This window comes from Gymnogyps californianus, chromosome 2 (genome assembly GCF_018139145.2).
Source record: "Gymnogyps californianus isolate 813 chromosome 2, ASM1813914v2, whole genome shotgun sequence".
Classification (NCBI taxonomy): domain Eukaryota; kingdom Metazoa; phylum Chordata; class Aves; order Accipitriformes; family Cathartidae; genus Gymnogyps; species Gymnogyps californianus.
This window is the reverse complement of record NC_059472.1, coordinates 56508221-56652399: the sequence shown is the minus strand read 5'-3', so window position 1 is coordinate 56652399 and position 144179 is coordinate 56508221. Positions and strand designations below refer to the sequence as shown.

General features: G+C 41.8%; 2 protein-coding genes across 3 annotated transcripts; one reads left to right on the top strand and one right to left on the bottom strand.

Annotated features, from left to right (window-relative positions):
* The first annotated feature begins 61670 nt into the window (after positions 1 to 61670).
* On the top strand, positions 61671 to 90412 carry APCDD1 (APC down-regulated 1). 2 transcript variants are annotated; one of them, XM_050892885.1, is made up of 5 exons: positions 61671 to 61728; positions 71016 to 71199; positions 72546 to 73077; positions 87335 to 87656; positions 89692 to 90412. In XM_050892885.1, exons 1-5 carry the CDS (start codon positions 61671 to 61673, stop codon positions 90138 to 90140), a joined length of 1545 nt encoding a protein of 514 aa, XP_050748842.1. In that variant the 3' UTR covers positions 90141 to 90412. The 2 variants fall into 2 exon arrangements, with proteins under 2 accessions (XP_050748842.1, XP_050748841.1); XM_050892884.1 differs by lacking the exon at positions 61671 to 61728 and having other exon boundaries at positions 70940 to 71199.
* A 14896-nt stretch (positions 90413 to 105308) lies between these two features.
* On the bottom strand, positions 105309 to 138989 carry VAPA (VAMP associated protein A). Its single transcript, XM_050892886.1, has 6 exons — positions 138914 to 138989; positions 118017 to 118169; positions 112288 to 112391; positions 110170 to 110250; positions 107086 to 107262; positions 105309 to 106101 (listed from the first exon to the last, which is right to left on the bottom strand). Exons 1-6 carry the CDS (start codon positions 138987 to 138989, stop codon positions 105943 to 105945), a joined length of 750 nt encoding a protein of 249 aa, XP_050748843.1. The 3' UTR covers positions 105309 to 105942.
* Between the last annotated feature and the right edge of the window lie 5190 nt (positions 138990 to 144179).

Here is a 144179-nt window from a genome sequence, read left to right as displayed (position 1 = left end):
TCTGTCCCCTCCTGCAGAAATATTATATTAAAGAAACCCAGAGCCAGGACTAGTGGGAAGCCTCCAGTCCCGAGTAGCTTTGTGGTGGGCTCCCACTGGAGACATCAATCTCATGTCTCAGGTCAGGGGGAGGGTGGCATCCCCCATCCCCATCCCCATCCCAGCATTACCTTCTCCAACCCATGGCCAAGCCGGGCAGCATCACCAGTCCACATGGCAGGCTGGCTGCTCAAAACACCCAACAACCTCAAAAATCCCCTCTGGTGGAGGTCTTCCGCAGAGCCAAAGAGTTTTACCACCCCACGGGGGCCCAGCAGCCACGTCTGCCCTGCCCCACCTCTGCCCCGACGTGGGTCCCATTGCAGACCCACCCACCGGCACCTCCTCTCCCGCTCTCCTCACAGAGAGGCAGCAAAGGGCGGGGGAGGCTTGAGCGTGGAACAATTGTTTATATCTTTGTGCAGGGGAAATCTGGGATTATTTATGGAAATTCAGATGTTGCTAAATAACAGATGCTCTTCTGAGCAGGAAAACTTCTTTTGTTTTGGGGGGGTTGAGGGGATTTTATTTTTTTATGCAGTTTAGAAAAGAGAGCTGAATGTTTGTTCCAGAATATAGAGGAACTACATTGAAATAAAACAAACATTTCTTGGTGCATGCATTTCATGCAGTACCTAACATGACTGTACTTTGTGGGTACCTCAGCGAAACATGAGAAAAACAAGATCTCCCTCTTAATTGCCAAAAAATAAACAAAAATTAACTAGGACTTTATTACCAATTTGGTCCATGCCCTGTAGAGAAAACTTGCTCTCTTTCATGCTATTGCTCTGCTAAGCGTGGCAGAAGAAAGGGATTTGCATAAAACAAGCAAAGAATTACAACTACAATGAAATAAAAAACTTCACATTTAAAACTTAAACAATAAAAACACAGAGTTCAGCTGAAGATGGAAACCCCAGCTAATTCCTCCAACTCGGACATACTAACTTATCCTCTGCATGATCAGCACAGCCCTTCTCCAAGTTTGCTGTATAAACACGTATACCACAGCTCTTACTTTGTCTTCTTGTTCATGGTGGAGGTTTCAGACAAATGCGTTCCTGTTGGATACCATATTCTACCCTAGTACAGTTAAAAAAATTCATATTTTACTGATTTTACTGTAAATGTCCTGGGCTTTTATATGATATTCCTAAAATCTGGCCCCCACGAAAAAATTTCCTCGAAGCATGTGCAATTTTCTCATTTTCAACTTCAACTTTTAACTTAAAATGTTGCTTTTTCTTATAAATGCAATATATTTGACCAAGTCATCTCCTGCTGAAAAGAGTTCACTTAGTTTTTTCCAGGATTTAACAGTGCAGCGGCATGAGTTACCACTGCAACAAACAACAGGCCCAGAGTAAGCATTGTAATGCAATGAAGCTCACCTGTGACACATTTTAAAGAACATTTTAGACGTTCAAAACACAAGACTGACTTTTATCAAAAGGGTTTCTTTTCTGTATTATTTTAAAAATAAATTTCACAACATGGCCACAAAAATATATCTATATATCAGTAAGAACACACTGAAAATAAATAATGAAGAATATGAAGACTAAAGAAATGCCTTCATTGCTCTAGAAAGCGTCTGTCTACTAATAGTAAAGTGAAAAGATGTGCTCCTCATTTTGGATGTTACATGTTTACCAGAGATGATGACATAGCACGGAAAGGTGATGGAAGGAGGGCCAGAGTGCACATAGCCATGGCTTATGCACTGAGCAGTGCGGTGAATATTTAATTCTGTATATTTAGAAAACGAAGAGAGCACACACACTGCGATGCACAGACCACCGTGAGCGCTCTTGGCTCAGCAGCCCAGCACCAGGAGGCTGGATGGGGAGGCTGAGGAGGAGGCCCTCTCCCCATCACCTTCCTACCATCTCTTCCCAGTAGCTATAGAAGCACCTCGTGGCAACACCGCACCATCGTCTGGCGGAGGGTGCAGAGGGCAGTGCTGGTTTAAGGAACTGGGGTAAATCCAGACAGCCAGTGTTAAGTGCCCCGTAGTCCACGGAAAATTTGGTGGCCACACAGGTCTTTATCATGGAGGGTGAAGTTTCAGTCTGGAAAAACTAGATCACAGATCATCATAAAGCCATTATTTCAGGGTCATCTCTACCCTTTTGAAAACAAAGGGTAGAAATTTTACTAAATAGTAGAGATATTACTAAATCATAGATGCAAGACTTTAAAACCCTGAATACATAGGCAAGCAATAAAAAAAGGCATTCATGCTAGCAACTGGACACACTCTTCACCAGCCCTACCTTGAAGTACCCAGAAAGAAATTATCAAAGAATTATTTTTGCATGTGTTTTTCAAGCTATGCTTTTGTGGAAGTTTACTTTGGCTTATTTTTTCTATAATTTTAAATTCTACCCACTGCATTATCTCTAAAAATATGCAGAAACACATGGTAAAGCAAGAACTAGCTTGTCCCTAGCTTTTACAGAAGGGGTAGTATGAGCATACAACAAACCCAAAGGCCAGGAGCCACACTGAAACATCTCTTCATCATATTTATAAGGTAGCAATGCCTGGATCTGATCAGCCTGAAGCAACCAACCAGTTTTGGTGATTCAGTAAGTGGACTCCATAAACAGAACATATCAGGTAACCTTTGAAATAACCCAAAGATTTTCCCTCCACAGTGCAAACATTTGAGCAAAGCTAAGGATGTTTAAAAGGATGGTGCAGTGTGGATCAAGACATGGATCTGCTTTGAAGAAACTGTAGCTAATTCTTTCCAATGCTTCCAAGTCATTCTTGAGAAGACATGCAGTGGCATCCTTTCTAAACATCTTTTTTGTTTTTAAAATATCTTTGTTGCCAAAATCAGCACTTTTCAGTGGAGTATGCATTGATTTAGTGGGTGTTGGTGATTTAGAAGTAGTCAACTAACGAAACCATCCCTGCCCAGCAATGGATAGAAAGCACAAATGGAGCCATAGTGGGACATTTGGATACCTCTCATCCCACACTAGCATCTCTACTGATTGTCACCTTGTTTCCACACCGCTCTACCCACACGGCTGCAGCAGCCACCTCCAGAAGGCTGAGCCATATGACCCTCCTTCATTATACTCTTCTCCTTGCCATAGGTGAGGCTGGGTTTAACAGCTTCTGTAGGCATGCCACGAGGTCTGTTTCCAGTCTGTGAACTCACAGTAAAGCTTTCCTCTCTTCACAGCGACTGTGAAGGTGGATATACTAATGGATGCAAAGCATCAAACCTTATGGCCTGCATAAGGGGCTATGTAAGGAACCAAGGAGATTTGGGACCCCAGGTGCAGTATCGCACTATATCACGTGGAGATTACATCTTTTTTCTCATGGCACTGTTTTCCTATGAACCTTTTTCTCCAGCATTGTCAATCCAGCGGTTTTCACTACATACACTTTTAGGAGAAAAAGAGGCAGAGAAACAAAATTAAGTTCTCACGGAGATGGCTGAACATACCAAAAAAAAAAGTCTGTAAGTGAATATTTTGCAGAGAAAAAAAGAATTATTTTATTGACAGCTGGGGAGATGAAGCATGGGGAAGCCTTCCAGTGAGACATCCAGGCTCTCCATAGCTCCAGTTTGTAAAAACACTTTGGTCTCTACTAGCTCAGCAGAACCATCCCCAGACAGGTGGAAACTACAGCCCACAGCAGAGCAGCAGTGAGCCGGCATGGCAGGACAGGGCTGCAGGAGAGCGACAGCCAGCACAGGCACCGCCGTGCTCCCATCCCTCCCATCACCCCATGGGTACAAATCAGATGACAGCAGGAACCAAACCGTGTCAGACACTGGCTTCCCTGTGAAGCTCCTCCGACAGGGACTGAGGTTCGGGACTTGATGGTGGGATCTGCATGGGACCACACAGCAAAGGTAAGAATTAAAAGGGATGAAAAAAAGAAGAAAAGCCCACACAATCAATGCCCTTTTCAGACCCAAAACACCCCATCCAATAGGATTGCTATACAGCTCTCCCAGCACAACACATTAGCATCCTCCATTTAAGCCAGTCGTGTTTTTCCTCTCTCTTCTTTTTTTTTTATAAATCATGATGATCATCACACACCCCATTTAATCATGTACCACAATCATTGTGTCATCGCCACTCTTTCTGGCAGCGCAGGACATAGCCCATGACAAGAGGTTGAATTACTCAGACTTCATTGCAGCGACTACAGAAGAAACACAATAGGGGAGAATTCTGCCCAGCATCACCATCTGTAAAAGTTACAGGGCTGCTTTTAAAACAAAATATGAATTCAAGAGATGTCTCAGCTATATGTTTCTCAATGTTTCTGCAGAGTGGGTGCCATGTCAGGGTACAGGCCTTCATCTAGTAGAGGTGATGACTTTACAAGGTAAAGAATTGGAGAAATAGTATGTGGCTACATCTGTGAAAATAAAAAGCGACATGCAAAAACAATAGCATAGACTCCCTCATTCGTCCTAAAAGGCTGAAGCATTAATGCCTCTAAATTTAAACTTTGTCAGAATCCAAAATACACCAGGTTGTTCCTCTGCTTAAGTCAGAGGTTAGCAAGTATTAGGTAAAAAAGGACACACACCAAGCTAATCAAACTGCATCGAGATGGTCAAAGAGCTGTTTTCAGGAATGGTTCATGTTAAAGTGGGATAATAAGTACAGTTCATGGGATACTGTCATGGTTTAACCCCAGCCGGCAACTATGCACCACACAGCCACTTGCTCACTCCCCCCTGCCAGTGGGATGGGGGAGAAAATCAGAAAAAAAAGTAAAACTTCTGGGTTGAGATAAAGAGAGTTTAATAGGACAGAAAAGGAAGGTATAATAATAATAATAATAATAGAATATACAAAACAAGTGATGTGCAATACAATTGCTCACCACCTGCTGACCAGTGCCCAGCCAATTCCCGAGCTGCGGTGTCCCCCGGCCAACTTCCCCAGTTTATATACTGGGCATGACGCCATATAATGCAGAACACCCCTTTGGCTCGTTTGTCTTTGCTGTGTCCCCTCCTTCTTGTGCACTCCCACCCTCCACTGGTAGGGCAGTATGAGAAGCTGAAAAGTCCTTGACTTAGTGTAAACACTGCTTAGCAACAACTAAAACATCAGTGTGTTATCAACATTATTCTCGTCCTAAATCTAAAACACAGCACTATACCAGCTACTAGGAAGAAAATTAACTTTATTCCAGCTGAAACCAGGACAGATATACAGTTGCTCTGTCTCTTAAATTATGCCTCTGAGGTTCATCCTGATGCACTAGCTTGAGTTGAAACCTTCAGTACAATGAGGGTTCTTGAAATACATGTTGGTTGCAGGAAAATAAATAGTATCAGCTCTTGCAAGCATATTGGCTTCTGCTAATATGTAGTGTCCTAGTCCCAGAAAATGGTCACTGATTGTAGTAAACATGTCTTGATTACTGAAAAAAAATCAAATTAAATTACAATAGGTATATTAAGAAATCTCTCTTAGTAGCAACAAATTAGGAACATCAAATCCTGCCAGCTCTTACATATGCACTTCATTGTAAACTCATCAGTAACCCCAAATTAAGCACATGCAGAAGTGTTGAAAGGATTGGGGCCATCAGAGAGTCATCCTCCAAGTACTGACAACCTAAGTAACGTGCTAGCCTCAGCTAGACTACTCAGAGTTGTAAGACGGACCTCAGGCATGAGGCAACCGCAGCATCAGACCCCAGTTTACAACTGGATACTGACACCCTTATGGCTAAGATGTAAGGCTACCAAGTAGTGTCCTTGGCACTTACTCAGCAAGCATGTAAGTGCATGCATAACTTCAAGACTTCAAATAGTCTTGATTCCATTAAAGCAAACCACAGACTCAATTTTTACACCAGACAAGGTTTTTAGTGAACAAGTACTGCATATAAAGTACTTCCCAAATTGTGAGTTGTAGGACCTAGCTTTAAAGTAAGTGTTTTCCATGTAAGTACACAGCGTTATTACAAATCACCATTTTTAAAACAGATCATTGTAATAAGCAACAAGGTATTGAGTTTAATGTCATGGTAGTACCCTACATACAGAACAATGAATAGTTCCCATCTCTGCAAGCTTATGGTCTAGATGAGAGCAGAGGCAAGTAAAAACCAATACCTTACGGTGGGAGGAGGAAACAGTTAAATTCATTGAATTCAGAATGAGATATTATATGTAGATTAAGACATCTAACGAAAAGCTAATTGGATTAGTGGGAAAAATACTTGGATTTAAGATGACATATAATTGTCCTTTTGCTATAAACCTGTCATATATACCGGCCTGGAAATGGGAATCTCTTAATTGTGCTGGGCTTAAAAATAAGAATTAAAAAATTAAGAGGAGACAATTTAAGAGGTTTTTACTTTTAAACTGAGCATGAAGCAATAGCAGACTAGTTTCATATTCTAAAAGAATTTCATTTATTGGTTCCCTTCCCTTAAGTCCACTTAAATATTCAAGTATTTGTATGAAGAGTAAAGTTTTTATTCAGTACACTGCCATGGGGCTGGTGACATGTGTATCTACTTAGGCCAAGATGACATTTTGTATTGTTACAGGATGAGAAAAACTAAACAGGCACCCCTTAGATCTTTGTCCCTTACTGTGAGAGAAAAATCCCATAAGAGCCATCAAAGCACAATGCAGACTTAAAATAGCAAATTAGTAATCAAAACTATCCAACACATTCATCTTCAAAATGATCACTGAATGCATGCCCTGCCTCTCCCCACAGAGGCAGAGGATTGGGGGGTTGATGACGATGGAGGGCTTAAGAACACGAATCGAGTGCCAATTTGTCAAGGAAGGGAGCAAGGGTAGGCTGCTCAGTCACAGAGGCAAGCTCTTCTTTCTCTGCATAAGTGCTTGTATGGGACCATTTCCGAGGAAACCATACCTATAGAATTAGGATCATGAAAAGAAACGTTTGTGGTATTGCATAACAAAAGGCGGTTTTGCTAGTTGATAGGAACATAGCATTGCTTAAACAAGTTTTTGGCTGCAAAAGGTCGATCACATGGGAAACGCCATTTCACTTGTCACCCATGTTTTGCAATGCAGTCTTCAAACAGGACGAGATTTTCAAGAACATTTACGACTCAGCTGCTCCACTGTGACACTGGACAATATATAAAAGTCTTGATTCCTTACATATTGACAGTTTAGTTCCTATCAGGGAGAGGGGATTTCAAACATCTTCACAATTGTGTCAGGAAATAAGAACAGGCAGATATCCAAGGATCACAACAGCAGACTTTAAATAAACAATCCCGGTCCACCTTCTACTTGATTGATAGCAAATTTTCCTCTCTTTTTAGCCAGTGCTGCCACAGTATCATTTTTGTACAAAAATCACAACCATGCACCCCGCTGGAAAACAAAATGAGCAGGAAAATGCATCTCCAACCACGGGATAAGAGTGTATTTCCTACACTAAAGAGCTCATGACCCAGGTTTATAACCAAGACAACCAAAACACAGAATAAATGAAGTGGAGTGGGAGGGCAGAAGCATTTTTAAAGCATAGTGAGATTTTCACTTTTCCTAGACCCTTCTAGATGATGCTGCTTAGGGTGTAACAGCTGGGTGTAACCCGCAGGACAGGTATGCTCCCTAAGCCCTGCTGCCTGACATGTTAGACCGAGGTAAACTACACGGAAAGGATAACATTGCAGGAGCCCTCCTGAGAACCGGCTGCAGAAGAGAACGGCAGCGTACAAATCAACGATGCAACATGGTCAAAGCCAAGGACCTTGTGACAGACATCCTCTTCAAGCACCATTCAGCCTCTCACTGAGGAACCTTGCTCCTGATTATATGTTCAAGGTAATGGAAGAGCTGCAGACTGACAGATTTGCTCCTCTTGCAAGGCATGATGGGTGAAGTATGCTTGAAGTGTAAGGAAATGCAGAAAATGGAGGCTGACCCTTTGGCAGAACTACGATGGGGTTTTAGTTCTTTTTTTGGACTGTGGGAGAGCTAAACACATGGCAGTGACAGGCAGAGCACTGCTAAGTCACAAGGAGCCTTGAGCTAATGGCCAGGAGCACGTGCTTACTGTGTGGAGAAGGTCATTCAGCGATCCTCACAAGCAAAAAGGTCAGAATGAAAGGCAAGGGTGCAGTAGCAGATTTCAAAAGAATAAGGTGAAAGCAACTTTTTTCTTTTTCTAAAAACAGTGCTGCAGTAACAAGCAACCCACCCATTTTATAGACAGATAAGCACCCTTCACACAGGTCTGTCAGACTCTGCCTTCTCTACGTCTCCCAGCCTTACCTACACGTCTAAAGCCTAAGCCAGCTTTAGGCTTCTCTTTACATCACATCTCAAAACCGAGATGTGCCTGCTCTGAAAAAATAATAAACCCCACAACAGGGAGCCACCCACCCTGTGACCCATCACAGTTTCCCTAAGGCTCCGAAGTTACTTTCCATCTTACTAAAACCTAGTGGTGTGCACAAACTCGCCCCACCCTTTAGCCCAAGGACTCCCTCTCTAATCACAAACATCTGCTTATAAAGCATTTCGGCTGCTACTTTGTACTAAAGTTAACAGGTTTGGTAAAGCCATAAGTACTATTAAAAACACCCGTACCAGCTTGCATGCATTTCTCTTTAAAGCCTTTAACTTGAGGCTTTGGTTTTGCTCATACCTTTGTTGTTTGTTTTATATGCTTTCGTCTAGAAACCACTCTTCCTGCTCTCCCCCAACCCTAAATCTCCACTCTGCTCCTACCTGCTTCCCTAACCCCCAGCTCAGAACATCACTAATCCTTTCCTACTAGTACCCACTTTTTAGGACCTCGCAACGAAACTAATCCACCCTGCAACCGCTTCCAGCTTGTATGTAACTCAGCTAATCAACCATGGGTTTAACATCTCTCCAGCCCATGGAGACAGAGAGAACAGAGAGCATCCACACCCAAACCCAGCCAAGTCCTTGCCAAACGTACCATAAGGTGGTGTGTTATGCTAAATGCATGCCGGACCTTTCTCCCACGGTGGAGCCCACCAGCCCAGGTCCCCACCATTTCTCTGGAGTCCCACCTGATGGCTTTAGGCAGTTCCCGGCATGTGCCTCCAGATGCGCCTGCTCCGTGTGCAGGCTGTTTCAGCCCTACAGAAATAAAACTGCTGACTCCAGTAGAAAAGGGGTTATGGTCTTTTTTACTAGGCAAAAAAGAGCCTTAGGACGTCCTAGTAGATATATCGCTATAAAGGGAGGGTGAAAGGGGATCAAAGGATTTACTGAATGAATGTGTCATGAGATGTTATGAAGAGAACACAACAGGAAGGAAATAATTCACAGAGCTGCTGGCAGTGCCTGCAATGCCCCTCAGCACAGAAATAACCCAGAAAGAGTGAAAAAAATCTATAAGGGGCTAGAAGAGAAACACCATGTATCAGTGCACAGCTGGGGAATGAGAAGATGGAAAGGATCATTCTCCTACTAGCCAGCTTTATGAAATTGTTCCACCACGACCTGGCAACGCACTGTTGGGTCTGGCTGATTGCTACAGCCAAGGTTCCTTCAGAGTTGATAGTGAGGCTGCTGTAAACAAATGCTTTTCCACTAAAACCCATATAAACAAGCTATCCGCTAACACACTCTCCCTTCCAACAATTGTACACTGTCAAATGGCATGTGAGCTCTGAAAAGTTACTCATATTCAGAAGCGAGCAGCGTTGCTTTGCCTATTCCCTTTCAACTTCATTTTGTGAACTGAAATCAGTTTCACCTACCCCAGGGTAAGCCAGAGCTGACTCAAGCCCAGAGACTTTTGTTCGCACACAGGACAATGGCAATTCTCACAACAGGGACAAAATATCTACAGCCACCGGAAATATAACACAGCAAGAGCAGCGCTTTTGAAGCTACTAAAAGCTGATCTTTCTGCCGTGTAGGAATAGTACTACATTTGTGTAGCTGTTTTACAGCGTTTATTGATTCTGTTCATAAATGTAGATTTGGAGCCACATCCTCATCAGACAGAAGCAATATAAGCAATTATGCCTGATGACTTGAAATAAAGAAGATGAATATAGCAGTGTTTCTCTGAACGCAAATCTAATTGGGACAGAACAAAAATACATCAGAGAGAGAAACTTCATCTGGATCTCAAGGTCAAAGCCAGAGTCTGCTGGTTTTTTCTTCTGCAATATCCCCATATCTGGAGAAGGAACAAAATATTTTCCTGAGTGTTGATATTAAATGTTGAGCTAGTCAGAAGTCCCTGAATAAAAGGCAAATATTAGAGGATTCTTCTGTCAATTCTCTTGTTTAACGCATCAATCGGCAATCAAAGTATTGCTAGTCCTCAAACCCTGCTTGCAGTCTCGGGGGACCAGGAGTGGTATTCACCAGAGCTTTCTTCAGCTGCTCAAAAAGCCAAAAACAATGCCTTGATCTGTAAGCAAATCGCAAATACTGTATGTCACGTGCAGATCAGTCAGAAGATGCCACACAATTGTTATGTGCGCTTCAACATCGAAATGCATTTTGTACTCGGCTCATATCATGCTGTCCTGGTTTCGGCTGGGACAGAGTTAATTTTCTTCTTAGTAGCTGGTACAGTGCTGTGTTTTGGATTTAGTGTGAGAACGATGTTGATAACACTCTGATGTTTTAGTTGTTGCTAAGTAGCGCTTATCCTAAGTTAAGGATTTTTCAGTTTCCCATGCTCTGCCAGCAAGCAGGTGTGCAAGAAGCTGGGAGGGAGTGGCTGCGTGGTGCTTAGCTGCTGGCTGGGGTTAAACCATGACACATGCTTTTCAAGATTATATTCTTTCTCTGAACTCCAATGACTTTTAAGCTAGAATTGATGCATATTTAACTAAACCAGCTGTATTCTTAAAATACCTATTTAACTGCAGCAACAGATAATTCAGTGCAGTAATGGAGGGCTATGTTAAAAGCTAGTACTGATTTATAAGGCAGCAGAGCCACAATGACTGAGAAGACAGTTCTGAAAGGGACCTCAGGAGATAATTGGGTTCGCCTTCTGTCCCTGAGACCCTCTCGGTGTCATTCCTTTCTCTTTTGCACTAGTCACTTAAGCACTTGAAAACTGTAATCCTATCTCCTCTCAGTCTCCATTTCTTTAAGCTAAGTAACCCCAGTGTTTGAACATTTTTTTGTAGTTCCTATATTATAGTAATTTTTTTAATTCAGTCATTTTTTTTCCTTCTTTTCTGAACTCCTGTCATTTTTGTTTAGGTGAAATACCCAAAACCAGACACAGTACTCCAGCTGAATCCTAACCATTTTGGAACAGAGCAGGAAATTTCTTCACACATCTTGCAGGCAAAAACCAGTTTACAAACCAAAGTACGAATTCCGTCTTTTTTGAAAAACATGGCAATCATGACTTTCTATTCAAATTGTGACATAAAACAACTCTTAGACACTTTTCTGCAAGAACTGCTATGTAACCAGTTGTTCTTATCCTCTTTGTGTAGCTCCTGCTTAACTATACTACCCCAGATTTATGATAGCAACTACTACTATACTACTGAATTCAAAGCTAATTAATTCAATCCCATTCCCTCAGGCCATTTCTCTAGGCCCATTCTCCAAGCATCCCCTTGGTTAACCCAATCACTCTTTTATGTTCCTACCTTGAATCAGAAAAACAGCTCTACAGGCTTATTCATTCAAAAGTAATGGCAGAGATCTCCCAGCCACAAATCACAGTTATTACGGAGTTTTTGACTACAATAAGGAAAAATTTAAGCCAAACACAAATGAAGAAGAATGAATGAGAAGGAAGATAAGAAACTTATGGGTAGCTGGCCTTTTTCACAGACCCACACTCCTGCCAAATGTCTGATAACATGGAGCGTGGCATGCTAGATAAGGAAAGAAGATACTAAATGCTCAAGAATAAGTGCCATAGGCACAGACAACAGGGGTGGAAAATCTATCCTTCTCCAGGAAGAACAGGAAGAGAAAAATCCCATCTCTGGATTACAACGAAGAAAAAGTTTTTTTTCTAAATGTCTTGCATATTCTAACCATGAAGCAATAAAAATTAGACAATTTAACTCCATAACCTGTTGTCAATATGACCACTCAAGCATGGAGGAATAACCTAGCAGCTGATAAAGACAAAGACGTGCATGATTTTGTTTATTCTTCAGACAACTGTTCTATCGCATAGCTGCGCATGGAGGAACAGCAGAATTAAATTATCCAGATGAATGTTCCAGACAGTATCAAACAAAGACAGAGGAACCCGAGATTTGAAAGCCATAAGAGGATCTTTTTTTTATCATAGCTCAGCTACCATCTGGAAAACCTTGTGGTACTATCAGCCGTGTCAGAAAACCTTGAGACACTTACTGGGCAAAAGCCTGTGGTCCTGTGACTCTGAATAGGGCCTTTCTCAAACATGGTCACTTGACAGGAGTATCTGTACAGGATAGGGAACACCCAAAGCTAAAAGCAAAAGTCAGGCCCCATCAGCAGTTTTAAACTAGTAGTTTCATGGGCAGAAAGATGAGTGATACCTGATCTCATCTTTTGATTCCTCATTGTCCAATACAGATGCAAGGTTCACTTGAAACTCTTCCCATCATTGGGGATTTCAAGACACCTTTACCTACGGTGTCAGTGCTTATACTCTGGCCTCTCCCTAAAGTGTCAATGCTAACATTTCTCTCTCCTCCATCTGTCCAGAATTCCAGAGATGTAAAAGGTTTCTGATTATTACTGACTTTTCAAGTTTGGTTGAAACTGGCCAATGGGTTCAAAAGAGGGTGGGAATATTAAGAGAACACACAAGAGGACATACAGGTCTCCAGACTATGCAGATAACAATTATTCAGGTTTGATGAGTCCTTTCTGAGCTGCGGCAAACTCAACTTCATTGGTATCAGCAAGAAGTTTTCTGAAGGACGTCATCTCCCAGGCTTCACAATCAATGTCTTCCTACTCAGTCTTTGTTTTCTCTATCATGAGGTTTGCACAGATTTAGATAGTTGTTAGGCCTTAATTTAATAAATGTATGTCTGCATGTTGATTATTATAGGAATATTTGATGATGTGAGCCTCTTTAAGTCCCCTCCTGAGACCAGAATGATCTTGTCTATCCCTGGTTCCTGGACTGGGGCATTATTCTGCTTTGTTATTCTGTGATTATTTGGGGGTTTTGTTCTATTTGCCACCTAATTCAAAATAAGACACACTAAGTCTATTTTTTTGGCAAATACCAGACAGAAAACCTTGTCTATAAGAAAAGAGGAAAAATTATTTGGACAATTAAAGGCCTTTGAACTGCAAAACCTCATCCATGGTTTTAGCACACACTTTGAAGGAAAGAAAGAAATTAAAGACATGGAAGAAAGTGGAAAATTGGGGGTATGAAGTAAGATGGGTTTACCAAATGTTGAACTTTTCAGAATAATAGATTTTCAAACAAGAGAAATGAACCAGTTTTTGTGTATCTGGACTTCACTAAAGTTCCTTCTACAGTGTCATATGGGAAAAAACTATGCTGTAGAAAATGGGAATTGAATTCAACAATTGTAAGATGGTAAGAAACTAACTACAGGGAAGGATGTGCTGACAGCAAAACAATTGGTCTGGGGGGGAGGTTGTCTCGGAGTTCTTCAAGAAACTATATATTTTCTTTCATGCCTCTGGCTTAAAAAGCAATGTCAGAAGGATGGACCTATTAATCAAGAGGACAGCCAGAGTGTCTAAGAGTGGGGTACCTTAAAAGTGTGACTTGTGCACCACCTGCGATCTACATATTTCAGTAGATAATGTGTGGCTTGGCATGCTGCTAGAAGCTGCCAATGACTGTAATGGTAGGTCCACGGGACACCCACCACTACTACTGAAGCTGCTGGCACTTTTTGGTGGCAGGGGACAGAGGGAAGGCAATTCCTAGTTTCTCTGTCTGGACATTGAGAAGAACCAGATGTCCTTGAGGCATGGAGCTCTGGAAATCAGCATTCAGCAGTGCCAAGCATAAGGCCAGGCAGTTAGAAATCCCTAATATTTTTTGTCGTAGGCTGGGATTTCATTAGTTTGATGAGGAGCAGAAAAAAGAATGAGCAAATCAGTAGCAGGAGGAGCAAGAACCACACCTATGATGTCACTGTGAAAGAAAAATGTGGTCCTGATACATATGGAGGCAAAATTATTTCCCTATCCAGCAGGAATACAGATTTCATTATACAACACTTGTATGAAACCACTTCTGTAATATCATACAGTCCCAGTCATGCATGAAGACACATACTGGAACAGGTGTGAATTGCTAGGCTGGATGAGGCTAAACCAATTTGACTTATACACCCTACAAAAAGGAAGTTGAAAGCAGATGTAAATGCTATCTGTCAAAAACAGCAGGGGACATCAAATGCAGATACTAATGAAAGTTACTTAAGCTACAAGACAAGATCAGCATAAGAGCAAAAGGAATAAAATAATCCTGAATACATCTAAGCTGTAGATTAAAAATATTTTTCTAAAAAATAGAGAAACAGTCTTCTGACCCAAACCTCAAACCTATAATAATTCATTGCAAGATGCACTTAGCAACTCAGAAAGTCCGTTCTAGTCTAGTACTTTTGTATTCTTCTTAATAAATAGGCATCCTAGCCCCCTATGCACTGAGAAAAAGATAACTAAACCCAGCATGTTATAAAGCTGGCAAATTAGATCGAGTAAGCTGCCAAACTGAGGCCTACCTCAGGCCAAATTAACGTGGACAGAATTGATTTTTTCTTATATGGTACAGTATGTGTAAGGGAGACATGAAATCTATAAAGCTGGTTTTCCACATTTCATGCCAAGAAATTTTCTTAACTTAAGACTTGCAGGCTCAACTATATAATCACTAATCTTTCAAAGTGACTAACTTCTGTCAGAATTACATGCATACTAGGTCAGCCACCTGAATTCATTTTTAAAAAAATCCACAAGACATTGATTCAACGTGATCAAGACTCTCTCTGTGAAGCCCCAGTGCTAGGCTGTGCTAGGAGGAATTTTCCACTTTTTAATTTCAGTTTGAATAAATAAATTTAAAATGCATTTCTATAGTGTCCACATGGTAATAAATAACAATTTGCAAAAAGAAAAATCATGAAGCAATCAAACTCCACAGCACTTTTTAGATGAAGCCACATGCGTTCATGCTGTATTCTGAACTAAAATTTGTGTTAAAGGACAATTGTACCCAGAAGTTGAAATGTGGAAAAAGTTAAGTGTTTTGTAATAGGGGATTATTCCCGGAAACAATTATGCTACTTTGGTGTCCTACTCATTTAAACAACTTCTCTCCTCTTTCAGTGGTCTCCATTTGTTTATTTATAGATCATTCATTTATTAATATTCTTTTCCACCAACCCAAAAGACATCTTCCCTATAGAGTCAGAAGGGTGTACCATGCAAGAATAGGACAGACTGAAGATGGCAAAGTATGTTTTCTAAGAATAAAAGTTCATTTGTTGCAAATGTTTTCCTATCCAACAAAGGCCAAAAGGAATTACTAGCAAGCTCCTTAGGAGGCCCCACTCCTACAAATAAACACATGGGCTGAAAATGAACCCATATACAAGGGCTCATTTGAGAACTTGTAAAGTGCTGTCATGTTATGTGCACGCGCTGGCATCCAACAAGAGATGACAAGTAGTGGAGGGCAATGTACCTTATTGCTTTCGTAGTGCTTATGGAGCACATGGCACCATACCTCATTGCTTATATAGCATTTGTGACAGCAAAGTCTGCAGCGGGGAAAACAGCTACTCCCACAGAAGCAAAGATTGTAAATGCCTGTGGGAAGTTCGGATATGATTAGAGAGGCACCAACTATTGCAGCCTTTCAATAATTAAAGGGGTTTATAAGAAAGATGGAGAATGACTTTTTACCAGGGCCTGTAATGATAGGACAAGGGATAATGGTTTTAAACTAGAAGAGAGTAGATTTATATTAGATATAAGGAAGAAAATCTTTACTATGAGGGTGGTGAGACCCTGGAACAGGTTGCCCAGAGAGGCTGTGGATGCCCCCTGCCTGGAAGTGTTCAAGGCCAGGTTGGATGGAGCTTTGAGCAACCCGATCTAGTGAAAGATGTTTCTGCCCATAGCAAGGGGGTTGGACTAGATGATCTTTAAAGGTCCGTTCCAACCCCAACCATTCTGTGATTCTATGATTCTGTAAGTGTTCAACTGAAACATTCAGGTTTCAAAACTAAGAAGTTGCATGCACTTCCACAGATTATACCAGAAAATTGAACTTCTACTACTAAAAAGTAAAGGATGCTTAATGACTCTAAAAGCCTATGAAGATTAATTCAGAAAGTGAATCTTACTGTAAGTTGTTTTCATGTCTTTGTTTGGTTTTTATAGTTAGAGGGGTTTTTTTCCACTTTTTTCTAAATTTAAATGGAAAAAAAATATTTCAGCAGAATCCTACTAGTTTAACTGCTCTTTGGTTCTGTAGATCTTTCCTATTGAATAAAGAGTTCTAGTTTTGCCATGTAAAAGGATATCACCATTATCCTAGCGAAACACCCCATCAGCAAATGTGAAGATCTCGTGCTCTCCACTAAGAGTTAATACAACCTATTAACCCTGTAAATTAGGGAGGCAGGTGAGAACATTTCTGTAGAAAGAAATGCTTTCAGAGGTCTCTGCCAAGAAGCCCTGAGAAAAGGCAAGCTGAAGTTTACCTTTACTTTTTTCCATGGGTGTTCTGGTTGTAAAGTAAAACCCAGTGCTTGCAGAAGTGGCATGTTCGAACTAGATACAGATAAGTCACCCCCATTCAGAGCAGGGAGCAAAATTTGATGGCTTAGAGACTGTTACAGAGATCTAATCAAAGTCACCCAGACCTATGCTCAAATCTGTATTTCAGATTCCCCTCAGTTTGAAGGGTTTCAGGTACTTTTTGCCAGCTAAGGCTTAAACAAAGGATTCCAGGGTCAAAAGGCTCACAACTTTAATCCTCTTTGAGCCTCTGACCTATTGTATGATTTTGGGCCCAACTTTTAACTTTCTTACACCTCGGTCAGCTCAGGTGGAAAACTAGGTAGGAAAACGGCTTCACTGAAAACCATGTGCTCCATCTAAGCCAAATTCCACTGAAAAATAAGGGAACATACGCTTTCCTTAAAGCAATCACTGCAGTCAATAAAATGTGCTGTGAGGGAATGCAAATATAGTCTCTCACAGAATATAAATCATAGATTATGATTTGTTAAAAAAAAGAAACACCACAAACAGGACAAATACAAAAATATTAGGTTCCATAGAACAAAGTCAGCACTTAAGTCTGGATTCTGCAAATGTGCGTACATACATATATAGCTTTACTCACAAGAGATATTTTGAATTCAGTGGGATTATTTGTATGCATAAATAAAAGAAAGACTTGATATGTATATTTTCATAAAGTGTGAAAGCAGGGTGTTTTCCATGCATTGTAAATTTAGTATCACATTTATTCTATCTTTCCTAGCTGACAGATTCACCAGGCAATGAAGGACCAATAGCAGGAAAATAAATTGCATCACACCTATCTGTAATGTTCAGAGCACAAGTTGATACATGAAATACAGTGCTAATGTTCCTATGCACATCATTCTTTCTCACTAGTTTAAAGCACTCAGCTTACTTTTTTTTTCTGCTTATTTCATCTCCACATAGGCTTGTGCATCCTTGGCACAGAGACCATTTTCACACACGTCAAGGAAGTCTCTGAGGTATGAAATAAACAGGCGCTTCTTAGTGTAGTCTACATTTTACCCAGGTCCACAGAAAAAGCAAAGCCAAATAAAAATTATGTTTTAAGGCTGTCCATAAGTCTGGGGAAATTCTATTTACTTTGGTTAAACTTCTTTTTTTGTTCCAAAAAGATGGCAAATCAAGGCAAGATGATGCTTTTTAATCATCACAGGGTATGGAAATAGTGAAACAAGAAACAGTAACCATTTTTAATTTTGTAGAGTTTTTTCTGTTTCTTTAGGAAGTCTCTGTAGGAAACAACCCAGTGAACATTAGAAATTGCAAGTTCGTTCTGCAAGACTTAAATTTCCCCTCAAGTCTTGCATTTCTCAGCTAATATTTCAGTGCTGGCCTCATTACCAGTCTTTACTTCCGTTAAAGCCTAAAGACATGAAACATTTACATGTTTCACCAAAAAGAAAAAGAAAAAGAAAGACTAGATGGGACGTATTCACAAGTAACACAGGACTCCAGTCTTCAGTGCTTTAGTTCTTAACTCCAGCAAGGCTGCTGAAGAACCAATATAACAAAAACAGGAATATCATAGTATTGTCCACACATACCCTATCTAATATCTATGGTGAATGAAGACTAAAAAGTGGAAGAATGTGATTTGCTTTACACACATAGAAATACACCGGCTTCCTTTGTGTAATAATGTGATTTCCCCTATGTCGTCCATAGAGCTTCCTGTTACCAGTGCTCGAAAGGAAAGTCGCTAAACTTTAATGCTGTGGGACTTCCTTTGCACAGCTGCACATGCAAATTGGTAAAAACTATTCTAAATAATAGAATTAAGGGGGCACAGAAATAAACACAATATGCTGGGAAGAGTTCGCGCAGCTTTTGTAGAAGGAAGGCACATCACTATGCTGATGTAGCTCCTGGAAGGACTCAACAAGTGTGGACGAGGGGAGATCAAATGGATCTGGTCATTTTGGATTTCCAAAAAGTCTCTCTTAAAGGCTCTTAAAAAAATTGAGTATCTATCTGGACTGGATAAGCAAGGTAAGAAAAGACGTAGTCCCATGGAGAAGTAAGTGATTCAAAGGCAGGAAGCACAAGGTAGGAATAAATTACCAGTTTCTCAGTGTCCTTCCAGAGGCTCTGTCTATGCTGTTCAGTGTATCCACCAGTATATTCATGCCCCTGTAAAAGGGGATGAGACTACTGCAGTTTCAAAGATATTCAGAGCAAAGAAAGATGAGACTGACAGTGAGGAGCTGCACACGGGTTTCATAAAACTGGCTGAGTGACAGAAAGTCAAATGAAATTCGGTGTAAACAAATGCACGTGGGCAAAACAAATCCTAACTTAACCTTTACTATTGCCACTTAGGGACAAGATTTTAGAGTCATACTAGATAATTCCATTCACCTGACTGCCCCATAGCCATCAAAAAAGCAAATCAAATGCCAATAATTGTTAGGTAAGGAGTAGACATCAAAGCAAAACATATTGTTATACAATTGCATGAGTCTATGTGCACCTACATGTTGAATACTGAATATAGTTTTCATCCCACCATCACAAAATGGACATAACAAAGCTAGAAAAGGTCCACAAAAAGCCAGCAAGGATGACAAAAAGCATGAAGCAACATCTGTACAAAAAATATTTAAAAGACTAGGACTGTTCATCTCGGAAAAGAGATAAATGATAACATTACAAGTGGCAAGGAACACATGAGCAAGGACTTCATTATTTCCAATAGTATAGGAAATAAAAGCATCAAAAGAAGTTATCAGGTGGTAGTTTCAAAGTAGAGAAAGGGAGGTTATCTTTTAAAGCATCATATGCTTAAACTGGGGAATAATTGTCGAACAGTATTGTGGGTGCCAAAGTTTACATTGTTAAAAGACATAATTAGACCAATTCATGGAAGAAAAATCTTTCATGAGCTGTCAGATGTCGAGACACCCATCGCTGGCTCAGGAAACCCTGAACTACATCTCACTAAAGCTTGTATGGTGCACCAGGGAAGTATCATTACAAGCTGTCCAGTGGGTAGCAGCTAGCACTGAAGTCAGACCACTGGGCTCTGTGTACATGAGGAATGGCTGTACGGCTCCCGCTCATGGTCTCCATGGGTTTGCTTCAACAGTCAATCCATAAGCATCAGATTGCAACATTCCCCAATTCAGGTAAACATGAGATTGGGGCATAGGGAGGTTTGGGACCCTGTTCTGTAACCAGACAGGCTGGAATTTGCAATGCCAACCTCTTATTTGGTGGGAATGGCAAGGGTTTTTTGCTGCCTTTGGTAGGACACAGCTCTCCCGTCTTTGACTATTTGTTTTATTGTTCTGCGCATCTCTCTACAGACTTTTTTCCACAGGACCGTGCTGACAGGAACAAAAATGCATTCATTTCTCTGACACTTCCCAAGGGAAAGCATGTCCTAAACAAAATCATTTTCAGCAGCTTTCTGTGTGAAGGGGCGATAAGGTGGCTCCCCAGAGAACGCGTGCATGTGTCCCCTCAGTAGCTGTCTTCCCTCCTGCAGAGCACAACTTGTTGGAATTGCACACACAGCCCCAAGGATTGTTTTTACTCCACCCACACGCTGCCAGGATTTTTTTCAGACTTTCAACATGCTGTTTCCAGGGTGACCATTGATCTCAGATTTCAAATATTGCCAGAGCTGCGTATCCTCTTGCTATTCTCTCCTCCTTTTGGAAAAAGACCTCTGCAAGCCCAATTTTGCTGTAAGGAGACTCCATACTACACACACCAGTGGAGCTCTAACAAGCCTGTTACCTAATGCCTGGGGGGTTCCTCTTGGTCTTTTATCTTATACAGTACATATGCACCAGGGAGCTATAAAACACTACCAATCTGATATGCCTTGAGGTCATTGAGTCCTCGATGTTTAATTTCTTCTTGTCCTCAAAAAACCTTACAAATAAGGGGTTAGGTCTCATTCAGGGTATCTAGGTTTTGTGAGGAGGGTCCTTCCAGTATAAGCAGATGTATGCTGTTACTAAACCTCTTTCTGCTGCTTCCCACACCATTACCATTCAGGAAACCTAAAGAGACTGCAAAGAACAGCCTGCAAGGGAAAACCTAAATTCATCGCATATGCACTTGAAAGACAAGAGACAGGGACCCAGCAAGGTTTCCAGGGGCTCCAGAGGAGAGAAAGGAAGCAAGCAGGACAAATGGACGCAATCATACCACATGCAGAGATGTCCGCACATGCTCCGCTGCCTCTCCGGATGGGAAGCCTACAGCCCAGGCACAGTATTTCCAGGAAGAGCAAGCTCACGGTGAACCAGTGCTTCGACCTCCTGCCAGGCATCCCAGCGGCTGTGCAGCCTCCAGCTCCTGCTCCCCACCGAGAACGGGCAGGATCAGCCGTTTGAGCAACCCGTGCCTGGAAAACAGGGGCAAAATCCAGCCCCAAATGGGGTTCTTTTATGAGGCCAGTAAACACGAATCCCCATAGCTCATCTAGCCCTAAAAGTCAGCGTCTTCAAAAGATCTGCCTCAATCGCATAGTTAAGGACACAAACTAAAGTCCTGCTCATGCAAAATACCTTGCTGAATCCCATCCTAAACACTCTGGAGAGAAAAGACAAAAAGCAGCCTTCTTTATGATTCCCTTTTGAACTAGCTGCATTATTTCTGAGCTGTACATTAAAACAGATGTCTCATTGATTTCCCAGTCACAAAGAAATCATTCTTTTCATGTCTTCTGACGGATGTTTCTTCAGATGAACAGCTTCGACTTCAAACAGGATTTTTACCTCATGGAATAACTTTTGCCAAACTGATTTAAAAATATCTATTAGCAAACCAAAGCAAGCTTCATTGTATTTCTTAAGCAAAGTGTGAGGAAAAATGCTCTCTTTTCAAAAGTGTGCAAAATGTCACTGGCATTTGGCATTTTTGTCCCATACAGCTCTGATCATGATGGAACATAACAGGTGCCTAATTAACGAGCATTTACTTATCTTTTTTTGTTTTATCTCATTATCAGCCCTGAAAGGGCAAGCCCCAGACACATCTATGTTTCATTTCAATCACCTCTCCTTCATTAACGAGGGGAAGTTTAGAGCACTTTCTCAAACTACTTTTGTAGGGTTTGCTTATTTTGTAATCCCTGGAAAAACTTTTAAGGGGGAAAAAAATACAGACATATACAAATAACATTTTCTACTTTGAAAGTAAAATGCCCTATGCTGAGGTAAAGAAAAACTGGGCAAATAACTTCCTGATTTACTGAAGTGCAAGAAGGGGAGTATTTTGTATACCATTTTGTTTTTTGGTTTAGGGAGGGACACAATGCTAGAAAGACTACCTTGGTCTTTTCCTCTTAATCCTTGGCCACACAAATCCTTTGTCCCGCTTGAACTCATTATAAATGGGGAATAAACCTCTCCCATGAGCTACTTAGTTAAACAGAGTCTGGGGGGGCGGAAACACTTGATTACAACTTTAACATGGCTCTCGATTTAGCCAGGAGAATTTGTAGTGTCATTCCCTCCAGCAGATCTTTCTTCTCAAGAGATTACTTCAAAGGTAAAGAAAAGAGCAGCTAACTCATCTTACAATGAATATGGCATGAATAGCTACACGCACCAATTAACTTCACAGGTTACTTCTATCTGACCAGAGCACACCTGAGCATCTGCTTCTTCAGAATATGGTTGCAGTAGCTGCTGTTTGCCTGTCAAACAGTACTTTAAAAGGTCTCACACAGGGGACCAAAAATACACTCACAAAGTCACTTTGTTAAATCAGCATCAAGCTTGTAAAAACCTTTCTCATTAGAAATTTAATTTAGGAGAAGATCCAGGTTTATGATTTAAGAGTAAGGGCAAATATGAGAATTTGAAATGCCAAAGCTTAGTGTCCACAAGGCTCTCCCACATGGATTGCTCATCTTCATCACAGCTGTATCTAATGACATGCCTGCTTCTGTTTCTCAGGTAATACAGTATAATATAAAATGAAGAGCAGTCTTGGGGACTGGAATTTCACATTGTGAACTCTGGAGTTTCTGCTCCTCTGTGCTGTTCTGCATGCGTACTGGTGACCGCTCTGTTTACATACCTGTATATACAGAGCTGCAAAATAAGGACGTTCCCAAACAGAATAGAAGCATAATGCAAAGGTCAGAACCACAAGTTTCCCCACCCCAGAAATCTGAAACACAACATAACACATCCAAGAATTTTTCTAGTGGAAAAAAAAAAAAATCTCAAGCATTTTTTAAAACTTATTCTCAGTTGCAAAAATTATGTTCAAGTAGAAAGTTTTTAAAAGAAAATGTCAGCCACATAGAAAAAGAGACATTTTATTCTGTGGCCGATCCTTTAGCAGCAAGGGTGGCACATACCTCCTTCTGTTTTGTTCTCTCTTACCAAAAGGCCTCATGACTTCTAGCAGAGCAACATAGCCCTGCGCTTGCTTTTTATATGCACAGGTATGGCACTCCAGTTCATGTGGATGTAGCTGCAGGATACTTGCAGCCACACATCACAACAACAGGGCCACATATACATATGGTGTGTAACATGCGCATATGTCCATGACTGCGTATGTGCAAAGGCATGCATGCAAATACCGGCACACTTGGAGCTCCAGCAACATGGGCTGTGTTATCCCTCAATCCACCCCACCAAACCAGCTATTTTAGGCACTGCAGGAGCACGGGTTACACATGGATGCAAAAACAAACATGTGGGGTGACATCCTCTCCACATGAAAAGACGAGTCTGTAATCTCTGTGGGTGTCAATTTAGCATAATCCCCACAGAAAGGTTTAGCTTGCTTTAAAATACACAAATGTCGTATTTAAGAAGGGCCCATTCACTTTGGGCCCAAAATACATAAACATGCCTTGAGTAATAAAGCAAAAAAGGTACTTTTTGCTGATGTGTTGTGGTTTAGGATTTCTGAAGAGGTGAAGTACGGAGCTCAGTTGTTGTTCTTGTTTTCTGAGGGGTTTTTATTATTATTAAGTTTTAATTTAGTTTGGCTCAGTCTTTATTTTGTAGGTATGTAAATACAGGCAATCCAGTGCCAATAGCTAGAGCAATAATTCTGGTCAAAATGAAACACAGAGCTTTAGGCTATAAACCTAAGACAAAAATCAAAGGATTTAAATGAAATCTGACATGGCAACTCATTAAATTCAAGACTATCCATGATATTTTATTAAACATCAGTTAAGTGCATCTTTAAACAAGATGAATGCAAGTTCAGGAAATGAAACAGTCATTGCCTAAATATTTAACATGCTAGAGACAAAGGAAACACACTACTGTTGAACCAAATCAGAAGAATCGCCCCAGCTCGTCCACGGCCTTATCTTCAAGACCTGTCCATATCAGCATCTCCAGAGCCATTTATCTTTTTTCTAGAATAAACTCTAAAACCGGTCTTAAGATTGGATGACTGAACTGAACATAGTGTTTCCGATGAGCCCACATCACCGTGAAGACGTCAGAGCATTTAATTGTTTGACATCCTATCTCTTAGGCATTTGACCAATAAGTTTGATTTTGAGTTCTCTTTTTATACGCTGAATGCAAAGCTTTCACAATGAGAGCCAAATACTGATCTTCAGGATATAAAAACTGCCATACTGGGTAAGAGTCAAAGTCTCAGTCCACAGTCCTGTTTCCGACAACGTCTAGGTGATTCAGTGGAAGACACACGAGACCTACAGCAAGTAACTGAGATGATCTTCCCTCCTCCCATGCTGGAGATCTTCCTTATCGCTGCTGGTTGGCTTTAGTTTAAGATCTTTTTCTGTGGTGATGGGGTTAATTCAGAGTTCCAAATGTTTCTTCCAAAGGCACATTGCTTTATAGCTTTCCTTTAATTTTATCTGTCATTCACTCAAGTCAGTTCAGTCCATCTGACATTCTCCCCAGTTGCATTCATTGAAATAATTTTGTGCTATTACATGGCTTTTTTTCTTCTCTTTTTGCATATCATTAGCAAATAAGGTAACTTCTATCCCAGGATATTAATTCAGCTCCCTTTTTGTAAATATTTTGCTATAATATTCTTGGGGTTTGGCGGGGTGAGTAGGGGTGTTGACAATCCTGTTTTCTCAAAACACTTTGTTTCTCACACCATGACTGTCTAAACCTGTTGTGGAGGCTTTTTACCAAGATGAACAATTAAATTAAAAGTATCAACTGACTTTCCCTTATCTGTTATTTTATTATGACCCAATTTAAGTTTATTAATAGACTGCAAAAGCTGTGCCAGTTACATTCAAGTGTATCATGATAGTCTTAATCTTTTATTTCACTTTCAATGTTCTTTTTAAGCAAGAAGAATCACTCAATGCAGATGTTGCTGCTCTATAATTACTCATATTTCCTTTTGCCCTTTTAAAAGATACAGATCCATCCAACACAGTAAATAAATTAAAGCAGGTAAATTAAAGAGTATTGAGCTTGCGTGGCAAGGTTTTGGTAGCACGGGGGCTACAGGGGTGGCTTCTGTGAGAAGCTGCTAGAAGCTTCCCCTATGTCCAATAGAGCCCATGCCAGCCGGCTCCAAGAGGGATCCGCCACTGGCCAAGGCCGAGCTAATCAGCGACGGTGGTAGCGCCTCTGTGATAACATTTTTAAGACAGGGAAAAAAATGCTGCACAACAGCAGCCGGAAGAGAGGAGTGAGAACATGTGAGAGCAACAGCTCTGCAGACACCCAGGTCCGTGAAGAAGGAGGGGGAGGAGGTGCTCCAGGCGCCGGAGCAGAGATTCCCCTGCAGCCCATGGTGAAGACAATGGTGAGGCAGGCTGTCCCCCTGCAGCCCATGGAGGTTAATGGTGGAGCAGATATCCACCTGCAGCCCGTGGAGGACCCCACACAGGAGCAGGTGGATGTGCCTGAAGGAGCCTGTGACCCCGTGGGAAGCCCACGCTGGAGCAGGGTCCTGGCAGGACCTGTGGACCCGTGGAGAGAGGAGCCCATGCTGGAGCAGGTTTGCTGGCAGGACTTGTGACCCCGCAGGGGACCCATGCTGGAGCAGTCTGTTCCTGAAGGACTGCACCCCGTGGATGGGACCCACGCTGGAGCAGTTTGTGAAGAACTGTAGCCGGTGGGAAGGACTCACATTGGAGAAGTTCATGGAGGACTGTCTGCCGTGGGAGGGACCCCACGCTGGAGCAGGGGAAGAGTGTGAGGAGTCCTCCCCCTGAGGAGGAAGGAGCGGCAGAAACAGCGTGTGATGAACTGACTGCAACCCCCATTCCCCGTCCCCCTGCGCCACTGTGGGGGGAGGAGGTAGAGAACTTGGGAGTAAAGTTAAGCCTGGAAAGAAGGGAGGGGTGCGGGGAAGGTGATTTTAAGACTTGGTTTTATTTCTCATTATCCTACTCTGATTTGACTGGTAATAAATTAAATTAATCTTTTCCCCCAAGTCGAGTCTGTTTTGCCCGTGACAGTAATTGCTGAGTGATCTCCCTGTCTTTATCTCGGCCCACGAGCCTTTCGTTACATTTTCTCTCCTCTGTCCGGCTGAGGAGGGGAGCAATAGAGCAGCTTAGGTGGGCACCTGGCATCCAGCCAGGGCCAACCCCCCCACATAAAGCAATAAGAATTTTAAAGTAATGAGATCTTTAGATACTTAGCTACTGCCTTAAGCATATAATGTTAAGAAACTGCTCTGTTCCTGTATATGTGTAAATAATTCGGATGTAGATGAGGGTATAGCAGAGCTTTTTCAAAAATAGTAGTCCCATTCCTGGCATTTTGAGAGCTAATATAATGTATGCTGATCTGCAGTACAAACAGCCCTACTGTTCATCTCACTGCTTAGACATACATACATTGTATGGCAATTCAAAACAGATTTTCCCAGTCCACCAAATCAAGTCTTCAATCCCCAGAGGATTAAAAGTGGCTAAGAATAGGGAAACTTAAGTAGCTGCCAAAATACATCTGGGTGTGGCTGTTCTACTCAACCTCTCCTGCTTTAACAGGCTACACGAAACATGGCTTGTTTTACCATACATCTCAGGCCATGGCCACACTTTCCTATTGTCAGAGCTCTGCAAGCTGTCTGTGATGGGTGTGCAGTCTGCTTCTCAGAGGACTCAAGACTGCTGCAGAGATTATTTTTATCAATTTTATCACAGGCAGTGTATTAAAATCATAAAGTTTTCTCAGCAATGCTTTAAAGAAAAAGAAGGAAAAAGAAAAAAGGACTTACCAGGACTTACCAGCTGAGAGGAAGATCAAGTCACAAAACGCCTGTGTTAGAACCACAGAGGTTTTGCTCTGCCAAATTTAAAGGACTAGTTTCCAAAAAGTCCTCCTTGGGAGCAGTATGACAGCCGTTATACATAGTTGCCATATAGATGAAGCAACATTCCTCATTTCATGAGGAAAATCAGTAGTGACCATTTAACCAGAAAGGAGATGACTGCTTTTGTGTGGCTCTTCTGCATTAATCTGCATCTGGTTGTGAACCCTAAGTTGTCCATCTATACAGAGCAGCCACAGAGCTCCCAGTTACCACTGGAAAGCCAATGTCTTGGTTGCTCGTACTGCACTGGCATTGGACCATCATGAATATGTCTGAGCTGACACTTGTCTGCCCCCCCATGCAGCCTGTTTTCCACATTTTTGTGGCTTGACGCACCTGACACAACCCAACATAATACATAACCCTGTATGCTCTGGCCATCTTTAAAAACATTGCAAGAGGTGCAAGTCTCCCATTTGTGATAACATCATGCCATCACACCTAATCCCCTGCACAAGAGTTGATGGCCTGGGCCATGGCATGGTCCAAAGAGAAAGCCTAAGCCCTCCTCACTTTATCTAGAAGTATGAATGGCACCAGCATTTTCATAAAGCCTCCCAAAGCTGGTAGACCTAAGACAAGGTTACTGGCAAGCCATCTCAGCAGCGTTACGCACAGATCAGCAGCTGGTTCTGTAACACTAAAGGCAAGAAACACAGCCCCACTTTGGAGTGAAAAATTCCTTCTTCAAGTTTGAGGTGTTTCTGACAGTCCACCGCTCACACTCTGACCCAACACCCTCCACAGGGCAGTAGGGGATCTCAGCACCGTCCAGGAAAAGTAAAACTCCTGTTCATCTAGAGAGGATGGTGTGAACAGCCACAGCACGAGTGATGTGAAATGAACCCAGGGGACAGGGGAGGGAAATGGAGCAAAAGGAACTTCTGAGCCTGAGGACTTTTTCAGAGGGCAGTGGCAAAACAATCACATGACTGTGGGAGTTTCTTCCACAAGGCATGCCACCGACGGACTGAGTCCAATATCCATGAGCTCTTTGATCTGAGCTGTGAAAATGAATTATTTACGGGGTTAGATGGTATCTTTGAGAGTTCTAGTAGTATTGTCTTTAAATTTCCTTTAGCTGTGCATAACAGATGGGCAACATGTTAGTTTTATTTACAGACAGTCCTCATTCGCAGAACAACAGAGATGGAAGGGGAACAGTCTGTTTAGTATTGACATGAAGGACTTCTCTTGGAAAAAGTTCTGCTGAGAGGTTTAGGGGGACTTTTTTTTAATTGTTTTGCATTATCAGTTTGGACTTAAACATCTATCCCACAGCTCTATTGTTCTCCCCTGGAAACTTTTAATCAAAGTTTAAACATTAATCAAAAAGGAAATAAAACTAAAATTACCTCTAAACTACAGCGAGTTATGTCTTGGCAACTCTACCCTTTTGACCCTGCTATCACTTTGATGAATCCAGCCTATTGTGTTGTGTAGTAAAGTGCTGGCTTGCACAAGCTATAGCACAGGCTGCCAAGTAGTATACTGACTGGTTTGTAGACGCCTCTACTACCAAAGCCTCTGAGTGTGTATAGACAATGCCATAGATTGATTTAAACCAAACTACTGAATAAAACGAACATCCAAGCAACAACTCCCATTCATCAGGCAGAAGTCTGGGAGTGACTTGAGCCTTGTACTGTCTCATGAAGATCAGTAGCCTCAAATTCTCCTAGATCAATGGGGACAAAAAGTTGCCGAGATAGTAGTTTTCCTTAAGAATAATTGGTTGGGATCTACAATTAGTAGATCTACCATTAGTTGATCATAATCAATTAATACTAATAATCCACTGTTTATACTAACAATCCACTCATCTCACTTGTTTTGGCAGTTCAAAAGGTCTTCCTCCAACCTGTGTAAGGAATCAAAAATCTTTGAGTCCAATAGCCTTTGTGTCAGGTTGTCGCACAGAAATCTGTATCAACATCTTCAGCTGCACCCACAACCCACAACAAAGAGTTCGCACTGGAGAAGAATTGATATATTCTGTCTTCCTCTGGCAAACCACCGGAACTGTACGCTGTAATCATGGTTTCATGTACAAAGGAGACCTCAGGTGCTGTGACTTAGGAAACCCAGGACAAACTCCCAGCTCTGCCATTGCTCTGCGGTGGGACCCTACCTATGCCATGTCAATGCTCTGCCATTCTCATCATCTCTGCTTTAGCCTGGTGTTTTGCACTACACCCACATTGGGTCATGTAGGCAGCAAGACTAATAAAATTCTGTCAAGATCTAGATCTAGCAGTAGGCTGTGATTACCATCGGAAAAGATGCTTTTCTAGTGATATCATTTCAGTGTCATCAGAGCTGCCTGAAACAAATACTTCATTGTTTTATTGCATAAACAGCCTTCTAAGTCATGTCTGCCTTGATGAACTTTGTCTATGCCATCAGAGGATGGAAGATGGCAGAGGTAGCCAAAGTGCGTCAGCTCTGCAAACCCACTGTTTCCTGGTTCAACAGCTAACCGAACTGTGTCCACACATCATTGCTGGAGAGCCGGCTCTTTCCCAGAAGGAAAATAGAAAACGTACTGTATCATTGTGGGGCAGCTCCAGCACGCTAAATAGAGTCATATACTATCACTTCATAAGCAAAACCTGCTGCTGAGGGGAAAGAAAGGTTATGTTTGTTTTTGAGGTTTTAAAAGCATTTTTTTCTTTTTTTTTTTTTTTCTCTTAACCCAAAGGGATCCAAACCAGAAGTTCCTTCCTGTCTGAAAGAGTTAGGCATAGGACATTTGTGGCCTGATTCTCCTCTCAGCTTGAGTTAAGTCAGATATACCTCCAGTGAGCTGACAGCGTAAAACCAGGGCGAGGGACACAAGAATCTGTGCCATGCTAATGAAGTCATAAAGGCAGCAGCCATCCAGAGCAGTGTCAGCATTTTCAAACCAAAATGATGTTGATCTTTCAGCTGGAACACACAAGATTTTCAAGCTCATTCAAGTACTCTGCACCAAAATATTCAATTCCTTTCCAGCATAGTTTTATTGCAGTCAATAATATGGGTCTGTAGCCTGTTGAGGCCAAGCAAAATGGCAATGACTTTACCCGCTTTTCTCTGCTTGCCAGTTTTTAACCCAGATGAAAGAGAAGACTAACTAGAATAAGCAACAGCAATGGGTAAGGAGCCCTTGCGGGTGCCACAAGGTGTGTCATTCTCCAAAGCATCCTGACACTTGGTGACAAGGACTGTTGTGATCACTGCCTACAGCATGCAGACCAGAGAAGTCATTCAGCAATTCCTGCAGTCAGACCACAACCTTTGGGTGACTTGGAAGGTCTAGATTAGACGTGTTTGGACACTGGAAATTATTTTGAATATTTGCCTCAAGCAAGGAGAAAGAACTGCCATCATGTGGCTCAGAACTTCTTTTTAAAGCTAGTTATCTTCATAGAGTCTACAAAAAGAAGAATCTCAGAGGATTCTGCCTGTGATAAGTAAATCTCCTTTCTTTGAAGAAAGACAAGTGCAGCCTCCAAGTCTGGTCCCTGTAAGAATTTGAGACCTGGCACAAAATCAGAGTTTCTGGTCCCAGTTAATCCAGTACAGGTAGACTCTGCCATGGGGGATATGTATGTTTTCAGCATACAGTGCTCCTTGTCTGCTCAGTCTTCGCTTTGGCCTTTGAACCTCATTTGTAATTCCCTACTTAGCTCTTGACCCTTCTTCACAGACTTTTGATTTGACCTTTGCTACTTTTCTTCCTCCTAATCCTGACCTGCTTGTCTTACATTGCTTAAACCTTATCTCATCTGCTATCCCAGAATCTGCTCTGCAGTTTATAGTCCCTAATCTTGTGGTTAAGCTTCTGAGGATCTTCTTGACCAGACCTTCTGCCTAAGTGCAGCCTATTTCCCAGATTCTAATTGACCGCAGTACCTTCCTCCCATCTCCAAACCAGATTCCAGTTTGACTCTTGTCAGGGGGCCTGATTACTCATGTCCTACTGTGTGCGTTTTACCTCCCAGGGCAGAGGAACGTGGCAGACTGGCTCCTGAGTCATCTGTGATGACTACCAATATCCAGCCTACATTCATTGCTAAGCCACCCCATCTCTTCCACATCAAAAATTCTCCCCCTTTTGGGGAAACTTTTTGGGCTGAAATGGTTTGCATTTCTTTTTACATTCCTGTACTTAAGCATTTGAATCCAGTAGAGACCCTGAACTATCAGTAGATATCCTGGACCCACCTTGCACACTCCAAGTAAAAGATGTCTTTTTCTATGTTTTGTTACAAAAGGCATTTCCCACTCTGGCAATGGACAGCATCAGCCCAAGGCAGTGCTAACCATTCAAATGTCCAAGTCTCATGTTACCCTTCCAGTCTCATCATATCTTTTGTGATACTTTCCTGTGTTACCTTACCTCTCCTTCCCACTTCCATCCTGATCTTCATAGTCCAACAAGCGTGTTGACCAAGAGAGGATTCTTATGGGCTTATCAGTCCCATTTTGCACAGCATATGGTCCCTGTCACACAGCTGAATATTTGGCATATAGAGTGGTTGGACACCAAGCAGGCACAAGGGCATTGCCCTTCCTTTTGCCTGCCTCTCCTGAACTGAAGGTCCCTGTTCTCCACCTGAACTACTCCTTCTTGAGCAAGAGAAGCCCAACCCCACTGATGAATGCAGCTCCCCTGTCCACACCCTGGCTGGATCTGCTAGCTCTTTCCAGTGCAGTCGGGTGGAGAAGGTAGGATGATTTCTGTCTGCATGCCCAAGCTCTTTGGAAGTCTGGATGCTACAACACATCCAAACAGCTTAAATTAGACAGCACTGTAAACTGGGGATGGGACTGGTGGAAAAGCATTGTCCTCTTCCATACCACCAAACTCAGAATCAGCTCAAAGCTACTTAAGTAAAATTAGCTTTAGCTGCTGTTGGTAAAGTCCTGACTTTTCAGAATAAGTTTCCCATACACAGGGTACTCAAAAATAGGTGTAAAATGATTCTGACTAATATTAGGAAACCCAATAAGAACAAGGCAGATACTATGCACAGATTCTTCTCCAGGCTGCACAACGATATGCCTTCTCAAAGTCACAGGCAACTTTTAATAAGTTCTAGAGCCTGTACTAGATCCTTCCTTTAATCATCTCCTAGTATCTGTGAAGCAGTGTGATCCAGAAAGTTGTTGGCCTCTCCAGTAAAGTAGGGCTGGGTGGATGTTTGTGAATCTAACAGCAAGAAGTTACGTGTTTTTCCTCCTTACCTGTGAAAGATACTCACAGACTGACTTTTTTCTTTCTGGGGAAATAATCCAATCTGTATGCATTGGCACACTGATGATTCTTTGACTTTCTCCCTCGCTTCTCTCCTGACAGAGTGCACAAGAAACCAAATACGTGGAGGTTTAATATTTTATTACTTCTATAGCCTTATTCTGAGATGTTTATAAAGAAGGAAATCGACCTCTTCCTGGATACCAATGAACTGTCAACTCCCTCCAGCCAGCTTCTTTGTAACACATGAAAAGCCTTTCTCATAGGCAGGCTTATTAGCTTTGCTCCAGCTATAAAAGAGGAGTGAAAAGAAAGCAAAGGGGTTGGATGAGGAGCATGCCTCAAATCCTTCCCTTGAACTCCTCCTCATATTCACCAGAAACAGGTAGGAGCTCGGTATGTGGCACACGTCTCAGGCTGTGTTCATGCTTCTTGGATTTGGGAAGGATTTGAGCAAGGAGAAGGCAGGCAGTGTGTCAGAGCTTCCACCGAAGCAAGGGGGCTTAGACAGGACCCTTCCTGCACATCGAAGTACCCAGAATAAACTGCACATTGTTCCCAAAGATATAAACAAGAGATTCTTTAACTTTGACGCAAGCCCTTGCAATTTCAATTCTTTCCTTCACACATGTATCTGGAAATGCTCTTTGCTAAAATATAAATGCCCCGATTCTGTGTGTCCCAGCAGGAAACCTGGGACGTCCATTAACAACATCGGAGCTTGCCAATACCCTGAAACCCATAACATTGGGTAAAGCACCTGGCCTGACAGTTCCTAGGTTAATTTTTATGATTTTTTCCCCCAATAAACCTGCAGGCAACTACATACTTTTCTCAACAAGTCTCTGGAGGAGAGTTCTGTCCTCTCTACCTTAAGGGAGGGTTTGATTTCAATGGTTTTCCAAGCTGGGCTAGGATCACAAATCAGACTTGAACTATTGACCAACGTCTCTCAAATTCTGGGAGGTAAGTTAGAGAAATTCATGCCCAATATCAGATGTCTGAGCCAGGTGGGGATTCGTAATGGCTGGGCCAGCTCAGATGGTACCTTTAGCAGGATTAGGACACCAAGCCACTCACAGCTTGGACAAAGAAATAGCTGTTGACCAAGAACGGTAAAGACACACCTCCCATGATGTGAATTTGAGTCCTCATATATGAGAAAAGGACTGGGAAAAGCCCCTCCTGTACAGTCAGTTGGCTCAGTGGCCAAAATAGTGCATAACAGGGGGGTAGACAAAAGCCAGGTTTAGTGCAGAAGGTAGGAGGTTAAAATGGGTCACGTCCCTGGTGGGCAGAGAGGTGCCTGAACTCTTTCAGGACAAAAGTAGCTGAAGCTTCAGAAGAAGATAAAAGCACCCGTAGAGACAGCCCAGGGGCACAGCGCTGCACCCTTGCGAGGACCCAGGGAAAGAACCCTTTGTGGTTTTTTGTCCTGGTGGATAGTGGTGGTGGGATTTTTGAGTTTTGATACTGGGAAAAGAGAAGAGGCAGTTGCTGCAGGAAGGAGGCTGGGCCTCACCACACTATGGGAAAGAAAGGGCTAACAGAGAAGCTCAGGAGGAAAGGGAGGCATGGGTCTGAGCTTAGGGCACCCATCACTAACAGGTTAAGAAAGCTGCCATGCTGCAAGGGTGGCAGTGCCACAGGACTGAGAAGACAAATGTGTGACAGGGTTGTGGGCTGATGGTCTGAGACAAATTCGATGGCAGGATCCCATGTTAAGAAGCAGGAGAATTTCACAGTCATGTAACTCTCTCGCAGGTACAAGAATATTTCTTCCTATTCTCTGTCCAGTCCTCTGGCTTACAGTGTGCTTTCCCCTGGCATGAACAGACCAATGGCTCGTCAGCTCATGCTATCAGCCAAGCTAACATTTTGTCTGTAGTGCACCCTGGCCCTCCCGGCATCAATCCACGATTTTGTTTCATCTTCAGCTTACAGAATTTACTGGTGAAAAGTCTGAGCTGCTGCAGCTCCCCTTGCTTCCTGGCAAGGGGAAGAGAGAAGGGAAGACAAAAATACCAAGAAATCGTGCAACTGTCAGAACAGCCTTTCTGTAGCCAGCAGGAGACAGCAATCAGCAAGAGGCATTTTGCCTCCCCCTCTGGGGAAACACAGCACATTAAAAATGGACATTTTTCCCTGGATTTTTCATGTATTTTGAGCGGTCCTTCTCTCGTCATCTCACTGTCCTGCTCCAAAGATTTAAGGAGATCAGTGAGCGCTTTATGCTGGGTTTGGAATAATGCCGGGAAGGCTGAAGTAAGTTGAGAACAGCCGTGTCAGATACCGAAATTTCAGGGCAGTGCTGTTGCCCCTGTGTGTCCCCAGAACTGGTTTCCAGTCCTAGAAGAGCAGGGACAGAAAAAGGTGGACAGTTCTGGACACATCAGTATAACCTCCCTAGCACATTGACACAGCAACCAGTTCCTACTTATATTCTTTTAGTGCAAGGCTGTTTATACAGAAAAAAATAAAATCAATACAAAAGGTAGAATAAATCACCTTGGGGTTTTTTCCCCAGCTGTGACGCTTTGACACAGTTCTGCAGCCTGTGGTTTTCCTTCAAACCACCCCGTTCCACATTCCCTTTCCAAGCATCTCATCACAGACATCTTCTGACCAAATATGCAATCAAACCTACTTGTCTCAACATTGCTCATGAAACTAGAGTTAAAAATTGTCCTGCCAATCCACTGGCAAACAATCCTACTTCAAAAAAGAAAAAAAAAAAAAAAAAAAAGAAAACCAGAGTACCAGTGCACAGGTATTTCAGTTCAAAAAAGTTGCTCCTCCAAAAGCGTCAAGTACGGGTAGCTGAGAAAGCACGAGTCAGGCTCAAAAAAACTTCAGCGGCTGCCCGGTTCTCACCGACTTCCTTGGTGCAGCCCTTTCCACTGCCTGCTCTGAATTTAGGGCCTGATGCAGCAGTGCACCGAGCACACGCTTAATGAAAAGCGTGGTTACTGCCCATTGGCATCAATACACATTGAGTTGCTTGTCACAAGCAGGACCTAAGGAGACAGGAGCTCTTCCCTCACAGGCCCGCTAAACCTCACTGGCAGGCTGGCGTGGCTTTCCAGTATGAAGCCATGCCTCTATGCCTGCCTGAAAGGCTCATTTCTGCCTTTCCCTTTGCTCTCCCACTGCCAATGTTGTTTCAGTCTTGCACTTGCATTTCCTGCAGTGATCTTGCCCTGACCTTTGACAGGCTCCACACAGTTGATTAAGTTTGGCTGTAAGTTGCTTCTTTTCCAGCGGGGTTTTCATTTTGCCTATTCCCTTTCCCCCTCCACTGCAGGATACAGCTTTTCAAGGGAGATGAATTCTGTCTTCAGGTGAAAGTCCAGAGGTTTTTTTTTCATTGACTTAAATTAAACTCCAGATTTGCATTGACATCAGAATTTAGTCCTAGGACTTTCAAGTTCTGCCAAATTTATAGAAATGGAGAGCAGTGTACTTAAAAATCTACCTCCACTCATTAAAGTATGTTAATTTAACAATATTTATAGTACAATTGGACATATATATGTGCATTTTGAGTGAATATTAATATTTTTAATTATGCAATTAAATGAATTAGGAAAATAAATTAAATGCCTGTACTCAGGGAGTCAGCAAAAGCAAGGACAGAAAGGATTTCTCCTCTTTTACGTGCTTAAGAAAAGAGCTGAAATTATATATGTTAATGCTAGAAGGCGGTTCTTGAATTAAAATATCACAGGGCCCTCAAAAGAGAATAAAGGGCTAGGTAAGAATGATTAATGTGCTTTTACACAAAGAATGATACTTTTTATATATCTTTGACCTTCTAAGGTCAAAGGGATTACAGGACTGTTTGAAGTTCAGGAGGAGCTGAGCAAGGAAACAAGAGGGCTTTTCATGGGGTGATGAGAAGCTGTGGCTGACATTTCAAGAGCAGAAAGCCTATTTTTATTAACTCCTTCTTTCTCAGGTAAAAAATGTTTTTGACTGAAGAAAACAAAACAAGCACACAAATGTGCAAAAAATAATCCAATTTCCTCTGCAAGCACGCAGACCTAAACTTGAAGTTCAGCAGAACCAGGAGAACCAGCGTGGTCATCCATGAGGAGGCAGAAAAGAAAGACCCATCGGAGGCAGGTCACTGAAAGCAGGATAGCATGACATTATCAGTGGTTAAATTAACATTGCTCACTGCACTTTGGGAAATTTATTAGGACAGCTGTTCAGATTCTGCAGCAGTCATTGTGTATTTTTATCTTAGATTTTTCTGTTTAAACATTTGAAGAGTATGTCTTGTACATTTCTGTGCACAACTCAATGGGTAAGCAAATATCAGGGCAGTTATTTGAGCATGCAAATAATAGCAAATACAACATGTGTGAACTAGAGAAAGGAGTACAGCATAAGGACTCTAGGGTAGATTAGGTTATTTCTTCTCAGTGAGTATTTTACTTGCTGAAAAACACTTTTTGCAAGGGGGCAGGGGAAGGATAGGTTAAATTTAATTAATAGTTTTGGCAGTGAGTTCTTAGAAAGATGAACGACAGGGCAAAGTGTTTCATTTGATATTTTCAGTATTCTTTCCCTTTCCTGTTTCAAAATGGTATTTTTTTCTTTAAAATTGTCCAATTACTTTAAAGAGCTTTTTAGAAGAGTTTAAAATCCCACAAAGGAAACTGAATATTTGACTTTGAGTCAAATGAAAGGTTTTGATCAATCTTAAATTATTTTTGTTTTTATAGTATAATTACATACAGGTACATGGTTTTTAGCATGAATATTAATATTTTGTAAACATAGGCAGTTATATCAAACATAAAGTAAATTATGTGTATCTACTTACTCAGCCACAGTGGTGAAGTGTGGCGAAAAGCATTTTCTTCTTTACCTGTTCTGAAATATACTGAAATTTTGTATTTTAATGCCACAAAAAAGTCCTGATGTTGAGTCCTCACAAAACAGGAAAAAATTTTCACTTAGGGTCACCACTATAGCAAAAGTCTATTCCAGTGTCCTCAATTCAGCTACCGAATTGAAAATTCAGTGGAGATCTTGTATGGAACGCTTGCTTGTTTGCTTGCTTGCTTCTCCCTTTTCACTTTTGTCTAGATTTTCTGAACTTTTATGGACAAAATGAAACTTTTTCACTTTTCCAAAATTACTTTGCATCTTCTAGCTCTAACCAAAAATTGGAATGAAAAATCTCATTTCTCGTTCTCTCCCTTTGCTTACCCTCAAGCTATGAACGCTAGTACTTGACTGTTATTAATGCAGCTTGCTCAACTTACATTAGACTTTCTTAGCATAAGTTGAGGTTGCCAATAAAAAAGTTCTCCATCTGCATATACCAAAACCCATGTACAAGTATCATTTTCTACAAAAATGCAATGTGAGTTCTTGTCAAGAATGAACTCTTGAAACTGAATTGGAAATAGCCTGCAAGCCTCCACACTTTAAAGGATGAGTCACTTACTTCCATGCAGAACAATTGGCTTGGTCTCAGTCTTTTCCTTGTCCGTATCAGGAAAACATGGGAAGTTTCCATGTTGATGAAGATGCCACCACAATTCTAGAAAAGCCATTCAGTCCTAAACCAGACCTCTCTCAGCTCATCCTCATCGGTAAAGTAGTTTGAAGTGGCTGTTTCCTCTTATTCTTCTTTAATATTCTCTCCATAGACACCCAAACTCTGAAAGCAACTTCAACATAGCTTATTCAGTCAAGGGCTTAGACCAAGTACAAAACTATACCTAGAGGATATGGTATCTACCCTACAAAATCTACAATTCAAACTCCTTTGCTGCCTACAGACCACTCTGCTATAGCTCTATTTGTGTAGAGAGAAATGCCATGTATAATCTTGATTTCTAGAGCTTTCTGAAAGAAAAGGTGAATTTCACCTTAAAGGCTTCATTCAGCCCACTGTTTACTCTGGACTTGTACTGTAAATTCACACATGTTCAAGGACATTTTTTATTTGGTGGAATATCTGCCATGTAATACATATAGCAAAGGGCAGACTGGTCGAATTCACTGAATCGTTTTGGCTTGAAGAAAAGTTAAAAAAGCCAGACTCAGGAAAGCATTAGTTGTGGTATTCTTTTAACTAGTATTATAGCAGTTGGAGAATGCAGGTGGATGTGAGAAAACACCGGTTTCCTTCCTCTGCCAGAGGAGATGTAACCGATAGCCCTCACCTCCCAGAAGTTCACCCATAATATCAACCCTTTTCATATTCAGGGCAGGGTATCTGTCTCAATCTGCCCTGTTAACTAGTTTCATTAGTAATTAAAGAACTTAAGAAATGACTAAACTGCAGGTTTCCCACCTCTCAGTTGAGCATCCTTCCCAGCAGCACAGGGAATCACATTCACTTGCTCTAGTTGTCTCAGTTCCTAAAAATCCCATACAGGGTAGAAGAGCTTCAACAGAAGTGACTGAGGGAGCCCCACGAAAATCTGACGGTTTGGATGTTTACTACAGAGATCTGACTTAAAATTCACTGCTTTCTGATTCAGGGGCTTGGTAGCACAGGAAGAGTGAGCTGTACATGTCAGAAGTGCTTAAAGTCTACACCATGCAAAGAAGGCATACGTAAACTCACCCTTTGTCTTTACCACTGCTGTGCTTCAGAACAGGGATTGGAGTGAAGGTGCTGCCTTCTGGTCTACTTTTTGTTAATTATTTTTTAAAATCTTCAAGGGAAATAGATACAGGAGAAGGCGTAGGTAGCCTGCAAGTTGGAACACTCCTCTGGGCTCATTTTTGTGTTCCAATAAATATTTATACGAAGTTGAAGAGTGACAAAACAGAAGAGTTCCCCGGCAATAGGTTAAAAGTGTCTGACTCTTCCTTTTCATTTTCCAGTTTTGTGAATCTATCCCTTCATTTCCTTTGCTTTTCTTGCAAATGCTTGGAAAATGAAATGTTTCATTTTGGGTTGAACAGAATGTTTAATTCAATATAAAATGTAATTTTGGGAGTTTTCATTCTTCCTTGGGGAGAGAAAAAATGGAAAACAGTCTAGATTCATTTTAATCCAAACCAAAATCTTGATTTTTTTTAACCCAGTCACCAGAGGAAAAAAATCCATTCTTCACATAACCTTAATGATACATTCAATCAATTGCAATTGCTAGATTTCACTTGCTCAGCTGCTGTAAGAACTCCAGGCTACAAAACCAAATTGCTGCAACAGGAAAAGGTGTGCCAAGCCTGTCTAAGTAGAAGACAATATGATTATTGTAAGACAGGTGAAAAAGGGAAAGGGAAAATGGGGGAAGAGAGGAGAGGAGAGGAGAGGAGAGGAGAGGAGAGGAGAGGAGAGGAGAGGAGAGGAGAGGAGAGGAGAGGAGAGGAGAGGAGAGGAGAGGAGAGGAGAGGAGAGGAGAGGAGAGGAGAGGAGAGGAGAGGAGAGGAGAGGAGAGGAGAGGAGAGGAGAGGAGAGGAGAGGAGAGGAGAGAAAAAAGAGGAAATTGTCCGATGCTGTCTGCAGCAAGGTAAGTCCCCTTGACAGCCACAGTTATTCTGACTTAGAGAAATGTGAAAAGCAAGCAGGTAATGGGCAATTTGGATCTGCTGTTCTGTAACATTAATGAAAAGAATTAAAAAGAAAAACCAGTTCAAACTCCTACACTTCAACACTCCCCTGCACGCAAAACCAGGTGAGCCTATGCCAGTTCCTCCCAGCGTGTGTGTTGAGACTTGGCTGATGCTGCATTCCACAAATAATTCCTCTTCTCTGTGCCTGCAAGACATTTCAGTGTAGGAATAGGAACACAACCCAACACTTTCAATTAAAATAATTATTCAAAACTGGCAAACTCTGAGATACTTCTATTGTTTCTTGATTAAGAGGTGGCATTTAAACTTTCAGATATGGAGAGGAACTTTGTAGATCAAATGCAGTTCTAAGGAAATCCTGCATCTCACTTGCCTCTTCCGAAGATCACAAAACCCCCTCTAAGGCCTCCTTAGAAGAGGACATTGTTAATATGTACAGGTAAGGATTTTATTGCACATTCAGGAAAATGTTCCTAATAAAATATAAACTATATGGTCATAAATATTGTCCAGTAAAAGGACTGACTATCATATAAAATTATTATATTGCTTGCACAGAACAATGCACCATCTCCCTTTCTAATGCTTTAATATTAATTAAATATCTCACCACCTTTTTTACATGCTTTATGTCAGTTTATTAACACAGTTCCAAAGGAAAATATGAGAGATTATTTGACTTTCTCTTTATCTAGACTGAGAAAAACTAACCTTCTTCTGGATTCATGAGAACGGCACATATAAACAAATAGTCTTTTTTAATTACAAATAGCTATTAAGTCTCATTTTTTATGTGTGATCATTCTCACAGAGAAGCTGGTTTGGTGCTACAAGACTGTGATTTCTAAGCTCCACTGGTTGGTGTGTGTATATGCATTATAGCTTTGCTGAGGCAAGTTCTATTCTTTGACTCTAAATGTCTCCCCTGTGGCTCAACCCTTTCCTGTTGCTTTCAGGAAAAAGAGAAATAGTCCTTGATCACAAAGTTCCCAGGTTTTTCCTCACATTGACAAAGGAGATTGTTGTGAGCCTGCTGGCAAGTGTTTTGAACTGTACCAAAGAAATGGGATTCAAGTGAATATTCTCATGGATCAGGAAGGGGTTTTTTAATCCTCTGTAGAAGCGTTAAGGACACAGCGATGGGAGCATGTAAGAGAAGCCAAGGGTAACTGTGCACTAAACACAGCTCTTTGGGCAGTTTCTCAAATTTTTCCACTCATGACGTCACTTCCCAATGCACTTCCAGGCTCATGACCCCACTTCTGATTGCAAGCCCTACTCCTGCAATCAAGTTCCCATCAAGCCACCTCTTAAGTACTGCGACCTCTTGTTTGTAAACCGGTGTCCTAAAGGTCTGGTAAAGAGGTAACTCCCTTGTGATTCCCCCAGCACAGCTGCTGCCAGCAAATCGCGGAGATCTCAGGCTGCCTGCCCGTATACTTTGGAACAGAGTGGTTCCAAAGAATGTTTATCAATATGGTGATAGGCGCTTTATATATTTAAATATAAATATATATATATATTTCCTCACACCAGAGATGAAGATATTTCCACTCAAGATTTTGTCTTGGAGAATAATGGTCCTGATATTATGCATCCCTGTCCTAAAACTATAGAAATAAGATGTTTAAAACCTCAAAATACACGTAGGCCAAGATGCCCACACAGTTCTCCTTGGCCAGCCTGCACCCCTGGCCCACAATTCCTCAGGATCAAAGGGACATTTCCACTGACCACCTGGACCTCTACGTAGGATGCTGCAGGGCTGAGTGCGGCCACAAAGAGGATGTGAAACTACACCTTGCCACGACTCTTTCACAATCACTTCACCCACAATTCGCAATGTTCCTTGTGTCACTAATAGAGGGAAGGGGAAACTAAGCCACCCTGGTAAACCTCCCTTCATTTTTAATCCTTCCTCATAAATCAGTTCCTCTGCTCCCGACTCTGTGGCCATTCATCTCTGGCTTTCCTCCATTTTACCATTGAAGTTGGAGAGTTTTCAATTGTATGATCTTTTTCAGAGGCAGTCTTTAAAGGAGAATACACAGCTAATCGCAGAAGAACTATAGACTTGAGTCACAATTTAGGACTGAAACTGATGCCTAATCAGCCTCACACATGCTCTCCTCTTCTTGGTATCTCCTCTCCTGAACTGCCCAAAATCCCACTATGTTTCATTTGTCAGACTGTAGATGCTACTGCAGATTGGTAGAACCCCACAAGGATCCATGTTCTGTTCTGCATGGAACATCCGTACAGGTCAGCTTCAGGTATGTGCATGCACGTCCACTAAAGCAACAGAGGGGAAAATGTATCCTACAAAATGTTTTTTGTTTTAATAACAAATAATTCCTTACAGAGTGTTGGAACATCTGCCACACATGAAAAACGCCCTCTCTGACTGCAATAACCATATAGGGAACCTTGGATTGAACTGGAACTTTCAGATGCATGTTAGTAGTAATGCCACATGACTCCCTCTCTCTGATCTTGTCTTTCTGAATACAGGGGAGATCTTCACACCTATGCACAAAAGCACAGAAGCATGGATTGATTCCCCACCACCACCCCTTAATGAACATGCTTGCCAGAACGCAAGCCAGGAAATACCAGCTTCCATAGGCACTGCCGCTGTGGGTGGTTTGAGGCTGGTGCACCCATCCCTCTGGGGGAACAGATGTTGCCACTGATTCACTTTGCAAGCATGTGAGTCAAAGTCTACATCTGTGACAACTTACAGTAAAGAATTGTGAGCAGCTGCAGAGCAAAAAGCACAGAGCGAAAAGTCAATCAAGATGTAAGGCAAGATACTGCATCAACCCTGAAAACTGACAAATGGAATCCATTTGATTCAAGCCGCAGCAAATCTACCTGAGCAGAAGAAAGAAAAAGAAAGAAAGAAAAGAGAGACAGACAACAGTTCACGGAGTGCCCTGTGCACGATCCACGGTGACTGCTCTCTGATGCCTCACATACCTCCTTTCACATTAAAAAAAAGCTGGAAAGGATCTGTACGATACTGCAGGACTTCTGACAAACTTCTGATCCAAGTGCTGCAGCCCTCTGCACCTTCTCCCCTGACCCAGTGAATCACTCAGAGGGTCTGGCTGAAATGTTGCCCCTTGCCATTTGCAGTCACAAAAAGACCTAGGATGTTCTTCATTGCGACAAACGTGTTGATTCAAGTCTGCTGGCCAAATTCCATTTCTACCATTTATTTTGCCCCTTTGATACACTTTGGCACACTATCAAAACTAGGGGAGGTTGCTTCAAATTGGTATGCCATGCCTACTTCACACCACAGGTAAGTGCAGTTCAGATGACAGCAATGTAGTTGAAGTTTATACATTGCTTGTTGTTTGTAAAAGGGGTTGGAATTCTTTAGGTGAAAAGTATTGCCTACATAAAGAAGTAAAGCTACCTCCATGCCTACATAGGAGAGTGAATACTGGGGGGGTGGGGGGGGAAGTCTGTGAATATTTGATCAACTTTCTAAACAAATGTTTCCCAGCTGGTTTTTGTTCTTTTATGTTTGCTTTTTCTGGATATTTATGATATCAGGTTTTACTAGCTCAAATGTTTGTAGAAGGCAGAAATACACAAGGTTGCATATTGAGGAAAAACAAATTTTAAATGCACTTTATCCCCTAACTCAACAAGAAGCAGGGTTATATTACTACATTGGTCAGTCACAAAATAGAAACAATTCCATGAGTCTTAAGTAAATTAAGCCTGTGATGTGAGAACTTTCTCAAACTTACTGGTAGTATCGGTACACCAAAAGACAGTTATCTTTATAATCTTTAAACAACTTATAATGATAATTAACCTAATTTAGTCAAAGTCGGGGTTTTGACCAGTCAGAACAGTCTTCTAGCAGTTACCAAGAGTCTAATTTTGCAAAGGGAAGCAACATCTTCAAAATTATGTTCTTTATTAATGTTTTGTCTTTCAAACCTGTGTAGTTCAGGGACTTCTTAAATTTAAAAGAAGTGATTTGCCTACCTGAATAGTTTCTATTTCTTGTGGGGGTAGGACTTTCCCTACTGCATATGCTAGTTATAGCAGCTTAGTAGCTACATGCTGGGCAGAGATTTTTCACTTTTTTTCTTGAATTCCTGTAACATAGGACTGTCTACAGTGCACAGAACACTTCTGTACATTTGCACTGCATTTATCCATTGTTTTTATAACTATTACTGCATTTATAAACTGCATTTAACAATACTGAACTTCATTTGCTACAAGTAGTTGATTTATCTAGATTTCTTAAGGTTCACCAATTTTTTCCCAGTCTTTGTCTTCCTACCTACTTCTTTCACCTTGACTAACCTAAACTATGTGGGGGCCATCTGCTGACTTACTGCCTCTGGGCTCACCGTCATTTCCAACTTATTACTGTATACACTAAACATTGGCCCTAATATGGAAACTTGTCAGACCCTGCTCTTAGGATTTTGCAATAATGAAAACTGATCCTTGATGGAAATTGATTCCTTCCCGCTTTTTCAGTAATAACAACTCTTTGACTTTTAGCCAGTGACTACTTAATTTTTTAATAGCTGCTGTCAAAGGTCTTTCAAAGTCTAAATAAATTTTACCAACTCCTTTTTCTTTATCCACCGACCACTTCATTGACACACTCAAAGAAGTCCAAGGATTTGCCCAGCACAATCTCCCACTGCAAACATGCATTATGATCTTCCAGATTCATTTTATTTCATTAGTTCAAAGCCTTTTGCAAGGTCTGAATGTAAGGTTCATGGCCTGAAACTTCCTGAATCGTCTCTAAACCAATATAATATTTCTTTCAAAAATAAAGAAAGAAAAATAAAGAAAACTTTCACACAAAACTTTCTCAAACAAAAATGTGAAAAGAAAATTTGGCTGAATTGCCCTAAAAATGTTTATTTTCATTCTGGATTTTTAAAAAAATCATCCTATCCTGTTTTTCTTAAAACAAACTTTTTTTTTTTTTTTTGGTATTACTACTGTTCAGCTAGGCTGGTCTAGTCTAGCTCTCCAGACAGATATAAAATGATGGCCTCTAAGACTATTACCCCTCTAGAGTACAATCCTTTCTGTGGATATTTTCACATAAACACAGGTTTGGTATCAAGAAGCCATTAGTAAGGAAAATCAAACAGTGGGGCTTTTAAAGAAAAGACCAAAAAAAGCTGTTATTATTATGCCACTGCGTGTATTTCTCATGTGCCTGCACCTTGAATATCCTGTGCAGTTTTGCTCCTCCGACCCCAAAAAGAATATATTTGAACTGGGGAAGGTTCATGGAAAGGTCACAAGGATGATCAAAGGTGTGGAACGGCTTCCCCATCAGGAATCACTAAACAGAATAGGCTGGAAACGAAATGACCGAGTCGGGGTATGACAGAGGTCCATAAATCACACACGTGTGTCACGGGGGGAGCAAGCTGGGCACAATGGGAGCACTGTCCCCTCAGGGCAGGAACCGGGGGCATAGCATGAAGCAAGAAGGTGGCAGGTGGAAAACAAGGGAAAGGCAGAGGCTCTTCACACAACGTGTTATTAAACTCTGAAGTACTTTGCCTCGGGATGCTGTGGATACCAGCGGTTTCAAAAAGCAAACAGACAAATTCACGAAACAAAGGTTCACAGGGGACTGCTGCATTTTACAGATGCGACTTCCAGCTCAGCGGGTGTTCAGCCCCAAATCGCTGGCTAGCAGGAGAGCATACCAGGCAAGTACCACTCACTAAGCACTAAGCCCTGTTCTTCTTTTACCTAGACATCCATGTCTCGCCAACATTAGAGAGAGGACCCTAGGTTAGATGGGTGCCTGGTCTAACCAGCACTGCCATTCCTATGTCCCTATTTTCTATCTCTGATGCTGAAAACTACTTTTAGTGACAGATTTTTGCTAGCATCTCAACCATCTCATATCCAAGTTGTTACCTGCCAACCCTCTTCTTGTGAGAACAACACCTTGCTTTAGACACCCTTCTTCCAACATTTCTGTCCTTCGTCTTTACCACAGGAGAGGACCTTTCTGGAGATAAGTCTTCTGTGGAGTCATCTGAGGAACATCACAGCCATTGATAAGGAACCGCACCCATATCAAAGTCAAGGGGAACTGCACATGCTTGATGACAAACAGTCTTTGGTTTTTACACTGCAATGTACAGAAGGCGTGTAAAACATGGATAAATTAATCCACAGAATACCTGATTCCCCATGCTTTGGGCACTTAATCAGCATGACATGTCAGAGCAGAATGACCAAAGGATAGGTTGGGCTGAACCCAACCTGTAAGTTTAAAGCTAAAGAGAAATATTTCAATTAAAAAAAACAAAACCAGAAAATAATTCTGCTTTACTGATGTCCTGTATAAATGCCTGTATGATATTTCAAGAGTTACATTGGATTATCTTGTCCTCCAAGGTAAAGAAAAGTAATTAAAAAAACCCCCGAACTTCTTGCAGAGAAAACTTCAGATGTTATGGGGGAAATGGGTAAACATATTTGATTGTCAAGATGAACTATGATATTTTCAAGCTTGTCTAACTGTAAGTAAAATTTCAGGGTCTGTGAACATTTTGTCCTGTTTACTTACATGCAAACATTCCCCCATCTGCTCAAAATAGATATTTTTTAATTTATTTATACACACTGAAAGCATAAACACTAATGCAGCAACAACAGAACATCCAACAACAATCCTGGTTGCTAAATTTGACAGGGTCAAGCTAAAAATCCTCTGGGCTTGCTTAATAAATGTTCAGTCTAAAAAGGGTCAGTAACACTTATCCTGGACTCATCCCAAACTTCAACTTTTCAGAAGACTCTCAAAGTAGGCCTTCCACGCTAGTAAGACATCCTGAACTAAGAATTGGCTCTGCTTGGAAGAGAATCAGGCAATGTGGCCTGCTTGACATGAAGAACTAAGTTTTCTGGATTTCATTTCTGGAACTGTCACCGAACCATTGTATAATTCAGTCAGCGGGATGGCAGGCATTTTTTCAATTAAAGACAGTTTTCTTCTATCAAAAAATGTGATTTTTGTAAACATAGAGTTTTGATGTTTGTGTTTTTTAAACAATCCCAACTGATTTCTTTTTTAGTTATTTTTTAAAAGCTTTGACATTTGCTACTTTAAAAGCACAAGAAAACTCCCATTCCTTTCTCTGTTATCTTTGTTTAAGTTTTTCTTTGCACTGGAAAGAAAAAGGTCATAAAAAGAGATAAACAATACAACCAATATTTTTATCTTTCTGTACTCAACTCTGGAAAACTGATGAGAGAAAAAAGATGTCAGCCAAAAATTGTTTAAAATGCAACTTAAATGATGCAAATTTTTTCCATTTAAATGGACAAAGTACTGAACCTAAATCTGTCTCACTTCACCCGTCATACAATGTCCTAGAGAAGAAACAGTGAAACAACGACCCTGGCCTCAGCTGTAAGTCCGTTTCACCTGGAACTCCCCACAGTCCCGGACTCATGGTGCTCTGCATCCCTCATATCTCTTCCCAAGGAGTATGCCCCTTGGGATACCACCTAACCCTTGGCCGGTCCATCCTAACGCTCCTGGCGCTGGTGTAGGCACGATCGCTTCATCCTAAAAAGTGACTGGGCTGAGCAGTGGTTATTTTTTGGGCAATCAGTTCCCTGCTCAGGGTCACCGGGTGACCAGAGAGCAGTTTGTGCTGGCCAGAAGAAGCGGCTGCTTTCCCAGATGGGAACAAGCATCCAAAAGCAGAAAATCCATCTCGGTTCTTTCAGCACCTATTTTTTAAATTAAAGACCCCATCTTTGGGAAGGTTGGGCTGAACTTCCTAGCTGCCATCGCAAGGGCAGGTTGGTCGTGGCCCCAGGGATACCAGCAGCCATGCGGGGGACAGGCAGCCCCCGGCAGGTGGGTGCCCTGGGGGAACTGCTTGTCCCCTGCAGACAGGCACAGCTCTGCTCCTTCCACCATCACGTAGCGTGCTGGCTTCCCGGCAGCCCAAAAACCCTGTAAGTAAAGGCAAATCCGGCAAATCCATCCTTCCGTGAGAGCCCAGCTGATACTGGCCTCTGTAAATGCTCCGTGTGTGTGTGCTGCATGCCCGAGTATGCATTATGTCAGAAATGGTTATGCTAGAAATTGATGAAATTACGCATAATGTTAGGAGCTTCCAGAAAGGAAATAGTAAAGTTTACAAATATATAAGATGAGATTTTGTCAGAAATAAACTATGTGGATATGGGATCTTGCTTCATTCCGCACAAAAATCACATATATTACACTGTTGGATCCAATACACTTAACAAAGACAGGAAATAGACCTCAGTCAAAATTAATTTAGCTGCCTGACCTACAGAGTACATGTATGAAAATATACAGTGTGCCTTATCTTTGCCTGTATGTACATGATAATGCTTACCTACTCCTTAAGGTTATTATGAGAACGTTTTAATCTGATTTAATTTCATTCAATGCTTTAGTGCCACTTACCTACAGCTCTAACAGTGAAATGGATGCATCAGTTCATTCCACATAGCAGGGCTGTTCACACAGAGCCGTGTTCGCCAGACACAGGTATAGATGGATCCCCATATATATAAGGTCATTCAAGAACATAAACACATGCAAGAATGGAACCTAAACTTTGTCTGTGGTGTCTAGCCAGTACATTAGTATTTGCTGGACACTGATACTTGTTATTATTTATTGGTTCTCCTTTTTAATTCTTATTCTTTAATAGGCTGATTTATTTTGCACAGTGGTCCACTATTTCATAGAATAATGTGTCTTTTCTGAAAGGAATCATGTGTTAAATTTCTTTTTCTTTGTTTCTTCTTAGTATTGTACCGCTATCTTTTAAATTTCAAATAAAAGCATGACTGGAATAAAAGACAGTTAAATTACATCCACATGGATACTAATAAGCAGTCTCTAAAGTCTTAGCCAGTCGCCTAACCAAAACACGAAGCATATGGGAAAGAAGGGAGCCTAAAATTAAAAAACAGCAATTCTGTACTTTGATTGTTTAGTCTACGTGGTTGAGGGGACATGAGTGTAGGGATAGGAGGGCAAGCATTGGAAGCCTAGTGCACTTATCTGGATGCATAATGATGTTAAAGGACCCCCACCTGCACGTGTAGACCAATATGGTATACATTTAGGTCTCTACTCTTCTAAAATCTTCTATTCATTTTTGTTTCCTCTATATCTGTACATCTAAAAGGTCCAGGACCTGGTCCAATGTCATTGCATCCAGAGCCTTATGTGGAAGACTGAATAGCCTTACTCCTAGAAGCTACACTAACAGCTCGGAGCTGCTTATAAATTATCATCTTTCCAAAGCCCAAAGGTAGGGTGCAACAAACAGTGTGCAAAATGAGTTGCACGGAGTGGAAATTGCTACGAGAGTCCCTCAGCCTGACTGAGCCTATCTGCAAAAGGCAAAAGGTACGCTGCATCACCACCCAGCCTGCTCCACTCTGAAATGCCCACAGAACTCGATCCGTCACGCTTCCCAGTTTGTGCGTTTTGCGATGGGACAATTACAGCTGGAAAAATCTGAAATTTTTCACAACTACAATTTGCTATTTTCCTGCTTTCACTTCTACTCAGGCAGATAGAGTGAAAAAAACTTTCTTTTTCAGAGCCCGCATTTCTTTGCTCTGACACAGATTTTGGTACGTTGATGAAAAGACAACGGTTTTCTCTGGTTCCTCACCCTGCTCTCAGAACAAGTGTTCAAATCTGAGCTATCTTATCTGAGGGGAATCCAGAAAGGACTGAGAAATTATGGTGTAACATGAAGTGATCTGATTTCCAGAGGAGAAGCAGGCCTCCACCCGCTGCGCTATTCAATTACTGCTGATCGGTACATCAGGCAGCCAATCGCTACCAACAGCAGTAAGAAAGTATGGCAATTATCAAGTGTTTTTCCCTGGTAGATCATAAAGTGTTTGTCCCGGATGGGTAGATATATCCTCTGCTCATGAGGAAACAGAACTGAGCAGAATCTGGAATCATTTCCGTCTGAGAAGCAACTATGTCTTGTAGACAAAACAGTGCCATGCATCTCAGAAAGCTGGGTACCAAGACCTGACTGTAAGACCTGGGATAAATCATGTAGATCATTTTTTAAATGCTCACTAATTTTGGACACCTCAGATGGAGTCATCTTTTTCTGTATGTTTAATAAATGTTTTTTAAAGATGCATGGTTCTCTTGCACAAGAAGGACTCTGATCCCCAGATCCCCTGTTTTAGCCCCAGGCCTCTTCACTAGGTTCACAGCAGGCATTTTCTGATAAGTAAGGTGAACTTTTTCTCTTGCCTTTCACAGAAGTGGTGAAAAATTAATAATTTCTTGCTGAAGTCTTTGAAAAACATATTTCACCTTAAAGTAGGGACCCGGCTAAGACAGCTCAGAAAATTACGAGCCAGTGAAAACAACAGATTATCATAGAAGACATTATGCAAACTTAACAACTGCAATTCAGGAGAAGCATTTGCTTAAGTTCAACATATCCTTTAGCCTCAGTTTCTGAATGTATGTGATGAGATTATTTGAGTTGAAATAATTATAAAAACTTATGTGGGTTACTGTTCATTGAAGACAGATCCAGCCTGCAAAAATTTCTTACAATGCCAGGGCCTTTCCAAACAGATGTTTTATTTTAGTTTTACAAAACCAAGCTGTTTAATCTTGTGACACAATCTACAGTTTAGACATAAAAGGATTTGGCATAGATGCATATATATATGTGGATGTGTATGTATATATATATACACAAACACATATATGAACAGACACATAGTTAAGATATAGCTTAAGTATTTTAACACTTATTCATATGCAGAAGAGAAATAGTAACAGGAGAATATAATGTAGCTGTTATGATAAACTGTACCGCATTCTGCTTAGCGTTTCTTCAGCTGCAACTATTTACCAAGTGTCCTTCATCAGCAGAAAAATATTTATTTACAAAAAGCTTATAAAACTTTTCTTGTTAGCACATCTCTCTAAGTGTTAACTGTCACCATATCTCTGAGGGTGTTACTTCCCTATATCATTATAATAAAATATTTTTTGCCTATGAGTGTTTTGAATTGTCTCTGCTCTGTCCAACAGTCCAAGGGTCTGAGACTGTTTAGCTAAATCATGGTTTCTTTGACTTCAGCAACAAGTGACTGAGCTATTAATTAAAACCTTTCTGTTACGCAAGAGGTCAGGCTAGACCAGGGGTCCCTTGGCATTATCATCACAGAGAGAAAAAGGACCCTGAGGTCTTATAACATAAAGTCAAGGTATGAAAAAAGAGTGGAGGTACCAAAGTAGAGGACCAATAAGGGCTTCATCCACTCTTAAAGTCCGTGTCGCATTCCTGCAATACAGGCAAATTTTCTTGAAACTTAGACTGTGGAAATGTGCCTCCATTCCCGCTCTTATCATTCATACCTTCTTGGAGGCAAGATGCAAAGCATGCATTACAACTTAAGACTTTGAAAATGAACACTTAAAGCATTTCAGACCCAAAACAGCTCCTAGCCAACATCAAGGAGGCATAAAAGTGGGTTAAAGAAACCCAATTGTTCACTTAACACAAAGGATTAAAATGTTGGCATTGTTTTCTTAAACTAACATTTGTACAGACAATTTTTCGTTCCGTGTCAAATGTGACAAATTTTAAACGCGGCCCATCACAACTCATGCTCAAGCCTGAACCATTGCCACTTCTCCTACAACAGAAGTGAACCCTTTTAACTTTTGAATACACAGACAAACACCAATACAACAACAGAGAAAGTTGAGGACAGGGCCTCCTTTCTGTTGCAAACAACCAACCCAAGAATATTTCTTTGCTATTCTATCATATTAGGCGCAGTCAAAAATTTCTACAACAGCCTCAGGGAACATCTCCTCCTTTCCTTTTAGTGGGAATGAATCTCCTTCTCTACTTGCAAATTATTTTAGAAGCATTTAATTTGTGGTAATTTAAATTTTTCATGAGTACATCTTTCAAAGTGAGATACTGAAAAATTTTGCAAGAAATAAGTATGCCTGTGAGATTTACAATTAAGCCAAGGCCCACAGAAATTAAATGAGATAACCAGCATAATGCTAGTTCATGGCTGAGCTAGTACTGGAACTTGAGAGTCCTGCTTCTGAGTTCTCTGATGTTAGATTGTATGGATTTGAAAAGATAGACATCTTGGACTCCCAGAATAAAGTGCTCCAGACGAAATAAATCACTGTCAGAAGTGGGTGAGATTCCACTGAAGTCATGCCAGGGGAGAGTTGAGCAATTCATGTTCAAAGAACTTCATTGCATCTTATCTCCAGGAAGATATTAATGATATTAATGGCACATTTACGCAATGTAAGTTTCAACATGCAAATTATCTTTATTAAGACATTTCTTTTAGTTGTTTGCACTTGCTTTCAGACTGAACTATAAAGGATTTGTCACTAGCCCTACAACCTACCCCACTTCTGTTGAAACCAAAGGTGAAACTCCCACTGACTGCAGTAGAAAACTACTCAACTGTATAAACCTGGACAAAACCTGGAATGTACTTTGTGGTAGAGGTGTGCTTGAAAATTGAAAAAGCAAGTAAAGGGATAAATATTTTCATCATCATCAGAGTTGGTAAAAAGTAGGCTAATTGCCATCCTTTATTTAAGGATCTCTGTGCATCTCTCTCTTCCTGGGATACAAGTTATCCCACCTATCATGCCATAAAGCATTCCCAGTGCTTACATCTAGGACATTTCACCAGTGAATAAAGAACACATAGTCTTCAGAGCAAGCTTCTGTACTGTCAAGATGCCCAAAACCAAGTATAAGCAAGTAAAAGAAAGTTTGAGGAGCTCACAAATAGCTACAGACTCCTGTGAGACAGGAATGAGATGAGTAATAACAGTTTGGTAATGGCTGACCATGAAAGCATGTGAGCAATTAAATTGCACTTCTCTTGAGTCCTTGATTTCCCAATCTTGATGTTCAAGGGAGGAGAGAGCCTGTGAGTGGTGGAGCGTGTTGCAGAGGGCCCTTTACGCCCAGCTGTCTCTACTCCTCTTCCCCTTCCCCTGTATTCCTTGGAGGTGTTAGCCCATAGGAATGTGGACCCTGTTGTGGTGGCATCATCAGAAAACAGTAGCCATGCTACTGCCTATATTCATAATATACAATGATAAAAATAAACAGTAGCTACAGAAAGGCACTCTGTTTTACACTCTGTGAGCTCCTCTCCACTGCTTGGGACTCTCTGTGCCCCCCATGAAAAATGACAATCCACAAGGCGTAGCTGGTATGACCTGAGGAATTTGTATGAACTTCACCCCTTCCTTTTCCTTCCAAACAGCTCCACTCATTGCAGACAGCTTGCTCCCATTTCACACACGACGATGCTCAGAAGAAAATTCTGCTCCTCACACATGCGTCAATGCAGAGTCACTGACCAGCCGCTCGCTCTGACCACATTAGCTTCCTCCAGATGTGGGAGAGTAGAGACCAAAGTGAAAGCAGCAGCAGCTGTCTGCCCCTTGATTCACAATGGAGGCAACCTCTGCAAAATGCTCCTTTAAAAATATCTCAGGGAGTTTACCGCACTTGCATGATGAGCAGAGAGCTCTGTGTGTAGACTCCTTCACGTCAGACAATTACTACCGAGCATACTTTTTCTTTCTGTAACGTGATGGGGAACAGTTCAGTAATTAAAGAGTGGGCTGAAGGGGATATGTTTAGTAACTTGATAGCTTTAAGATCACTGAACTATCTGCCGGGAGTAAGTCGCACACGTGTGGTTATAATTGGAGTAGCTGCGATTATTCCGACGGGAAAAACGGTTCCACGGGTCGCCTGCGTGTGGGGTGTTTATTTGTGCGTGCGTGTGTCCAACAGAGGAAGAGCGGTGCGAGGGTCAGCATGCCTTGGCTGCCTTCTCCATGGTCCACGTCTCTGCTCTCTGTTTTCCTCCTGGAGCATCCCATGCGCACAGCCCCTTACCGCACAAGATAACACAGGTGCGAGTATGTCCCTTTCGCCAAGTGTTTTTATAATTCTCCACAGGAAGGCGTTCCTTGCTGGTGCAAGGCTAGGCAGCAGTGCGAAGGGAAGGGGCTGAGAGGAGGGCTGGGGAAGGGGCTGCCAGAGCTCCCGAGGCCACAGCGGGTGGATGGGATAGGGATAAAGGGCTTCTCGCGCTGCTGTTAATTCCTCCCACGGCAGGGAGAGAAGGTACCTCTATGTGCTGTTTGACACAAGTTAATTGTAACTTTGTCCAGACCAAAAAAATAAAAGGCAGGAGGGGAGATATAAGGTATCCTCTGGACACAGAGACCGTGCGACTGCTCAGTGCAGTTGTCTATAAAAGACAAAGACGCAAAAAGGGACAGAGCAGCTCTCTGTTACTCTGGGTGGTTACTCACTAGCTATTTTCTAGAGCCAAAATAGCATCAGGCCCAGAAAACACAGAGATGTCTTACGCCACCCCAGCTGTTATACTCCTACTTCTTGTACCAAGCACAGAAACAAGAGAGGAAAGAAATGAGCCAGAATTCAGCTGGTTGGTGTCTTTTCTTTCCTTCTTCTCTTCTTTTTTTATTACCTACAACTGTAATTTAGCCACTGCTCCAATAAACTTGGAGCTTCTCTCCAAGAAGCTGCTGGTAATATTTTCTCAGCAGATAAGCAGTTTTCCTACAGAACCTGGCAGCTTTTAAGTAGCCTAGAGAACACCTTACAGCTGCAGACAGAATTGTCTGGGAAGATTGCAGTTTAATTCAGGCCGTCAGCAAGCTGGCTGGTTGCGTATGGACTTGAAAAGTATTTGCTTGGATAATGCACTATCCAGATGTTTCTAAGATTTTATGCATACTTAAAATAGACAAATTTTATGCATATATATGTATTGTATATGTACATACACCACCTATACAAATATATGTATATAACATACTTTTTACATTGTTAAATAAGTGGAAATGATGGAAGGAATTCAAAATTACTGCAGTTGATTGGGAATACCCTGAGATGATGTATATACAGATTGCCCTGTGGAGTCTCCCACTTTGGAGATATTCAAAAGCCATCTGGACACAGTCCTGGGCATTATGGCTCCAGGTGGCCCTGCTTGAGCAGGAGGGTTGGACCAGATGACCTCCAGAGGTCTCTTCCAACCTCAACAATTCTGTGATTCTGTGATATATCTTATTTAAAGCCATATTAACGCCGTTCTATCCATGGGCGAACTCCCACCCTAAGTTACAGTTCATACTGTATATGCATTGCTTTTAGTCCATGAAGTTATCCACAGATTTGTACTCTTTTTCTGCAGCGGCGGAAACTGAGGCCCTGAGAAACCAGGTGACTTGCACTAGCCTTGAACAACAAGCCAGAGCAGAGGCTTGCCCCTGACCTCTGTTCCACCCTGGCTGCCGAGACTAGAAATGGTAACTCTCCAAGAGTTCTTGTTGCTTAATTTTTTTCCTCCTCCTTATTTTCAAACTACTTGGGAAAACATATGCTTCCGTGGTTTTTTTGTAGCTAACTGCGCCCTCAGTGGCCATGATGACACCTTGATTATATCGTTGTTTGCAAGTGCGTGGAAGTGGTATCCTTTTGCTGAAAGATGCTGGTTAGTCCCCTTTGGGAAGGAGCTTTGATAAAATGCACTTGTGCTTGAACACACAATTGGTTTTGAGAGCCAGGACCCTGAGTCTAAAATTCAGTAAATGTTTTGAACAAGAGTCAGCTTTGTAATGAACAAAGAAAAAATGCCTACACGTGGGTATGTATGAGATATCTGCAGACCTCCAAGACTCTGATACCTGTGATTTGAGATCAAGATTGAAAGTGGTTGCTGTAATACCACACTGAGAAATAAACAACCTTAGTACAAGATTGAGTCTGGATACCAGCCGGCCAAAGGGCCACTACAAAACCCCAGAGGCACTGTGAGACAGGGTCATACTTTCAACTTGTGTTTGGCCATTTGTGTATCTAAGGCACATTACAAGAGACTCAGCACCAAATACAAACACTGAACTAAACCGTGAAAGAGAATTTCCCCCCTGCTGCCCCAAGGCAGTACTCATGGTCCACCCAGTCCAGCTAACCACTCGGGTCAGCTATGGGCAAAAGGGCAGGAGAGCTTCCTCCTCTCCTCGCTGAGGCATGGCTCCCTCTTTCACAGGGCTGCCTGGAATAGGTTCAATTTCCCACTCTTTGTCTCTCCCCGGGTGTTTCCCCTGCTGCAGAAGTTTGCCAAGCGGAAGGAAGACCACGGGCAGTGCTCTGCAAGGGATGAAAATCTCATTTCCCCAAGGATGTTATTAACCTGGAGAAGCATTGGCCCCAAAGGGACTACAAGAAGACTATAAACTACGAAAGTAGCTCCCAGGTGCATTAGCTGCTACTTCAGACTCTCACACAAGCTTGGCAGGTCATATTAATCCATTTTTCAGTTTGGAAATGAAATCTGTTTCTTTGGATAGTTTATAAAAAATTGCCAGAACTTCCATTTTCTCTGAAAAATTAATCAAAATCAAAGTTTAATTTCACTATGAGAAAATATAAGCAGTAATGAACAACACCGTACATGTGTTTAAATTTTTCCAGAAGTTTTGTCTTCAGCGATGGAAACCATCATTACTCCGACCGGTTACACAGCACTGCAGAGCAAGAAGATATATGGAGGGTATTTTTGCCCAGACTGCAACAGATTTTCAGGCTGCTGGTTTGGCTGTGTGGGGTGGTTTGGTTTTTTTAAGTAAGTCACAACATCAGAAAGCCACTGTGCAAACAAGGCATAAGCAACATTTATGAAGGCATTTTTACCACACTCATTTTCATGGTATTTGAGTGCCATGAATGAATGAAATCAGCAGTGCTGGAGAGGGTTAGGGTGGCTGCTCGTACGTACGCTGGATGAAGAAACACCTTTGGCCCCTGTTTGCTGTGGTTCCAGATGCGTGCCGTCAGTGTACACCAAGCACTAGCTGTTCCAGCTGGCCTTTCCAACAGCCTCATCCAGGGCCTGATCCAGCCCTCGCTATAGGCAATGGCAAGACCCCCACCGAGCTCACTGGGAGCTGGACCCGGCCCTAAAGCTCTGGTTGCAGCAACAGCACCGTGAAATTGTCCGTGCTCGTAGTAAAGTAATTCTACACAGAGAAGCTCCTCTTTGGCTCTGAGCAATCAAATCACAAGCACATTTTAAATGCCAGAAACAAGTGGAGAAACAAGAAGGAGAGAGCTTATTTTATGGAAAGCCATGTGCTTTGTTTGAGTTCTTTACGTCTTTCTTCGACTTCTTTGTCTGGGATGGCCTGAGTTCTGCAGGGTCTACTCTTTGTGTCATTTTATACCTTTATTCCTACTTTTCAAACTGTTCTAGGAAAACTAAAAAACCTATTTCAGATAACTACATTTTTGTGAAACCAGCAAGTCTGTTCTAGCAGATGGGCTCTCTGTGTGTGTGTGTGTGCGTGCATCTGAAAAAAAGAGAGGGAAAAGAGCCTACCTTGACAACGGCCGCAAGGTCTTCATTTTTACTATGTTTGGCCTATATTTTCTATGCCTGTTACCAGGTAGCAGACCTCCAACATGTGCATTATGTCTTAGATGACTCAAATAAATTCATTTCCAAAATACACTTCTCAGACTAGTTATCTACCTAAACAAGGAAGAGCAATAAAGGATAGACCTCTGCGGTAACCTGCACCATCTCAGAGCCACAGTTTGCAGGTGAGCATTACCACAGGTACATGCTTGAGAAAACTAAACCCAGATTCAGCATCCCTTAAAATAATCATGAAATTCCACTGGCTTCAGTGGCTGCATTGGAGATCAAGTCTCTGGTAGGGGAAGGTGAAATATTCTGCACAATTTCGGAGCCGAATGTCTAGAAAATATTGCCAAAGGCTCTTTCGGTTACTTTTTTTAACAAAGAATAAGAAAAAAATCAGCAGCTTAAACACTTTATTCTAAAAATATAAAACTGATAGATGCAGTGACTGATAAACCCTGCTATACCCCATAAACTATAGCGTTTTCAGTCCAATTTGAAAGGAGAAACAAACTGATTGCCATTTGTTTTAAATCATAAAACAGTTTAACTTCTCCCTCAAACAGCTGAAGCCAAAATAAGAAGTCACATAGTGTGTATTTCTATGTATCAGACAGGCTCCAGGCTCGTCTTGTGGATTCTAACTCAAGCTGGACACGTAGGAAAACTTCTCTCCAAATCTTCACTTATTTTGATGCATTTGTCACAGAAAATTCACAAATAGAAATCTGAGAGGCGTTTGATTCTTTGCGAATTAGTCACTCGACTCCTTTCTAATAAATCTTTACGTCCCGCTCCTTTGACTTATTCACAAGAACATACTGTCTTTTTAAAAACATCATATAGCCATTAGCAAATCATAGTTGTGGCACTGCCAAAGCATTACCGAGTCAGAGTGCTGCCCCATCCCATTCCTCTCCATAGCATAAAGTGTCCCACATGCTTGCTGCCTCCATTCTTTCCCATCCTCTCTCTCTTTTAAATATCTTTCACCATCAGATTGGCATTGGCAGCCAGCCAACCAGCCAGCACTTTAGCTAGAGAAGTGCTATGCTGATATGCCTACATCTTTGAAGTGTCACACAACAAGTCCAACAAGTTAGTTTTCTTCCTATTTTAATACTTTTTGCAGAGGGCCCCAGCCACAAAGTACATTTCCCATCAGGTTTTTTTTTTTCCAAAAAGGCTCCTTACTGTGCAAACTTCTGCTGACGACTTCCTTTTTGAAACGCTTTGACCCCTGTGATATTTTTGAGAATATGGCCGAGAGGTGCCTTTGTAAATAATTTTACATTATACTTACATTAGCTACATACCCTGCCCCAGGAGCCCAAGTTCAGAAAGTCATGGTTGGATTGGTTAAAACAATTTTTAATGAGCACTGATGTGACATGCTGCTTAGATCAAAGTGCAAAGAGCTGTTATTTGTCACTGCTTCCCATTACAGCACATTCTGAACAGGGGCACAGTAATGAAACAAGTAAGACTGGGTATATTTAAAAAAAAATATCGTGCATCAGATTGAAAAGAATCCATATCCTTAAAATAACACAAACTAAAAAAGACGAGTAAAAGACAAAGTATAGTCTGTGTTGGTTTTGGCAAGTTCTCCCATGTCTGAACCCATTGGGTATTGATTTCATTTTATTTCATTACCACATCTGAAGCTGCACTGATAGTAAATCACAAGCAGAGCCTAATTTACCAAGTTGGCCAATGGAGCAGTAAAGTCATTGCCCTTTCCTCTCATGAAAAGCTGTTAGTGATGCTGCCGTGGGGGGCTGTCACTTCCCAGGGGAGAAACTGTGAGCTTCTGGGATAATTGACTTTTGGGATAAATGACTTCTTGCAGGCGATTCTCAGCCTCATCTTTTTGCAGATAACTATGTTGCTCGAACTGGAGATGGTAAAGCAGGTTGTGTCTATAGAAAAAGCCTCTCCTTTCAGATGTTGCTGCTTTTATACAATTCTACTTCAGAACTGCTAGTCCTTCATTACTGCTCATGGCGACGCTGGCCTACCTTTTACATTCAGGTAAATAGCAGGTGACTTACATTAGGAGCTTTCCTACCCGCCATATTACCTGTACGCCTGCCAAACATGTAAGACCCTTCAAGCTGGCTTCTTCTACCAGGCAGGACCCCTTTGTAATAATCTGGTGCTCATGGCCAACAACAGAGCAATCCGCTTTCCCACATACGCTGCCTTTCACTTCTCCTTGTATCTCCCGTTCGCGCGCCCGGCATTATCTCACTGATCACCCTGGCAGGAACTTCTCTTAGGAGAGGCAACCGTCACACGCAGATCTGAAGTACATCATGGGTCCTCAAGACTCAGAAATACAGATGCTTGTACTGTATTTAAGCAAACATTGTTATCTTCCTTACTCAGTGGATCTGTTTCACTTACTGAACCTGCAGGTAAAGAAAAACTACTTGGGTGTTTCTGCCGCTGTAGAATCGTTACCAGTGGTGAAATCAGAATTTTGCCCTGGATTAGTCCTGGAAACAGCCAAGACGATACACAAGGCTTTTTCCAAATGCACTGCATCTATGGCAAGAATCACCTCCCTTCACACACATGCCTGACAAACACCTCTGTAGCAACTACAGGAAAGGGTTGCAGATGAGCAAGCGACATTGGGTAAGGGTATTTTTACAGCCTTACCCAGTGTTACTTGCTCATGTTCATGGACACCTGTTTCTCGAAGGATGTTGCTTTTCTCTGTGCATCTCTCTCCAGGTCACTGAGAGGGTGTCTGACCACTACAGGCTTGTACAGACCGCCACCAAGTGCTTCGGAAACCATCCTTTCTGGCTTGAAAAATACTTGTGTGAAGGCGTAAGCATAACCCTGAGAATCCAAGGCACCGGAGCTCTAATTCTGACTCACCACTGACTTGTTTCTGTCTCAGTTTCCTCCCTATATAAGTGAGGAAGACTAAATTTATTCTTCCCTCTCAAGGGAGGTGGAAGGAGTCATCATTGTTTGTATTTCTTTTTAAGCATGCAGCGTGTAAACACTTCTGCTCGGTTAAGCTGTTCAAAACTCAGTTATGTTGATTTTCTCAAAATTTCCTCCAATTTGTTACACATTCTTTGCCATGAGGCCCTACAGCTGAGCCCATGAGTCCAAACACAAACTAGAAAACATGATGTCCCTGTCCAGAGGACATTACAAACGAGAGCCCCGTGCTTAAACTCAGGCACATGAGTCACTCACATGTACAACATTAAGTCCATGCGCGTTTGCATGACCAGGGCCTAAGACTAGACTAAAAAGCAAAACTAATCAACAACAGACATGGGAAAAAGCGTGCAAGAAGAGTGCAGCACCAAAGAAGGCAACCTTGACATCGACTTTTAGCTTTTAAAATGCCTGATTTACGTGGAAAGCCGCAACCACGCAAAGGTTTCTTTTCCAGGCAAGGGCGCACGCCAACTTTCTTTCTCTCCGGCTTACGGGCGCAGCGGCGAAGACCCGCTTTGCAGCCCCAGGGAAGCGGGATTCAGGCACCGGGAGCCGCAGCCCTGCCGGCACCTCCCGTCCCTGCTCGGGCCGCTTTCCCCGCAGCTGAGGAAGGACGGACACCCCCCCCCCCCCCCCCCACGCTCTCCCACGCGTCCTGCAGCCCCCCGCGGGCACATCCCACCCGCCGCCCGATCTCACAACCCCCGGCCTGCCCGCCGCCCCCCACAGCCCGGTGCTCGCTGCGTCTCGTCCCCGCCACCCGCGCCCTGCGGAGGCGGCCGGCGGGTCCCGGGCGCCCCTTCCCCCGCCGTGGGAGCGCTGTCCGGCGCGGCCGCCAACCGAGCGGCGGGGCCGCCCCCCTCCCCGCCCCGGGAGGAGTCCCCACCTCCCGCCCCCTCCTCCTCCTCCTCCTCCTCCTCCTCCTCCTCCTCCTGCTGGAAGGGGAAATATGAAGCGGAGTCGCCTCTGCGCTCCGCAGAGACGGCGGGGGACGGACCGGCAGCGGCGGCGGAGCGGGCATCCTCGGGTACCGAGCGGCGGCAGCGGCCGAGCCGGAGCCCTGCCAGGGCGGCGGCGGCGGCGGCGGTGTGCGGAGCGGGAGCCCTGAGGAGGCGGGAGGGGCGGCCCCCGGCCCCGGAGGGTGCCCGGCGGTCCCCGGCCCCGCCAGCCGCCTGCCCCCCAGCGCCGGGCCGTGGGCTGCCCGCGGCGGCGCTGAGGCGCGGGCGGCGCGGCGGGAGGTGGCGGCGGCCGGAGCGAAGGAGCGGGGAAGGGGCGCTGCGAGGCGGGGAGATGTCCGCCCCGTACGGCAGCCTGATGAGATACCTGTTCCCAGCCCTGCTGCTGCACGGTGAGTGCGAAGCCGGGCGGGGGGGGGTGTCGGGCCGGCTGCCTGGGGGTCCCCGCCCGCTGGGTGACTAGACGTGGTGCGCCCGAAAAGCCGGGCTGGGTTGCGAGGGGGGCCCCCATAAGCTCGCTGGTGGGGGCAGAGGGTCGCGGGTGGGTGCGATCGCCCGTCATGGTCGCGGGCGTTGGGTCCCGGCTGCTCGGGCCGGGGGGTCTGGCAGAGGAGAGGTCCGTGTGGATGCCGAAGCGGGCAGAGACCTTGTTGGCTCTGCCTGAACCCCCTTGTTAGCGGCACCCCTTTGCAAAACGTGTGGGTGCGGCGTGGAGCGGCAGCCAGCCGCTGGAGGTAAAATCACGCAGAAAGTGCCCGGCTCCGAAGCCGGTGTCGGCGGCATTATGTTGCACGCCTGTAACTGCTTGGGTGGAGCAGCTGGTCCGGGTACCTCACACGAAGATGCTTTACTCACCACCGGGCGAAGGGCTGGCTCTACCGAACTCCGGGGAGCTTGGCCGAGACATCCTGCGGGACCCACGTTTCACCTGCAGGCGAAGGAGAGGTTTTTGCCATGGAGATATTAGCTGGGAAGCCTTAGGCAGCAGGGTGTGCCAGCACCGGGTCTTGTACCCAACTAAAAATGTTTTGCTGCAGAGCACAGAGATTCTGGATGTCATTATGCACAGTCCTGCTTTGACACTCTCTCAGCTTAGCCCTGGACTGACATTTCTCTGCAACTGCACAGTAGGCAAAATTTTAGTGAGAAAAGCCAGCATATTTAAACTTAAACTTACAAGTTCAGCTTGTAAATCCACATTTAGGCACTTGAACAGATAACCTGTCTTTCCAGAAAGCCAGTGTTCTTCAAGAGCAACTTCTGAAAAGGAGGCTATTTAATGAGCTGCTTAGGTATATCGAACGTTTGGCAGCCAGATTTGGAAAATCTGGGCACGATATTGTTCTGAAACAGTGACTTAACCTGTTTTGAAGAGTGTTCCTAATTCTGAAGTACTTTGTAGCATCCAGCCTTCTTCAGTTAAATTTCTTAGGACCCCAAGCTTATTCATAAAAAGAGGAAATTTTTTTAACTCTTACAATGCAAGTGACCTACATGGATTCAGTGTGAGATCTGTGAGCTGGGGTATGGATTTCAAAGCTATTCCTGGGGTTGATTTTGTGGAGCAGGGATTGTCTCTGTGTTTGTACAAGTGCTAAGCACACAGATGGTATTTAATAAATAATAAAGAGCATGGGCTTCTGATTGTGTATTTTGTTTTGAGAAAGAAAGAGCAAGAGACCCTGTTCCCCAGGAGGGGGTTTTGTACCCTTCTCACAGCTCAGCTATGAAATCCGGAGAGTGTAGAAACGTGTTTAGCTGAGCCAGACCTGCCGGGACGCCAGAGGTGTTCTTTAAAACTCTGTCATCTGAGATGTAAAAGTCGAAATGGGAGGTTTGAAGTTAGAGGGTAAAGAGAGGAGGTGTAATTACAGGGTTGGACTCCCCGGCTCATCTGCTTGGAATTACAGAGCAGAGCTGAACCCTGGCTGGAGCAGGAAACAAATCAGGGCCAGTGATCAGATCAAAACAGCAGCTGCCAAAAGAGGATGAAGGAGGAAAATCATCTATTTCTTCCATCTGCAGTTGTATTTCACCAAATAACATAAACCTAAGTTCTTGTAGAAAGATATAACTCAGCGCCTTGTATATAAACACCTCAATAATGGAGCAGTGCACGGTTTGGATCTAAGCTTCAAGCGCTGGGAAACTACTGCCCTCTTACAAACTTGAAAATGACATCAGTGGCCTATAACACACTGAAATGTAGCCCATCTAAATGTATTTACCCTGTTAGCTTTAACTTGGCCTAGAGCTTTTCCCTCTGTGCCATAGAGTCGATAGGAACATCCTTCGGTCAGTGGCTAGCCCGAATTGGTAATATGTAAGAATAACCAGAAATCCCAGGGGATCGCAGTGTTAAGCCTCTTTACAGCATGTGATGTTTTCTTTTGCATTTCTATTGCACGTGGCAATTTAAGAGTTAAAAGCGAGTGAGTGTGGGTGGGTGGTTGAGGATTTTTAGGGCTTAAAGCTTTATAACACAAGTTAAAATGTCCTGTAAGGCTAAAGCTCCTGCTTTCATTACATTAAGAAATGCCTACTTTAACATCAGTGAATTGAAATTTGGAAAAACTTGTCTTCATTAATCAAAATAAAACCTATACAGTGTCAAAAAAAAAAAAAAAGGTTTGCAGCTGGAAGTTGTCCATTATCACTGTTTTCTTTGCTTAGACAAAAAGCCACAGAAGTTTCAGATGTCAAATGCTAAGATCATTCAGCTCCAGAAAACCTGATTAATAAAAGCTACGTTCAAGTGGATTCACAACAAATTTGGCTAATTTCTTTTGTAAATGTAAACTTTCTTTTACAAACACAGATGCTAAGAAGAAACTTTAGTGTATTTCTGATTACGTTACTGTTAGACTAGTGAATTAGAAACTTTAAAACAATTTGTTGATAACATCATGGAAATAGTACTAATAAAGATGATGAAGACAGGACTGCTAGGCTTTTCAGAGCAGCACTGTTTATGTTTTTAAAAGTTCTCTGGCAATATTGCTTAAATTAGTTACATAGAAGTGTTTTATTTCAAAACCTGTTCAGGAAAATAATAAGTAAATGTATCAGAAGATATAAGTACCCATATCCATAAAATGGACAAATATTGTGCTCTGTGCTAGAGGCATATGTGATTTGTTCTCTCAGTAAAATACTGCATTTGGAAATCTGGAAGACAATAAAGAGAGAAGTAGGGGAAGACACACTGCTTAGTGTAAGACTTGTAGAGTCTGCCGGGAGAGTTAGAAGAGGGACTCAATTTTATTCACAATTTCGTCAGTGTAAATTCGATTTCACTCATCTCTGTAGCTTGACTGTGGGCTAACAGTGGTACGATGTAGGTGTCATGAACAGTAAGGGAAATTTTTGCGCTCTGTAGGGTGTCCGTAGGAGGCAGGCTGACAGGTGATGAAGCCCAAAACTAGCCCCAACCACGCTGAAGGCAAATACCTTCAGCTATTCAAGGCAAGGCTAGTATTTTATTACTGACGTGACGCTTTAAGCAAGGCTGATAGAGGGTAGGATTATGCATAGCGAGCTTGTTTAGTGTTGTCTTTACTCAGACGCAAGTCCCTTCGGCACTGGGGGCGGTTCCACCTGAATAAATCCTGGTGCCGAGGTGTGGGTGGAGGACGGGGCAGAGGTCTGCAGGCTGCGCAGCAGATGTCTCTGACAGAGAGCAGATGTTTCCTTCAAAGCGGGCAAGACCAAACTACTGTCGATATTGAATTGCACTTACGGCCCAGTGCTGCACCCACTCATGCCAGTGGCAGAGTTCCCGCTGCCCTGAAGGGAGGTGGGCTTTAACCCTTCGGGCCTTCATAAAGAAGTCCACGCTCCAGGCACTGGCGTTTCACCTTGTACGGGTAGCAGCAGTCATCCCAATTAAGAGCCGAACTTCAGCTTAGCAGAAGTTACCGGCTGTGTAACTGCTTGGCGCTTGGTTCTCCGACCTCTTCCGAGATGGGGCATCGAGTAAGGACTGAGCTGTAAGATAACAAAGGACCTCAATGCTGGACCAGTCAGCCCTGGAGGAGTTTCTTTTTAGCTGTCCCATCTAAACGTACTTTAGATCTGTCTTCAGGATCTCCCATGCTCTGAAACGCTCATTTCGTGTCTCTTTGAAAGCTGTGCCTGGAAACTCTGTATGCACAAGAAAGGCAACAGATACATGTGAAAGGAAATCGTTGTCCTGTCTGCTTCCATGGCCATAAAACCCAGCTTTCCTTTCCCAACCTTTTTGTTTGTAGTAGCTAATTTAGGTCCCAATCCTGCGAGGACTCTTTGAAGTTTCAAGTGCAGGGAAAACACTGGTAAACACAGACCTCGGCTTGGTAACAGGACATTATATTCTCCATGGCAATTACGTAAGTTTGCGCTGTAGCTAAAAGCCTGTCATGGGCGTTATCTAACACTATCCCACAACAAGAAAGAGCGTAATCCAAATGTCTATTTATTTAATTGTGCAGGGCAACTGCCCAGATAAGGAGAGCTATAAACTTAATCCAACCAATTATTCTTTATCTGTTGTAAGGTTTTTCAAGTTTCAAACAAGTTCTAACTTGAAAAGAGTTTGCTGCAGAAATAAAGCACGAATGTTAAAATGTTTCTATATCAGAGATGAAGCCATCACATATTTTGAACTTGTACTATCACTCGAGGTTGTTTTAATTTGTAATAAAATTGTGCTCTTCTGGATTTACATTGCTATAAATGAAAGAAAAAGTGAAATGGTTCCTGCTGAGCAGTCCCAATCTAAATCCAGGTTTGAATCCTACTTTCAGGTAACATTTATTTAGCAAAGGGTGAACCTGCTGAAAACCTGGTAGCTTTGAGTCTGGTTTGAAGCCCTACACTTGGACGTGTTTGAAGCCATGGGCTTAGATTCTGGTAGAAGTGTTCATTAAACTGATTAAATCTAAACAGTTTAAGATTTAAGATTATTTGCATTATACTTTTGCAGTCTGGCATAGCTGAGAACAGAATTTGGCCAGGGTGTTTAGGCACGAATTAAATTATAAGAATTTGTGTTCAAGCACAACTCTACTTATCATTATCTGTGTTGCAATTGTACCTTATTTGCATACTATTTTTCAGAAAACCAAAACATTTATTCTAGCAGCTTGCAGTTTTTTGCAGAAATGTTGGCGGAGAGCTTTGTCATAGCCATTTTTGAAACACGTTTGGGTAACGGGCTGCCAACAGATTGCCCTTTTAAGATTTATATTTTACTTGCAGCTATGTGCAGAAATCTTTGAAGAACTTGAAAGCAACCTATCTTCCCTTAACAATTATTTTTATCTTGAATGGTTGTTCCCACATCAGATACAGGTTTATAGGTGAACCTGAGAGCCTGAAGTCCTCTCTCTGGTATAGTGCGTGCTCCTATCCACGTCTTAGTGGAGTGGCAGCTGTGCAGACCTCCACTTTCCCACTCAGATGGATGTTGCATCTGCCCCTGTAAAGTGTGATCTGCGAGGGCCTGGGCAGGGATCCCCAGCTAGCTGTAGCACCTCTTATACTATTTTCAATTGGTTTGATGGGAAAGCTGTGATCTACACTGCTAGGGCTTGATTATGAAAGAGAAGTTGGATATCAACTCGTCAGAAAATGCATTTGTTTTGCTTTGTTTTTCTAATTGGCATTTCTGATGGATTCTGGAATTTTCCTTTTCCTTTTGGACTTGCTCCTTTGTGTAAACAGCCACCATGGGGTGGGTGATACAATCTTATGGCCTCTGGTTGTGGTGTAGCTAAAGTGAAAGCCAACCAGAGGCTTCACAGAATTATTGCTATTAGTCTTATGCAAAGATTGTTTTTTGTTTGAAGTCTGTCACACTTTTGAGTAATAACATGGTGGATTTTTTTTTTTTTTTTTTAAAACAAGTGGGTAAGATTCCTTCATAACACACAAAAATTTAAAAGTCAGGCAGAGAGAGTCTGAGATACTCTCAGTTGAGTCTGAGACAGATACTTACGTGGCGTGTCATGGAGGTACTGAAACCTACCATCTGTCTGTGCTGTAGAGAATAGCAGACTTGGATCTCTTTGAATGAAAGTAGTGGCTCCAACTATGTTGCAACTGCGTCTAGGCTCCAAAGTGGGCTTTTAAAGAGCCATGAAATTCTTTTCCCAGTTTCGTGAAAGCACATTTTAACCTTGAGCCTTCCAGCGATGTCCCATTCAACATGGCCAAATGGATCTTTTAAAATTAGTGACATCAACCCTGCGGGACCTCAGTTTTGCAGAACACCTCGTGCACTGCCAGGGGTGGAGCAGGGGGACACCGCGCTGCCTCTGAGCACCTGCTGCGAGGAAAAGCGCAGGAGGACGGTGTTTGGTTTACTGCCCTGTGTGGGAAGCGTCTCACTGGTCTTGGTGTTTGATCTTCAGATGGTACAAGGGGAAGTTACGGCTCCTTTTTATGGTAGTCATATGTACAGGCATATGTCAGTAAATACAAAAGTGTTGAAATGATTACTTGGTAAGGAAGAAGCCTGTGCTAAATTAAGTATTTCCTTGCGCCAGCAACACAAACATAGGTAAAGTTCCCATTGCTGCCTTTTATACCGTAATTCATATTCTGATATTCACGTCCTATTTATGTGAGGTTGCCTAGTGCGTGTGTGTTTTCTACATCCCTTCCTCTGTCTCTGCAGCCTTTGTTATGTTCTCATGCCTGTTTTGATTACGTGAACTTGTTCCTGCCCTCATTTGTCACAGGTGGATGGATAGAGTCCCAAACAAATACCCTCTTCGCAGGTACAGATCTCTGGGGCTATCAATGCAAATCTCCCTTCCGTCCACTGGTTACAGTTTATCATTTGCAAGTTGCAGACAGAACTACATACATGTGATAGGGAGAGCTGGGACCCAATTGCTTTTGATCTATATCAAAGAAAAGACATTGTTTAATACCACATAAAGTTTGACTCCTTTTCAAAAACCCCTTCTTTTCATTATTTCCTCCAGGGAATAATTGGGAGTGTATAATGTGGTTACTGCATTTTCTCCTTTGATATGTGCACATACAAGATGGTATCCTCCCACAGAAGGATTTTTGCTTGGAGATATTAAATGCCCAAGTATGTTTAAATGAATAAATCATTCATTTTTAAGTGCGTCTATATTCATGAATCATATGAGCTAGGCAAAATACAACTGCTTAAAAGCAAGTGGTATAATAAATATGCCTTGGAAATAGTCACTTGAACCATTTCAAAACCTCCTCTTTGTGGCAGATTTCAAATGCTTAACAACTTCAAGTGGAAATGTAAATTTTCAAAGACTTTTTCAGTGTGAGAGAATTTGTCTGCAGGAGACATCCTGACGGCTATGTTTCTGTTGAAAGTTAGTACTGATGGCTACAGCCTCTACCGGGTACCTTGCAGGAGATGTCGCTTCTGACCCAAAAGATGCTCTGAGCCCATGGACAGGAGCGCTCACTCCATTTCAGAACGAGGTGCTGAAGTAATGTGGGCTTTTTGAGCGTGTGGAGACTTAGAGATGAGGAAGGGTGTTAGAAGGCAAGCTCTCAGTCACTAGCTGTAATTCGTAACAACAAAAATAAATATACTGGTAAGCTCACCTGTACCTGGCTGAACTTGTTCTCCTGGTGGTGTGAAGGCCTGTGATATCTGCCCCATACCCACAAGGTTTCAGACAAACCAAATAAGCCCAAGTTTTTGAGAGTGTCAAGTGCTGCTCCAGATGAGGTGGGCTGCAGACACGGCACAGCACATGGCTGCTGTGCAGAGATGCTGGCTTCAGCCCAGGAGGCTGTACCACCACATACATGAAGCACTGACCCTATCTAGTAAATCCTGCCTCTCCAAAGATGTACTCAGCTCACGCAGAGCATCACCCTGCCATGGCCATACCATTTCTGAAGCAGCCATACTGTTTCTGGCTGCAAAACAGGAGTTGTTTGGGGCTAACATGAGTGACTCTGCTCAGCAATGTAGAAATACCTGAGAAGCCTTGACTTCCAGAAAGAGAGAAGTATTGACCCTCTGAAAATCAGGCTCCTTTAAGGGCATCTCAGATGGTGTACTCAAATATCAAAGCATCTCTAGTATTTATTACCCTTTAGAAAGTAAGGCCATAAATTCTTATTCACATTGAAGAATTGTTTGTAACCTGCAACAAAGCTACCAGATTTTCCAGTAAAGACTTTGTGAGGTTGTATTCATTAGTCTCATTAAAACTTGAGATCGTACAGTGGTGAACACTGTTTACATTCAGGTATTTATAGTATTCTTTCTGATCATTCTTTACCCTGCCCACTGGATAAGTCCTTGCCTTTGTTTAGCTTAGGAATTGCTATTTTTAAATGGTTGACATGTATTTATATTTTTAGCAATGCCATTTTCCCAGGTGTTACCCAAGTTTCTTCCGGAAGATCTAAGACCTAGCCAATATAATGAATCACTGACACTGTTTTCTTTTTTGCAATAGGAAATGGCAAATATTTGAAACAGTGTCTACCTAAAAACAAATAATACTGATTTTCTTGTAATTTCTGTAGCGATGCTGCACGCTGCCCAAGCATGTGCCTAAGTGTTAGATGGGGCCTGGGGAATGAAGCGTAGGATCCTGCGTTAGGCGGCCTGGCGCAGTGTAGGGTTGCACCAGGCACTGGTGATCCCCAACAGCCCAGTTCCTGAGCCAGGTCAGCCAACTGGGCACCAGAAAAGATGGGGGGGAATCCCAGACCCTGCGCCTGGGAGCACATGTTAGCGAGACATCCCTCTCCTGAGACGGCCACCCCGACTTCTCAGGCATACAGCCAGCCCCTCCACCCCTATATTCGTTTTCTAGCCCGCTGGTTCTTAAATTCCTTCTGGCAAAGTAATACAGTTTCCAACCTATTATGTAAGGTTCATGTTTGTCACCTCTTAGCCTCTAGATGTGTGTTTTTCTTTTGATCTGTGTTTTCCAACATATCTGAGAGCAGGCTGTGCCTAAAAGAGTAAAGATGCATTCCTTCTGAAGCTACGTATTCATTTTGTTCAATTAATATTGTGTAGAGAGAGTGCTGGTGGGTTTTGTATGTATACATTACTAGAAACCAAAATTACTGTGTGCTGGAGATAAAATTAGCTTTTGAAATTCCTTTTCCCCTTTAAAATAAAAATAGCAGAATCTGCCTTTAATTGACCACCTCAGTCATCACAGAGGCTTCCTGTGTGCAGAGGCTTTGCTTTTAATATCTGTTTTCCCTTGGCTTTAAAGAGTAGTCTTTATTTGCAAGTTTATTATAGAAGCGTTCAAATTAGAGGTGGGCTGAAACCACAAAGTTTATGTCCGGATCTGGATGCAACTTTCTAAAAGTTTCAAGGTCCAGGTTTTCGGTTGTCCTGACCAGAGATTACAGAGGTGTCTATAAAATTCAGGTTCAGAGCCACATCTCCTGGGTGTGGAAATGCAACACTTTGGTTCAAGCCCTTTTTGCCAGTGTATTTCACACAGCAAATTATTTAGTGGATTATTAGTGGGCTGCAGGAAGAGCTTCCCTTTTTTTTTTTTTCCCAGATGAGAAAAGAAATGTAAACAGTACTTTCCCAGACACATAACAATGTGAACAAGTGTCATTCAACACAAGATGTTCACAACCTCCTTTATCATGCTGAGGCCCTTCTCAGCAGGGTCTCATGATAATGTACACTTTTCTATCACAGGGCTGGGAGAAGGTTCTGCTCTTCTTCACCCGGACAGCAGGTCCCACCCTCGGTCCTTGGAGAAGAGTGCATGGAGGGCTTTCAAGGAGTCACAGTGTCATCATATGCTGAAACACCTTCACAATGGAGCCCGGATTACTGTGCAGATGCCTCCCAATATTGAGGGACACTGGGTCTCTACTGGGTAAGGAAAGATAAAACAAGATACTTGAGTGATATATGTGGAAGAGAAGAGGGGAAGGAAGCAGAGAGGGAAGGATGAATGTTCCCACTTTAAGCAGCAGGGGAAATATTTTCTTTAATATGGTGATGCTCTAAATTCCAGATGCTTTCTATATGTTTATGCATAAAAGGAGAAGGAGCGGCGTTATGTACATTAGAGTAGCATGCTATAAAGCTGTCTTGATGAATCAATTTATAGTCTGGATTTTAAACAGCATGCTGTGAAATATCTTTAAATCTCTCTTTGCATAAGGAGCCCAACAAGTTGCCAAAATGGATGCTTACTCAAACATAACATTATACTATCTTTGACTACATGCATTAGATCCATTGAATGGGTCCTTGTTTTCAGAGCATGTGTCTAGCGCAGGTTTTATTAGCAAAAGAAATTAAGAAGCTGTATTTCACCAGTTCTATTACTCTCTATACATGATAACTTGAAATTCAGAGAGCTATTTTGCTTTCTATGTCGCCGTAGGCAATATTCACATGCTTATTTGAAGTGACTTGTAGTAGGAAAGACTGGGGTTTTGTAACAGAAAGGAGTGTATTTATGTTAAGCAGTGTGGATATAACAAGGGGGACAAGTTTGAAGGCACAAAAGGACTTTCTACAGGAAGTGGAATTTAGCTGCCATTTACACCTTCAGAAAAAAAAAAACAAAGAAAAAACACAAAACCTGAGTATTGCATGGTCCAAATTAAAGCCAAATAGAAGTTTTATGTTAATGGTCAGAAGTTTGCGTTAACTGCCACCCCTGTTGAAAGTTTGAGTGGAAAAGCCAAGGACACGATCCTGCACATCCTCTGCAGACCAGAGCTGGTGGAGCTCCGCTGAGAAGCTTCTACAGCAGCATAGAAGCCAGTTCTTTGTACTGTTCTGTGGACGTTTGGCATTTCACTTCCTGATGTTATCAGTCCTTTTGCTAAATCTACCATGCAAAAGAGAAGAACAGATGTTCAATAAGCTGGTACTTTTTTCAGAGAAGAATTGAGTCATGTGGTGGTCCCTAGATAAAAATAAAAAGCAAAACATGACTCAAAGTATTTAAACCTACAAAGATAAAGCCCTTAGATATGATCACCATGAAGCAGTATATTAATAACAGCATAACAGCAAAGGAAATTGTTGGTTAATTGGCAGGCCACAGATGCCTAGTTCCTATTTACTCCCATTCATGCCAGAGGGACATTAGCACCCAAATGTCTCTGTGGACCCATGCGGATTTGCTCAGTCTTGTCACCTGTAGTGTGCATGATGTGCTACCTTGCTAAAATTTTGTTTCCATCACTTTCTGTCTTCCCACAGCTGCGAAGTTAGAGCAGGCCCAGAGTTCATCACAAGATCTTACAGGTTCTACCACAATAATACATTTAAGGCCTATCAGTTTTATTACGGTGGCAATCGCTGCACAAACCCTATCTACACGTTAGTTATACGTGGCAAAATACGTCTCCGCCAAGCATCCTGGATCATCCGAGGGGGTACTGAAGCTGATTATCAGCTACGCAACATACAGATCATATGCCACAACGAAGCAGTAGCCAAAAAATTAAGTGAGTTGGTGAACCACACGTGTCCTGGATTTATACCAGAAGATAGTCCCTGGGAGCAGGATGTGAGCTACGATTTGCTGAGAGAAGAGAACGGCCGTGAATGCACCAAAGCTCTGAATTTTGCCATGCACGAACTCCAGCTGATCCGCGTGGAGAAGCAGTACCTGCACCACAATTTAGACCACCTTGTGGAGGAGCTATTTCTCGGAGACATTCATACTGATGCTACTCAGAGGAGGTACTATCGGCCCTCTAGTTACCAACCTCCTCTTCAAAATGCCAAGGTACGTGTGTGTATATATGCCCTCTTTTTAAGATACTAATGACAAAGCCCACATTATTCAGCTCTTCTGAGTCAGTGCACTAGTGTAACCTAAAACATAGGTGTGCTTCTAAAATAAGAGGTCAATTGCAGCCTTGTAGATGATGCAGCCAATTAACAAAAGATCACAGAATGTATTTTCTGAGAATAGTAACTTTTCTGTGGTTTACGTGACTGCTTCAAATATGCAAAAAGTAGTCTGATGAACTAAGGTCAATAAAGGCCATTCTGAAGACGGAATCAAAGACTTTTATGCAGAGATGGGAGTGGTTGGCTGGGGCCACGGCTGTAGGCTAGCAGCTGAGAAGAAAGTTTTATACAGGACTGAGAAAGGAGAAGAGAAACAGGCATCAGTGGATGCTTGTATAGCTGCGGGAGTGCCAGGGAGAGAGGAAATCGAATTGTATCAGCTTATGGAAGTTGGGTGATCCGTAACCTGAAGAGAAAAAGAGGAAATTGGAAGGTAGACACATGAAAGGGGCAGCATGAAGGGAAAAAAACTGATGGGCTGTGCAGGTCATGGATCCAGACACAGGCACACACATTAATGTAATGAAAAACAGGTGAATTTTGATTGGGGCTCTAATTCCATTTGATAATTCAGTTTTCAAAGGGGCCTCAAAGTGCTCTCAGCTTCCTTGGGAAACGATCAACCCATAGTAAGCTAAATAAAAATCAAACAGGAAGAGTAGACACTGATGGCCTGTAGCAGGAGGACCGTCTATAGATCTTTCCTGATGACGTTTCAAAGGCAGGCGGCGATTGGAACCACATTGCCGGGTGCCGCTGCTGTCGGTGTGCTCCAGCTGGGTGCTGCCACAGCATCACTTCCAGCTAATGGGTTATCACCATTTTTAATCATCTTGTCGCAACTGATTCCAAAATCAGCTACAGCTTATCAGCAATAGCAGGAAACACAACAGGGGAAGGGAGAGTTTTGATGAGAAAGCCTTGGCTTTCCCTTCCATTCAAAACCATCTGCCCTGGGTTGCATCTGCCTCCTGTGAACATCAAATTTCAATAGTTCAGGACCTTACGTGATCTGCCTTTAATTGTTTTAGTAGCCTGGCCTCGTGATAATTTTAATCCACAGTCAAATGTGTCTCTGTATGAAAGCTGATGTCATTTCTGTCATTCTTATGCTCTCTTCAAGTGAACAAGGACAAACTTGTGTTTTCTTTTTAAACATATCTTCCCCAAATGGAGAGTTTCAGCAGCAGCAGATGAACCACAGCACGTCCCTCATCAAAATTTTACTTTTCTTTAATTAACTCGAAAAAGCACATTGACTTTCTCGTTGCTTATTTGGGAGTGAGGGTTCCTTCCTACATCTCTTCCTTGCAGGTATCTGTAGGTACAAATTATCTGACACCAGCTACATGTTGCATCTGGTTTAGAAAATATTGTAGATCTTTGTCTGACCACATGAAACAGAGACAAAACCTTGATTATTTTTTCTGGTCAAATCTAGTTGTCTTATTATGGGATGATAGATAATATAGTAAATGCTTACACTTTCACCTTGTAGTAATTTTATTACAGTCAGAATGATCAGGTGTACTATCAACCAGCTTTATAAAAATAAGATTTTTGCCCAGATCTGCTGTGATTTTAGGACACACTGGTAACGATTTTCCTGCCTGTCTCTTCTGCTACTGTAGCATCACTTTTTCCCTCTAAAATATAATGCTCAAATTTAAGGGATCAAATCTTGCATAAGAGGTCTGTTTCTTGAGCCAGGTTAGCTAAATAAACTGTGAGAGCACTGAAACTCTCAGTCATGATCCGATCCATTCTGACCTGAGTGGGTGACATCTGTATGTGAAAGATAAGAGCAGCCTCAGCCTGCCTGCCTGAGTTGCCCTGCACGCCGTTATCCCGCAGTCCCATGTGTCCGGACAGGCAGGTCCTGCCTGGGGGTACCCATCCGCTCCGATCGGGGAGAGCCTGCAGTGTGGATCCCAGGGGAGGCTTCCACATCATATATTTACAAGAAGTAGGGGAGAGGAAAAGCAAACAAGCCAACTAGTTATCCGTTGGTATTCATGAAGTACAGTGCTTCCGAATACGATTTTTGGTAGCCAGGTCTTGGCAGAGGCTGAATCTTGAGGCTGAATTTATGACACTGGAAGCCCATTCGTAACAGTACTATTGGCTACAGAAGGTGCTGTTACTATAGAAAGCACAGGTTAACTTCGAGTACACCAAAATACGTACAGATTCCAGCTCTCCGTGATGAAACCGCTGTAGTTTAATAAATGGGGGCCCCAGGTCCTGACTTACAGGCCACTGCTCGACTCGCAGTTTGGCCAGTTATGACCTCTGACAAGTTACATATTACCTCTGTTCTTCCTCCAACCATTGCCTGCATGGTCTGCTTGGCTCCCACAATGTATATATACAGCATCTGGACTGCTGGGACACCAGTCTCAGCTGGAGCCTTCAACGACAAAAGATGCGTAGGTTTAACATAAGTTTTAAGTTTTTAAGTGTGAAACAGCGCAGCTTCTCTTTGTGTTTTTTGATAGGTTCTTCTTGCTCAGATTTGATGTGAGATTTCTTTTTCTCAAGAGAAGCTGGGTCTGCTGATACTAGGCTTTCAGTACAATATAAATAACAATACCCCTAAAAAATGAACCTTTGCCTCAGCTGCCATGAAAGACTCCTGGGTGTTGCTGTGTACCTAACTGTGAAGTTTTCTATACCAACAGGTTCTCAACCCAGCCATCTGACCTAGTGTTTGCCAAATGTAGGAAGAATAGTAACAGAGATGCTTTTTTTTTTTAAAGTCCAGGCAAACATACCATTGAAAGGTTATAACCCTTCGTCTTTGAACTCTTTTCCTTTTCTAATTGTTGTTCCACTGGGACCCAGCTGAAAATGAGTTTAAATGCTAAATTGAGTTTAAAACTACAAGTCACAGACTCCTCTGGAAACTGGACACCATGAATAAATAGAAACGTTAAATCAACTTGTTTTTTTAAGGTTTCTACAGTCATACCAAGAGGTTAGGGAGACCAGGAAATTGCTTCTGAAGTGAATCAGGTGTATTGTGTGGAATCTTTCATTTAAGGCTTTTTTCATTTCCTTTTTATTTATTTTTATTTTAAACTTATAAAGGCCTGCCTAAAATAAGTTAAGAGGATTCACATTTTGAGTTAAATTTATAGTTAAGCCTCTACATAGAAGAAAGTTCCACCCAGCTCAAGAGTTTACACAGCCTGTAAGTTGGATGTGGTAGCCACATTCATTACTTATGTGGTTGAAATGAATGGTAATTAAAAGCAAATGATTGCTGGATATGTTAGGAATGCCAAAGCCACATGATCAAGACTTTAAACAAATAGAATTGGACCTTCTCCAGATTCCTGCAGCGATTTCACCACAGGATGGTAAATCAAAAGGGCTGTCCAAAAACCAGACAGCTTTATGCTGAGCTACAAATCTGAATAAATTCACAGATTACCATATCTCAAGTGTTCATATAAAATCAGGGAGCTTTTAAAAATATATAATATGTCATCTCTTAAGGCTTTACGAATTCTCTTAGATAAGAGCATACCTTAAACAAATTCCTCCTGTAAAATACGTGAAAGTTCCTGAGTGCAGCTGATGAATAGGTCACTGTATAGATTTATCTTAACAGTCCTCTAGCCTTGCTCAAGATATCAATTAGAACTTACTGATGAACGGGGCTGAACATCTTTGATGTCTCTTGACCTTGCGAGTTTATCAAGGCATTCAAGCTGTTGCACATGCAGCTTCTTTAGCCAGCATGAGAGAGCACACAGGTGGAAAGGGCAGGACGGGGGAACTGCTTGGCCATCATCGCGTGTATTATACAAAATATTCTTGATTAGGACAACACCAAGGAGCCTGGCTGATTGGTCATAAAATCACACCTTATTTACGAATGCATACAGGGACTTGTAGCGTGACGGAAGGCTTGAATGCAGTATTCATTCGCTATGCAGGACAGAAGATGTTTTCAGAGATATCTGCTCTAAAACTACAGGAAATGTACACAACAGCAATACTGGGACACTTATTTCACATGTAATTGCCTCAGCAATAGTGCTTTGTAAACAAAGAACTCCTTGTGCTATTTTATCGTCTGACAGAGTAACGGGAAAGATCAGAGCAGGGCTGTGATGACCGGTCGTTCTAGTTAGATCATTATTTAGGAATAAGGCTGGAGTGGTCTGGAACATCACAAGAAGCCTAAAACGTGCTAGGATAACCTTCCTTCTGCCTTTGCCATGCTCAAATATTTGCTGACCACACACTTTCAGTACAACATTTGCGTTCCCTTGAAAATGCAATTCCAATGGATCAATTCTCTATTACAAGTTTATTCACCGCTGGGAGCTGACTTCCAGCAGCGCCTGGCATTTGCAGCTAATACAGATTCAACGTATGGAGACTGGTGCTTGGGCTTTCCTTTAGCCAGGCGGTGAAAGAACAAAGTGTGCAAAGTTTTTTGTGCTTTTCAAAATCTGAGTCTTCATCTCTTTGAAACTCAGTGACTTCATCTATAGGGGAATGCTATGTACTTGAGGAGTTCCCAGGGAAATGCGAGCATAAGTTAATAAATAGACGTTAAACATGTGAAGCGCCTCAGAGAAATACGCAAAACATTATCTCAACCAAAAAATGTAATTTTGGAGGACAAAACTCCTTTGTTTGCCAGAGTAGTGCCACTAGACTTCTAGATTAAGCCAACACTTGAAGGGTTTCTTTTGTTCATTATTACTTGCAAAAGACTCTTGGTTAGGGAAATTATGAGGGGAAGCGAAGAAAGAATATTCAGAAGACTGTTCAGATCGGTTAATTCCAGGTTTATGAACAATAACAGTGCGTGTGATGCCCTGCAGAGATAAGAGAAGCAAACAGCTTCTGGCTGAGGCTGGTCCTTGCCGCGCTCAGCAGCGCTGTTGGCCGTGGCCTTGCAGAAGAGTGTTCCTTTGAAGGTGCCACTCTGCGCTTACTGCCTACACCAGCATTAGTGCTAGGCAAGGGCTGAAGCAAAAGGTTGCTTTTCACGCTCTGTGTGAACCTTCAAAAGCTAAGCGTTGCTTTTAAAACCCTATTCATCTTTGTTGATTTAGCTACCACTGTCTGTTCTGCAACTGCAGTAAAAGCCTGCCCCAATACAAATACAGTGACAGGGATCAAAACTAACTATTTAGCCTAGCAAAATAAAACACGGGCCTTCAGGTCAACTCAACATATGTATCTAAATTACTGACACCTTCCTTGTTGGCATCTAACTACAATTGCTTCATCTTTTGTAAGAGGGGAGGAAGGACTCGCTGGCAATATTGCTACATGGTTCAGAGGGCTATATAGGTTGCTTTTTAAAGGCATAATAAACACATAAGGCAGCTTTATTTTGGAATACTCTGTTCCTAAAGATGGACATTCAAGCTGTCCCTTCGGGTTTTCCAGGAATTTTTTTGTTGATGCTTCCCAAAATATTCATGTCACCATAAATTAGTATCATTTTAATGGGATAGATGACATGCAAGCACATCCATCTGAGAAAAAGGCTGTTTTTCTCTTTGTTCTTGTCTTTTGCCCAGGCTAGAGTAGTTTATATCAGAAAAGAACAACCAGAAGACTTTTGCATTTCATGTCGGTTGTGTTTATTTCAGTTTTATGCAGGGTTGTGCAACAGAATCAACATTGTAGATCAGACAGTTGTGTAATGGTAGTGCCTTCAGATTCCTTCACTATCTTTCCCTTCATGGGAGCAGTTAATAAAAACCATTCCTCAATATCTTAGAATATATGGTACACATTTGCAGATAAATCTGAACATATCTCCACCCTCCTTCCTGCTTGCAGCTCCTCTGTTCCCCACCAAAAGAAATCCCAAACTGACAACCCGGCAAAGGAGTTACCACTCTCTCCAGCATTTCACTTGCTTCAAGATTTTTAATTAAAGTTTTGAGTCTTTGTTATTCTTCATTCCGTTTGGCAGGCTGAATTATAACTGTGTCAGCCGTGCTTGTCAACTCCCCAGAGCCAGCCTAATACACGTTAGCCAGCTCAGCTTCATATGAGGTCATGGAAAGCCTGCAAATTATCACTTTTGTGGTGGAGAGAGATTGTAGCCGTTTGTTAAAGTGTTGTCTTGGTCTGCAGTTATCTAGAGTGGTGGAGGAGCGGAGCTTGATACTATACTGAGCAATTCATAAAAGTGTCCTTTCTGTGGACTCAGCTCCTTGGCAATGTGAGGCAAAGCCATCCAACTTTTTTTGTTGAGTTGGAAGCATTTCCTTGAATTGACATTCTCCCAAGGGTTTCCATTTGTACTCATCCTGGGAGTCCTCAGTTACTAACACTAAAACCTGGCATCTGGTTTTCTTGGGTGGTGAGGTTTAAAGCATCCTGACCAGGCATGCCTCGTTCCAGTCCTATCTAGCCCTTCCTGTGACACACAGTATTTGGGTGGGTGTGAGAGATCATGGCTAAGCGTGGCTTTTCTTTCCCCTCTTCTTCAGTGCTTTCCCTCATGGTAATACGTGCATTCACATGGCAGGGGTTTCCTACCCCAGCTTTTGTGACTGTTGGACCCTACAAGATCCCAGGCCACCGGTTAGGTCTGTACTGCACACACAGTTCAGGCCTGAGCCCACGCTTGAGGAAACCCAATGCCTGGTCCCTCACCACACATCTCCTTGCAATGAGGATATGCTGGGTGCAACATGCCGGACCCAGCCACTGCTACGCGGCCCATCCAGTGACATTGCATAGCCAATGTCAGACAAGCTGGCCACAGGATCCACCCTAAAAGGGAAGCCCCCGATACAAGAGCAACCCAACCTTGTGAAGAACCAGAGCCTAGGCTGCCGCATGTGGGCTCCACAGCTTCATCAGGAGCATCTTCCCTGGTGATGGGAGGGTGCAGAAGGGAGCTGGGGTAGGTGCTGGGGCTTTTGCTAGCCCTTGCTACTCACAATACCGTATAGATGCAACCTGTCCTCCTTTTCCAACTATGAACGAGACCTGCTTCTTGCCATGCACCGGTAGTGAGTGCAAATCAGGGCTGGCCAAAGGTGGTTTTATATCAGCTGAGAACGTGGCTCTTCCAAACAAGCTTCCCACACTACAGCCACCAGCACAGACATGGGGGTTCAGACAGCAGAAGTAGAGTGTTGTGAAAATATTACTAATGCCAGTACATGACTTGTTAAGGCAGGATATTGCTACAGAAATTTGAAATAAGTGACTTCAGCATGGTATTACTGTAACTGAGTGTGGAGGGGGTGGCAGCAGCCCTTGAGGAGAGACCAAGCCCAACTGGCAGTGGTGTGGGGGACAGGGAGGGAAGGGTGTGCTTAGAGTAGCCACATTGAATATCTGAGTTTGAATAAAAGGTGAAAGTTGAAAGGCCTGAGACCCCGTGTGCTTTTCCGTCTTTCTGAGGAAGAGTTGATACCTGAATCTCTTAACCAGGTTATAGTATTGGAAGGATGTGTCCACTGTGCACTGGCTCCAGATAAAAAGAGAAGGAGAGACAATTTTCCAAATTACTTTGGGAAACTGCTGTGTAATTTCATGCAATTCTAAAGACCTTGCAGGTGTAAAACACACTGCTACTGAGAAAACTAATCGGGTTCACTGCTTCTCAGAATTGTCCGCTGTTTTTCCTTAGTCCAGGTCAGCTCTGAACAGCAGCAGTCCCACGTCTGCGCCAGCACCAGGCCTCCTATAACAGGAGCTGCCATATTTTTGGATGGTTTAGGACCTTACTACACATCGCTACCTTCTATGCTTTTTTCTTCTTAATCTGTCTGGTCTGGTAAAGTACCAACTATTTGCAACTACAAAAGATGACAGAGAGAGCCTGTCAGAACATGGTCAAAATCCTCCATTTAAAAAAAACCCAAAAAAACCTAAAAATGCTTTTCTCATTTTTTGAAGAGAAACATTTGCTTTTCAGAGAAAAATTGAATACCAGAAAACAAAATTTTGCTTTGTATCTCTCTTCCTCCAGACTGTGTATACGCAATGAGATATTTTCCCATGTCCTTTTTAAAATAAGAATCTAATGAAAAATATCCCTTTAGTTTTTCAGTCTGTTCTGCTAAGAATGCACTGCATCTCTCAGACTCTAAGTAGTCTGAGCAATTAATCTTCCCTTAAAAAACAGTAAGTTATAGTTGAGATGTTAATTTTCCATTATGTAAATAGCCAAATATCAGAACAGTCATCTATTGTAATTCTATAGGAGAAAGGTTGAGTTACAATTTGACCTGTTTTCATGGTTTAAAATTTTCAGATTGAAATAGAGACACATTTTCAAGATATAAAGAATAAATAGATAGATAGAGGAGAGAGCAAATATATCTGAACAAGGTGTTCAGTTGAAAAATAACTGTATTTTCAGCCTCCTCTTTACTATTAGTGCTTGTTTGTTTTGTCACTAAATACAACTTGCAGTACATCCTGCCGGTCCTCTCCTCTATATTAAGCATTGATTTCAGCTTCTGCTTGAACCATAAGGAAAGGGTAGATTTTCTGTACATTTTGAAAAGGGTTTGGTCCATAGATGTCTTATTCTGTAACAACAGCATCAAAATACAAGGTCTTTCTAGGTGTTATTCAAAGCTCATTTCACCATTGCTTGGTGAGCATCCCAGTTCTGTGATAGTTTTTTGGCCTGGACCATAAAAAACACTATGAATTGATTAGAGGCAAATTAGTCCTAGGCAGCCATAGAATCCTGTAGAACTTAAGAGAAAATTAAACTGTGCTGAGAGGGTTTATGTTTCAGACTATCCACAGCAATTGGGAAAAAGATCAAGGAACCTCATCCTTGTTTGCTTTTTTTTTATTAGAAACCTCCCTGCTTGGCTTCCAGAGCTCTCTGGCCCTGTTACCACTTCAGCTGAGGCAGCAGGAGGGAGGGATAAGGAAAAATATTGGTGGAAATTTTCAGATCACAAACTATTTTCTCCCCAACTACAAGAACTGAGTTTCCAGCCAGAGACTGAGGCTTGTTTCAGCCCACATGGCCTCATGGATTAATTCAGAAGTTGGCTTTAAAGAAACACCCGGGAGGGCGAGGAGTTTGGGCACCATGGATTTGGCATTGCAGAGCTGCACGGAGGCACCCTTCATGGGAAGGGATCTTCCAGTCATTGAGCAGCAGCCGTTTCAGGGGCCGGTCCTTCTAGCAAGACCCCACTATTAAAAATATTGTATTGTATACCTAAGATAATCAAAACATAGAACAGATGTTCATCCTGTCCACTGCTCATTTTATTGCTTTTTAGTTTATGTCATGCCCAAATGAGCTTTTTATTAGAGAGTACTTAATCGTGTTTGGACTCGAATGTCCTCTGCCTCTGTTCCCTATTTTCTTTGAACGTCTGTTTTTAGAAAATAATCTTTCCCTGAGACACATGGGAAGGGAGTGATTTGCAAAGCCTCAGCTAGTGTAATTAAGAGCCAAGAGCAGCTGACCTAAAAAAGCAACAGTGAAAAATACAGTCAATTGTTAAACATAAATTACTCCATAATTAAGTCAAATTGCCTCATAACAAAACTAGGTATTTCCCTTGTCCATTACTTGGACAAAAATCATACTGGGGGAGTTTACATGTGGCATATTCTTCCACTAGGAAGTTCATAACTCTGTGAAAGATAGTATCACAGCAAAAAAAAAGGTTTACGTGGACTTAGATTCAAGCGCCGGTCTCAGGGAAGCGATGCGTTCAGGGTACGGCCGTATGAGGTGCCTGAGCCAGCCTGACATCTCACTGCTGTGAAAGGGATACTTCTGCTTCCCTCCTCACCACCCCAACCTCTCCCTGTCCCACTCCCTGTTCGTTGCAAAAAGTGCCCATTCACCTCAGCCCCTTCATCCGGGCACACCATCAGTCACTAGAAGGCAGGCAGGCCGGACATTTCTTAGCTGTGCAACTGGCCAGACCTTCAGAGCTGGTGCAAAGCCTTCGGAATTCGAAGGGCTGCACAGAGTTACAGCAGTTCAGGACCACAGAGGTCAAAGAGCCAGATGAGCTACAGACAACTCACAGAAATCAAAGTGAAGTTTAGCAGTGAGTTAACCTGGACCTTCCTTGAGTTTGCCCAAGGAGTCACCTCCACTCACAGTGTAATGGCAGCCAGCGTAGCTGCACTGCACGAGTTTTGTAAATTTTGAGAAGTAACTCCTCCTTATGCCTCAAGACATGAACCCACCCCTAATAAGGAGAAAGGGACTGCTTGTAGTTATGAATTTTTTTCCACCATGGAGCTCCATGGACCTTCTTCTACCCACTCTGCCACTGGCCACAGCCAAGGGACTAAGCAGCTGCAGGTGTTACCAGTCTGCACCTTCTACACTCCCCATATGATGGAGAAGACATCAAACTGTGATAATACTCCCTGCCCAGCACCAGAGCCTTGACTCATAATACCCATGTTTTTTAATGACATAGAGGAGAGATGAAACCTAAAATCACTGCTAGAAGAACAGCAAAAAGAACATTTATGCTTGATAGTCCTTCCTGGTTGAAAAAGTAAAAAAATAATTTTGCTGCAAATAGGATTGATTACAGATCTCCTTCTTGTCCATCCGCTAGACCTGAGAAACAACAGAGGAATCCCACAAACAGCCAAGGGTGACCAAGCAGACAACAGGCTGGGTTTCTGTTTGGTTTTCTTCAGATTTTGAACAAGGGCAACAGAAACCACTGGTTCCCAGGTTAAATTGCCTTGGCTCACAAACGGATTGTGGAGGACAGGCTCCTGAGAGGGAAATGTGAATATAAACCAAACCACCATACTGCTCTGCCAGGGTCTTCCCTGGGAGATGATAAGAGCTTTCAACTTCACTTCAATAGAGAAGGGACTGTAGCAGAAATTGTCTCCCACTATTGACCAATTCAGCTTATATAAGCTATGTTTAGTTTTATAACACTGTCTTTTCCTCACTTTCTTGCTTCACTTTATGTGAGTGGGGCAATCGCAGCAATAAAGTTACTGTCATCAGTGCAGTTTATTAGCCCTTAAAGTGTTAGGGAGCAGTGATGCCAGTCTGCCTCATGGTGGGACAGCCACGCTGGAGAAACAAGTGCTTGATAGACACTGGCATCTTCCACAGAGCAACCCCTCGGCCTGGATCACTGCAGGTGTCCGTGCAGGGCAGCGGCAGCATCTTTTGGATGTTGATCTCCGAGAAGAAAAAGCATTTTTTCTATTACACTTCAAAAATGTGTGTTTCCTCGGTGCTTTGGTTGGCAGTGAACAGAATCGCACACCTCATCTGACAGTTTTCTTGCAGCACCAGCAGCGCTGCCTTGGACGGGGCAGACGCTCGGTTTCTGGCATCCCCGTTCACGGCTGGAGATCCAGGGAAATGGAGCGGCTCTGCTGCTGCCCGAGATGTGCCAAGGCAGTCCCCACCCTTCCCCAGCACCAACTTGTTTCCTAGTCATTTATAAGTCATCTGCCCCCCAGCAATCCTGAGCCGCAAATCGCCCAGTAAATCAGACCGCTTTCTGGAGAAAAAGACTGACGTCTCTGAAGAGAGCTAGAGATTCAACAGACTGGTTTCGTAAGTCCCAAACAAGCTTGCAGATGAAACCTGGTGAGATTTTATTGTAGGCAAGAGGAAGGTGGACACTGGACTTCTGTTAGATTGTATTTGAAGGTTTGTTCCAGGAATAGAGCTACACACATTTTTAATAATAATTATTACTATTATTTTATTTTTAATCATATCCAGGCCCCTGAAATTTCTGTCTGCTTTCTGACAGCTCAGTGTCTTTATTTAGCCTCCTAGCAGTCCTGTCCCAAAAAGAAGACCTGTAATTGTCTGTTTCTATGAAATGAGGTTAAAAGTCACACAGGCAGGTCACACAAGAAATCTAGAGCAAAATAGGAAACGTAACTGGATCTTGGTTCCTCTCTTGGCCATCAGAAAATCCAAACTGAAACTTGCAACCTCAGAAAATGGTCCAGATTCAACAGTCCTTATGCGTTATCTGTGCTTTCAGTGTTCAGGAGAACCAGATGTTTTGCACCAGCCTCTGCTGTCAAGTTACTATGGCACAAATCCGTGCTAACTTCACCAGTTGCAGTTAAATTACTCAATTAAATGTTCTTTGTATTTTCACTAAGATACTAATGGCCCTTGCACCTGCTTGCAGAATTTAGCTGAAAAATGTACCTTAAAATTAGTTAACAAGTTCCACAGTGGGAAAGAACTGCATCCACTTTAATAACATTTAATAACATCCCTTTGGGGTGGAAAGACCCTTTAGAGGTCACCAAGTCCAACCTCCTCCTCAAAGTGGGGCTGTTGGCCAACACTGATTCAGATCAACCTGAGCTACATCATTTATAGTTATTTTGCACATAGACCATTATTCTACATCCCAGGGATGTAGAACAGCAGACTTTTCATTGATTTCACTGACTTTCGGTGTCTGTCTGGTCTGGGACAGGGAGGCAAATATAAACCCTATTTAATATGTGTGAAAGGGATATATTGCATGAGTTGTACGTTGACTCTAAAGCCACCTGAGGTCATATTATGAGACAAACTCGGGGCACTAATGAAGGTTGTGTAAATGTCACCCCTGAAGTGTGCTGTGAGCTGAAGGCAGTGAGTGGAGAAGTGCTGACTCCATAGCAGCTCATGTGGACTTTAAAGCATGAACGATGAATAAGAGCGTTTACGTTATGGAGGGAGCTCAGAGACATCTCAGAAAAAGAGGGCTGGAAAGGGGCACAAAGAAAAAGTATTTGTATAAATCTGTCTGTCTCCCCGATGGCTGCGTGGGGAGCTTCAGCTCTTAACACAGTGCACGCTGAATTGCACCTCAGGAAAAAACCTTGCAGCTTGAACAAAGTGGATGTGAATAACCCTCCCAGTGCATCCCCCTCTCTCCAGGAAGGATCAAGTTGTGTCTTGAAAGATGAAGGCACAAGCTGTCTGTGTGGTCTTTGCCTTTCACTCTGAGTATAAGCCTGCTTACAGCTCAGAGCGCTGCCCCTCCACACATCACCAGCCGACTAGAAAGCCTCTACCATCAGGTCCCGAGATGTAAACAAACAGCACATTGCCAACCCAAAACAGGCACCAGGAAAACAGAAAACACTGCTTTTATCTTGCAAGGTGGCATTTATTCTGCTTGATCTAATTATTTGTCATCAATGAAGTGAGCTAAAAAATTAGTTTCATAATCCTTTATTGGTCCATAAAACTTACTTCAAGGTTTAGCAGAGCAAAGACAAAAGCTAATGGTGCCGTCTCCCTTGCCATTGAAAAAATGCAAAATACAGTTTGAAAACTGAGAGGCCAAACTCTTTTGCCAACAAGACAAAACCTTGCAGAGGCGGAAACAGCCTTAGGAACAACATATAGGTCTCTGTAGTTTCAGTTTCTGATGTTAGGAGGTAGAAGCCTCAGCATGAAATTCCCTCCCCTCCTGCCATGGACTCAGAGCCTGCACACCACTCATAAGACACCCCCGGCGCTCACGGGTGAGGCTGGGGGTACCTGGCTGCTTGAGGCTGGTGCTTGGCCCACAGTGGCGAGCCGCCATGAAGCCCAGCAGGCACCACGGACCCCGCTCCTGCTGGAGAGGGCCATAAAGCTTTCACCGTGTCTGGTGGCAGCCGGCTGTATTGTACACTTCACAAGCTTGAGTTAGGGATCAGAAAAGCTGAAAAAGTCTAAAATCACTGGTTACTGTTCTCCCAGGCTGCCACCCAAAATGAAAAATGTCCTTAGGACACCCATGTCTACCTACAGTACCCAAGCTAACAACTAAAAGGAAGAGACGCAAAATAAGAGCTCAGCAAAGGTATTCATTTCTAACACAAGAGTTGCCAAGTCCCTCCCATAGTAAATTACCATCTGCCAGCTTCTCGTATGATTTGAAGGATAAAGTCAGCCTTTTCTAGATCCTATAAAAAGCTGAACTAAAATGTTAATTTCAGATAAATGTAGATGAAGGAATTAATCTCTTAACTGCTCTCCTGCTGTGCAGTCTTATGCATACAAAACCAAATGGTGCCATGTTTCAGGTGCTTTGAAGGGCGAGAACCTGCAGGAGAACACTAACAAGATAAGAAATGACAACGTATTCCTTAAAATGTGGAGCTGGTGTCACTTCAGCATGAAATGGACGGCCTGATTCATTGCCCTGTATTGCGGATAATGCGCCTAACGAGGGTTTCTCTCTGCTTTGTTTCAGAACCATGACCGCACGTGCATCGCGTGCAGAATCATCTACCGGTCGGACGAGCACCATCCTCCCATCTTACCCCCCAAGGCGGATCTGACCATAGGGCTACACGGAGAGTGGGTGAGCCAGCGCTGTGAGGTGCGACCGGAGGTCCTCTTCCTCACTCGGCACTTCATCTTCCACGACAACAACAACACTTGGGAAGGTCACTACTACCACTACTCTGACCCCATCTGCAAGCACCCCACCTTCACCATCTACGCCAAGGGACGCTACAGCCGGGGAGTGCACTCATCCAAAGTGATGGGTGGCACGGAGTTTGTGTTCAAAGGTAGAGTGCCTTGCTATGCTGGGGGCAGAGGTGGTCATGTAGTTATGGACCAGAACAGAGTTTGCTCATAACGATTTGGTTGCTGATGATTTCATGCTGTCATTTTCAGGAGTTAGTCATTTCTTGGGAAGTTCGCAGGCATTGTGTGAATGCCCAGCCAAACTATACAGCTGCACAGCATTTCACTCCACTGAAGCAATACTCATTTGAGGCAGAGATCTTTAAGTAAAGCACAAGAAAATAAGATTTCGCATCACTAAGTCTTGGAGTCCAGTGGCCAGACTTCAAGCATCTAAGCAAAGTGTCTAAGATTGGATCTGTGTCCTAGGGCTCCTTCAGTAGAGAGAAAAAAGCACCTTCAGAAGGCATTTCAGGCCTGAAGTGGTATAAATCATTTTCTGTCGAAGACAGATGTAGCAGCATGTGTCTTTTCATCAGCTTCCAAGGGGCCCTAGAACAAGTAAGGATGTCCCTAAAGACAGCTCTGATTAATCCCACCACAGTGAAGACTAGATGTATCTAACCAAAACCCCTCGAGTACTTTGGGAAGCAGCGCTCAGTGGTGACGCCACCCAGGTCCCTGTGGCTGAGAAGCCTTCCTGTGCAAACAGCCCCGTAGCACCCTGCTTAGAAAGAGCTCAGTGGCTTTAACGACTCACACAAACATCTCCAAAACATGACGTCCCACCATGGCAACAGCCCCAGCGGAGCCTCTGGAAGCCCCAAGCACTCTGTGGGCTCTTCTCCTTATTTCAGTTACCATGTTAGAAGCATAAAGCTTCTTGCATGGCTCCAATTTCAGAAAGCATCTAACTATAAGAAATAATTTACTAATCTGGGATTTTCATAGGAGGCAGGAGATACCCTTGCCTGTCAGAGTTTTTGCTCTTTAGAGCTGCATGCAGCATGTCCCAGCTCAGCTCCTGGGGTGAAATCCAGTTTTTGCTTGAATTTCTGATTTATGGTATGCCAATTTACCTTACAGATCGAGGTCACTAATTTGGTTTTGGTAAAACTTTTAGGTTCAATTTCTATAAATTACCTTTTACACCAGCTAGGGCAAATAATGTGAACTGTAGAGCCACTGAGTCAAATGTCTGTTTATAAAACCTCAGAATAAAGTTCCCAACAAATCTTACCACGAAATGACCTGCAAGAGAATTTGGCATTTTGGTGTGTTGGGAGGCAGGAGGGCTGGTTATCTGCTTCTGTTTTGGTCAGCACTGATCCATTCAGATCCCCTTTTCTTGATGGACAGTGTCAAACGCACACCAGGAAAAATCTCTATTCAGCTTCCATAAGCTCATTGAGTTTGGCTTTTCCCAACTTTTTAAACTTGGCTGAAAAATAAAACTTCATGTGCCTTAAGCTCCTTTGAAATACAGGCAGGTTAGAACTGAAGAAGCTGCAGCACTTCTATGTTTGATGCTGCAAGCTGCAGCCACTGTTTAGATATGAGAAAAAGCATCTCTCTCCAGCTCAGCAATATTTTATAATTCATGCAAAAAGGGCCAGGTAATATAGGAAGGTAATGCAGCTGTGGTACTTTCCAAATTTTCCAATTGGAACTAATTATTTCATTAGCTTTACAGGGTAACAGATGTTAAAAAATGCTGAAAGGTACATGATAAACAGCCCTACTTATAGATTAATACAGATGGTAATAAAACATGAGTAAAGTTTTATTGTTTCCTCTTTTACCTGTCATCTCCTAATATAACCAAGCAGGCTTTATCTGTAAAGGATTGTCTGGAATTTATGAAAAGCTCTGCTTAATCTCTGGCTGAGATATGTGGCCATCAGGTTTTCTTCAACTGAGTTGGGGTGTGTGTGCGCATTCTGTGCAAGAAGCAATTACGTCAAAGACGTAAAATGATGCAAATAGATTTACTGGCCACACCTGCAATATGAAAAACTGATTTAAGAATGAACAAGGAGAGACAATTCTGATTTCACAGGTACGCCCCAATCTGCATGTTGTCTTTGCTTTTGTTTTCGTCCCTCTGCTAACAGCTCCTCTCTTCCTCTCTCGCAGTCAATCACATGAAGGTCACTCCCATGGATATATCCACAGCCTCGCTGCTCAACGTCTTCAATGGGAATGAGTGCGGAGCACAGGGGTCCTGGCAAGTTGGGGTTCAGCAAGATGTCACCCACACGAATGGCTGCATCGCGCTCGGCATCCGCCTACCTCACACCGAGTACGAAATCTTCAAAATGGAGCAGGATGCCCGGGGCAGGTACTTGCTGTACAATGGCCAGAGACCAAGCGACGGGTCCAGCCCCGACCGACCGGAGAAGAGAGCCACTTCCTACCAGATGCCTTTAATTCAGTGCGCTTCATCAGTACCCAGATCTGAAGAGTCACCAGAGGAGAATAAAATAAGGCTGTATAGCAGCAGGGCACCGGAAAAATATCCCAGCGCCCCAGCTCTTGCTTTGGTGTTTATTTGTACTGTGTCATATTGGGACATTCTCAGCTAGAAGTGAAAAAAACCTTATTTTTCATGACTACAAAGCCAGGATTCCACCAGACTGGGGGTTGTTTTTCTTCCGAAAGAAAGGGACATTTATTTTCTTGATGCACTTGAATGCCTGAGAACTGTTGTTCTTTTCCTTACTTCCCCCCTCCTCCTCGAATCCCGAACGGCACTCGTTTGATGTTTGTGCTTTGAACTTCATCCAGTCTGATCCCTGGCCTGACATGACTGCACAAAAGTAATTGCACTTTAGGACTGCAGACTTCTGGGGGGAGGGAGGGGGTCTCCTTTTATTTTTATTTTTTTTTAACTGCTGGGGTGAATGTTATGATCCTGCTTCAGTCATCTCCTGCCATCTTACCATTGTGGTACTCACACCCCAACACCTGGTTTCTCATCAGAATTTAGCTCTGGGGAAGGGCTCGGTGTTGTGCCAGTACTGTGATAGCAGCTTCCCCCTCTGACTTCACAGCTCTGATGTAGATATGTATATAAGGAAGAAACCCACAAAGATTTATCTTGTCATTATCTCACAGCTTGTAACACAAAAAGAAACAGCAAATCAACAGCCCTCTGTTCAGATAGTGCTAAACGGTTGATACCTCTAATTAAAAAAATATTCCAAGTAATTTAAGCTATTTTTACAATCATTACGTTGTAAAAATAACCAGTGGCTTAATATTTTCTCGTTCAATTTCCTTAGCTATGTAATTGCTTTGAGGCTTCCCTTTGTATCTAGCGAGTAGTTACAACCAAGCCCCCCTAAAGCCAGACAGAAGCAGCATTTTTTCTGTGGGATGCACAGAGCGCAGGTAAGCTGCCGATACAAGGCTGCAGGGACGACTTCTGTTTTCATATTCTTGAGGCCTTACATACTCTGCGTGCAGTTATTTGTGCCTTGGATTTTGTGTCAGCCAGGTGGGCAACATAAAGAAGCAAGTGGGGTCTAACATGTTCTGCAACCCTATTTAGCAGCATATTTTTAGTGATGTGACCTCATGTAAAGGGTTTCAGCAGCAAGCACACCGTGGCCCCTAGTAGAGCAAGAAAGCAGCTGGAAACAAACCCGCATCCATCTGATGGAGGGAGACTGGCCCAGTCTTACCAGAGGGAGAAGCAAGAGTTGCACAAATGCAGCCACGTCCTCCCTTTTCTCCTTGCTGGACTGTCCCAACACATACCATGGTTTCACGGAGCTTAAATCGGCATTGGTTTGTGGAGACACTGCTGGGAAGGTGGATAGGCACAGCCCTCAGAGAACACTCTTCAACAAGAGGCTGCCCTGGAAGCCCTCAGGTTTCACCCAGTAGCAAATACATCCTTGTGCGCACTGATGTGAATCAGAACAGACTCTGGAGACGGTAGGGGAGATATTTAAGGCCAGCAAGGAGGTAGAAGTTCCTAGATGAACCATGCTCCCCTGCTTTAATGGGGAGGGAGCTTGAGGGCATGGCCTAACCTTGCGGCATTTAGGCTGTGGCTTTTACTGATATACACATGTTTTGGCTCACAGGAGGAGCAGAAATCTGTGTAAGAAACATAAGGAGTAAGGTCATAGCGTTTCTTCAGCAGTATCAGCAGCTTCTAGCTGCCCAGTCCAGTACTATGTGAGAAAAAAGCCTTTAATGTGTTATTTTCAGCATTATAGGAAAATTATGTCTTGAACGAAGGTCTTTCAGCTTTACATAGGTGAGCCTCCATACTGTCTGCTATAGCAAAAGCATTCTTTGAAAACATAGTGACAGCATGGACCTTGCTAGCACAAACAGCAGGAAAAAGCCATTTGAGTAGCCAATGGCTATGCTCAGGCTCCCTACTTCCTCAAAGTCCGTGCCTTCTTGACAGTTTTTCCAAGCTGGTATCAGCCTTGGATGTGAATTTCCTCAGAGTTGCAACAAAATTGGTTCACCAGGTGAACCAGGTGAGACAGCAGGAGGAAGGGAAGAAGGAACAGTATCATAGACTCACTGCCAGGTCAGATCACATCTTTCTCATCTGTCTGAGGAGAAAATGAAAAGACACAGAAAACTCTTTAATGAGTCAGGAACAGAGCTCAGGATAGCTCAGCAGTCACCAGAGAAAGTGTTCATCCATCCATCTGGTATCAGACCTCCTCCAGCCGGCTGGAAGGAGCTAAAAGCCAACTCATCATGATGAATCGAGCCCTATGAACAACAGCTGCTCTAATCAGCATTTCTTGATGGTTTTCTGCTCTACACAGTCAAACTGACTTGAAGAGTCAGTTCTGCATCAGTTGCTGGTAGGGAGGCATCAGCAGCACAGTTTTAACTAGAGGGTCAAGAAGGAGACACGAAGCCTCTGAAAGAGAAGCTAGGAACCAGGACAGAGTTTGGTTTTCTCTAGCTAGGCTAGAGTTTTGTATTCAGCAGATTGACACCAGCGTATCTCCAACTGAGTTACTGAGCTATTACAGTCAAACAAGTCCCTTAAATACTAGCTTCGTTTCTGACTTGTTTGAGACCTAGTGGCATGAGTGAATTTACGTTAGTTTTTATTTATGAGGATGGGTATGGCGTGATGTTCCTTAGATCACACAAGACAAGCTTCTTCCACCACCATCGACCATTCCCACGTTTGGTGGTCCTATCTCTGGAAAAATATCAGTAGCTGGAGTTGTCAGACCCTGTTCCTTCCCTATGCAAGTGCCACGCACAACTCGGTCCCAGCTGAAATCTGCACGTGCTTGCGATGCAGGACTGAAGCAGAGAGCAGAGGAACTGCTCCACAGCACAATGTTCTATATTCATCAGGGCAATGATCTACAGTTTATTAGTGCTTTGTGGCCCCTCTGTAGATTGCCTAATGTCAGAAATACTACAACGGTTTCAAGAGAAAGACCTGTCTAGTTCTTACCTCTAAAAAGCATATTCATGTCTCAACTGTTTTGAATCACAGACTTGCAAAGGTCTAGGTTTTCTAAGGCTTACAGTTACACTAAATGCAAACGTGACTCAATGTACAAATTGTACAAGAACTGCATTTTTTTTCTCCTGTCATCTAGAGATAGTTAAAAAGGAAGTATTTGAAAAAGGCCTTCATAATGCATTACAAGAAAATTGATTGGGCACTCCTCTAGTTTATTTGTAGTGTTGACCAGAAACATAATTTTATGATCTGGGTTCTTAGCATATGCTGCACCAGCTTCCCTCCGTGTGCCTATATATTTGTTCTTTATTCTTCTATTACCCAATACAAGTCAAGTTGGACAAAGATGTAAGTAAGTCTTCAGAGTCCATAGTTTATTTGCCAATCCATTTTCTCTGCAAGGCTTCTCCTAGGTTACAGGCACAGAACTAGGAGCTAAGCTTCCTTGATCTTTTGGTTTCATCACGCACTAAATTAACTGCTGCACAGCACCATATGCATTTGTGATGCAATATATTCCATTCATTTTATTTCTCCAACCTGACCTCATGTGCTGGCAGCCCTGGCTGCTAAAGAAGTTAAGCCGCAAGTGGTTTAGCAGTGGAAGACTTACAAACTGAGTGATTTGTCCCATACTGAAATGCAGAAGCTTTAAAAAAATGAAACAATTAATGTTGGTATCTTCAATAACTGCCAATGTTGCCAGGACAGGTGAAAGTTTTTCCCTCAGTAATATCCTACTCAAGGAGCCACCTGACAGAAGAAATGGCGACCTGAAGAAGTTCTTGGGCAAATTGTTTTAACAGGTCCTACTACAGAAATAGGACAAAAGGGATCAGAAAAATCAAAACAAGTGTTCTTGCTCTGTTTCTGTACCGTTTACATATTGTGCCTGCTGCCCTGGGGTAGAATGTCATTTCTATGAACAGAAGTCCATATTTTAAGATATAATGTCTGTCTTGCTTGAGTTCAAGTGTGCTTGCTTAAAGTGCAGGATTTAAGGAGAAAAAAAAATCTTTTTATTTTTGTAAAGTTATAGAAGATATTTTTCTTCTCAACTATGTTCCAGATTAAACTGCCGGGGAAGTTTAAGCACTTGTTAAACTATTGATTGAAATAAAAAAGCCTAACTGAAAAACTAAGGATTTCTTTACCTCCTGTACACATTAGTTTTCTGTTGTTGACTTTCTACCTATAAAACATGACAGATGTCTTGGAAAGCGATAACCAGAAATCCCTCTGTTGAGTAACTTGTGCACAGAAAAGCTCATTTCTTACTATATATGCAAGAAAACATTTCTGCTTGAGAACATGTCACTAGAAACAGCTCTGACGGATACAGCTGGGATGATTTGGGTTTCACAGCACATCTTCAGGTTCTCTGAATAAAATGGGGGCTGGAAGTGCCCAACAAGTAATGACGGTGTTGGCTTGCAAGGAGAGCACGGTCAGAGCAGCTGTGTCAGGGCAAAGGGTGTGGTTCAAGAGAAACCAAATATTTTTCGTAAATGAGATGTAAGCAAACAAACCAGCATTACTGCTCTGCTATTGCATCTCACTTGCTTTAAGGGCTACAACCTGGGGGAGGGAGCAGGGAGGGATTAGAAAGGACACTCTTCTTAAAAAGGAAGAAAAACCTGAAATGAACTGAGAAGGGAAAGCAAGCCACAGGATAACAAAAGCATCTTTCCTCAGTGCTGTGCAGTTTCACTCCTGCTGCATTTGCACACAGAAAGAGGAGGTGAAATGCAGTCAGTGAAACTTCAACCACCGCCATCAAAAGCTTTGGAGCTGACCAGTTTCTGAGTTTTCAGAAGTCACTCAGGAGACCCCTGAAAGATGAGCTTGGTTTTCAGGAAGCATGCCCTAAATTATAAGGTACTCTGAATGCTGTAGCCACAGCCTGTGAAGAAGTGGCCTCTCTTCCACACAAAGCGGTGGGTACGGATGAATTCAGGCATAAATAGATTCTGCATGGCATAATTTACTCACTCCAGACACAACAGGGAAGGCTAGGTAATAAAAACCTGCACCACTCATTCTAAATTTTACAGTTTCATTAGTTTTCCATAATATTCCCTCTTACTACAAGTATTTGCCAAGATTTTTTTCCTTCTAGTCTTCTCCTCTAGTGCAATCACTGTTGATTTTTTTAATTGCTATTTGCTGCCAGCAATAAATAATAATAAGGAAATGAAGAAACAAAATTTCCACTCCACTTCTGAATCAGGCAGAAACAAACACGGCTGTGAGGAATCAAACCACGAGTACCCTCAATAGCTAAGGAAACAGCACTGTTGGCCTGAGCAATTATTTATCAGGCACCTTCTTCCCACCCCTTCTTCTTCACAAGTCCGCTCCAGGGTATAGGACCAGTCCATCGGATGGATTCTAGCTATGGCGCTACCAAGCCCCAAGGACAGTAATTAATTCCTACGTGTCTTCCAGTAACGGGAACTGCCCGTGATCGCTGCCTCAAAGCAGGCAGACACGATTCCCAACATCCTTTTCCCATGGGAACCACATTGGTCCTTGTCTGCTGCCATTTCCAAGACAGTCTACTGGAAAATGAGAAAGCAAGCTGTGCAGGATAGTGCTGTCTTCAAATAAAGAAATGAAAAAAGTTTGGGGAAAAAAGTTTACACTTGGAGTTGTTAAGCATTAGATCTCCTGGATTAACTCTGCTGAATTCTGCAATTCCACCCACAGAAAAAGCCCAGGATCAGACCTACGTACTTTCATCCAGAGGACAGATGCTTGCTAGACAGACACATGCATTATGAATTTATTTAAATAAATGCCCAACTACTGGATCACTTTTCTCTTAGCACCAAACAGTAGCCTGAAGACCCCCAAAGATAATCAAAACAATATATAGACATCAGCTGCATTAACTGCCCTATATAAGGCACTGCTGGAAACAACCGTATCTTCCAGCAAACACAATTAATAGTTTCAACACTATAAACAAGAGACACACAACCCCCCAAATATTCTGCCACAAAAATGAGCTATAAATCTGAACTCTTCAGCGGGAGCGTGTGACTGAGGCCGATGGTTTCGGTGCAGCGACCGGCGGGCCGGGCAGCACCGGCGGCCGGAGCCGGCGGCGCTGGCTGGGAGCGCTTAGGGCCGAGGAGACATTGCCATCTGGCGGCTAAAACCCGCTGCTGAACAGTAATCCTCCTGCCAGCTTTTCTCCTCCCCAAAAAACAACGGCAATACGGCTAGGGGAGCGGGGAGGGGGGAGGCAGGGGAGACCAAAACCAGCCAAGCTTTAAGGTTCAGTCCCCTTCATCGAGAGCAGCGACCAGCAGCAGCAGCAGCAGCGCTCAAGTTAAACAGAGGCTAGGCATGCTTTCCCTTCGTCTGATTATAGCAATTAATTTAGACCAGTTGAGAGGGTAGCGTAGCAATTATGGAGCAGAGGAGTGCCAGCAAGGTAACCAGGTGACACCATCATCTCTCATGAAAGACAGAAAGGATCATCAGAGCCTGGGCTAACAGGGCAAATTAACAGGAAACATGTATCGGTCCTGAAGCCAGCTTCTCTACTGAGCCCATGGTTTTAGCATACAGAAAATAAAACACACACACATCTTTTAAAGACATTTTACGTCTTCCCGGAGGATCAGACTAAGGCTATGATTTCATTCCACGTGACGCTCTCTCCTTCCCAGAGGGGCACACCATCCATGGGAGTGGTAGTGACAAAAGAAATCACAGGAACTACACTCAGAAGAAATCTGAAGTTACGCTGTCAAGAGTTAAGAAACACCAAAATGAAGCTTTGCCTCTGCAGCCCTCGCTGCAGCCCCTCCTGCATGCCCAGTGCCATACGATCAGGGCAAAACTTTTTGAACTTACACAGTATGCACTAAAGGAATCCTTTCTCCACACTCTGTAAGGGATACTGGGGAAATGATTGCATGGTCTAAGCTGTACCAACCATTTCTGCATGTTTTGTTTTAAATTAATACTAGAAGGAAAATACTATTACTAAACTGTAAACCTTGCATTGCTTCAACATATTCCCATCTGTCCAAAAAACATATATATAAATGGCCACTGAAAATTGTAGTGATATATATATACAGCTCATATGTAAGTACTTTATCTGTGGAATTACCGAAATTTTTAATGAGTATCACACATTCACTAAAACTGTTCTAAGAGCTACATAAACTCTCAAATACACTATATATGCTAAAAAATATTACTAAATTTTGACAGACACTCTACCATTTTAAATCTTAGATTATTATTGGCTCACCCTGTTACAAGAGCAAGTGCTTTAAGCTTCCATGATTCCAACCAGAACTAGGAGATAACTATCAATGTATAGCTACATGAAAGGGAGCATACAAGACTTACATCAGGCATGAGACTGGGAAGGATTTCCTATAAAAATAGCTTAATTTCTAAAAATCTAAATTTAAATTTCTTAAATCTAAAAATGCTTTTGCATTGACAGCTGAGATCTTTGCACTTCACAAAAGCAGTAGCAAACACTTCTGGATGGTGGAAATTCACCTTGTGTCAGCAACCTCCTGCTTAAGCCTCCTGTTTCTCTTTGAAGGTCTCAAATTAATACTTGCAGAGGCTCAGAGGGCATTTAGGAGGGGGTTTTGGACAAGATGACTCCCATTTGGCAAGAATGAAGGAAGTGTTTCTGCACCCAGTCACCTTCAAAATCAGCAATTTTAAAGTAACTCAAAAATTAGCAGTTAAAGAAGGAAAATGGATTAGAGGCCACTGAAGCAATTACAAACATATGATATAATGTGAAGTCCTATAGTAACCCAGTCCACTGTAACCACCAGTTTGCATATTAGCATGCAGGTACCCCAGAAAGATTTGTGTTCACAAATCAGATGTTAAATATGAATGCACACAGACACACACAATGGTTCTACATAACCCTATTATTATGCCTGCCCACAGGGGAATTAATGTTTGTGTGGCTCACCTAACAAGCCGCGCGGCGTGCACAGAGCGCCGGAGGACTCGCATCACGCGTTGCTCTTTCTCTGCTGCACTATCAGAGCAGTAGCCAAGCAGATCAGGAGGCTCCTGTCCATATGCCACTGGTTACGTTACTGAAAATGTTTACTTTTGATTAGCTGTTTCATTTCTATGCCTCTAGTTCGACAAATGCAACTTCTACATACCTCTAGAAGTGGACTTACAAAACCACAATTAGCTTTTTTTTTTTTTTTTTTTTTTTTAAATCACTGGTCTAAGAGAAGCTTTGAGCTCAATTATGGCTACTCTGAACATCAGATTCCTTCTCTGATCCATTCGTAATCATAAAATCATAGAATCGTTTAGGTTGGAAAAGGCCTTTAAGATCATCGAGTCCAACCGTAAACCTACCACCACCAAGTCCACCACTAAACCATGTCCCTAAGCATCACATCTACATGTCTTTTAAATACCTCCAGGGATGGTGACTCAACCACTTCCCCTGGGCAGCCTGTTCCAATGCTTGACAACCCTTTCAGTGAAGAAATTTTTCCTAATATCCAATCTAAACCTCCCCTGGCACAACTTCAGGCCATTTCCTCTTGTCCTATTGCTTGTTACTTGGGAAAAGAGACAGACACCCACCTCGCTACAGCCTCCTTTGGGTAGTTGTAGAGGGTGATAAGGTCTCCCCTGAGCCTCCTTTTCTCCAGGCTAAACAACCCCAGTTCCCTCAGCCGTTCCTCGTAAGACTTGTGCTCTAGACCCTTCACCAGCTTTGTTGCCCTTCTTTGGACACGCTATCACTGAATCATTAGTATTTCTGAAGTGCCTGAGCAGAGCAGGTCAGAGAAGTGAGGATGCATACATGCAGGGTTATACTTTCTTCCAACTTTTAGCGTTTCTCACCCCATTATTTAGCAGTTTTCTTGCATCACCTCCTTCCTGCCCACGGGCAGATCAAGCTCCGCTCCCACCCCACACACCCTCCATGAGCTTACTCTAGTGACACCTCAAGTTTTCCCCCGCCATGCCTGCTAACCTGCTCCCTTAACACGCTCATCTCTCACCCACATTGCTGACAAGTGCTGGGCTACCCCCGGCAGCTGCCAGGGTGTTTGATCTATGCCCATGCTGACAGCTTGGCAAGCACGCCAGCACTAACTGGTCAAACAGCAGCAAGCAGGACAGGTATCTTTCCAGCTCACTGTGCAGGCTTCCCCTGGATGGGAGCACCAATTTGAACGTCTTTCATCTCAGCTCTAATCTTCCTGTAATTGGAGGTAGTTGGTATCTGTGAAACATCAACCTCTCTACCAAATGTGGCTTGAATTAGATTTCAAATTCGCACAGGGAGAAGCAGCACAAAGATGCTGCAATCACATAAACCTTGTCTCTTTAAGAAGTTAAGTTTTTCCACAAATACGCTGACCTTCCTTTGCCATTGTAATCTGGTTCCTGTGGAGGCAGGATGAAGAGGTAATTTCACCTAATCAGGAAAGCAATCTGTTCCGATTTTCTTGAAGCTGGGACATGAAATGAGAAGCCCAAGGGCTAAAGTATTTCAAGGTATTACACAAGAAAATGAAGTCTGAAAGCAGTGCCATGAAGCTGAAGGCTGCATTGGAAATCCGAGGTTAGACAATCCTGGGCATGAATACAATGAAAATCCTTCTCCTGGCATTCTCCTGTTTACAAGACCAGTCACCATGTTTGAGGCTTTACACCCTGAGGTTGGAGAGAAACTCCCATTCCTGGAGAAGGCCACAGCAGTTTCCAGCATATGTCTGGGGAGAAGGCAGCACGTACAGACCTTCCTAACAGCCCAGCTGTCCTAGGAAGACAAAGCCATCAACAAAGCCATTTCAGAAGCAGTCCATCTTGCTCTTCTCATGACCATCTCTTCCTACCGTACTCCCTTCTTCTTCACTTGACACCCACCACTCCCGAGATGTGGGACAGGTGTCTCATGTTTACCATTTCAAAATTTTAAACTAACCTGAGGTGATTAAGGCAATCAAGGACAATGAGCCACTACATGAGCTCCCACCTTCTATGAACCACTCCATTATCAAAGCTGCACTCTTTAGTACCTCTGATGACAGCTCCACAGGGCTGTCTCTCTCTTTGACCCAGGGTTCAAGTTTTGTTTTCTGTAGACTTTCCTCCTAAGCTTTTCCAAAACACTGTTCTATAAACTAGACTGTCCTACATGATGATTTAAAGCAATGCCTCTCAACCATTAAGAAACAGAGCACCATCTTTATAATTAAGATAATTACTAGATTCTCATTATTAATATTCCTCAAACCGGCCCTCATACCAGTGCAGAACTGTACTGCAGTCTGAAAAGCAGTAATAACAGCAAAGCATTTACTAATTTTGAGTGAAAACACATCAGTGGATTTAACCTCTGTAAGAGTCTTACTACTGCTGGAGCACCTTTGCTTGCAGGAGTCAAACATGTTTAAGTTTTAAAAAAATAAGTGCTTGGCTCTTCTGAAGAAGTGCCTCTGAAAATCAGAGCATAGCTGTCTGTATCATCTGTATTTGGACTATCAAAGCAGCAATGGAAAAATATTTTGCCACTCCCATGGGTAGAACAATACATACCACCACTAACAAGGTAGTTGTACAGATTCAGGACTGTTTGTTTTCTTTTACTTGAAAAGTACGAACAGCACTGGCTCCACAGAATTTTTTTGCTACACAGACACACTTTTATGTTCCAAGACTACAAAAACAACACACCCAAATGTTTAGCATCTTCCCCTCCCCTCCGTCTTTAGCAGAGGTCAGGCATTATAATCCCAGTGAGCATAATCCACTGTTAAACACCTCTCTAACAGCCATGTTTTCTGGCTGTTCAACACTCTGCTTCAGGAACAGACAAGGCAACCGCTAAGTCTTTAGGAAGGTGCTTTAAAAGCCTACGAAAGATTTTCGAGCAACAAACATGAAGCAGCATTTTGGAAATCCAAGGACAAACCTCGGACAAGGCTCAAGGAAGGCTTGATGAGGAACAGGATGGAGCGTGCGCTAGAAAACAGGGGCTGTGCCTAAACCAGCCTTCCCCAATCATTTGCCCCAACACTTGTGCCTCAGTTTCCCCATCTCTAAAGCCAGGATAAGCCATCCTTACAAGGCAGACTGAGACACTCACAAAGATTGCTATTTAATTGCTACCCACTCTGAGAATAGCCTAGACATTGATCACCAGTGACACTCTTTGTGAAGTCACCTATGCACATGAACCTGCACCAGCATTAGTAAGAACTTTCAAGAACATCCTGAAATAATTATTCCCAGACTACGGCAATCTCCCCCCACCCCCGAACTTGGATGATAAGCAGACTAACTTTAAAACAAAACAACTCACAATGCTTTTTTTCTTATACACAAGTTTAAAAGGTAAGAATAACTTTTTCATTTATTTCAAGTGTCCGAGCTCAGACTGCTTAGCTATAATAGCTGTCTGTCTCATGCCTCTGTGCCTGGATACCGTAACACCCTTTAAATCTTTTCTAAAGAAGAGAGGGGAAGAGCAGCATTCCACCACTGCCAGCAACAGAAGTAGCTACTGTATGAACAGGGATTCAATACCCTGCTGGCAGTGTTATCAACACTACATAAACTGGTACCAAGCTTTAAATAAAATGGCACTGTAATATGGTGGGAGATGCTTATACCACAATTTAGTTAAAACACAGTTTGTAGGGGATGAAACAATAGATTTCATCCAAAGCAGTTTCCAGATCCAGTTCACCACACAAACACATAAACTCTTGTCCCACCAAATGAGGAACAGGCACTGACCTTACCATCTAGCAGTAATGAGAAAGCCAGATAAAAGATAAGAATCAATTGTCTTGCTTTTGCACAAGAGCTCATTTCTACATAGCCATTTGTCACTTAAAGGGCAAATAAATAAAGGTGATGACACCATCACCACCTCTGCTTATGCAGCCCTGTCAGAATCAGCAATTCTTTTTAAACATATGCAACCTGCATTCAAAAGGAAAAACACAACAGAACAACTTCGATCATATACTTGGTTAAATTATTTGAGTGCCCCTGTAAAAGAAATTCAGACAGGAAATAGATGAGTTTCATGTAATCATCATTAGTTCCAGCTTCTACAGGAGCTCAATCCCTTGTGAAAACTGACTCCTGTATTTAGCTCCCCCTCTTGTCCAACATTTAAGTGTGCCACCAGACTAAACCTGCCACAGAAGCTCAAGATCAGCAAAGACAGAGCCTCCCTGGCAGCAGTGGTCAGTGCTGCACATGGATGTGCCTTCCAGGATACTCCCCGCAAAGCCATTCAACAGGAACCAGCGTAGAAAGCAAAGCAGTGAACCGTTACATTCACAGCAATGTGGCTAAAAAGATGGGCTACAGAATTTCAATCCCATCTGCAAACATGAAGGGCAGGGCATTTCAATATTATAGTAAATGTTTATTAGGGTTGCTCTCTAACTGCGTAGCTCTCATTCCATCTTTTGCCACAGACCCTGGCAAGTCAGTTCAAGCATAAATACCTAGGGACTCCAAACAGGAAAAAGAAAACTCTTTGTCACGACGACTATTATAAATCTGACAAACCATCAGCATCCTCAGTGTTGCCTGGATTCAGGCACCTGCTCTTCCCTCCAACATTGAATCTTCATCCAAGGCAGCTTCATGCTATTTACTAGCAGTATCTAGAAGCAGGGCAGTTACACTGCCTGCGAGGTGGACTAGATACACCTATTCAGTATCAGCAGTCTACAGAATGTACGTAGTCAGGGAGAAATTCCAAAATAAAAAGGACACTACTACATTTTTAATGGTTTATTAACACTTCAACTTTTAATATCTTTGAAGAAGGCCTGAAAGATAAGTTTTGCTTATCGACTTTGTCTTTTCCCCTTTGGCAAAATGTCACCTTCCACCTCCTCCCTCCACCCTCCCTCCTCCCAATAGGATAATGAAGTTTCAAGCTAGTGTTTGGTTACTACTTATACGTAAATTGGCTTCAATCATAGCAGCAGAAACATGCAAGCCTGGGCAACAGTGTTTCTCAACAGCTTTTAGAGAATGCATAGAAATACACAAATAACTTGTGCATTGATACAATAACTTTTTCTTAAATGAACTTCATATTTTAAGTGGGTTAAATTCGGTGCCCAGAATTACTACAGAACCTATATCTTCTATTTAACTAGGCTTCCCCCCCCCCAAACCATCATACTACCCTTTTTTAAAGTGCTATATTCATAAAAACTTTAAAATACTACCTTGATACTCTATACTTGTTCTATCTTGCCCTTTTGAGAAATCAGAAGAGCAACCTGCAATGCATATTTAACTGAAGTTACACATTTAGCCTCACATGACTTTATGGGCATCATCATCTGATCATATCACTAGGAGCAGTGGAGAGACTGTACTTCCCCGTGCTTACGTACACAAGTAAGCAGGCAGACAAAGCAAGAAGTTCTAACCATTTCAGGAACAAAGACAAACCATTTAATCCATATTACATAATTCACTGAATACAGTTGATCTCATCCAAAGTGACTCCTGAGAGCAAAATAGTTTTAGCATTACATTTTATATACAGCTATGAAGGAATTACTGGAAACCAAGACAGTCTCCTTATACCATTAGTAAGTACACTGGTTACGAGACCGCTGCACACTTTCACTTTGAAGACATTACTTAAACCATCACCAAGTTGTACCACCACCTGTTTGTTCTTTATGAAAAAACTTATTTCAATCTGATTTTATCATTATTTTTACCTTATTTCTGCTGCCAGACATCAAAACCTGAGTCAGCTCCATTGAGCAATGTCTCCTTTTTCTGCTCTCAAGTCCTGAAAGTGCTAGCTACCCTTGAAAACCTCCATACACTATGCTGTAAACATTTTAAGATCTTCCAGAGGATTCCACCCCACCCCACCCCCCCTTCAACGCAGGCATGACTGCTCTGTCTGAAGCAAACTACATGCTCCATACTACCACTTTCGTTATTTTCCACTTAATCAGTTTGGAACAGGCTATGAAAGTTTGATGTGGCAATGTTCTGTTAGAGAAAAAAAATCAGGAGAATTATACCATTCTGAACCAGCGGAACCAAAATAATCAAGACCTTAACATAGTTTTTCCAGTCACTGGGATGGAAGGAGACTTGAATGGAGACACTGGAACAAGTAATTGGAAACATCTGTGCTTGCATGCTTAAGTGAAAAGATAAGCAGTATTTGCATTTTCTTCATCATCTTCCTTGCACATATGCAAGATTTTATAAAAAAGTTTATCACAGAGAGCAATGACAGAACATGATGTAATTGTAGTTTTCTTTTTTTAAAAAAAGCGCTAGAAATCAAAGGCAACCAAGACAACGTACATCTTCTCCAGAACATTTTTCTCAGCTACATAAGGTGTGCATATACCAAGGTCTAACACACTTAGCTGCACCACATCAAGTCAAGCTGTCCAAAAGCATACACAATTTTGCTTACAGGAGTATACCCCTTCCACAATTTTTCAGTATACAAGTAATTCCCTGTATTGGATTATGCTTAGTCAGAAGTACAGATAATATTTTGTTCCAATACTACTGTTTGTTTTTATGACATATTCAGAGATGAGGCAAGACATAAGATTAAGTGCAGGGAAGCATTTCAGACCCCCAAAAAATGCATTCTTTAAAACTTAGCTATACATGGTTAACACAGGTAGATCTGCCAAGAGTTGCATAAAAATGATTTTCATTTTCAAAAGGTGAGCAACTGAGGCTCACTCAGCAAGTATCAACTCTTCTGCATCATGGAATTCACTATGGGTGTCTGAATGATTCAAATTGCATTTTTTAATATCTGCTAAAACAGAATTACAAACTGAGTAAGTTAGTGTATGTGAATTAAGTACCCTTATGAAATCAAAGAATAACGTTGACTCCTGGAAGACACCCAGAAGATCCAAAGATGGAACAGAAGGTTGATTATTACACTCCCACACAATCCAAGCAAATTGTTAATATATTGAAAACATTCATGTCTGGTATTTGTACCTGCTGGATATCCAAATTATTCTGTCCCAAAACAAGTTTGATAACCATCCTCTCTGTAGCTGAAAGCAGCCAGAAAACAGTTCATTTTTTTAAACAAATGGAATGGAAACTCCCCCCCCCCCCCCAGCTTCAATTACAACAGTCTAAGCCAGAGACTTAAGCAAATAAACTTCAAAATAGCCATTTGTTACAAGTAGCAAATTACCATGAACAATGAACTTGTTAGGAATCCCTTCTAGAAGTACGACACACACAAACAGGCTACCCAGCAGAAAAATCTGTTAACAATTTTATTTCTTTTGTAATGTTAAATATTATGGGACAGGATTGTAAGGATGAAGAACTCTCAACAATGCCTCACAAGGAATAAGAAAGAAATTCTGCCATGATATTAGCAAAGTAAGGTAAGGAGAAAATTTACACAGTAAGAGGCACCATTTCCCCCAGAATACCTCTTGTCATATTCCTGAATGAGTGGGATTAGCAATCTAATAAATCATTTTTCAAGAGGTAACAGCAACAGATAAAATTTTAAAGGATTATTAAAATAACATTTACAAGACTCTGAACAATTTTTGAATTCTTATTAAAACCACAGAAAGAAAGAACAATTCTTTATTTATGAATTTTCATAAAGGACTGACTGTGCAACTGACACCTGCTATTGATGACTTAATGTACAATTTTGTCCAGTAGCCGAACAGTTTGTCTTTTCAGATTGTGTTTTCTAACTGTGCGAGATCATTAAAGGCAAAGCCTGTTATGATGCTGTACACAAAAATGGCCACTTGAGCCATACTACCAATGAAGTGGTAGGTAAACAAATCTTTTTCTGGCCAAGAAAAAAAAAAAGAAAAAGGAAGCTGCATTTTGCATGCTTCTCTCACTCATTCTTTCTACAAGATGAATTTCCCTAGAAAGAATCCAATGAAAATGGCTGCAATTACAACAAGAAGTGAAGGAAGAGAATTAGAGCCGTTATCTCTGAGGGCCAAAGCTGTGGGTGATCCAGATTTATCCGAGTGCGCTACTTTTCTGAGCCTCAAGCCTTCATCCTGAGGGGGAACAAAAACACAGATCGAAAAAAATTTATGAACACATCTTCTTTACAATTGTAAAAACTGAACTCAAAAGGCCAAATTTACTGGTGAACATTTAAATAAAGTAAAAAAAAAAAAAAAACAAAAAACCCACCACATTACACCACACCAAAATCCAAAATATGAACATAGCAAACCATAATATTTCAAATAAGGACAAGTAATCCACTAGTCTCTCTCCATGCTCTGCTTAAGAAAGATTCTGAAATTCTTGCTAGGCACAACAAAGAATCCTGCTTTTACTTACTATGTGTCAGAATTAAATAGCAGTAACTCCTTACTGTTGAGGAGAAATAACTGCTTTGTGTACTGTTTCTCCAAATGATCCAATGTCATCAGAATTACAGGTGTGGAGACATCATTATTCCATGGTTCTATAAAAGGCTACCATGGCCAATGAAATTGTCAGATACCCAAAAGCAAATATATAGAAAAGTCACATAAAGTCACATATTGACTAGTTACAGATTACTGAAATTGCACCTTTACATAAAGGTACTGGAAAGTAGTGTTTGCTTACCTCCTTTGTCCAAACAATTGTTCTTGTTCACTAACATTTGTGATACAGAATGTTACCGCTTTGGATCTCATTTACTCATTCTTAATGAATAATAATGTTTTTTTATTAAAAGCTACTGATTCAATATCTCTGATTTAGACTTAAAGTAACTAAGACCACCTTAAATATGACCATTTCATTTAAGAAGAAAATTATGTAGCTTCAGTATCTCATCCATGACAATCACAAATTCTCAATCACTGAGTCATTCAAAATATACAGTATATACAGGACAGTAAAATCGTATTACAAATCAATCTTGACATTCTAACAGTTGTATCTACTTTCTGGAATACACATCTATTGGCCTAATTACAAACCAGACCTTTCAATCAAGAAGAGTGAAGGCACTTCAATATAAACATGGAAGCAGAACTTACTCTCAGGTGCCGATTTTCATCCGTCAGCTTCATAATCTCTGCTTGAAGTCTTTTGCACTCCTCCACTAGCTTCCTTGTTTCAGTATCATTAAGTGAAACACTATGTGGTTTTGGCATCGGTCCATCCTGCTTAGATGTATTCAGTACTGGGGCGGGTTTGCTTGCATCTATATCATTCTACAAATATTAAGAATGACTTGAGAATTTTACTTACCCAGAGAAAAATCATCCACAGCTTAAAACTGAAACAATCCAGCTACTAATACAGTTCAATGAAGTTTATATTCACAGTAATCTGAACAAAGACTTCTGTTACCAGTTCAATTCTGATTAGCTCAAATATTAAAAAGCAAGAGAAGATTGCACTGTTTACATTTGGTACTACATGCTACTGAGACAAAAATGAATACTTTAGCTGCTTAACACTGACCCAGCAGGCATCCAAAAGATGGCATAAAATACACCAAACAGCATTTGAACTTGAGGGGAAAAAATAAAAGGAAGAAAGGAATCCTGCAATAGTAACAAACAAAACAAAGTAAAAAGAAAACAGGTTGTGTCACAAACTAATATGAAGTATGTATGGCACAAATATTCTGCACTTATAGCACCTCTTCCTGAAGGAAAATAAAGTATTGCACGAACATGGAATTTAAATCTCACAGCATGTCTGAAATACACATTATTAATTTTGAATACAAGTGAAAAGTCACATAAAAAGCTGTGAAAAAGCCAAAAATAAAATTAAAAATCTAGTTCCCACAGCTCTGCTCAAAATATACAACGATCTTCAGTAGACGTTAATAATACAATGGATTCAACTGTACAGCCCAGGTTACCATTTGCAAAAACAAAGCATTCATATGGCAATACACTCAGAAACAGCTCATATTCAGATTCAAGCTTCTGTATTCCTACTTGCTTGGCTACACTACACAGCTATGTCACTTAGACCACCACCATACTGCATCCTTCATAACCAAAGTAGTCCAAGGTAAGCACTAAATGTAACAGAAAACCTATTAAAAGGTAAACACATCCATGTAATAACAAAGCACCTAAAGAAAAATGCAAGAATTTCTTTAGTTCCTACGCAAGTAGCAGTTATTTAGTCTACAGCATCTACTTGCATTTTACATTTTTTGCAATGCAGCCATAGATAGCCTAAGAGCCAGATCCTGCTACTCCACGCAGGTACTCCTAACTGGATTTAAAAAGATCAACATATTTATATCATGAGTAAGCAGATCAGGACCTGTTGCTTTTTTGATTGGTTTGCTAGCTGAACTGAATTCCTTTAGTAGCACTGAAACTTCACTAGAGACCTAAGACCTCCCTGGAACAAACCTCCTTCTGCTGTTTGACATCACTGACTGGTCTCTTCATGTCAATCTTCTGGCTATGATTGGTAGGCATCTGAAGAAAGTTGTTGCTGACTGGAATGAAATACTTGTGTCCTGGTATAGATATCCGGAGGTGGCAGATGAGGCTTACCCTCAGGACTTGGCAGATTTCTCATTGCCAGGTTTAAGGAATTGACTAAATCAACTGCTAAAGCAGGGTTTTGCAACCCTACGCTGCTACTTAGAAAAATACAAATATTACGTACAGTCAATACTATGAAGATATCACATTAAAGAACGTACAAAAGGAGGTAGTTTTGTATAATCCACTACATTTCTCTCACTACAGTATACATTTTATAAAATTAAAAACAAGTATAATTTTTCTAATATCCAAGATGTAATTTATTAAGAAGATAAAAAACACAGAAAGTAGACAACTAAGTGCCTTGATAATAAATGCTTAACCTTTAAAGTTTTAGCATTTAACACACTTACGCAGCTTACACCTGAATAAAAGGCTGCATCTCATAAATTATCTTTAAAAAAAAACCCCACACCAAAAATACCCCCCAAAAACATTATACTGACATCGCATCTGAAAAATATCTTTACATTACACTCCAAAAACTGTATTAAAAGAATAGTTGCAGAGACAGCTACTGGCCAGCTAGCAGCCTTCACTGAGACCCTTTATGCATGTAAGTAATGAGATGGTTTTTACATGCATGGATTCACGCTACTTTCCCCCAACATGCCTTACAGACTACTGTAAAAACTGGACAGTACTAAATAGAAAAGTCAAGGCCATAAAGTGAATAAGGTTGTTTACAGAAATCCTACTTTAGCACTCTAATTCACAATGCTAAAAGCAGCACCAAAAAAAAAACCCAAACCCAAAAAAACCCAAACAACCCAGAATATACAGTATTAAGATTCCATAAATCAAAATTTCAGGTACGAGCGCAAAAAAAAAAGTTAATGCATAAGAATTTAGTCATATTCTGCAAAACTTCTAGGTAACTGACAGTTAACTATTATTCCAAATATCAGGCAACACAAAACAGGCGTCTTCAGTCTATACACAATGAAACTGTCATCTCCTACACAACTGGAATAGATTTTGTCTGAAGGCAAGAGCATGAAAGAGGTAATGGGATTTTTTTTTTTCTGTCTGATTATCTGTCTTTGCCACTACCTTAAAAAATGCATTTAGGATTCCCAAAGCATGCATTAATTTCTAATCAGTACTTCCTTTTCTAATTCAGCTGAATTAGAAACAGAATTTTTAAAACTGAAAAGCATTTAATACTTTAAAAAGCAAATGATGCAATTCACTTTTTGCTGTATGCAGTATTGAAGATTCTTTTTTTTCTTTTTTTTTTAATCTGACAGCAATAAAATGCTAAAGCAAATCAATAATAAAAATAACGAAAGGATAGTAATTTTTGGCACTAGTCTCCATTGCTGGAGGTTTTAAGATGCAGTTGGATAGGGCTCTCCCTTTCCGATGAAAGGTTGGACCAGATGGTATTTCAAGGTCCCTTTCAACCTGGGCTGTTCTAGGATTCTATGAATCCTTGAAAAGTTATATACTGAACACCCCTCCTGTCTAATTTAGTACAAATTCCTACAATTCATTTAATCAACAAATCAAATAGGTTTAAAAAAAATTCAAAACAAATTTCTGTGAGATCCTACCAGTCAGTGTATGACAGTTTCTTACTCTTTTCTTACTTACCAGTTTATCATTTTCGTTGGGCATTTCAAACACACATCTCAATTTGGAGTCCATTAACTCATCAGGTTTTGCTTCTTTCCACTAAGACAACAATTAATACAGTTACTTAACGTGCCAGACTCATGCAAACATCTGAACAGTTCATAAGCTTGCTCTTAGTACTTGCCTCCTATACAGCTGAATACTGTCCTTACCCTAGCTGCAATTTTCAGACTTGCTTCTGAACAATGTTTTTTTGTTCACTTTGACTACTGCGAAGTAATGAGAGCTAGAAATGGTTAATTAAGTCTGGAAATGGAAAGAAGTAAATTGAATGCAAGGATGGATCCAGAGGTTTGTGGGGGATATTGAGGGGACAATACAGCGGTTCCGTTAACACACAATGAGGAACAAGTACCATCTGAGTCGGTTTAAGAACGAAGTTCTAGCCCTATCACTCCTTGGTAAATGTACTCCTTATGTCCCATCTTGGAAGCATCAATTTTAAACAAAAGATTGAAAGACACCTTTTAGTGACTCTATATTTAGTTCCAGAATAAATTTCTTTAGTTCTTCAAATTTTAGATTTTCAACCACTTCCTCCTTTTACTGCACAATATATTACAATTTGGGCCTAGAGAATTTTTCAAAGCTGTTTATAAAAAACCTTTTAAATTCTAATGGTTATCAATATATTTAAATAATTGTGAAATATGCTGGAATCTCTCTGCTCAACTGACAATTAACTTTCAAAGCATACGCTTCATGTAGTTGCCTTAAATCTTCAGGCTCAGAGACTGATTTGAAGTCTGCAGTAATTTTTCCAGTAGGTCCTCTGAAGTTACCTTAGAATTGCAGGTCTTACAAACTAGAATATCCAGGCTTTTCATAACATCCTTCCTTTTTTTTTTTTCTTTTTTTCAGTGGCATTAGTTGTACAGTAACTTATAACTACAATTACCAATTTTCTGCAAGATCTGTTTCTCAGTATTCTTGAATTGTACTTGAACATGCTAAGAAAGCAGTTATTTGAAAGGTAATTCTAAAGTGGATTTTTATATCCTCACCAAATAGTTACACTTCACTTACCAAACATAACCAAGAGCTAACAGAGCACTTTAAGAAAAAGTAAACGAGACTGACAAGGAAGAGAGATGTTAACTTTCTAGCTACATGTCCCAAGAGCTTAACAAAATCTAAAAGGTCTCCCACTGTTTCCAGTGAAGAGTGATGCCACAGTAGTCTTTGCCTTCATATAAGGGGAGAGAGCCTAAACCTGCAGAGGTCTAGTGGATTTCAGTGATTTATAAAACCTCATCTTTATCCTTTGTTTCCCCTCTCCTCCTCTGCCTTGAGTGAGCACTGAACTCAGCCATTCGTTAAAACACTCTCTAGAGACAGAAGCCTATGCATCATTCCCCTCCACCTTAATATACATGCTTATGGGAGGCCACATATACCCTAAAGGGCATGTTCTGACAACTGAAGGCTTCCTTCCCATGGCTGCCAGCTTGTAACGTCAGAAACAGGTGTCCTTACTTCTGAACTAACAAGTACAAACCTAAATATCTTCCTTCCGGATCTTTCATCAGACCAATTCTGCCTAAGAACTGAATCTACGACGTGTTCTATTAAAACAGAAAATAAATCTATCATTTGTGCTGTGTTTAGCCACTTGGTGTCTTGTAGAGAGACATATCTTAGTCTTCCAAATGTTTTAATTCATTATAATCCCATTCAACATTTCACTTAAACACTTTTCAGACCAAACACACCCATTTCATACAGCTTCAGGCTTGTTGTTTAAACATACTCTTGATTCCTTCAAATACAATCTGTTTATTCCCTTCAGATTAGCTGCATATAAGGTACAACATGCCCATATTTTAACACTGAACTGACCTTACCTTAGATTCACTACTATTTCCATTCAACCAGTTCACTAGGCGAGTTCTAAGAACTGAGCTTGTATTTAATATTAAAAACTCTGAATCATGTATGGAAATCGTACTTGTTCAGAGAAAACCCAATTCTTCTCCAAAAATAAATTGCAAAAACATGATTCATTTACACTTAAGCCTGAATTTTTAAGAAAAAAAAAAAAATATACAACAGTCATTTTACCCCCTTTTTACTTACCACTGCCTCCATATCTGAAATATTTGGTGGTGCATAGGTTGTTTGTACCATAAACTTGTGTTTACTCTTCTCATTTGGGTCATAGTCAAAAGGCTGCAGCATTACTGTTCAAAAGAAAAAATAAAGCATAAAACTGTGATTCTTCAGCTAATCACCGTAACAAGCATGCTATCCACTTTAGATTTGCTTCTCACTGCACAGCCACTGAAAGTTAAAATGCAAAGGCAGTGTTGAAAATAGAGCAGCTATACACTGTAGCAACAGGTACTGAGAGGAAAGGTCTTAAAGTTTTTCAGAGTCTGGTGTAGCTGACATGATTATTTCTGTAATTACTATAGCTAAAAGACATTTCATATACAAGCATGAATAAAGAGATCCTGTAAGACAGACAAAAAAAACCCCAAGCAAACACCACAAGACTTTTCTTTGGAATAAACACATTTTATGATTAAGTGAATGCAAAGTTAAAGAATTGTAGCACACATGATGATAGCTACTCGGGGCAGGGGGTTGGAGAACCTACATTAGGTAGACCACCAAGCAGTGGGGCAAGTTCAACTGACTTCTAAAGGTGTATTAATCTAAGCTGGGAGCAAAACTACTAAAATACTTCAAACTACAGTTATTATAGGAGGTAAAGCTTCCTGAGGCTTTAATAATACATCTTTAAAACATTTTCAAATTGAGCTCTTTATAAAAAAAAATTAGTGATTAGTTATGTAATAACTACACAACACATTTTACTCAGATTTTAACATTTGTAACTGTAAGTCCAGTCTAACAGTTAACATTGGTCCAAAAACACTCCAAAATCCAGGTACACGCTTTTAATTCTATGGCAAGTTTTGGGCCTCCACTGCATTTTACCAGCAAAGAAAGAGGGATGGGATTAAAAATCAAATTCCCTGTAAAGGTAGCTTTAAGTGAAACATTAAAATAAACCCCATAATACCCACTTTGCATTTTATCTTATGTATTTTCTCGCTGCATTTTCAGCTTTCAACGTACTGTAATGCAGATTAAAAAAAAAAAAAAACAACAAAACACAAAAAACCAAACAAACAACACTTTCTGGATGAAACCAGACGTTTTTGACACAACAGTTTGTGCTACAAGTACCAGAGGCAGAGTATGCAAGTGGTTCAGACTTTCTAAATGACAGCCTTTTTATTGTACTTTCAGCTTTCCAAAGTTGAAAACTCTATTGGTCAAGAACAGAAACTCATGTTTCTAAAGTTATTGTTTTGAAGTGTGCACGAGCTCAGTGAAAAAAATTACATCACTGACAGTATTTATAGCCTCCATTATTTCTACAGCACTACAATACTTTTAAATGAAAGCTTTAATTACAGAAGCACAGTACCTTCATCAATCCAAGTTGTACAAGGCCATCCAGGAGCAGACTGTATGTTTTTACACCACATAGCAGTTGTCCAGGTCACCCTGGCATCACTATTTTGTGTGTGGTTTCTTTAGTTCAAAGGGACTGAAATAACATGTCGTCTATAATACAGACCAGGAGATTAGAACTTTTATAGGATATAGTTGCATATCCAGGGGCATAATATAAGGGTTTGCAGAAATACCTGAATACACAAGGTTTGTTATGGTCGTGTTGCGGGACTACTGAAGCAGAGGGATGGATACACAACCAGCAGAGTCTACCTCCAACCATACTGTCTGTCTAGAGCAGACCCTGAAACAAACTATCATGTTAGCCCCCGTGTCTCCTTTCAGAGACAATTAGTTGCCTTACTCCAGATGGGAGTACAGGACCACACAAATTATATTTAAATAGGTGTATATGGGTACACTTGCAACTTGATCTACCAGAGGATGAGGACTCAGAGTGAACTGTAGAGATAAATTATTTGACAGTGTACTTACACTTGTCTTCCACAGAATGGGAATTCCAGTTCAGTATATCTTTATACAAAATTAAAAGAAGCTGAAGTAGTTTCAGATAAAGATAAAAAAAAAAAACCCTAAGAATTACATTTATGGAGTTCTATCAACAGGTATCTGTACATTTACCTATTTTACAGCAATGAAAAAGCTATAGCAGAAATACTGATTTAGCTAGAAAAACATATTGTATGCTCTGAACAACCTTCCCATATATTCTAAACCAATTCAGTCTGTAGACTTCAACACTGCTACAGTTTTCAACAATTCAATTGTATTTTCCACAATTCTGAATCTTCGTTGGATGTATAGTTCAACATGCTTCCCTTCACACAGAGAGTAAATTCTTCATGGTAGGATTGAATTGCATTAGTTTATAAAATACTAAGTACAGTATCAAAATTACTAACTCAGCATTTCCAAATTCACTAGTACTTATGGAAAAAAAGTTACTTCTAAATGTAATTACACTGCCACCTAACTTTAGACCTTAAATACTAGTTACAAGTTGCAGGTGTTTGCTACAGGATGGTTATCTTTTTTTTTTTCCCCTTAAATGTTACATACAGCATAATCAAAGGATAAGTGAATAATCTGAATCAGATATATTTCACAAATAAAGCACATAAAGGAATTGCAGTATTTGACATGCTTTCAAACAACCCTATTTGGAAAGGTTTAAAAGTCAGGTTTCCTTAACCATTGGTCTCACTGTGGTCCAAAACATAACTGATCAAACTAAATGCTTCTTCCAGGTATGGATGCTATAACAATTTATCTCTAAGAATTGTTCCATCAACAGACTACTGAATAGCATGCAGTACTTCAGTTTCCTAAAGCCAAGGGAACAGATGGAGTAACCTGAAAGATGGCAAAGACAGCTTTCCATCCTCAGAGAACTTCTTCACATGCTGGCAGAATCCTTGGATAACTAGTTAAATAACTTTATGTTCTTTGACCACTCAGTAACATCTGAAAATCTGATCAAATTGAAAAGCAGCAGAAAAAGACAATCCACAAATTCAAAGAGCTCTTCAAGCTCTTCACGGTTTTAAGTAATCATGGAAAATCTCATGGATAGACGAAGCCGCAGTTTTCAACATGTTCTTGGAATCCCTGAGTAGTCCAGAGATCACTTCTAGGGGAATTGCAACAAATAGTTATGAAAACAAGCCTCTTGTTAATAGGCCTAGGTTTTCTACAGAGGAGGGCTTTATCTCCACAAAATATATTTTAAAGGGGTCTGAAAACTAGAAGGAAGAACAGTAACAAGTAACAGTAACAAGTTGTGAAGAAAAAAAGAGTAACACGCTATATTCTGAAAAGAAAAATCCACAACAAGAAATTGTTGTTAACAAGTTAACAACAAGCAATACATGATACAATAATAAATAGTTAATTTAGGGCATCAAGGTAAAGAAAAACAGGTCTTACCAAATTAGTATTTTTGGAAAAAATGTATAAACATAGCTGAAGAAGGTTGCCTAGTGATTCATGATTGAATGATAAACAAAATGCCCATGGACTCCCTTAAAATGACTGTTAAATCACATCTCCAACAATAAATTTAAAACCTGGCTTGACTCTGAATCAGCACAATGCATTATACAGGCTGAAGACAGCTAACACTATCTCAACATTTAGTTTTGAACACAGTTTCAGCCCATAGTATCCTATAGTGGTTTCTCTCTGCACAACAATGTGAGAGAAATCTGTTTTTAATTATATGAAACATGAGTCAGCACTGAAAACATTCAGTTGAGAGATTGATGAGATAAAGTGGGTCACTAGAAAAATTATCTGCGCACTTAGCTTACCAAGTGACCCAAAAGAAATTATATGCTTAAAAACAAAAAGATGAAGCTGACACTTTGGGGAACAGAACTTAATTCTGAAAAGCACTGTGGAGCCACTGTAACTAAACAACTGCACATGAAAACACCTTGGGGTCACTGTAGCTGAATAACTGCATGAGAATCCAGTAATACAGAAAAAGGGATATCAAAGATTCCCTGCTATGCAAGCAGTCAAGCAGTATAATACTGTTTCCCTTTATTGGTGAACCTGAAGCTGAAATAGTTTCCAGCTCCAGTATTGCCTCATTTAAAAAACTGAAATATTCAAAGCATTAAAAGTACGATTTGTAACTATGAAAACACACTTTACAATAGGCAAATGGAATTCTTCAATCTATTCAATTCCCTGAAGAGAAAGTCCAGCAATATCTTGATCGTGATGTATGACTACCCACAGGAAAGATCCCCGACACCAGATCAAACACACAGTTAAGACAAAACGGCTGTAAGTCGAAGTCCAAGATGGAAATAAAGTAGGCTTTTGACCACTGGAATCTTGAACCAACCCTCAGTAAAATGATCTTTCATCCACAAGATGCTGGACTGTCCATAGTAAGCAATACTGAAGTTTTAAAGGGTCACATTCTACAGATCATATTAGATTAGAAAACTGGTGTCTCTCCTACAAGGAAAGTTACTCTAAGGTTTTAATCAATCATAAATATAAAGTTTTCCTGAGTTATTCCTTGAAACTTTTGAATATATCACCTGAAGCTAGTTCTCCAGCTTCTTTTAAACTTCCCAAAGGGTATAAAGATATGAATCTGAAAAGCTCTGAGGATCGCTCCATGTTTCCCTTTTGCTTTGCTACAGCTCTCCAAGGGTTCTACAAAAATCAGCTTTCTAGACTTAGGAGATCTAGGAGCCCACACCTGTATTGCCTGTGATCTCCACAACCTATAAGACTACAGCCTATAAAAAGGGGATTCCCCTCTCTCCAAGTTGGGAAATACGGTCCAGAGAAATAAAGAGTTTCTCACCTCTAACAGTCACTGGTCTGAGAATCCCCTTTATTCTGGAGATTCCTATCTCAAAATGATTGGGAGAATGGCCTACGAAAATCATTTACCAAATCAGAAGACTGATACCTAGTCTTCTCCCATTTTCTTGAGAATGTCTACTCCCACGATTACTAACATCTGGTCTTTTTGACATTGTACAGTCCAGTATAGGATCAGACTACTATATGTCCAGCTATCGAAATTCTGCGGATTGTCAGAATGAAGTATGTAAGCCAAATCTACATGAAGTTTCACAGAAAAAAAGAAAACATTGTCTGGCTTCAGGGCTCACACTCTGCTGAACAGTAAGGATTCTTTTTTTAATCCCCTCACCAAAAAACAAAAACAGAATAAGGAGAGAGCGTCTCTATAGTGAAACATACTAGATTTTTCAAATTTAAGGGCTACAAACTGCTTCACCTACCTAAAATAACAGAAAATGTAATTTTTTAAAAGCAATTTAATGATTGCCACTTAACATATACTACTGTGATAAATGGAAGAATTACGAAACAATAAAGTTCAGGAACCAATACTATGGTCAAAACAACTAGTGTACAATTGTGAATGAATTTTTTTTTAAATGCAATGAACTGTCAAATGTTAAACTTTAAACACATCAGAACAGCCAAGCAGTGCTCCACTTCAAAATATAAGCATGAATATAGTAGTCTGAAGCAAAGGTACTGTTCATGTCACCGCCCATTTCCAACTATCTTTTCCTGCTTTCAGAGAGCTGCAGATAAATCTGACAAATAGCAAGTATTTCTGTATGGAGGATTTTTCATGTATCATTGCAGCACTACATCAAGTTGACATTGCACTAATGAAGGGGAACAGCTTTATTTCTAAAAAAAATCTTTTTAAAAAGCTGACACACTTCAAACAGCCTGTAAGATCAAGCATTAGAGAACTTCATGAAAGGCCTAAAACCACCTAACCTACAACCGGATATATTTGTTTTTACCTGAAACAATTACAGACGATCCTGGGTCAATAATTCCACTGTTCGGCCTCACACAGTATCGACGAGGTGCTGTGGTCTTCACTTTGAAGCATACTTTTCTATCTGATGGATTTCGTAGTTTAAGATTTGTAGTTACTACATCTGTAAAGGGACCTGAAAAAAGGGTTGGTTTTTTTTAAATATGCAAGTATATCTGGAAAAGAAATCTGTTTATACAGTACCAATTACTCTTAAAATATAACTTGATGGCAACAAACTTCTAAAAGCAGGTTTAATCATACATCTGTTAAGCACATATACTGTTACATGCAAAGCACACTCTATCACCTTAGTTATAATAATAAACATTACAGCAATGAACAAAATAACTCTTAAATAGTATGACAGATTCAAGCTGCTGGTGCAAAAAGTTCATATATACATATGCTAATTTTACCAAATCATTCTTAGCATTTTAAATACCTAGAAGGTAACGGTCATATGCAAAAGTAAATTTTGCTGGATTTTTCTTTAGGAATAGAAGCAACACATACTCGGAACTTTTAAAAATGTTTAAAGAAAAACACCACTGTGATACTGAAACATACTAACTGCTCTTGAGACTTCAACTTTTGTTGCACTTCTGAGCTCCTATAGACTTGACAGAAAGAGACATCAACCTCATCTTTTACGCTCAAAATAGGCAAGAAAGATGATACTCTGTTTATGCACATACTCTAACTGATCCACAGAAAAGAAGTTGCCATATTTACGTATTCAATGCAGTGTGTTCTCTAAACTGTGTTTATGTTAAACCATCAGGATAGGAATTGCCTCTAAGACTGGATCGGACAAGAGGTGTAATTTCAATGTCAAGCTGCAAAAGCATGTCTTCCAACAGAGATCACCTCCATGTGATGCCATACAGTAACAGCACGAAAAGCAAGTAAGATTCACAGTGTTCTGAGCTGTGTTAATCTCCCTTATGCTTGTGTCATCTGAAAGCAAGACTGCACAGACACTAAAAGAATGTACCTTTGAAAATGGAATTTCATATGAACATGAAATTTATTCAATAATATTTCATGTGTACATTAACTTTTAAGAACCTTCTTTATTGTTCTTTAAAAATTACACATTAAATTACCACAAAATAATTTTCATCAGTATTGAAAACATGACAACTACTTTTCCATTAAAAAAACACAAAGAAAGCAAACTTTAGATTAAATTGGATGAAAAATATACATGATATGAACAAGTGGTAAGGTACAACAAAACCACTAATTGCATGAGACAAAGCAAGTCAATTCTTTTCTGAACACCTTATTCCACAGAGGTGGCTGGACTACTCTAAATGAAATGGTACCGGCCACTATCAAACACGATACTACACTAGAGGGCTCACTCTCTGACCACTTTCTTTGTTTCTACAACTCACTCTCATTCCAAATCCTTGATTTTGAGAGAGTGCTAAACAGAGTTTTGACACAAAACACCAAGATACAAATCAATAAAGGACTAAAACGGGAATTACTGAGAACCAGAATACCAAGATGTAGATGAAGATACATGTGAGCTAGGTTTACATTCAGCGAGGCTCTTTTAAGAAAATAGGAACTTGTATTACTTGTCTGAAACTTCATTTCTAATCTGGCTTTATATGGTGGATGAAAGTCACCCTCTCAATCCAAGCAAATTTGACACAGCCCCCAAGAGGAAGATTTACAAAACTACTTCAAAGTTTCCTGCCACTTGCCTCTTGATGGCTCTTGCAGGATCCAGTTGCATTTACTTATAGAGTGTGATCCAAAAATAACTCCCATCACCCACACCACAAGCTGAACTAAAATCAGGCAGCTGAATACTCCTCTAAATCTAAGACTGGTGATACACTCAGAAAGACCAAACATTTATTTTTTTGAGCTACACAAACATTTTTGAGGAAGTTATTCTGAGAGTTTTACTAACAGCCACCTAGGCATTGCCTTTGCAGTGTCCAGCAGCATACAGCACCTTGAATCTGGCTTTCAAAGGTGTGGGATGCTTTTTTTTAACTAACTCTAGACAACCTGAGGAGCTCTACTTCTCAGTCTTCTCTACTACTACTACTAAGGAAATTCTGCTAAAAGGAAAAAAAGGCTCAGTTCAGAGGCTCATTTTGAAAGGCACAGTCATCAAGAAAAGAAGCTATACTATTCAAAAATAGCTTATTTCAAGACAAAGAAGCAGTGAATTTATAAACTGATGATAAACTGTTTTTTAAACTTTAAAAAAAATGTTCTATTTCTTTTGAGACATGAAAGTCCCCTCTTGCCTGCCTTCTCAAAGTCCATAATAATGAGACAGGATTCAAAATACTCTTCAGATTATTCTGATATTTACTGTCAGTTCTAACACCACAGATAATTATAAAAAAAAAAAAAAAAATCTACTTTTGTTCCCCAGGCACATGAATGCAGTGACCTCCTTTGCATTTCCTGGATACTTCCCAAACAAGAGCCTTTAGCTCAGGGACATTTTTTAGTATCAGACATTTCTTTCAGAGTGGACTGAAATCTTTTTCAAGGTCTAGAGCACCCTTCTGACAGCTTTACCTTTCACCTGCTTTCTAAAAGCTTTAAAGAAAAAAAAGCTGTATAAAGCCTCTTGAGACTCGCAACCATCAGATTTAATAAATAGCTGGTAACAAACTGGTGCACAAAAGGAAAAGATGACTAAATTTCACTGTTCCTGCAGAACCCAGCTATTTTGGTAGTTTAGTGGCATACCAACAGACAGCACTGATCTGAGCATGGACAGGCAGGAGCAGACACAAGGATAGTAAATCAGAAAAAAATAGCTATTACCATTCAGAGGAGCCGCATGATCTAAATTAGCATGACATATCATTCAAAAAAGAAACCATGCAACAGCAGAAGAGGATTCTGGAGTTTTCATTCACACAAACATAAATACCGCTACCATTGGGGGAGTGGGGAAATAAAGTACAAGCTGGCAGTAACAGCCTGAGTGCAAAAGCCTAAATCAGGATGGTTCCTTGATAAAAACAAGAGAAGTGGAGGGGAGAGGGAGAACCAGGAAGGAGAAACATTTTAGGCCATACTGCACAGACTGCATCTAAACAAGGAAAAGAACAGGCAAAGATGGATACAGACATTCTGCATATGCACCAAGATGGACAAATGCATGCCAACTTCATCTCAGAAAACATACCGCTACACTAGGACAGCATTATACTCTCAAAAAGAGCATCTCACTCGCTGCCTGCATGACACCCAGGCCAAAGCTGGTTTTTATTTGAGCACTTAAACCTCAGACAGGCTCATGTCTAACTGTACCCACCACACAAAATACCTCATGAGTACTCATCTAGTGTGGTTTGCCCAATGCTTCCATTGTAAACTGCTTAAGACTATCTTTTATCTTATATTTCTACAATTTAAGACAATGGACTTCTGGCTCTGCGACTAGGGTTTTCAGAAGCTGTGGTAATTTAACTAATAAAATCCTCAAGCTATCCTGATGTAACTATGATGTCTAATGACAAGAGATCATTGCTTCATAAACCTGTAATTTCAATCTAACAACCTCTGGGAGTCAGAGCTACTTCAAAGGGGACAGGGAGTTCAGCAACCCACTTAGTAGTGTAAATTCAAGACACCAATTACAGCATCTTCCTAGAATAAAAGTTGTGAGAGTGCCAGGTTATTCCAACTGTTTTGAAAGGAGCAGTGACAATCCATGCTGAGATTTTTCCTGTCTTTTTGACTTACGAGGGCCTTAGAAAGGAATGACAGACACCTGCCTAATCACACTCAAAAATACTAGAGATCTCCAAAAACATTATGTACTGAATTTCTATTCCGGCAATCTTACAGTGCAGCCACCACAACATTAATGCCAGGGTTGCCTCTGGCAACTACACATCTTGGACTACAGCAACTAGTGGGCAGGAAGAAATGACACAGATTCTGCAGAGCCAGTTGCCACTGCTGAAACACAGTGCCAAGTTTCCCGGCTTGCCACAAGCTTGCCAGTTACACTGCAGTAAAAATGAAATACTATGTATTACTGGACAGGTAGGACCTGTACAGAGATCTTTTTGATCAACGGTGCCATTTTCTCTTCAAATTCAGGTCTCCTTCAGTTCCTCAGCTCCAAAAGTCATCCTTCTACCGCCTGGGATGGTCAAACATAAGGGGAAAAAAATGATGACGTGAATATGCCTTTCTACAGTGGGAAGGAAGAGCTTAGACAAATCTCCTCAGCCTGTGGTACCCTTGGGAAAGGTGAGAGATCACTGTCAGTATCTCTAGTTGTTGGTAGTACAGAGCGAACGTAAAGAACTTCTGAGAAGCGGACAGGTTTGGTTATCAAGAAGCTCCATTCAAAATTAGTAAGGCTGTCATAATGTACACACAGAGTCTGTCACAGAATATCACCTCTACCTAAAATTGGATAAGAAATTATCATTTTATTAAATTACATAAAATCTTTGGTAATTAGAAGGCAGATAACTTGTAGAGTTGTACAAAAATGAGCATGCGTTACTAAACAAATTCAACAGTATTTTATATGAAACAGCTTAAGTATTAAGTATATCGTCCTCTTCCATTTAAGACATTGAACTGTAGCTGTTACAAAAGCTAATAGCTAAGCTGACTCTGCCAGAAAGCACTCTATTTCATGCACAGAACTAAAGTTTATTTAAGCCATAAATTGGCACAGTAAAGTGATATATTCAGTCACATCCAAAAACAATATAAGTACACATAAAAAAAGTACACAGACTGGCAAAAGGAATCCAAACTCCTTAACATGTGTAAGTTAGTGTTAACTTCAAAAACTATTGGGATTATATGCTTTAAGTGGGATGCTGTTTTTTCACAACTGCTTCATCACCTTTGAAATGCTAAGAGCACCTGAAACATACAGAACATTTCAAGGCATCTTTACCAAAACAAACTCAGGCAGGGTAGTTTTCTTTCAGCGCACAATAAAGTCACGCTGGGCATGCAAAGAAAAATCATTTACTGCATTTGACAATTTGAGCCCTAATGAATGAGAAAGGAGTTAAAGTCAGCAGGATAAAAACTAGCAGTAATATTATAAAGCCAGCAAGACAAATTTTGAGAACAAGTCAACTGACTTTTACGATAGACCTGACAGGAACAGAGTAAGATCTCCATCAACTCATTCTGCCAGAATTAGAAGTAACAATGGAATAAAGAAAGAGTAAGTTAAATTAACATAGCCCCATGTAATCTACAGTCATATGATGTAATAAAGAATTTTTTAATTTAATCACTTGACATAGCAATCCCAGAATGGCTGAGGTTGGAAGGGACCTCTGGAGGTCACCTGGGCCAAATCCTCTGCTCAAGCAGGGACACCCGGAGCCAGTTGCCCAGGACTGCGTCTAGACGGCTTTTGAATATCTCCAAGGATGGAGACTCCACAACCTCCCTGGGCAACCTGTGCCAGTGCTCGGTCACCCTCACAGTGAAAAAAAGTGTTTCCTGATGTTCAGAGGGATCCTCTTGTGTTTCAGGTTGTGCTCATTGCCTCTGGTCCTGTCGCTGGGCACCACTGAAAAGAGCCTGGCTCTGTCCTCTTTGCCCCCTCCCTTCAGGTATTTGCATACATTCTCTTCTCCAGGCTGAGCAGTCTCAGCTCTCTCAGCCTTTCCTCATAGGAGAGATGCTCCAGTCCCTTCATCATCTTCCTGGCCCTTTGTTGGACTCTCTCCAGTATGTCCATGTCTCTCTCTCAGTGGGGAGCCCAGAACTGGACCCAGCACTCCAGCTGTGGCCACACCAGTGCTGCGCAGAGGGGAAAGATCACCTCCCTCGACCTGCTGGCAACACTCCTAATGCAGCCCAGGATACCATTGGCCTTCTTTGCTGCAAGGACACTTTGCTGGTTCATGGTCAACTTGGTGTCCACCAGGACCCGCAGGGCCTTTTCTGCAAAGCCGCTCTCCCTCCAGTCAGATCCCAGCCTATACTGGTGCATGGGAGGTTGTTCATCCCCAGGTGCAGGACTTTGCACTTCTCCTTGTTGAACTTCACAAGGTTCCTGTCAGCCCATTTCTCCATCTGCCAGCTCCCTCAGCACTTGTGGGTGCATTCCATCAGGGCCCATGGACTTAGGTATGTCCAGTTTACTTAAGTATTCCCTGACCTGATCATCTTCCACCAAGGGTACTGAAGGAAAGATGTCTAAAAATGAAAGACCAGTGTTCTGTAGTGAGTCAAAACTACCTTGACTGTCAGATAAGAAAACTAATCTTAAAATATACAAAAAGCACTTAATTGCTCCAAATGGAATTTTATAGTACTTTCTGAAAAAAGCATAGGTGACAGCTGACACAAAAGAAAGCGAGAGGAATGTTGTTTATTTCCATAAATTAGTTTTAAGAAATTAATATTCAGACCTCTGTGAAAACAATCTGAAGAGAATCCATAACATGCATTGCCAATGAATATAATTCCTTCCTCTTGAAATGCCAAAACCATGACCATTCAAATACCTTCTTCAACTGGAAGAAAAATTCCGACTCTAACAAATCACGTATGTTAAAATTATTCACGGTCTATGAAGCATAACAGCTTAGGTTTCATGGATTAATACTTCAACATTATAGGTCTGAATGATCAGGAATAATCAGTGGATGAAGGTGTAAGATTAATAATACCTACAAATAACCATGGCTCTCGGGTAGATATCCATATATTAGAGCAATAATACAGAATCTTTCACTTCTTATTCTACCCTGGCACTTGAGAAATAGTTATTAGTTTTATCATCAACCTGCATATAAATGTCAGAATGCAAAACAGGCTTTATAAGAAAGCTGACACCTCAATGTCCACAGCTCCTGAAGGCTGATTCTAGGCTAGCACTGTTTACCATGGGTAAGATCAGATTTTACCTGAGCTCCCCACAATGACATGCTGTCACCATCCGTGCTGATGACGTATCTGTCAAAGATTTTTCCTTGTAAAAAATGCTTAGAAAATGCCCATTTTTTAATCCTAAAAGAGCTCATCTTCCTCTGTCAAAGGGGCAAGCAGAGCCTATATATGGCTATACAACTTACTAGAGGTGCTTGTGCCGATGCTGGCATGCATGCTTTACTGGGGGCTGGTGTAAGAATCAGAATGGTTTGGGTTGGAAAGGACCTTAAAGATCACCTAGTTCCAACCCCCCTGCCATGGGCAGGGGCACCTTCCACGAGACCAGGTTGCTCAAAGCCCCATCCAACCTGGCCCTGAACACTTCCAGGCAGGGGGCATCCACAACTTCTCTGGGCAACCTGTTCCAGGGTCTCACCACCCTCACAGTAAAGAATTTCTTCCTTATATCTAATCTAAATGTACCCTCTTTCAGTTTAAAGCCATTACCCCTTGTCCTATCACTACATGCCCTTGTAAAAAGTCCCTCTCGGGCTTTCTTGTAGGCCCCCTTTAGGTACTGGAAGGCCGCTATAAGGTCTCCCTGGGGCCTTCTCTTCTCCAGGCTGAACAACCTCAACTCTCTCAGCCTGTCTTCATAGGAGAGGTGCTCCAGCCCTCTGATCATCTTTGTGGCCCTCCTCTGGACTCGTTCCAACAGGTCCATGTCCTTCTTATGTTGGGGGCCCCAGAGCTGAACGCAGTACTCCAGGTGGGGTCTCACAAGAGTGGAGTAGAGGGAGAGAATCAGCTCCCTCGACCTGCTGGTCACACTTCTTTTGATGCAGCCCAGGATGTGATTGGCTTTCTGGGCTGCGAGTGCACATTGCCAGCTCGTGTTGAGCTTCTCGTCAACCAACACCCCCAAGTCCTTCTCCGCAGGGCTGCTCTCAATCCACTCATTGCCCAGCCTGTATTTGTGCTTGGGATTGCCCCGACCCATGTGCAGGACCTTGCACTTGGCCTCGTTGAACTTCATGAGGTTCGCATGGGCCCACCTCTCAAGCCTGTCAAGGTCCCTCTGGATGGCATCCCTTCCCTCCAGCGTGTTGACTGCACCACACAGCTTGGTGTCATCAGCAAACTTGCTGAGGGTGCACTCAATCCCACTGTCCACATCGCCGAGAAATATGTTAAACAGCGCTGGTCCCAATACCAACCCCTAAGGAACGCCACTCATCACTGCTCTCCACTCTGACATTGAGCCATTGACCACAATTCTTTGAGTGCGACCATCCAGCCAATTCCTTATCCACCGAGTGGTCCTTCTGTCAAATCCATGTCTCTCCAATTTAGAGACAAGGATGTCGTGCGGGACAGTGTCAAATGCTTTGCACAAGTCCAGGTAGATGATGTCCATTGCTCTTCCCTTATCCACCAACACCGCAACCCCGTTGTAGAAGGCCACCAAATTTGTCAGGCATGATTTGCCCTTAGTGAAGCCATGCTGGCTGTCACCAGTCACCTCCTTATTTTCCATGTGCCCTAGCATAGTTTCCAGGAGGATCCGCTCCATGATCTTGCCAGGCACAGAAGTGAGACTGACTGGCCTGTAGTTCCCCGGGTCTTCCTTTTTTCCCTTTTTAAAAATGGGGGTTATGTTTCCCCTTTTCCAGTCAGCGGGAACTTCTCCGGACTGCCATGACTTCTCAAATATGATGGATAGTGGCTTAGCCACTTCATCCGCCAGTTCCCTCAGGACCCACGGATGCATCTCATCAGGTCCCATGGACTTGTGCACCTTCAGGTTCCTTAGATGGTCTTGAACCTGATCTTCTCCTACAGTGGGCGGTTCTTCATTCTCCCAGTCGCTGCCTTTGCCTTCTGCAACTTGGGCGGTGTGGCTGGAGCACTTGCTGGTGAAGACTGAGGCAAAAAAGTCATTGAGTACCTCAGCCTTCTCCATACCCCGGGTAACCAAGTCTCCCGTTTCCTTCCAGAGAGGGCCCACATTTTCCCTAGTCTTCCTTTTATCACTGACGTACCTACAGAATCTTTCCTTGTTGCCCTTGACATCCTTGGCCAGATTTAATTCTATCAGGGCTTTGGCTTTCCTAACCTGATCCCTGGCTGCTTGGACAATTTCTCTGTATTCCTCCCAGGCTACCTGTCCTTGCTTCCACCCTCTGTAGGCTTCCTTTTCATGTGAAATGGGAATCAAAACCTTTTGCCTGCCATTCTGACAGAGAAAAGAGAGGAATACAATACAGTGGCATTTCAAAGCAGACAAAACAAACTTTTTTTTTTCTTACATTTTCTTTCTGGATCAAAATTTCATATTCACCCCAGCATGTTACTGACATGTTGTTAGTGGCCAAAAAACACAGTAAAAATGCAGTAAGGATCTGTCTTAAGGGTAAAGTACAGCCACTGATCGTTACCATGAACTGTGGTAAAGAGAACATTATCTACTTTATATATTAGATAAAATACAGACTAAAAGGAGATTGTCCTGCATTTAATGTTAAATATGGACAATGGTTTCTTTAGCCTCAACAACAACAAAAACCACTATTAATAAGATGGTATAACGTGGAATAACTTCATCCAAAGATATTAATACTTCTTACATTTAACTTAAGCTTTAAAATCTAGCAGTCTGAGTCCAATTCAGTCATATATGTCTATTCTTGATATTTTTCCTACTGAAAGAGTGCCATTAGTAAAGAGCTGTCATGTTACTAATATCAAAGGCATGTTTGTTACTTAAACTTAACCTCCATGTTATTGTGAATTCCTTACTTGCAATTTAGCTTTATTTGGTTACATTGTTATTCTTGCCAAATACACATTAAGAGCATACTAAAATTGGTTGCTCATGAAATTGGTAGCACTAGGATAAAGTCTTAAGAATCTAATGATAAAGTATTATTCATCCCAAAGTGCTCTCACCATTGAAATAACAAGAGCAGTAGAAATACTACTTCTAAACATGAACATTTAAACCAGCAAATTATCCCCAAAGTCCTGAAACAACTAAGTAATATGTACAAACAATCTTTCAGTACAGATGCAATACTAACAATTTAGTTCAGTAAGGGCTGTGTTATAAACCCTTCCTGCTGGAGCAACTATTCTCTTTATTTGCATAAGGTAGGATAACTAATGAATTTGATAATTACAGAGGCTCTTAGATTTCAAAGAATGCTAGTAGATTTGAACAACAGAACTAAATAAACAGGTAACTTTTCCCTTTCTTTTTCCTTTTAAACTTGCTTTGTATTTTAACCTGCTATAGCTTACAAAAGGTTTCAGTGATGCTGAAAAGCCTAGATGTGCTGTTTAAAACATTCAAATATTCAGCAGCTTAAAATATGTATGCATCCTCAAATACAAAATTTCCAATTGGATACACCTTTCTGATCTGAATTGCAACATACAAGATACTCTTCAAACTCTATAGCAGTAATCAGAATACTTGTAATCATCTCAGATGACAGCTGTAGTGGCACATAGGAAATCAGTCTTTCCACAGAAGACCTGACCAAAAGCTGGTACCTAGCACTTTTCCCAGTGTGCTCCCAGAACTGGGTATCAGAGGCCAAACTCAAACATTAACCAGAACACCACAGCTCTTGTGATTTTCACCGGTTTCCTTGCAAGTAGTATCCCAACAGTGTAACAAAGTAACTCTAAATCAATTTCACAATTCTCCCAGTGCGGACAAATGCCCAGAAAGTTCTTTTAAAAAAAACCCAAACAGTTTCAGGTGTTTGACTGTTAGATGGTGTCCAACCTCAGCACATCACACAGAGCCTGGTCTAAACAGGCTTATAGATCAGATATTAAAATTTCCTACAGACAAGTCTAGCTAATACTGGCCTACCTCCCAAAGACATGAACAGCTCACATCAGTTTCGGGGTGACCTTTCATTCTCTGGAAACACAGACTACAGGTCTCCATCTCCCAAATCTCCAAAAGCCAAGTACAGCATATCCTACAGTCACTCAGGAAAACAAACACTTGCTTTAAATAAAAGTTGCATTCAGTCACAGTCTTGTCACTCAGGATCACAAACTCCATTCCCTCATTACCTTCACATCACAGTACTGAGCTGAGCTAATGCAGCCATGCTTCCCAGGACCAGTCAGCTCACTTCTATAGAAGCAGCTAGAGTTCTAACTTAAGCTGCAACACAGAACATGTCTAGTAGACATCCAAATTAAAAACGAAACAGTTTTTACTTTCATTGGGTCTACTAGACTTAGTGGCCATATTAACATCATACTGTTAACATGTAAACCAACATCATACTCCTATGAATTATAATTACTAAGTTTACATCATATATGGAGCAGTTACTACCATGTATATGATTTTTAAATTTATGAACATCCCTTCTGTGCTGGTTTTGGCTGGGATAGAGTTAATTTTCTTCATAGTAGCTAGTGTTGGGGCTATGTTTTGGATTTGTGCTGGAAACAGTGTTGATAACACAGGGATGTTTTAGTTACTGCTGAGCAGTGCTTACACAGAGTCAAGGCCTTTTCTGCTCCTCACTTTGCCCCACCAGTGAGGAGGCTGGGGGTGCACAAGAAGTTGAGAGGGGACACAGCTGGGACAGCTGACCCCAACTGACCAAAGGGATATTGCACACCATATGACATCATGCTCAGCATATAAAGCTGGGGGAAAAAGAAGTAAGGGGGGGACGTTTGGAGTTAGGGCGTTTGTCTTCTCAAGTAACCGTTACGCATGATGGATCCCTGCTTTCCTGGAGATGGCTGAACACCTGCTTGCCAAAGGGAAGTAGTGAATGAATTCCTTGTTTTGCTTCGCTTGTGTGCGCGGCTTTTGCTTTACCTGTTGAACTGTCTTTATCTCAACCCACGAGTTTTCTCACTTTTACCCTTCTGATTCTCTCCCCCATCCCACCAGGGGGGAGTGACCAAGTGGCTGCATGGTGCTTAGTTGCCAGCCGGGGTTAAACCACAACATCTTCTTACAAAGAAGAAAACATTAAACACATATCTCAGTCAAGCTATTCTAATGTCTTGGAATGTAACATGACATACCAGCTTCTAGCTTAAGTACATAATTAGGTACCACCATTGTCCTACCAAACTTTCAAGAACATTGTAACCTCATGACCTAGGAGAAGCTTTCTGAAGCCCACATGAAACAAACCATTTTGTAAGATGGTATCTGATGAATTTAAAACTATTTTTGCCCACATAATTTTTAGAAGGTTGGTTCAGACTGACATGATTCAGATTTGAAATTCAACTAGTTTCTAATGATCTAAATACATTCATAGCCACTTGATGCCAATTCATTTTTGTACCAATCCTACCCTTTAGCCTACATAGCTTTTCTTTTCCCCAGCGCTTACCTCTTCTGATGTATTTATAGATAGCAATCAGATTCCCTTTCAGTCTTCATTTTGCTAAGATAAACAAGCCAAGCTATTCTACTTAGCTTACGTTAGTAACTTTTTATTTGCACCATTCCCATTTGGGTTCATTTTCTCTGACTAGGTGTTGCCAGGGATGCATTCAGATAAAGCTTCATCAATGCCATAAACCTTGACATTAATACTTCCCTCACTACAAAACTACAGTCTCATATTTGCCCCGTTTCATGACTCATCACACTTGCAATAAACTGTGATTAAGTACTAGTCTCTAGTTTTACTCGTTCTTCATCACTTCCAACTAAAATGAGAAAACAGCAGTTCTATTATTAGCACACATCAAATGCACAATTTTCTTTTGCGTTCATCACATCTCCTAACTTTGCATTACCAGTGAGCTCTACCAGCACAGTCCCATCCATTCCAAGGTCATTAATGAAGATACTAAACCAAGTTCAAACACGACACTGGTCTGTCCTTTAAAAATGTCCTTATTAAGCTTCCAGTAGCCCAAGAGCTGTGCTGCAGTTTATTTTATAGCTTGTCCCTTCTCCACCTTGCATTTTTCCACTAAGCTATTTTATCTGCAACTTAATTATTAGTTTTGCAGATACCTCTGTATCAAATAATCAATACTCAGATCATGGAGCAGACCCTCCTGGAAGATATGTCGAAACGTATGAAAGACAGGGAGTTAATTAGAGACAGCCAACATGGCTTCACCATGGGCAAATCGTGCCTGACTAATCTAGTGGTCTTCTACGATGGAGTGACTGCATTAGTGGACAAGGGAAGAGCTATGGATGTCATCTACCTGGACTTCTGTAAGGCCTTTGATATGGCCCCGCCCAACATTCTTACCTCTAAATTGGAGAGATATGGGTTTGACGGATGGACTGTTAGATGGATAAGGAATTGGCTCGGTGGTCGTGTCCAAAGAGTTACAGTCAATGCCTCAGTGTCCAAGTGAAAACCAGTAACGAGTGGTGTCCCTCAAGGATCCGTACTGGGACCAACACTATTCAATGTCTTCATCAATGATACAGGATTGAGTGCACCCTCAGCAAGTTTTCAGATGACACCAAGCTGAGTGGTGATGTTGATTTCCTTGAGGGAAGGGATGCCATCCAGAGGGACCTTGACAGGCTTGAAGGGTGGGCGCATGCAAACCTCATGAAGTTCAACAAGGCCAAGTGAGAGGTCCTGCACCTGGGTCAGGGCAATCCCCTATATCAGTACAGACTGGGGGATGAACAGATTGAGAGCAGCCCTGCAGAGAAGGACTTGGGGATACTGGTGGATGAAAAACTGAACACGAGTCGGCAATGTGCGTTTGCAGCCCAGAAAGCCAACTGTATCCTGGGCTGCAAAAATAGAAGCGAGGCCAGCAGGCTGACGGAGGTGATTGTTCCCCTCTACTCTGCTCTCACGAGAGAGACCCCACCAGCAGTACTGCATCCAGCTCTGGGACCCCCAGTACAAGAAAGACATAGATCTGTTAGACTGGGGTCCAGAGGAGAGCCACAAAAATGGTCAGAAGGCTGGAACACCTCTCCTGTGAAGAAAGGCTAAGACAGTTGGGGTTGTTCAGGCTGGAGAAGAGAAGGCTCTACGGAGACCTTATTGTGGCCTTTCAATATATAAAGGTGGCTTGTAAGAAAGACAGAGAAAGACTCTTTACCAGGGCCTGTAGTGACAGGAAAAGGGGCAACGAAGTTAAACTGAAAGAGGGTAGGTTTAGATTGGGCATAAGGAAGAAATTTTTTATGATGAGGGTGGCGAGACACTGGGACAGGTTGCCCAGAGAAGTTGTGGATGCCCCATCCCTGGAAGCGTTGAAGGTCAGGCTGGATGGGGCTTCAAGCAACCTGATCTAACGGAAGGTGTCCCTGCCCATAGGAGGGGGGTTGGAACTAGATGATCTTTAAAGCTCCCTTCCAACCCAAACAATTCTATGATTCTACAAAATAATGTAATGACATCCAGTAAATCCAGTGGTAAGATCAAATTTTGTTTGGGGGATGGACACAGAAGAGATGAAAAAAGAGACAGAGAGAGAGAGAGAAGGAGGTCTCAGATCAGACTGGCACATTCTACCCAGGACACTCATGCTGCATTTTATTCCACGTTCCATTTACCTCCATGTCTTTAATTATTCTTTCCTCTAAGGCTTTGCATACTATCGAGGTCAGACCTATTCAAGCATTGAAGTTTCAAATTAAGAATTACTCCAAGTGAGACCACATTTTGAGAAATACAGGAGGGAAAATTCTGATTAGACTATGTTCTTAAAATTCAGGCAAACAATTATTTTTCTTTTTCTTTTCTTCCTTATTCATGTTATTAAAAACCAAACACCTGAAGTCCTACACCAGGATAATATTTAGCAAACTATCTTAACTCTCAAGACCTTGTTCATATAGAAATAAACTGAAAATATTTATTTTAGTTTACTTAGCCATGTATTTCTAAATACTTTCAAATCATAAAATGAAATATGACATCTACATTGCCAAATAATTTAGAATGCAATGAAATAACCGTATACAATACAAAAAACCCCACTAAAAGGCAAGAGAAGCTAGAGGCCAAGATCACCATGCACCAGATAAAGTTACTAAAATTCTAACTCATGTTTCTGCATTTTTATTTTCAACAATACCCCATCAGAAGTTATCTTAGTAGTCATTTTGCTCTTTTTTTTTTTTTTTTAAAAACAAATTAGCTTATACACACTTATCTGGCTCATCTGACAATAAAAGGCTTGTAATTTGACAACTTTCACACTGGAAAATGTAATACTTATCTAATTAGTCAATGATTTTTTTTTCCGCTTTACAGACAGCAAGTTCTCTCCAGCAGCCTTTTCCAACTTGAATTTATGGCTTGTAAGCTGAGCATGTAATAACCCTTCAAAGACTGATGGTCACAAAGATCTGGTTAACAAACATCTCCCAAAGACAAAGTTGGTCAGAAAGTAAAACATATTCACAAACCACAGTCAAGCCGAAACAGGAACAATTTATAATACAACGGACAGTCAGTCCACTAAATACTCAGACCTATTACCTGATGCATAAAACAACTCCTCTTGTTCATGAAGTTTCTACTTTTCAACTTGGCCTTGAACAATGGTACAGTGTTCATGTACAATACAGTATTTTTTACAATATTAATAATGATGTATTACAGTGATCTAGAACACTTGCTTAGGCTATCAACAAGCAAAATGAGTAGGCACTTTATACTAATTACAATGTAACGGTGAAGCTTTTATACCAATGACTACACTAGAAGTACAAGACAGTGAGGTTTGGATAGTGTTTCTCTGTTTAGTGCAGATGCAATATTAAGTAAAACAGAGTCCTTCAAATTGCAGGCAAAGGACAAAATATACAAATCTTCACTGCTGTATGCCTCTATCATCAGAGGAAAATCTTCCATTATTGAATCTTAAAAAAAATGGTAAACTAGCCCTGCCAAAATATAATCTAACACGTATAATATGCCTGACTTCACAGATCAGTACAACTCCCCTTTTACTAGTGAGTTCAAAATGCAGTCTAACACAGTGGTAGAGACGTATATATTAACATAATATCACCTCATAAGCAACACTGCGTAAAAAAAAAAAATTATCTTCCTTTCTCTTCCTCAACATATTCCCACCAATCCTTTTGTGTCTCAATTTTCAATAATACCTATCATTAAAACAAAAATTTAAAATACTAACAAATATTACATTTGAGCCAGGAAACAATGGACAAAAGTACAGATATATAGGAAGAGTAAACAATTGAGGAATCCTTCTTGGATTTAAAAAAAAAAAAAAAAAGTCAAAGACTACTTGTTGAATACTGAGTCATTCTATGGGATGTTCAATCTTTGTCATCACACAATACTCAGCCAGCAAAAATATTAACTTAAATGGAATCATTTCAAAGTATCAAAAAGCCACAACTGTGTTAGTAATCCCTTACAACCAGTTCTTCCCCTCTGCACTTCCATTGTTTAGTTTCAAAAATGTTCTTGAACGAAGATACCAGAAAACTGACATCCCAATCGCCTTTTTTTTAACCTATCTTAGAAAGCCGGGACATCATAAATTTGCTGGCACTTTGAATAGACTGAAAACAGGCATAAAATTCGACGTAATCAAGACACACACAAATAAGGCAGCAAGATCACATCTGAGGACTTCAAACCCTGCCTACACTAAAAGATATCCTGCGCCAATTCTGGCAACAGACCTTGAGGGCAGGGGATGCATTTAACATTGAGCTATTTTTACCTTCAAATTCCACGTTCTCGATTTGCAGCAACACATAGCCTGTGGCTTTCAATGTTACCAATAGCAGTGTAAAGATTACAAAATAATCTACAGCAATATTTTTGTATTATTTAAAAGGTCATCAAAATCTGCATTTCGGAATGAGCTGTAATATTTAAGTGAAGTGCTCTCTACCTCACCTGGAAAGAGTCACTTGAATGTATACCAGCTGATAGTTGATTTTATACACTAACAATCCCAGATTATGAATCAGATTAATAATCAGAAATTAAACATCATCTGTTATACTGATCTCTCCCAGTAAGTCAAACCATCAAAGGGAAAATTTATTGCATACAGACATGCTCAAAAGTTGATTTTAGTCTGCTTACTTGCTGACTTATTTCTAGCCTCGAGGTAATAACAAAAAAAAAGGAAAAGTGTGCCTCTCTATTTTGAGATATTTACAAAGGTAATGTAACTAGATTTCACACACTTGTAAGCAAGAACTTCAATAAAGGATATCAATTTAGAATATTCAGACATTTTTATAATGTCTGACTATTGCTAGTCAGACACCTCTGAATCACATGAAATTCAAATTCTGAACACTGTCTACTAATCTTCCAAGGCTCATCAAATCAACTAGTGCTGATTTTCAATTAGGTGTTGCAGAAGCAGGTCTTATGACTGATCTAAAGATTTGGCAAAGGTTTTTAAAAAAGGACCATCATCCAAGACCAACTTAAATATACGGTACTTACAATTGCAAAACTGGCTTCTTTGACTTGAGGAAGACTGGGTTTCCATAAAAATGCTAGAAATCTTTGAACTGAAAACTTCAAGTGCTGCTATTTAACTACACAACTGTTTAAAAAAAAATTATTTAAAAAAATGTATTTACTCACAAGGAACCAATTCCAGATTACCATAATCTTTACTAAACTAGAGCTACAGACAATGGTTATATGCATGAGTCACATGAAAAAGACCCCAATAAGATGATGTTCCACGTTCCAAATTAGTTGCTTTTAAGCATCTCATGTTTCAATTCTTCCTATCCAGTCCCAAACAAACCCAAACAACTTCAGATTTGAGAAGCTAAACAAAATACATTAGACTAAAATACAGACGAAAACTAACCTACAGGAGTAATATGGCTGAAGACCTGGATACAAGAACCACGAGGCAAATTCTCAATGCTCCATATTGACTCTCCGAAAGCAATATTACGTAGTGTATCAACTTTTCCCCTTGTCACATTTGTACAACACTCAAAACTACTTATTTGGTTTGTGATTTTCCTGATGGTTCCAGAATCCAAAGAAACCTAGCTATCACAGAAGCAGAAGGAATTAACCATGACCCAAAACGCTACTAATGACTGAAATTTCTACGAATGCAAAGTACTACAAAAACAGGATTCTAACCTTTTGGTCACCAAGGGAAATATGTAATGTGTTAGCCACCATGGGACATGTTCTTTAGACCTCCCCCTGAACTGTGTGGAATAAAATTCAGGGTAAATGTATCATAGACCTTATTTTTGCTGATCAAGTAAAGTAGATTAAAAAAAAAAAAAGACAGTTTCATCAGGCAATGATGAATTTAAAGCCTTGTCAACAACTCCTTAAGATAAGTCCTATGTACATTTTAATTTAAATCATTGTTTGCATAGGGTCATACTAACACATTTCACTGTTACCCTAAAGGTCAGCAAATCCATTATAAGTTCCTGAGGCAAGAAAACCAAAACTATTTGTCCAGTTCAGATGTTTGGACTTAAACTAGACCTCTGTTACATACACATCAACAGTATTAAGTCTATAATAATAATAATGGATAATTGTCCCAATAAAATAACTTTGAATAACCAGCTGCACTGAAAAAAAATATACTTTTTTTTAAACAAAATTGTATGATTTTTCTACGCTAAATTACACTTATTCTGAGTCACACATTCTTTTACTAACCAATTACTTTTTAAAAGATAACACTTGGAATTGCCTTCTGCCAACACTGTATTCTTCAATGCAGTACTTCAGAACTGAATTAGTTTGTGGCCCACAAACCTTTTTAAACACCTCAGAATAATAAGCAGTTAGAAAATATTTATTGAGAGTGCACTCGATGCTCTCTCAATAGATAGCTCTTTCTATAGTATATTGCTGTAATAATATAGTAATAGAGAGTGCTTTCCATGGAGTATTAAGACTGCAGTCTCATTATGCTTCAGATTTTGTTTTTGCTTAGTCTGCTCTACAGAAATTTTCCTAATATATGCACTAGCCTGAAACCAAAGTTTATGCCTAAAGAATACACATTTCATGCTCTAAGTACATAAACACACAGCACAATAAAGATCACTGACTGACAATGGCTTCATACAGACAGAATTTCTAATCTAGTATTTATCCCGTATTCCCTGTATCAACACCTTGTTTCATATCACATAAATACGGCTTACTTCCAGCTTGAAGACAGCTCAACATTTGAAAGCTTCGAATTAGACACAGTAGCTTTTTAACTTAAAAAAAAAAAAAAAACAAACCCATGCATTTTCCTCCAATCTGTTCTTGCAATAAGAATACAGTGTACTGAAACCTGAGTGCAGCCAGACCTGGCGGCATTTTAACAACACAAAACAGAAGTGAAAAAGATAAGTTCCCGCTATGGTTTTGACTCCGTCTATGAATGTGGAATTTAAAAATTTTAAAATTGAAGCTATCAAGAAATTAATGAGTGATCAGACAGATTTTGGTTTTTAATGATTTGATGGATCAATAAAACATGTACAGTTTGTTAAAAATCTGTTTGATAAACCAGTCTTAAGCTTTATTTCTAAAAGCCAGGCCAGCCAAAGGTATTTTGGGAGAATACAGTGCTCTTCTCTCATATAAACATTAATTTGTTCTAGTTGTCCATTTAAAGATTTTTACATCATAAATTCCACTCTGTCCCTCTAAAACAATGAAAAATGAGTCTACTAAAAATGGAAAATAAAATAGAAACATTTATAGGATTAGAGAAGTACATGTGCTGACACTAGTCACAAAATTTAAAACATATGTTCAGATAATGTTAATAGCTTTTAAAAAAAAAAATCCAACATTGCTGATTCTAAAACTGAAATGTTCTGAGATTTTTCTCAATGCCCCTTAGGGGTATAAAATATAATCATAGGATACTACTGAAAACTACTTATTCTATCATGCTTTTATTTATGCCCATACCTTTCAAGGATCACTCATCTTTAGAAAAGCCTTCCTTTTCACAACTATCTAATTTATTAGGAGAGAAAAACCCGCACATGATAACAGCACTAACTGGGACCTATTTTGACAGAAGCATGTCATGCCGGTCACAGTCATGCGGTCGGCACAGAATACCCAATACACAGAAACTTCCGAAATGCACACATTCCTTTCCCTCATTCCCAAGAAAGGAGCGAGCTGCCTGTTTACGTACCGAGAACCTGCCTGAAACATGACAACTTGGGGGAAAGGGCGGGGAGTCATTTGCCAGGCCAGCGGGCCAGGCTGCATCGGGGAGAGGGTGCGAGTGCCTGCACATCGCCTACTCGCGCACCCCGAGCGATGGTGCAAAACCGTACCAGCCCCCGCGGGGATACCGGCGGGGGCCAGGGCTGGGCTCTGACAAGCGCCCATAGCCGGCCCTCCAGGGCGCGGGAGGGGGAAAAGGCCAGACGTGAGGGTAGCCTCCTGAAGCGAGTTTTCCCCCCTGCTCCCTCCCCGCTTCCATCGCCCACTTCGGGGCCTCTCCTACCGGCTACAGCCAGAGGGAGACCTCACGGAGAGGGACCGGCGGCCACGCAGACCCCCGCGGCCACAGAAATGACAGGAGAGTGACCCCCCCGGGCCGGGCCCCATTCCCTCCCCGGGCCCCGCTACTCCAGGGCCGGGCCTCCCGAGCGGAGCTGTGACACGGCAGCGGCCGCGCCGGCATGCGGGGGGACACGCGGGGGCAGCGGGCGGACTGGCGCACCGGCGGGGGCCGCAGGGGGGCGGCCGGCCCCCGAGCGCCGCGCCCGGCAGAGCGGGCGGCGGGCGGGTACCCGCCGGGGCCGCGGACACGCTCTCGAGTCCCCACGGGATCCCAAGATGGCGGCGGCCGAGCCCGTTCACCGACTCGGCGGCGCCCCCCACCACCACCACCCACCCCCCGACGGACCCGGGCGGGCAGGGCCCGGCACCGCGGCCCGGGGAGGGAGGGAACGAGGCGCCTGGAGGCGGCCCAGCGCCCAGGCGAAACGGGACACCCCGCCGGGCTAGGCCGTCCCGCTGCCCCCCTCCCCCGCGCCGGGCTCCCCCTCACCTTTGAATTTGAGGTCGGTGGGCGGATCGAGCACCAGGATCTGCTCGTGCTTTGCCAGAGCCCCGGCGGCCGCCATCTCGCTCGCTCGCTCCGGCGGGAGGAGCAGCGGGGGGAGGGGGAAGGGGAGGAGGGGGAGGAGGAGGAGGAGGAGGAGGAGGAGGAGGAGGAGGAGCGGGAGGGGGAGGCCGGGCGGCAGCGCCGCTCCCTCGCGGCGGACGGGCGGGCGGGCAGTGGCTCCGCGCGGCTGCGGGTGCTGCCGCCTGCCGCTGCGCGCGCTGCCGCCCCGAGCCCCGCTCGCCGCCCTCCCCGCGCGACTGGCTCAACGGCCGGCCGGCAACGCCACCCCTCCGCGGGGCACGAGGGCGGCGGAGGCGGTGGAGCCCCCTGCGCGCATGCGCCCGCGCCTGGCGGCTCTCTCCCTCCCACCCGCCTAGCGCCGGCGGTTGGAGCAAGACCCCGCGGCGCGGCCCGGCCCGGCCCTCACAACCACCCCCCGCTGGAGCCGCCGGGGCGCAGGAGCGGAGCGGGGAGAAGCGGCACCCCCCAACCACACACTCAGTTCGGGCAGAGGCGGCGGGAGCCGCGCGAATCGCCGGAAGAGGAAGGGCGCCGCTGGCTCGGCGCTTTGGGAGGCTGCAGCGCCGCTGGGGCAACTACCACTCCCGGCGTGCCCCGCGGCAGGCGGTGGCCGGGCGGGCGCGGGGCGTGCCGGGAGTTGTAGTCTTTGCGGGACGCTGAGGCGGGCGCGGGGAGGCTCGGCGGGCTCCCTTCCCTCGGGGCTCACGGGGCTGTGGGGAAGCGCGGCCTTCACGGTCCATGGGTGGTTTGGCCGGCCATTCCCTCGAAGCTGGAGAAGGGAGGGCGAGTCTGGGTGGTGGGTCCCTGAGGGGCAATTGGGAAGGAGAGAGGGGCAAATTGGGCAAATAGTCTCAAACTCCCCATGGCTGCTGGCAGCTCTGGCTTGGGTCCGGGCTGCTCACGGGTGAGGCTTGAGGTGCTGGAGCCAGCTCCCGGCTGGTATCAGGTACCCGTGTCGGGATGGCTGCAGCCTGGCCTAAAGGCAGCTCTACCACCCTGCCAGGCAGCACCTGGGCACCGAGGTGGATGGGCCTGGCTCTCAAACAGGCCTGGAAAACGGCCAAAAACACTCCTCGAGTAGGAAAACTGTCATTAGGTGAAGGCTTAGGAATATTAACAGGAAGTTGATGTTGAGAGGGATTGAGCTCTTGCAAAACCTGAATGAGAAATAAGAGCCATTATTTATTAGTAGGCAGGAACATGGGGTATTTGCCATCCTTCTCACTTGTGCTTTTTGTCAGACAGTGTTTTCGTGGTAGGCCTTTTCATTAATACAACGATACTTTCAAGCACATGGTGCATCTTGGGATATTTGAATACACCAGTAACAAACAAACAAGAAAAAACAGATAGCCAAATCCATCTGAACCTTGATGATTCCTATGTCCTAAATCTACTTCTGAAGAATCTGTCCATAAGATACGTAAGTTTGTATTCATGTGAGGTTGGAGTACAGGTGATGGAAATGAAGTCAGAAGGACTAACACATTTATTTTTCCTCTGTTGCAATCTGGTGTAGGTATGCTAAGAACATGTATAGGGGCATAATAACCCATTTGAAAAATGTGTCCTGATAATAAATATTGATTATCATGATAATAAATAAACATTGACATGACTTAAATGCTTTACCTTCAAAATCAGCTCATCATGGTAAGACTTGTGGATCACATAATTTCTTTGGTGAATACCTCTACCTCAGCCCCAACCGCGAAGGAAGGGTTTTGAGGCCGTTCAGCAGGGGAGACCCTCTGAGTGATTTAGGTTCAGGCTCTGCCTTGGCTCCAGCAGAGCCTTCACCCTCCATTTCGGTGGCCTGCCTCTCCTCCAGGCCTGCCACCGTCACGCCTGCCTACTTCAGCACTTTTCTCCATGCCTCTCTCGCCAACAGCAAATGGCCATGTGACTTCTAATACCATCAGTGACTGAAGAAGAAATAAGTGAGTACTTCAGAGCAGTTCTACCTGATTGGAATTGGCTTCAATAGGTGGAGTTACGTGGCATATATGTGAAAACATTGCTAGAGGTCTGCAACTGCTCTGGCTGCAGTTTTCCTGCTACAGACTCACTTTATGATGCGCATAAAACAGCATCTTAAATTACATCCTTTATTTACAGTGCAATATTTAAAGTTATTGTCTGGTGGTCTGCTGGCCTTTGTTAGCAAAACCAATGTTCCACTCTGTTTATGCATTCTTGCCCCTGGGATCTGGAAGATAAACAGGAAGATAGAGGTTTTTTTCCTGTCCTACTATATTTTTTTTCTTCTTTTGTTAACACGGACACTTACTCTATTACCTCCACTCTTTCTCTGTTTCTGTTCATGAATCCACCAAAGATTAAGCTGTAGTGTACACTTCTCAGAAACGGTAATTCAGCTCCAGAATGACCTCGTGATTATGTACCAGAAGAACTGGGTCTCAGCTTGCAAAGAATCAAGACATGGGGAACTGCTGCAAAATACTAAATGCCACAAAACGTTCTGTCTTTTCTCCTTTTAATGCGGTTAAAAAATAACAGTAAAGAGTACAAATTCAGAAGAAGCTTCCTCTGTGCAGATTTAGAAGACAGAAATACCTCTGTTTTCTAATCCTTCTATACATCTCTTGTATAAGAAAATCTGAGAACCAGAAGTTAAGATCTCTCCTTAATATGACAACAGGTCTTACAGGTTTTCCCATGCATGGTTTTCAGTGCAAACACCTTGTTAGACATGGTTGCACTACAGATATAACTTGAGTGTCGTGGTTTGACCCCAGCCAGCAGCTAAGCACCACGCAGCTGCTCACCCCTCCCCCCTCCCAGTCGGATGCGAAGGAAGATCCGGAAAAAAAGTAAAACTCGTGGGTTGAGATAAGAACAGTTTAATAACTAAAGTAAAATAGAATACACTACTAACTAATAATAATAATAATATTATAATAATAATTGTAATTAAAATGAATATGACAAAAAAAAAGAAATAAAGCCCAAGAAAAGACAAGTGATGCACAATGCAATTGCTCACCACCCGCTGACCAATGCCCCAGCAGCAATCCACCCCTCCTGGCCAACTCCACCCAGTTTATATACTGAGCATGATGTTCTATGGTATGGAATATCCCTTTGGCTAGTTCGGGTCAGCTGCCCCGGCTCTGCTCCCTCCCAGCTTCTTGCACACCTGCTTGCTGGCAGAGCATGGGAAACTGAACAATCCTTAACTTAAGATAAGCGCTACTTAGCAACAACTAAAACATCAGTGTGTTATCAACATTATTCTCACACTAAATCCAAAACACAGCACTATACCAGCTACTAGGCAGAAAATTAACTCTAGCCCAGCCGAAACCAGGACACTGACATCAGGGGATGTGCACAGGTTGGGGGAGGACTGGGTTAATCCTTATCGCCAGCATATCGAGAGGCAGTGAATGAACCACAGGGCACAGCCTCCAGCTGTGGCTCACAGAGGGAGCATCACAGCATCACTGAGGCTGGAGGGGACCCCAGGAGGGCCGTAGTTCGATTTCCAACTCAAAGCAGGGTCAAAGCTGAATTCAGGCCAGGTCACTCAGGGCTTTGTCCTGTGGGGTCATCAAAACTTCCGAGGACAGCTGAGATGTTACAGCCTCCCCCGGCAGCCCAGCTCAGTGCTTGCCTGTCCAGCTTCAATCTGCTCATTTTGTGTTACAGTAATGGCAAAGTTAGTGCATAAACACTGAGTGGGTGGCTTAATGGTGATTATGTATGAACATGGTTTTTTAAGGAAGTCTTTGTTGTTGTTTGAACACACTGAGCCTTAATAATGCATTAATCTTTTTTGTTGCATTTAGTAACATTTCTGATGTAATGCTTTTATTTCATCCAGACTGATGTCATTTTTTATGTTGTTTAATACAACACCTGTGCTGTTGATCAGCAATATCTGGCAACCTTCTCCAACATCTGATTCATTTCATTTTAACACCTCATAGCACAGTTCAGGAATGAAATCTTAGATCTATTGCAGTCAATAGAACTCCTTTCACTGATTTCAGTGAGATCATGATGTCATTCCAGAAGTGTCTGTAGTATATTCATCACTGCTTGCAAAAGGATAACATTTGTTTAATCTGAGGTCAACATTTGTCCTGTGTGTTTGTAGATCTTAATGTTTTTCATGCTGTGAATTCAGTATTGTTGTTATAATATCTCAGTTTGGAGATGGTTTGACATTTTTCAAAACTGTTTGCTATTAAATATTAAATAAGCTCTCTCTATACCTGAGAAGTAGCAGAGTAGATTCAGTTTTGTAATGCTGTTTTCCACTGTTTATTATGCAGGTAGTTTATTCAATCCCACCAATTCTGAACTTGACAATGTCTTGCAATAAAACAATATCATGACCTTCTTTGCAATTTCTTGGTGTTATTAAGACTGTCAGAAAAAGCAACCAAGTGCCGCATTACTTGTCGTGTTAATGGGAAAATTCTAGATCTCACTCAGTGAAGTATCTCATGCATCCTGCACTGCTAAGTCAGTGACTATTGCAAAATGCAAAGGTATAAAGGTAAGAGTATGTTTTAATTTCTCTTTAAGGAAATACCTGGCCTTTTGGTGCTGCTGTTTATCTTCTGAAATACGAAACTGTTCATATAGCAGGCTCTAGTCATCATTTACTTGACTGCTAATGAGTTCCATATATAATTTTAGGCCCACTTGTTATATTGTAAATCAAAGGTAAAATTGCAGTCCACACTATTATTGAAGATTTATGGCATTATTCAAACGTTGCCACAGATTGGAAAAGTAGATCTTAGTTCAATATCTTCAAGTTTGTTCAACTACAGTGTATGTCTTTACCTAGTGACATTATTATAAAAACATACAATGCATGTTGATGTTCAGGTCGAGAGAAGCCAATAACACATAGTGGCATTCTCATAAATAGCTATAGCATAAAATTTGATGTACTTTTCATGTTTTGGACCCGATTCTGTTCTGCTGAACACAAAAATGCCCTAGACCATTAATTTATGTAGGAACAAGACAAAAATGGTATCTTGTCTTTGTGGTTTAAAGTAGCATTTAAAGAACTGAATGATTCCTAAGCCAATTTCAAACGTGCTAAAAGCCATTAGTCCTTTGATAAAGGACAAAGTTATTAAGGAAATGGATTTTGGAATACTGTTTTCAAGAATTGGTTCTTACAGTTCATATACATTCATGA

Coding starts and splice junctions, on each gene's coding strand:
- VAPA (XM_050892886.1), bottom strand. CDS start 138,989: ATGGCGGCCGCCGGGGCTCTGGCAAAGCACGAGCAGATCCTGGTGCTC. Junction 112,392..118,016: donor ATCGTCTGTAATTGTTTCAG/GTAAAAACAAAT, acceptor TCTTTTGAACAG/TAATGCTGCAGCCTTTTGAC. Junction 110,251..112,287: donor TTTCAGATATGGAGGCAGTG/GTAAGTAAAAAG, acceptor TTGTTGTCTTAG/TGGAAAGAAGCAAAACCTGA.
- APCDD1 (XM_050892884.1), top strand. CDS start 70,940: ATGTTCACAACCTCCTTTATCATGCTGAGGCCCTTCTCAGCAGGGTCT. Junction 71,200..72,545: donor GGACACTGGGTCTCTACTGG/GTAAGGAAAGAT, acceptor GTCTTCCCACAG/CTGCGAAGTTAGAGCAGGCC. Junction 87,657..89,691: donor CACGGAGTTTGTGTTCAAAG/GTAGAGTGCCTT, acceptor CCTCTCTCGCAG/TCAATCACATGAAGGTCACT.